Source organism: Ahaetulla prasina, chromosome 8 (assembly GCF_028640845.1).
Source record: "Ahaetulla prasina isolate Xishuangbanna chromosome 8, ASM2864084v1, whole genome shotgun sequence".
Taxonomy (NCBI): Eukaryota; Metazoa; Chordata; class Lepidosauria; order Squamata; family Colubridae; genus Ahaetulla; species Ahaetulla prasina.
The window spans coordinates 9,934,051-10,062,921 of record NC_080546.1 but is presented as its reverse complement, the minus strand read 5'-3'; the positions used below and the strand labels follow the sequence as shown (position 1 = coordinate 10,062,921).

General features: G+C 44.4%; 3 protein-coding genes across 4 annotated transcripts; 1 reads left to right on the top strand and 2 right to left on the bottom strand.

Annotated features, from left to right (window-relative positions):
• Positions 1-7,772: 7,772 nt before the first annotated feature.
• Positions 7,773-14,086, bottom strand: STBD1 (starch binding domain 1). Its single transcript, XM_058193470.1, has 2 exons — positions 13,514-14,086; positions 7,773-8,868 (listed from the first exon to the last, which is right to left on the bottom strand). Exons 1-2 carry the CDS (start codon positions 13,698-13,700, stop codon positions 8,132-8,134), a joined length of 924 nt encoding a protein of 307 aa, XP_058049453.1. The 5' UTR covers positions 13,701-14,086; the 3' UTR covers positions 7,773-8,131.
• Positions 14,087-19,728: 5,642 nt separating this feature from the next.
• FAM47E (family with sequence similarity 47 member E) lies at positions 19,729-52,316 on the bottom strand. Its single transcript, XM_058193468.1, has 8 exons — positions 52,300-52,316; positions 50,432-50,816; positions 48,629-48,783; positions 46,867-47,017; positions 38,913-39,086; positions 35,933-36,085; positions 34,555-34,632; positions 19,729-20,067 (listed from the first exon to the last, which is right to left on the bottom strand). The coding sequence occupies exons 1-8, from the start codon at positions 52,314-52,316 to the stop codon at positions 19,942-19,944; spliced, it is 1,239 nt and encodes a 412-aa protein (XP_058049451.1). The 3' UTR covers positions 19,729-19,941.
• A 32,843-nt stretch (positions 52,317-85,159) lies between these two features.
• On the top strand, positions 85,160-128,552 carry SCARB2 (scavenger receptor class B member 2). 2 transcript variants are annotated; one of them, XM_058193465.1, is made up of 12 exons: positions 85,161-85,494; positions 89,967-90,124; positions 98,809-98,956; positions 101,667-101,855; positions 104,167-104,258; positions 105,554-105,673; positions 107,969-108,147; positions 110,199-110,317; positions 113,979-114,052; positions 116,591-116,642; positions 117,705-117,863; positions 123,261-128,552. In XM_058193465.1, the coding sequence occupies exons 1-12, from the start codon at positions 85,378-85,380 to the stop codon at positions 123,297-123,299; spliced, it is 1,446 nt and encodes a 481-aa protein (XP_058049448.1). In that variant the 5' UTR covers positions 85,161-85,377; the 3' UTR covers positions 123,300-128,552. The 2 variants fall into 2 exon arrangements, with proteins under 2 accessions (XP_058049449.1, XP_058049448.1); XM_058193466.1 differs by lacking the exons at positions 113,979-114,052; positions 116,591-116,642; positions 117,705-117,863 and having other exon boundaries at positions 85,160-85,494.
• Positions 128,553-128,871: the final 319 nt, after the last annotated feature.

Below are 128,871 nucleotides of genomic sequence, written 5' to 3'. Positions count from 1 at the left end.
AAAAACCCTCTCATGATCGTGGGGCTGAGCAAAGATCATCAAAACCCTTTAAAAGTTTTTTTTAAAAAAAACCTCTTCAGCCGAAGGGGAAAAAAAACAAGAAATAAAAAAGAGGTTTTAAAAAATCCCAGAGGAGTTTCCTAATCCTCACAGGCTTTTAAACTCACTTTTTAACAGCCCCCGCTTACAAGAGCCCCCACCCATGCCCAGCCAATTCCCCTTCCTCACTTACCTATAATTACTGCTCTTTCGGGCTGGCAACGCCATGCTTTTCTTCAGCTACTGAAGAAAAAAAAAGCTTGCTTTGACTTCCTGCTTTGCTGGCTGAGGAACTCTGGGATTTGAAGTCCACAATAAAATAAAATAAAATAAAATAATAAAATAAAATATTTGTGCAGCTTTCTGAGATTTGGTGTGTTTCTGTAGTGTTTCACTCTAACTATACAAACACACAAAATCTCGAAAAGCTGTATGTGGCATTTTGTTTGTGTGTGTGTGTGTGTGTGTGAGGTGTGTGTGTGTAAAGTGTGAAAGTTGGTTTGAGCTTTTTGTGGCTGTGTGAAGTGTGAAGTGCAGCTGCTTTTACATTGTGTGTGAGTCAGTTGTGTTTATTTATTTATTTTTATTTATAATTTAATTTTTATACCACCCTTCTCCCGAAGGACTCAGGGCGGTTTACAGCCATATTAAAAACACAGAATATACAAAATATAAATAACAGATTAAAACGAATTTAAAATGAAATATTTAATGGGCCTAATTAGCTAAAACGGTCATAGACCGATATAAAACCCTTGTTTTGTGTTGTGTTGTGTTGTGTGGTGTGCGTGTAAAGTTTGAAAGTTGGTTTTTGGCACCTCTTACTGTTTTTTTATACTTTGTTTATTATTTTTATTATTTATTGTTATTGGCCACGCCCACCCAGTCATCTGACCACCAAGCCACACCCACCAACTAAGCCACGCCCACAGAACCAGTAGGGAAAATTTTTAAATTTCGCCCCTGGGCTGGGTCATCTGTCAGGCCTCAGATGGAGAGCCAACAGCCCTCAGATCTGGAGGTGGCTGATGAAGAAGAGGAGGAACAGCTGGGTCCAGTGGCTAACATACAGATGCGGAGAAGGCAGAGGAGAGGAGAGCAGTGGAAATCTATGGGCTGATCCTTGGGATGAAAGAGCCACCGCTGCTCGTGAAGCCCCAGCGTAGCTCTGGGGATAAAATGCAGGGGGGCGGAGATGAATAGGTGTGGCAGACAACTACTCATCTCCCTGACAGAGAGACTTACTAGCTTGCGGTGAAAGAGAAACTTTTTGCCGGCGCTCCTAATTAAAGGAATCATTGCTTCAACTACAGAGGGTTTGTCGTGTTTGGGGAACTGGGTCAGAATCAGAGGTGGGTTTCAGCAGGTTCTGACCAGTTCTGGAGAAACAGTAGCGAAAATTCTGAGTAGTTCGGAGAACCAGTAATAAAGATTCTGACAGGCCCCACCCCCATCTATTCTCTGCCTCCCAAGTCCGAGCTGATTGGGAGGAAATGGGGACTTTGCAGTAACCTTCCCCTGGATTGGGGAGGGAATCAAGATTTTACAGTATCCTTCCCCTGCCATGCCCACCAAGCCACACCCACCAAGCCATGCCACACCCATCAAGCCACACCCACAGAACCAGTAGTAAAAAAATTTGAAACCCACCACTGGTCAGAACACCTCACTGCTAAGATTTATCATCCCATCTAAAGAAAATATACATCCTATAATGTACTCTACCCCCAATGCACTCATACACACACACACGAGTCTGTTTGGTTTCCGACAGAGAAATCGTCTTGCTGAAAGAAGAGCAGGTACTCCTTCTGCTGCTTTCCTGTAATAAGGGAAGCCTCCTGGTTAAAAAATGACCCCGTGGCGCAGAGCAGATCTTGTTCAAACTAAACCAGGGATCCTTGACCTCACTGTTGACCAGGCTGGCTCTCTCTGCATTATATCGATCACTGGTTGAACAAGAATCCAGCAGCTGGAAATGGTAGTGCAGGCTAACAATGGTATTTGTGCTTTTTGAGCACTCTTATCCCAGTATAAAAAAAGATGTCGAGACTCTGGAAAAAGTGCAGAGAAGAGCAACCAGGATGATGAGGGGACTGGAGGCTAAAACATACGATGAGCAGTTGCAGGAACTGGGCACGGCTAGTCTAGTGAAGAGACACGATAGCAGTCTTCCAATATTTGAGGGGCTGCCACAGAGAGGAAGGGGGTCAAGCTATTTTCCATGAAGGCCAGACAAGGAATAATGGATGGAAACTGATCAAGGAGAGAGTCAACCTGGAAATAAGGAGGAATTTTCTGACCGTGAGAACAATCAATCAATGGAACAGAAATTGCCTTCAGAGGTTGTGGAGACTTCATCACTGCAGGCTTTTAAGAAGGGGTCTGTGTGGCTCAACAGGCTAATGCAGTCTGTTATTAACAGCAGCTGCTTGCAATTACTGCAGGTTCAAGTCCCACCAGGCCCAAGGTTGACTCAGCCTTTCATCCTTTATAAGGTAGGTAAAATGAGGACCCAGATTGTTGGGGGCAATAAGTTGACTTTGTATATAATATACAAATGGATGAGACTATTGCCTTACACAATGTAAGCCGCCCTGAGTCTTCGGAGAAGGGCGGGATATAAATGCAAATAAAAAAAAAGAGAGAGAGACTGGACTGCCATCTAAAAGGTGTAGAGTCTGCTTGGGGGAGAGGTTGGGACTAGATGACCTACGAGGTCCCTTCCAACTCTGAAAATCTGTATCTGTATCTTCGTTGGGAACGCAACTGCTAAGAAAATAATGCTTGGTTATCATTGGCACTTTATTAATAAGGAAAACACAAGAAACAGTTTGGCTTCCCTCTTGTAGATCAGCTCTGCTTCATAGAATCTCACGGCGCATTTCAGTCTGTTCAGATACAGATGTCCTTGACTTACGACCACAGTTGAGCTCAAAATTTCCATTGCTAAGCAAGGCAGTTGTTAAGTGAGCTTTGCTCCATTTAGGACCTTTTTCCCCCCCACGATTGTCAAGCAAATCACTGAAGTTGTTAAATGAATCGTGCGGTCATTAAGCGAATCTGGCTTCCCCCATTGACTTGGCTTGTAGGAAGCCACTTGGAAAGGTTATAAATGGTGATCACATGACTCCTAAAATGCTGCAATGGTAGTAAGTGTGAAAACCGATCTTGTCACTTTTTTCAGTGCTGTTGTAACTTCAAACGGTCACTAAAGACATGGTTGTAAATTGGGGACCATCTGTATCCACAGCACTGTTGTGAATTTCACTGAAATTCTGAGAAGCTGATCAGAAAGTTATTTAGTAATATCTGAATTTGCCTACAGGTTTTCCTTTTAAAGACATGTCCTTACTGGTTTTGTTGCAATACAAAATATATTAGAATGTATTTTGTATTGCAACAACTACAGAATCATTCAGCCAGTAGATGGCAGTGTTTAGTTTGTATCTATGGTTATAATTTATGGTTCTGTTTGTTCTGAGGAGAGTTTCCTGTTTCCTGTCACAGTAAAATAGCTGAGCGGTAAAGCACATGGTGATTTTACTCTTTGCTCTTTGGTGCTTTATATAAACAAAATTTCCAACAGGTTTAGACTTAAACACATAAAAATACACACACACACACACACACACAATCTTCCTCAAAATGGATAGATACTATTTAGAACTTTCATTCACCTGCCTCAATAAGTGTGCCCCTTTCTCTGCATCAATGCTAAATAAGTTTTATATGTAGCTAGAAGTGTTCCATGCACTTTATTCTTAGTTTAGGAAAGAGTATGTGATTAACTCAGGGAAATAGGAAAGCATTAGTCAACTATTAACATCAAAAGAAAGTGTGTGTGTGTGTGTGTGTATTTGCTATATTTTAGATATGCTTGCCTTATGTGACCCTTCACGACTGCAAAAGAAATCTGGCTCGTGTAACTCATTTCTTTCATTTTAGGATCAGATCATTACAAAGCTATGGGCTGTAAGGGAAGGGTTGTAAAACTTGTGTGCACACCATTCTGAGACAAAGGTGGAGCTTCTGTTCCGTTGGTACCTGCTAAATTCTGTATCATAAAAGTTGAGAATAAGTTCCCAGCCTGTCAATACAGTACAAGAATTAACTTCTTAGGAAGTCGAACAGCCTTGAGCAGTTCAAACGAAAGATACGCGGGTCTCCCTAAATCAGCTAAATAAGGCAGTTAATCCCTTCCAGAGGTGTCCCAAACCATTTGTTGACATTTTATTAACAAATAAACGTACAAACAGAATTCTTTTTCAATTCCGGTCGTTCTATTTTATATTTTAAGAGTGTGATAGGATTCAACCCCTCAGTTAACAAAGAGTGGTTAATATTTTAAAAAGTTACAAGTGACATTAGTTGCTATGGAGAAAGACTGCAAAGAAAAGAAATGAAGATGATTAGAGGATTGGAGGCTGAAATGTACAATGAGCGGTTGCGTAAACTGGGTATATCTAGTCTCTAGTCCAGGGGTCGGCAACCTTAAACACTCAAAGACCCATTTGGACCCGTTTTCCAAAGAAAAGAAAACACAGGGAGTCACAAAACCCTTCCCGTGCCTGACTTATTTCCTGAGCGGCCTCAAAACTAGCATATATAGTTGAATTAAACATTCTGTTTTCTTCTGAAACTTTTCTTTTCTTGAATTTATCCATGGTTGGCCTACTGGGAGATGAAAAGCTCAATAAATTGCGTGCCGACGGGTGTCACACATTGGCGGTTGTGACGCGTTTTTTTTTATTATTATTATTTGCATTTATATCCCGCCCTTCTCCGAAGACTCAGGGCGGCTTACACTATGTCAAGCAATAGTCTTCATCCATTTGTATACTTATATACAAAGTCAACTTATTGCCCCCAACAATCTGGGTCCTCATTTTACCTATGTTATAAAGCAGGAATGTCCAAACTTGGCCCCTTGAAGAGTGGTGGACTTCAACTCCCAGAATTCTCCAACTAGCAACTTGCTTAAATTTATAGCTCATGCTGGCTGGGGAATTCTGGGAGTTGAAGTCCACCACTCTCCAAAGGGCCAAGTTTGGACACCCCTGTTATAAAGGATGGAAGGCTGAGTCAACCTTGGGCCTGGTGGGACTAGAACAGGGATGTCCAAACTTGGCCCCTTGAAGAGTGGTGGACTTCAACTCCCAGAATTCCCCAGCCAGCAACTTGCTCATATTTATAGCTCATGCAGGCTGGGGAATTCTGGGAGTTGAAGTCCACCACTCTTCAAGGGGCCAAGTTTGGACACCCCTGGACTAGAACCTGCAGTAATTGCAAACAGCTGTGTTAATAACAGACTGTCTTAGCAGTCTGAGCCATAGAGTGACAGGGAGCCACAGCAGAGGGATGGAAGAGCCACATGTGGCTCTAGAGCAGCGGGTTGCTGACCCTTGCTCTAGTCTAACAAAAGGACTAGGGGTGACAGGACAGGAGTCTTCCAATAATTGAGGTGCTGTCACAGGGAAAAGGGGGTCTCCAAAGCACCTGAAGGACAAGAAGCAACAGATGGCAACTAAACAAGGAGAGAAGCAACCTAGAACAGGGGTCTCCAACCTTGGTCCCTTTAAGACTTGTGGACTTCAACTCCCAGAATCCCTCAGCCAGCTTTGCTGGCTGAGGGACTCTGAGAGTTGAAGTCCACAAGTCTTAAAGGGACCTAGGTTGGAGACCACTGACCTAGAACTAAGGAGAAATTTCCTGACAGTGAGAATAACCAGTGGAAGGCCTTGCCTCCAGAAGCTGTGGGTGCTCCATCATTGGAGTTTTTAGGGGCAGACACTTGTCTCAAATGGTACGAATCTCCTCCTTGAGCAAGGGTTGGACTTGAAGACTTCCAAGGTCCAAACTGTGTTATTCTGTAATTCTGACATAATCTTCGGTGGCTTTATGATTACTGGATATAAAATAGTAATATATTTCACGGAATGCAGCAAAGCAGTGGCAGGTTAAGAAAAGCTAAATCATAATTCAGAGAAAGAAGGAACTGTTTAGTGTTAATAACTGTCAAATTTGGCAGTTAAAACAACTAATCAGGAATTTCAAGTAAGGGTTAGGGCCTACTTTAGAGTTTGACAATTATATTTTTTAAAAAAAAAGCAATTTCAGGGAAGTGATTTCAATCATTCACATAGCTCCCATTTATGTCAATTCAAATAACAAGTATGAAGATCATAGTAAAGGTAAAGATTCCCCTCGCACGTATGTGCTAGTCGTTCCCGACTCTAGGGGGCGGTGCTCATCTCCGTTTTAAAGCCGAAGAGCCAGCGCTGTCCGAAGACGTCTCTGTGGTCATGTGGCCGGCATGACTCAACGCCAAAGACGCACGGAACGCTATTATCTTCCCACCAAAGGTGGTCCCTATTTTTCTACTTGTATTTTTTACGTGTTTTCGGACTGCTAGGTTGGCAGAAGCTGGGACAAGTAACGGGAGCTCACCCCGTTTCGCGGCAGTAGGGATTCGAACCGCTGAGCTGCCGATCTTTCGATCAACAAGCTGAGCGTCCTAGCCCCTGAGCCATCACGTCCCTCTATGAAGATCATATAATTACTAAATACATGTATAGAATCCAGGGGTGGGTTTCACTTACCTTTGCTACCGGTTTGCTTGTCCATGCGCCACTACTGCACATGTGCAGATCGTATTTGATGACATCTGGGTGGGTGGGTGGAGCCTCCTGCCGCCGCTGCTACCGGTTCGCTTGAACCGGGGCGAACCGGTAGGAACCCACCACTGATAAGAATCATAGTTTTCTTCCAAAGTGCAAGTCAATATATTTAGGATCAATTTAACTTTTTTTTACTTACGCTGAAGTGAAGGAAGCTTTTTTCCCTTTGTATTTTAGAGAGGGCATGGATTCATTACAATTATTAACCGTAAACTAACATACTTGTACAGATAACTGCATTAGCCAGGTTATTTTTTAGAAACTCGGTTATTTATTTTAAAAATACATCCAGGTTAACTGTGTTTAACTTTATTACATATATTTGTGTAATTGTACTAAAGTTGTTTAACTTTATTACAGTATTTTTGACTCATTATCATCCTAACCTTCTCAATAAGAAAATCAGGAACTGGCAACCCAGTTGTGAAAAAATAGTATTAAAACAGTGGGAGCTTAATTTTCTAACTCTTCTATAGATGTTCTATTTTAATGAATTAATACCGTGCCCAAGGCTGTGCTGGGCACAGGACAGACATGGTAAAGGGCAGCTTTTTCCAAAATCAAGCAAGTTGCAGATATTTGTGTCCTCTAACAATGCTTAGAGGGAGGGTCTCCCAGATAAAATGCAGCTAAATCAAGACCACCCCTTTTTTAGCATAAAAAAATACAAAGGCCAGCCATCTTCTTCTTGGAAACCACTACTGGACTTTGTGCTTGAGGTGGGGGTGGGGGGGGAAATGAAATGTTGATGTTGGGTTTTGCCAATTAGATAGGTTTGCTGTTATAGAAATGGCTACTATATTATCATCTAAGAATCAAAAGTTGAGGTTTTATGTTATTAAATTATTCTACTGTGCCAAAAAGAGTCTGAAGTCAATGCTCTTCCTTTCCTTTTCCTTTTTCCCTACACTTTCCTCTCTTCCCCTTTCCCTCCCTTACTTACCTATTATCTTCGTTCTGTTTGTATTTTTGCACTATATATTTTGACAAGCTAAAATATTTGAATCCCAAAAGAGGGTTTTACAGATAAAAATATACATAAAGGCCCAGCCATCATTGTAAAAAGTCCATCTTTATTGCTTTCGGATGCAGTCATCATAAACTAAGAATGTTTTAAAACAGTCCAACTTTTTCATATATCCAATGTCCCTGATTCACACACCTGTCTCTTCACACAATGCAATGTCAGCTTGAGAGCTGAAAATGTTTTATTTTGAAACATGGGCTACTACAGCACCTAACCTGTTTGCTATTAGGGAGTCCGTGGTTTGACTTCACTTGAAGAATGCGTTTCTATCTTGAAACCTTAGCCTAGCGGAAGAAAAACTGGCTATGAGGCAGTCCTAGTAAGACACGCAGCAAGGAGGAGCACTGGTAGGTAAGTAAAGACAGAGAAATATACTTCCTTGTGTTCAGTGATACCCCCAGGACTTGTGGGCCACCTGATCTTCGTGTTCAGTTACTAGCGTTCGGTTGGGGCACTCTTCCCATCGCACGACCTTGCCGCTCTCCACCAAGATGAACTTCCACTCAACACTGGTATCAAACGGCAGAACCACCGAGTCTGACCAGAAGCCATCTTTGTCACACCTGAGGGGAATATAATGGCGCCACTGGCCCAGACACTCGTGGTCGCCTGTGATGGCGATCAGCTGGGCTTCCAAATGAGTGATGTAGTGGACGCGGAAGACCACATGGACAGTCTGGGGCATGGGAGGCACGGCCGCAATTCTCTTCCCTTGTTCCAAGTCCGTGTTGCCAACGTCATCCGCGTGAGGTTTCCTGGTGGCCTCAACGTCTTCAGGATCCAGAGTTTCTGGACCCAGGTCTTGGTTGAGTTTCACCTCAGGCTTATCACCAGAGTTGTCGACTTCGGCTGACGTTCTCTCCTCACGGTCTTCCACTTCACGGCTTTGGGGCAGTTTGGAGGCTGTGTTAGGTGCTTCGCTCCTTAGATATTCTGAATAGTTCACGAACGGGATTGCAGGCTCTTTGACCACTGCTTCTATTTCAGGAGGCTGTATGAAGCCATCAGGGGTCTGATGATCACCTGAGGGTGTAACATGGTTCTCTAGTGGCTCCTGCAGGCTGGACATCCATGCTGGTTTTGTTTCCGAAACGACACCATCACCGGTTCTCTGAAATGGTTCTAAACAGAAAGGATATGGTTAGCCATGAAAATTCAGTCCTACGTTCCTCGGACATGTAATTTTGTGTACCGCCACACCGCAACTCTTTAAAACAGGGGTCTCCAACCTTGACAACTTTAAGCCTGGCGGACTTCAACTCCCAGAATCCCCCAGACAGCAAAGAATATTTGGGACAACTGTGACCTAGATCAGGGGTCTCCAACCTTGACAACTTTAAGCCTGGAGGACTTCAACTCCCAGAATTCCCCAGCCATCGAATTCTGGGAGTTGAAGTCCTCAGGTCTTAGTGGCCAAGCTTGGACAGCCCTGTTATAAAAGCTTTGCTGGCTGAGGAATTCTGGGAGTTGAAGTCCACCAGGCTTAAAGTTGCCAAGGTTGGAGACCCCTGCTTTAAAGCGAGGGAAATGTCCTGACTGATTATTTAATCCCCCACATTGTACTTGTTCTCCCGACATGGAATTCCTCAATAAAAAATTTGACTTTTGCGCTCAATCAGTGGCAATTAGGATTGACAAGCGTTTCACGTCTAGCAGCAAAATTTTCACCAGGTGTGTGTCCCTACCTTATTTTCAGCACCTTTTGATTGTTTTTTAAAAAAATCAGTGGAATATAAATGCGCCGTAACTGCTAGGGTTAATCCCAAAGATTCTTTTTCCAAAAGGCAACTGGTCTTCCTTGATTTTTCTTTTTGCCTTTGAAAATGTTTCGCTTCTCATCCAAGAAGCCTCTTCGCTTCATCGAAGAAGCTACTTGGATGAGAAGCGACACATTTTCAAAGGCAAAAAGAAAAATCAAGGAAGACCAGTTGCCTTTTTGGGAAAAGGCACCTTTGGGGCAACCATGATTTGGATCAGGGGTCTCCAACCTTGGCAACTTTAAGCCTGGAGGACTTCAGCTCCCAGAATTCCCCAGCCAGCAAAGCTTTCTGGGAGTTGAAGTCCTCCAGGCTTAAAGTTGCCAAGGTTGGAGACTCCTGATCTGGCTGATTGAGAATCTTCATAGACAGCTAGCATGAATAATAATAATAATAATAATACAAAAAATATTTATAATTATAAGCTTGAATTAAAGTGCTTGGGAGCTATTTCCAAGCGAGATACTTCTTCACTGAGCGTTAGTGAGCAAGCAATAGCAATTCACTGCTATTTACGGGGTCTGATTAAAACTTCAAAGATAAAAACTAGACCAGCATACAGCTGCAAAAATAGTCTAGCAAATGCCATCAGCCCTCACAAAGAGCTGTTACAGTTCCACACCTTCCTTTCGGGGCTGTTCTTGCTCGAGTCAAATGCCAAGCGGTATTCCAAGCCAGCTGGCAAAGGAGAACCTATTGTGAAGTTAAGGCTGAAATGCCAAGAAATTGTTGTTCATTGTTTAATTAGACCCCACCTTTTTTTTTTTCTCCTTTTCACCTGAGCTGGTCCAAATGATAAGATTCGCCAGGGCCCAAAAATAATAATATAAAAATGCAAGCAATTCAACCACAAGCAATTAACTATCTTTATTTGAAGAGTTATTTTCAGCAGTTATTTTCCAGTTCTGGACTCCCCCTCCCCTGGGCTCAATTTATTTTTAACTTTGCAAGAGCGTTTTTTCCCCCCGCTGTATTCCTGCAACTGATTGATTTGAGCTCTGTTAAATTTTAAGAGCAAAGGCTCTCGTTCGGCTGTGCCATGAATAAGCGTAACGGTTAGCAGGGCACTGGCACAAGGGAGCTAAAAATAGCCGGTTTTTTGCTTGGCCTGTCCATATATTAGACAAACACAAGCCCAGATGACAAGGATTCCTGTGGGGCCTGTAGAACTGATGGCAGGCCGTGCACCCCAATCCTTGCAAAGGTCGCACAATCTAAGATGATACTTTGCATAGTTGCCCTTCTATAGCTGTTAAGAACCCTGCCAAGGCGCCACTGAATTGGCTGGCCAAAGGCATTCTAGCTGCCCGATTCAGTGCCGGCCACTACCCAATCTTCTTGGATTACCAAGAGCAAGCAAATATCTCATGCTCTAAAACAAGGGTATCCAATCTTGGCAGCTTTTAAGACCTGAGGACTTCAACTCCCAGAATTCCCCAGCTGTCGAATTCTGGGAGTTGAAGTCCTCAGGTCTTAGTGGCCAAGCTTGGACAGCCCTGTTATAAAAGCTTTGCTGGCTGAGGAATTCTGAGAGTTGAAGTCCACAAGTCTTAAAGTTGCTAAGGTTGGAGACCCCTGCTCTAAAACAAGGGTGTCCAAACTTGGCAGCTTTTGAGACCCGTGGACTTCAACTCCCAGAATTCCCCAGCTGTGGACTTCTGGGAGTTGAAGTCCTCAAGTCTTAAAAGCTGCCAAGCTTGGAGGGCCCTGCTGTAAAAGCTAATGCACCAATATCTGCCTGCAACTTTTCTCATTCTTTCCCACGCCAATTTTCTTACGAATTGCCAGCCACAGCTTAACCCCCAGGCAATGTTGCGAATGTTCACAAGCACATCTCCAATATTATCCTCAGCAAAGAATTGATGGGTTTGGGTGTCCCCTCCCAAAAGAAGGCACTGGAGGAGGAAGAGGAGCAGTTGTGAAGGAATAGAAGAGGGTACAAGGAGAAATACAGTAGGAGCCTGCAAGCTTGCACAATAGTAGGTTGTGTAGTGCGCTCTCTCTCTCTCTCTCTCTCTCTCTCTCTCTCTCTCTCTCTCTCTCTCTCTCTCGATGGGACGTGCAGAAATGGAGCAATGCAAGGGCTCTATGAGCCAACATCTTTTTGGATAGAGTCCCACAGTGATTATTAAGGCCGGCCACCCACCCCCTTTCATATACTGCATCAGCTAACTATTATGAAATACGTGGAGGAACTAACTTTACAGAAGTTATTTTGCCCTCTGGGGGCTGCATTGATTTTATTACCAGCAGATATTTCGGCAATGCAGCCCCTTTTCCCCCATCCCACTCTCACCTCCCCGTTTAAAAAATGGATGTTTAAAAGGTTTAATAGCGATATTTAAAAAGCTTCAAACTTTTTTCAAAGCTTCAACCAAAAACTGTCTACTATTGACCTCACCCTATTTCGAAGAGGTCTTGTAAGGGGCGTGCATAAGAGCACCAACGTGCCTACCGTTCCTGTCCTATTGTTTCCTTTCATTATATCCAATTAATATAGTTATTACATACTTATACTTATATATATACTTATATATTGTATAGTTATTTCATGTTTATGTTTATATATCCTATGTGACAAATATAAATAAATAAATAAATAAATAAATAAATACATACATACATACATACATACATACATACATACATACATACATATATCACTTATATAGCACTTTAGTTCATTCTGGCTGCATTCACCCAAGGCTCTGGGAGCAGAATTCACCCCTTCCATTTTTAATTTTTTAATTTTTTGGCCTTCATCATTTTTGGCACCACATACTAAAGAGGCTGGGATTGCACCACACACTCACACCCCACCACATCTCCCCTGTGCCAAGGTTAGCACTAATATTTCTAGCAGGGTTTTTTCTCCTGACCCGGTTGGAAGTGGGGAGGGGTATCGTGTGAAAGAGGTCTCCGTGCCTCTCCAAAGCAAAAGAGAGGCGGACGATCCACACAACTGGGCTGGGGGATGGGAAGCGAGGGTTATGGTCCAATTATGGTCCAAGGCTGTTCAAAGCGAGAGGGCAGCAAGAACGGAGGCAGGGAGGTCGGGCGCGCGCCCCTCTCCAAAAAGCGCCCGAGGCGCGTAAAAACGCACCGGCGGCTCTGGCGAGCAGCCGCTTCTGGAGGCTCTGAGAAGAGTTGGCAGCCGCATCTCCCTCGACTGGAGACTTTTCAGAAATAGGCCGGCCCCCCGTTTGAACGGGATGCTGTATCTTAAGGTCTCCTGATTCGAGGACGGGGTTGGACTAGAAGACCTCCGAGGTCCCTTCCGGCTCCATGAGTCTGTGTTCTTCTACCCCAGAAGAAACGGGGCGGCACAAAGGGAAAGGGCTGACGCGGGAGAGAAGCGGGGAGGGAGGGAGGGAAGGAAGGAAGGAAGGAAGGAAGGAAGGGCAAAGAAAGGAAAGGAAGGGAGGAGAATGAGGGAGAGAGGGGGAGGGAAAAAAAGGAAGGAGTGAGGGGAAAAGGAAGGGAAAGAGGGAGGAAAGAAGGGGAAGGGGGAAGGAAGGAAGGAGAATGGGGGAGGGAGAGGGAGGGAGGGAGAAAAAAGGAAGGAGTGAAGGGGAAAGGAAGGAAAGAAAAAGGAAGGAAGAAAAAAGGAATGAGTGAGGGGAAGAGGAAGGGAGGGAGGAGAATGAGGAAGGGAGGAAAGAAGGGAAAAGGGGAAGGAAGGAGAAAGAGGGAAAGAAAGAGGGAGGGAGGGAGAAAAAAGTAAGGAAAGAAGGGGAAAAACAAGGAAGGAAGAAAAAAGTAAGGAAAGAAGGGGAAATAGAAGGAAGAAAAAAAGAAGGAGTGAGTGGGGAAGAAAGGAAGGAAAGAAGGAAGGAAAGAGAATGAGGGAGAGAGGGGGAGGGAGAAAAAAGGAAGGAAAGAAGGGAAAAAAGGAAAGAAGAAAAAAAGGGAAGAGTGAGGGGGAAAAGAAGAAAGGAGAAGGAGGGAGGGAGGGAGGGAGAAAAAAGGAAGGGAAAGGGAAAGAAAGAAGGCAGGCAGACGGGCGATACCTTTGGCTCCCCGCGTGTCCCGCTTGGGCTCCTCAGCCGTTTTCCGCTGCCCGTCCCCGTCTGCTCCTCCGCCGCCGCCTCCGAACCACAGCCAGGTCATGAAGGCGGCTGCCACGGCGGCCAGCAAGGCCTGCCACAGCCCGGCCATTAGCCCGCCGTCCTCGCCTTCCACCCCCAGCCACGCCATGGCCACGGAGGCCGGAGCAGCAGCGGCGGCAGCAGCAGCAGAGCAGCAACCGGCGCTCAGGGCGCAGCGCGGAGCCCGAGCGAAGCAGGGCCGCGCCTTCCCGCCCGGGAGCCTTATATGGGCACCGGGAGGGAGGCAGGCCACCTGCCCAGGCCGGGGCGGAGTCTCGCCGCCAGCTGGGCTCACTGGAGCCGCTTGACCCGAGGGGAGCGCCCAAAGGGGTTCCTCGCTCTCTTGCGCCCTCGGGATCGGAGCGCAAACTCTGGATGCCTCGCAGCCCCAAAGGGGAAGCAACCACCGTTTGGGCAGGGGGTGGGGTTGGACTAGAAGACCTCCAAGGTCCCTCCCAACGGTCTTCTCCTGTCCGTCCTCTCCTCGTGCTGGATTGAATTCTTAAAGGCAAGAGCATCTTTTGCACGATTGCGAGCGATAGGATGGGGCTGGCTCGCTTCCTGAGGGCGTAGCCGAGCGATCCCGCCCGTCGAAGGGGGGGACGGGACAAAAAGCCGCGCAGGGTAAAGGCCTCGCGCAAACCTGCCCACGTTTCGAAGTCCCCCATCGGGAGGAAAGGAGGAGGAGGAGGAGGAGAAGAGGAGGAGGAGGAGAGGAGTGGAAAGGAAAGGAAAGGAAAGGAAAGGAAAGGGAAAAAGAGGGAAGGGAAGGAAAGAAAGGACAGGAAAGAAAAGGGGAAAGAAAAGGAAAAGAAGAAAAGAGAAAAAGAGGGAAGGAAAGGGAAAGGAAAGGGAAAGGAAAGGAAGAAAAGAAAAGAGGAAGGGAAGGAAGAAAAGGAAGAAAAGGAAGAAAAGGAAAGAAGAAAAGAGAAAAGGGAAGGAAAGAAGGGAAAAAGGAAAGAAGGGAAAAAGGAAAGAAAAGGAAAGGAAAGGAAGAAAAGAAAAAGAGGGAAGGGAAGGGAAGGAAAGGTGAAAGGAAAAGAAGAAAAGAGAAAAAGAGGGAAGGAAAGGGAAAGGAAAGGGAAAGGAAAGGAAGAAAAGAAAAAGAGGGAAGGGAAGGGAAGGAAAGGTGAAAGGAAAGGAAGAAAAGAGAAAAAGGGAAGGGAAGGGAAAGAAAAAGTAAAGGAAAGAGGAAACAAAAATGGAAAGGAGAAAAAGAGGGAAGGAAAGGAAAGGGGAAAGGAAAGGAAGAATTGGTGCCATCAAGCAGAAGAGCGCAATTGGAAAGCCGCGAGAAGGAACTTTTGCGTGATCTGCGGACAAAATCGCTGGGCTCTTTAAAGGCGAGACGCGCTCCTTGGAGGTGGTTCCCGAAGGCGGAGGGGCTCTTAAGCCGCTTAAAGGGATTCGCGGAAGAGCGGGAAGCAGAGCGGCTTCCTGGTCCCAAGAAGAAGTTTTAGGGTAGTCTAAGACAGAGGTCTCCAAACTTGGCAGCTTTAAGACTTGTGGACCAAACTCCCAGAATTCTCCAGCATAGCTGGCTGGAGAATTCTGGGAACTGAAGTCCACAAGTCTTAAAGCTGCCAAGTTTGGAGACCTCTGGCCTCAGGATTGAAGAAGAATAGAAGAATAGAATAGAGCTGGAAGGGACCTTAGAGGTCTTCTAGTCCAACCCACTGCTCAAGCAGGAGAGCCTATACCATTTTAGATAAGGGATTGTCCAATCTCTTTTTAAACACCTCCAGTGATGAAGCACCCACCACTTCTGGTGGCAGACTGTTCCACTGGTTAATTGTCCTCACTGTTAGGAAGTTTCTTCTTCGTTCCAGGTTGCTTCTCTCCTTGACTAAGTTTTCAACCATTGTTTGTTGTCCTGCCTTCTGGTGCTTTGGGGAATAATTTGTGGCAGCCCCTCAAATACTGGAAGGCTGCTATCATGTCGCCCCTAATTCTTCTTTTCTCTAGACTAGCCAAACCCAAAACCCGCAGCCGTTCTTCATATGTTTTAGCCTCCAGGACTTTGATCATCTTACTTGCTCTTCTCTGAACTTTTTCCAAAGTCTCAACTGGTTGGGTTGCTTGCAAACCTTAAGCTGGGGGTCTCGCAGCTCTGGATCCCCAACGACTGGACTGTCAGTCAATGAGAGGACAGTTGTCCCAAAAGGGCATTTTTCAAGAGGCAACTGGACTTCCTTGTTTTACTATGAAGACGTTTCGCTTCTCATCCAAGAAGCTTCCTCAGCTCTGGCTGGATGGTGGGTAACGGAAGGATTTATACTCCTTGCAGACAGCTGGCCAGTTGCATTCATTGTATAAATCTAGTCTCCATCATCCAGTCAGAGTTGAGGAAGCTTCTTGGATGAGAAGTGAAACGTCTTCAAAGAAAAAAAAACAGAAAGTCCAGTTGCCTTTGTGGGGGGGGGGAAAGCACTTTTGGGACAACCATGACCTTGAATCTCCATAGACAGGACAATTGCAGCAGCCTGGAGGTCTTTGCTGTCCCCTTGTGGCCATCTGGAGCATTGCAGCAAGATCTGAGTGCTCTAAGCACCCAGAGTCCACTATCATGATGGAGCGTCCCTCAGGGGTGAAATCCGGCAGGTACTGACAGGCTTTGGAGAACTGGTAGCGGAAATTTTGAGCAATTTAGAGAACCGGTAGCGGAAATTTTGAGTAGTTCGGAGAATCGGCAAATACCACCTGTGTGGGACTGAAAGTCGGCAAACGGGCCATTTCCGGCCTCCGGAGGGCTTCCGGGGAGGTGGGGAAGGCCGTTTTCGCCCTCCCCAGACTCCTAGAAAGGTTCTGGAGCCTAGGGAGAGTTAAAATGGGCCTACCAGGCTGTTCTGTTTCCCTCCCCCAATACTCCCAACAAAGAGTCAGTGAAAGGCCTCCTCTTCTACTTTATTTACATAGATAAATGTCCTGGCCACGTCTACCCACGGGCCTGCCAAGTTTCTGGAGATAACGAGGAAATTATAGATAAGGCCAGAATTACTCACGAATATATTCTTCCCTCCATTGATACAGTTTGCCCGCGCAAATTCATTGCTTTGTCCAAGACAAAAAACCAGGAAGTCCCGCCTCCTATTTATAGTCTCTGCAGATGTCCATCATTCCTTGGCCTTATCCCAACGCTGTTTCTGCTGCGCGCGCCGGTCACGTCTGCGCAGTCTTCCATCACTCCAAAAACTGTTCTTGGGGCGTTGCCAAATCAGAAGAAGGCTCCAGAGAATCAGGCCTTGCCAGCCCCTCCTCCTCCCTTTGAGTGCGTGCCAGGGAGGGAGAGGGCTCAAGAGAAGCAGGGCTTGCCAGGTCTTCTCCCTCACTTTCTGAATCATCCGAGTCCAGGAGTCCGGGTCCAGGAACCTGGGTCACAACACTGGCCCACCATGCCATCACATACCAAAAGCGGGGGAGTGCAGGGGGGGCACATAGAATTATGGATGTGGGCATGCGCAACTCTTCCCCCCCCTCACGCTCCCCATGCTTTTGGCACACGATAGCAAAAAGTTAGCCATCAGTGCCCTATAAGTTGGCAATATTGTCAATACCCTGGCCAGTGTCTCTTTTCACTTTTACCATAGGGTAGAAGACACCAAAGTATAGCCAGCTGGACAAACAGGTTTAAAAACAGCTTCTACCCAGGGGCTGTCGAACTCCTAAACACAATATAGCACCACAAACAGATTAATACGATGAATTTCACTGGTGCCATTGTAGCGTGTGATATGTATGTACCATGTTATAAGATCATACACCACAGTAATGTACATGTTGCACAGAATATGACGTACATATGGAAACATATGACTAGTTTCCCCCCCCCCTAACTACTTGTATAAAGATTATTCTTTATATTATTCATGTTGTCTTGTATTCTTGTTATGGACTGCACCAGTAGAGGCTAAACCAATTTCGTTGAATACATGATGTACAATGACAATAAAGGCTTTGAACTTTGAATATTTAAGGAAAGGAACTGGGAGTGTGCCAACCCTATCTACCGTATTTTTAGGAGTATAAGACGTACCTTAGTTTTTGGGGAGGAAAATAACAAAAAAGCTGATTGGCAGGTGGATTGGCCTCCCAGAATACCCCCAACCAGCTGTTCTCAGAGGTGAATTTTAGCAACAGGTTCCTTGGTTGTGAGCTCTGTGCCTTGCTTTTTTTTTTTTTTTTGCTTTTTTTTCTGCCTCTGAAACTTCTGAAACTCCCATTTCAGAAAAAAACCCTCTTTTTTCTGCTTCTGAAAGCCTCCGAAACAGCTTCAGAAAAAAAAAAACCTCTGAAGCTCTGTTTGGAGGCTTTTTTTCTGAAGTTCTGTTTGGGGGCTTCTTTTCTGAAGCTTCGTTTTTGATGCTTTTTTTCAGCCTCTGAAACCTCCATTTGAGAAGCTGGGCGGGGCTACATTCGGAATATAAGCCGCACCCAGATTTTTATCCTCTCTTTTGGGGGAAAAAGGTGCATCTTATACTCCGAAAAATACAGTTAATTCGATTAACCAGGTAGATGTCCTTAGGGAAAGGCGGTCTCACATATTTCAGTTTTGCTCATTTAATTGTATTTGCTCTTTTGATGCTGCCTTTGAGTCAGCATCTTGCACAGGGTGAAACCAACATCCAGGGAAATTATGTTCAAGATTTGCAGCAGTTTAGACGTTAGCTAACACTGTGGCTTTTCAAGGCACTCGTTTACCTGTTGATTTAACACTGGGAAAGATGTTCCAGTCCATTCTGAACAAAGCTCTCTTTGGTTTAGTTTTAAAATGTTGATCTGTATCTTGTTTCTTAATTTGAAAGGCCAGGCTTTTGAGAATGGATTTCCAGCTCTCTTATTAAAAGTGGTAGTGGCTAATTAGAGGCTAATTGGCTGTATTTTTAAGAGTTTTTTTTCCATCTTGCCTCCTTATCCATTGCTGTATGTGTGATTTAAATTTATAGGCACACAAATGGTAGGTCTTCTCGAGGGCAGCCTAAGTTCAGAAATAAACCAATCATGTCTTTGTAGGAAGAGCAAGAGAGAAATATGGTCAACCTTACAGGAGAGTTGTGTTAGCAAAAACAAAATCAGGAGTCTGGCGTCCAGCAACTCAAAACCTACTTATTTCGTCTTGCTGGACTCGCTTAAATTTTATATTATTAAATTGATTTATGGGTTTTTAAATTTTTTAGTAAATTTTATTGGGTATATTTTTATCTATAGGTAGCCAAATTAAATAGGTTTTTTAAGGGTTGTTTTTAGTTTTGTACTGTTGTTTTCTTTCTGTATTTTACTTGTGGCTGTACACCGCCCTGAGTCCTTTGGGAGAAGGGTGGTCTATAAATAAAAATATTATTATTATTATTATTATTCCAACTAACAAATTGAATTAGGATTGGAAGGCAAAAGCTGCCACAAAAAACTTATGCTTTCAGGTAACTTTTGTCAGTCGAAAAAAGTGTTTGCTACATAGCCTTTTTTTTTATCCTGGATAGTGTCAGCCACACTTCTGCCAATAATTGCATCAATTTACAATTGCAATTGGGATTAGATTTGTGGTCACAAATTATTACAGTCATAAGTCGAGGCACCCATGTGATCAGGCCTGGTTTTATATCTTTTTTTTTTTGGTGGTGGTCACTAAGCAAATCATTGCCGCCGTTAAGTAGAGTGGTTACGGCACCAGGGGGAAAAGCAGGAGGCAGTGAGTTCTAGTCTTGCCTTAGGCATGAAAGTCAGCTGGGTGGCTTTGGGCCAATCATCAGTGGACAGTGAGTTCTAGTCCCGCCTTAGGCATGAAAGCCGGCTGGTAACTGGGCCAATCACTCTCTCTCAGCCCAACTCGCCTCACAGGGACGTTGTTGCGGGGAAAACAGAAGGAGGAAGGTGTGTTGGCTATGTTTGCCATCTTATTTGTAAAAAATAATAAAGGTGGGATACCAAAAAATGAGGACTAAATGCTCCTCTTTTCCCACAAACTATAAAAATATAACAACCCCCTTTAGGGAAAATGTGAGAATCAAGCACAGATAATAAAACAATAAAACTTTTTATTTAAACATCGCCAGTGTGAAAACAAGCTACACAGGTTTTCCCCATTGTGCTAACATTGTAAATGTTACTTTTATATTTAAAATTAACCTCCTCCTAAAACCTGCTTGTCTGAAAAAACTCTTTCCATCCCCGTTTAATGCATAAGGCCAATCATTTCATGGCTGAACGTTCCTTTTATTTTCTTGGCTTAATTTCTCTCTGCACTTCACTGTGACTGACTCAACAGCTGCCGAGGAAGACGAGTGGGAACATACAAGAGCTCTGTAGGTCGGGTGGCATTTTGACTCGGTTTTACAAAGGTTAAAACTTAACACTTAAATGGTTGCGGAAGACTGGGATCTAAATTCTTGCAGGACCTTCGTCGAAAGCTTCCTGGATAGGAGCTCGCTGTCTTCGGCTATCTTGTCAGAATGACCTGCAGCCAACATCTGCAGAAGAAACTGAAAACACAGAGAAGCATTAGAAGTGCTTAAAGTCACATAATTTCCTCAGTCAAACAGACACAGTGCTATATTTTATGAGCGCTACCATATTTTTCGGAGTATAACACACATTTCACCGCCCCCTAAAAGTGGATGAAAATTTTGGTGCGTCTTATAGACCGAATACAGGCCTGGTTTTGGCCACCCGAACAGTCCGTGCATCGTATTTTTGCCCTCCCCGGCCCCCAGAAGCACTCTGCAGTGCTCCGCACATCCCGTTTTCGCCAAAAATGGGCCCGTTTTCGCCAAAAATGGACCTGCTTTTGGCCTGCAAAGTGCTTCTGGGGATCAGGGAGGGCAAAAATGGGAAGTGCGGAGCAGTAGTGGGGTCCATTTACCTTCGCTACTGGTTTGGAATTGGGAGCGTGCGCATGCTTCTGCGCATGCGCAGAGCATCCATGATAACATCCGGGTGAATGGGCGGAACTCCCACCACCATCACTATTGGTTCGCCCGAACTGGGCGATCCGGTAGAAACCCACCACTGGCGCGGAGACCAAAAACAGTATATGTCACAGCTTATTATCTTATAAGAGATGTTCACAATTTCCACTTGTAGCCCAGTGTGACATCAAATATTAGATTGGTGTAAGAAAGGTTCGAGGGCGGAGAGCTAGGTTAGTAACTAGAAGATGAATGGGTCAACGTGAGCAAGTTTATGCCGAGGATGTGTTGAATTCACAGCCCTGAAAATATTATTATGAACTCCTTTGTCCCTAACCAGCTTGACAGTGATTGGGATAAGAAGAGTTGTGACCCAACAATGGGATTGCCACAAGTTCCTCACTGAATTTCACAGTTTTGGAAAAGCCCAGTCACTCTCCAAGAATGCAGCTGATAGAGGGAGCCACACGTAGCTCCCACGTAACACCGCTCCTGCGCAGACTGGACTGGCTACCTGTGGCCTTTCAAGTGCACTTTAAGGTTTTGGTTACGACCTTTAAAGCGCTCCATGGCTTAGGGCCTGGGTACTTACGGGACCGCCTGCTGTTACCACATGCCTCCCACCGACCCGTACGCTCACACAGAGAGGGACTTCTCAGGGTGCCGTCCACCAAGCAATGTTGGCTGGCGGCCCCCAGGGGAAGGTCCTTCTCTGTGGGGGCTCCCACACTCTGGAACGAGCTTCCCCCGGGTTTACGCCAAATATCTGACCTTCGGACCTTCCGTCGCGAACTGAAGACACATCTTTTCATTCGCGCGGGGCTGGCTTAAATTTTATTGATTTTAAATTTTCTATTAATAATTTTAAATGGGGTTTTAGTTTATTATATATTTTAAATTTTTAGGCTAATTATAAAATAAGTTTTTTAATTTGCATTTTAAATTGTATATTGTATTGCCTGTTTTTACTTTGCCTGTACACCGCCCTGAGTCCTTCGGGAGAAGGGCGGTATAAAAATCAAATAAATAATAATAATAATAATAAAAGGCAATTTTAAACAAATCGCTATTGGGACTCAATCCTGAACATTTCTGATACTTACCAATATCTGAAGAGAAATCCGCATTAGAAGAGAAGAATAATATAATAATAATTTGGCGGAATTGGTAGAGAGGATTTAACCCAAGCATAGAAGTTTCTCCCTTCAAATAACATTTGATGGTTAGTCTGTAATGTTCTACTCTGGACTCCAAAGAAAATTGAATGGGTCAGTCTCGCTAACTACTATTGTGTTAGTTGCTCCAAAGTTAAGAAGCAAGCTAATGGAAACCAGATTCCCCCAAAAGACCTAGCCAGATTGAGATCGTGTTTCAAGGTATGGCTTTTAACTAAAATACAAGTGGTCCTCGACCTATGACCACAATTGAGCCAAAAATTTCTGTTGCTAAGCAAAACAATTGTTAAGTGAGTTTTGCCCTGTTTTATGATCTTTCTTGCTACAGTTAATAAGTAGCATGGTTGTTAGGTGGATCTGGCTTCCCCACAGACTTTGCTTGTCAGAAGGTCACAAAAAAGTGATCACTTGATCCTGGAACACTACAACTTCCAAGTGTCTGAATTTTGATCACATGGCCATGGGGATGCTGCAATGGTCATAAGAGTGAAACATGTTCATACGTCACTTTTTTTCAGTGCCATTAAAACTTCAAATGGTCATTAAATGAGCCGCTGTAAGCTGAGGACTATTGTTGTGGCCTAGGCCCAAGTAGTTACTACCAGACGCAATCAGTCCTAAACAAACATATTTTATTAGAACAGCTGAGGATTACTTCATTCTCATCTTAGTCCAAATTAAGTCCAAAACAAATCCTTCAGAAAAAGTCCTTCGGCCTTATCACAAACCTTTGCCTTCTTTGGCACCCTGCCAAAAGCTTTTCTTGGCAAAGCCCCACGAAGTTTAGAAACAAGAGACACTGACTAGAAACCAATGTAGCAACATTGTTTTCCTACAAAGAGCCCAAGAGCCCTTGCTGCTCTTTTAAGCTTTATGGGAGGGGCCAATCATCTCCTGGCCTTACTCCTGAGTCGTTCTTTTTGCTTTAGCTGCTCTTGCCTTCTGGCAGCTCTTCGCATGCGTGCATTAGGAACAGGCTCCTCCTGTTCCTCTGCCTCTCTGCTGTCCACCTCCGGAGGCTCCAGAGTCCACGCATCACTCCCAGATGGTCTTGGTCCCATCTCTGCCTCCGATGCAGAGCCCTCATCTGGGCCTTCCCCTGACTCCAGGACTGGACCATTGTCCTCCCCAGCCTCCTCACTGTCCGACTCCATTGCCAGCTCCGCAGGCTGCTGGTGGACCACAACAACTACATGTAGATCGTGTCACCTAACATTTCTCTGGAAAATTCAGGTCTTGCATTAATATCATTGTATGCCACCCAAAGTCTCAATGGAACTGAGAGGCTACACAAAATAAATGAATAACCCAAATGAATAAGTAAAGCAATGTAGGCCAAAGACCTTTTGTCATCTCATAAGCAAAGTCAGATTCACTTAACAACCATGTTACTAACGTACCATGTTATAACTACTACTAATGATTGCTTATTTGTACCCTATGACTATCATTAACTGTTGTACCTTATGATTCTTGATGAAGGTATCTTTTCTTTTATGTACACTGAGAGCATATTCACCAAAGACAAATTCCTTGTGTGTCCAATCACACTTGGCCAATAAAAAAATCTATTCTATTCTATTCTATTCTATTCTATTTTATCCTATCCTATCCTATCCTATCCTATCCTATCCTATCCTATCCTATCCTATCCTATCCTATCCTATCCTATCCTACTCTACTCTACTCTACTCCTATTCTATTCTATTCTATTCTATTCTATTCTATTCTATTCTATTCTAACAACTGCAGTGATTCACTTAAGAAATGTGGCAAGTAAGGTCGCAAAATGGGGCAAAAAAAATCCCCTTAACAAATCTCTCACTTAGTCACTGAAATTTTGGGCTCAACCGTGGTCGTAAGTTGAGGACTACCTATACTGCAATTTTTGGCCTGTAGACTTACCTATTTGTCTACTACTTGCTTTAGATTTTAATCTACCCTGTTTCCCCGAAAATAGGACCCAGCTGGAAAATAGGTCCTAGCATGATTTTTCAGGATGCTCGTAATATAAGCCCTGCCCTCAAAATAAACCCCAGTTAAGATTGTCAGCCAGATGGATGCATTTAGTACCGTATTTCCCCCAAAATAAGACCTAACCAGAAAATAAGCCCTAATGCAGGGGTCTCCAACCTTGGCAACTTTAAGACTTGTGGACTTCAACTCCCAGAATTCCTCAGCCAGCTTTGGAGCAAAAATTAATATAAGACCCAGTCTTATTTTCGGGGAAACACGGTATGAATAACTGACAGTTAAAGAAATAAATAATTTCTGGGTTCTATCATATCGCAAGATCTCAAATGGACAGCTAACACCAAAAAAAACATTAAAAAAGGACAACAAAGAATGTTCTTTCTGCGCCAACTCAGTAAGCTCAAACTGCCCAAGGAGCTGCTGATCCAATTCTACAGAGGAATTATTGAGTCTGTCATTTGCACCTCTATAACTGTCTGGTTCGGTTCTGCAACCCAACAAGAAAAACACAGACTTCAGAGGATAATTAGAACTGCAGAAAAAATAATTGCTACCAACTTGCCTTCCATTGAGGACCTGTATACTGCACGAATCAAGAAGAGGGCCGTGAAAATATTTGCAGATCCCTCGCATCCTGGACATAAACTGTTTCAACTCCTACCCTCAAAACGACGCTATAGAGCACTGCACACCAGAACAACTAGACACAAGAACAGTTTTTTCCCGAAGGCCATCACTCTGCTAAACAAATAATTCCCTCAACACTGTCAGACTATTTACTGAATCTGCACTACTATTAATCGTTTCATAGTTCCCATCACCAATCTCTTTCCACTTATGACTGTATGACTATAACTTGTTGCTGGCAATCCTTATGATTTATATTGCTATATTGATCATCAATTGTGTTGTAAATGTTGTACCTTGATGAACGTATCTTTTCTTTTATGTACACTGAGAGCATATGCACCAAGACAAATTCCTTGTGTGTCCAATCACACTTGGCCAATAAAAATTCTATTCTATTCTAAAGGTTCTCCCTCAAGACCTATCCATGTGAAGAAGTAGTGTCCCATTTCTCTCTTCCACGATTTTTCCCCCCAAAAGCATCCAGTCTAATCAGATTTCCACATGGTTACTTATTTAAGTTCGAATAATGTTTTGCTCTTTGTTTTTGTTTTTTTCCCCTCCCCCAAGCATGATAAAAAGCTGGTTCAATGCTGCTCCCTGGTGGGACAGTTAGAGATTCCCCAATGTTGTTCTGAATAGTTTGGAAAGATTTTTTTTTTCCCCCAACCTTATTTATTTCTGCAACCTGAGTTTCTCTGCCTTAGCGACTTGATGATGGGTGGATTTTAGCTCACACAGTGAAGGTATGGAATTGAAAAGATGATGGAACTGGAATAAGACGGTAAAAGCGACTGCATTAATTGGGCACTCCATCATTGGAGGCTTTCCAGAAGAGATTGGACAACAAATGAAGAGATTCATTTGTCTGAAATGATATAGGGTTTCCTGCTTGAATACGGGGTTGGATTAGAAGACCTCCAAGGTCTCTTCCAACTCTGTTATTCTATTCTATTCTATTCTATTCTATTCTATTCTATTCTATTCTATTCTATTCTATTCTATTCTACTCTACTCTACTCTACTCTACTCTACTCTACTCTACTCTACTCTACTCTACTCTACTCTATGAAGATAACATGTGTAGCCATTTTTTCTTGTCTATTCTTTTCTTAGCTTTTAGGTTTGCTAGTAAAGGAATTTAGTATTACTTCAGGCTCACCACTCTCTAACTGTTGAGAGGGAGGGTTATAGAGATAACGGGAGAATGTTGTGTCTAGGTGGCATTCCTTCCCATGGGAACAGAGAAGATGCTTGCAGGAGGAGGAAGGTGGAGTTTGGAGTCACGGGACTGATGGCCTGACAATTGATTGGCGATTGTGATTCAAGGGGGATGTTTCTGCCTTTTGCTTTTTATTGGGTGTAATTCCAGAGCCGGTCCAAGTCCTTGCCAATTTGATATGTTCCTAATAAATAGATTCTAAAGAAAAATGGAAGCCTTGGATTTTATTTCATGAGACATGTTACTTGGAAGCTTGACACTCCTATTCTATTCTATTCTATTCTATTCTATTCTATTCTATTCTATTCTATTCTATTCTACTCTACTCTACTGTACTCTACTCTACTGTACTCTACTCTACTCTACTCTACTCTACTTTACTCTACTCTATTCTATTCTATTCTACTCTACTCTACTCCACTCTGTATTGTATTGTATTGTATTGTATTCTGTTCTGTTCCGTTCCGTTCCATTCTATTCCATTCCATTCCATTCCATTCCATTCCATTCCATTCCATTCCATTCCATATATTCTATTCTATTCTATTCTATTCTATTCTATTCTATTCTATTCTATTCTATTCTACTCTACTCTACTCTACTCTACTCTACTCTACTCTACTCTATTTCCTACTCTACTCTACTCTAATTAGGGACAAAAATGTAGTTTTGTCGTTATTTCGAAACAGCTTCTGGATTTTCTTCATGAAAGAGAGAAAAAAAATATGAAACCTTGACTTTGGGTTTTGACAAGTGGGTTATTATTATTTTAGAAATAGCTAGTAGTTATTATTTGCAATAGCTACAAAGTTGATATTGCAACTTTACTATATATCTTACTGCACTGAAAAAAGTCGGAAGTCACTGCTTGTTATTTTATTTATTTATTTATTTTCCCTCTTTCCTTTCCTTTATCCCCTCTATTCCCTTTCTTTTCCATTTTTCCATTGTTTTTTCCGGTATTATTTGTATTTTATATTAAGAAAAGAAACCTTTGATGAAAGAAAGAAAGAAAGAAAGAAAGAAAGAAAGAAAGAAAGAAAGAAAGAAAGGAAGGAAGGAAGGAAGGAAGGAAGGAAGGAAGGAAGGAAGGAAGGAAGGAAGGAAGGAAGGAAGGAAAGAAAGAAAGAAAGAAAGATAGATGACAGACAGATAGATGACAGAGAGAGAAGGGGGGAGGGAGGGAGAGAGAGAGAATAAATGGATGGACAGATGGGTGGGTGGGTGGGTGCGTGGTGGGTGGGTGGCTGGCTGGCTGGACGGATGGACTTCAAGTCCCAGAATTCTCAGCCAGCAATTTTATGCTGGCTGGGGAATTCTGGGATTTGACGTCCATACATCTTCAAGCTGCCAAGATTTGAGAAACACTTGTCTAGACTGTGATTTAATGTAATAGCTGAGATAGCACTATAGCCAGAAGGATATTATTTCCTAGGAGAGATAAGCATTATCCTTCCTTAATCTAATGGCAGGATCTGAAAATCTTAAAACGCTGCATTCCTATGGTCAGTTTGAGCAGCATTAAACTAAAACTAAATGCCCAGTATTCTACCTGAATAGCCCTACTCTAGCATCTGACCGTCTGCTTACCACCTACGCTTCAGGGCATAGCTAGAAGATCATAGAACATTTGTTATTATGAACTAATTTTATTACTTTATGTGTTAAGGAGGCAAGTATCAGCTCAATCTGTTTATCAGATGCTTCTGAAGGTAGATATGCGTGCATCAGTGATAGGTTTCAAAATTTTTTACTATCGGTTCTGTGGGGGTGGCTTGGTGGGCGTGGCATGGTTTGGTGGGCGTAGCAGGAGAAGGATACTGTAAAATCTCCATTCCCATCCCACTCCAAGGGAAGGTTACTGCAAAATCCCCATTTCCTCCCAATCATCTGGGACTCGGGAGGCAGAGAATAGATGGGGGGCGGGGCCAGTCAGAATTTTTACTACCAGTTCTTCGAACTACTCAAAATTTCCACTACTGGTTCTCCAGAACTGGTCAGAGCCTGTTGAAACCCACTTCTGGTGTGCATATATTTACATGAAATAGAACTACGGTATGAATATATCATACGAACGAATGTATTGCCCTACTACAGAATTACAATATTCCTGGTCTTCCAGATTGTGAGAAAATTCTGGACATTCAAAAGTGTGCTGAAAAGGCTGGAAACTGGGCGGGGGGGGGGAGTACTTTGTTGACCTAACCCAGCAGCAAAATTACACACCTCTAACAACATTGCTCAGGATTCAAAAGAGTTTCCGCGGCTGCGCAAGAACGGAATGAGAAACAGAAGCTGATTATAAATGTATAGTAGAAGCTTGTTTTAATCCACAGGTTGTATCTGGAGAGCCAAAGCAAATCTCAAAGTCTACAGATGCAACAAAATACTTGCCTTGATGTTCTTACTAAACCCCCATGTGGCTTTCACTACACATGGATAACGCCATAATACTCTCATTTTTGTCTCCCCGCCAATCTGACCATGCTAAACTCTAATCAGAACCTCAGCTCAGATACACCTAAATTGAACCCCAGATGAACACTGACATGATAGCAGCATTCCAATATCTAAGAGTCTGTTATGAATTGTAAATTTATAAAGCGTGTGATTCAGAGGTGGGTTTCAGCAGGTTCTGACCAGTTCTGGAGAACCGGTAGCAGAAATTTTGAGTAGTTCGGAGAAATTCTGACTGGCCCCGCCCCCATCTATTCTCTGCCTCCCAATTCCCAGCTGATCGGGAGGGAATGGGGATTTTGCAGTAACCTTCCCCTGGATTGGGGAGGGAATGGAGATTTTGCAATATCCTTCCCCTGGAGTGGGGTGGGAATGGAGATTTTACAGTATCCTTCCCCTGCCATGCCCACCAAGCCATGCCATGCCCACCAAGCCACACCCACAGAACCGGTAGTAAAAAAATTTTGAAACCAACCACTGGACTGTGATTGTTTCTTTATCGTTGCAAGACTGCAGATCCCCAGCGCCGGTTTTATTATTTTATTTGTGATCCTTTCAAACCACAGGGACAAAGAAATCTTTCTTAAGTGGGGCTTGATTTACACTTGTAACCATTGCTGTCTGCCTCTTCTGTGTTACATTTTTCGGGAATAGGTGATAAGAGGTGATCACGCTGGCCACGAAGGAGCAAGTAAACTAACCCTCTTTATAATTCCTCTTTTTGCAAAAATTGGTCTAATGACAACCGTGAAGGTGATGATGACTTAAATCCCTCCATTCTTTTAGGGCCATGGGGCAGTGTGCAAGTGCTTCTTCTCCCTTCTATTTCTGAAGCATACTCTTGTACAAAGAAGTATGTATGATATCTAATCTACAAAGTGACCTTTAAATTATCTGTGGGTGCAGTATATGTGGTCTGAATGCTTGTTTTCGAGGGAGGGAGTCGTGTGTTTGAGTGGGTATTTTCGTTCCCAGAAGACAGGAGCTGCTAGGTAAAAGGTTATTCCTCCTTATCATTCTACCCTTTCTTCTCTGTTTTTTGCTAAAAGAACTTTGCAAACATTTACTTAATGCTTCAGGGACCAGCCTCGTAACAATTCCTGCCAAAAGATTCCCTACTTAGTTCCATACATTTTCAGACTCTTAAAAGCCAATGCGCTTTATGACTAATAATAATAATTAATTATTATTATTAATAATAGTAATTAGAACAAAAATGAAATTATAAAAAAATCAAGAGGAACAAAAGATCATCTGCTCATTGACAAAATGGTACTAAAAATGCAAAATGGAGAAAAACAAATTTAAATTGGCATGGATTGATTACAAAAAGGCATTTATTATTATTATTATTATTTATTATATTTGTAAACCGCCCATCTCCCAAAGGACTCAGGGTGGTTCACAGCCAATAAAACAACAGAAAACATATAATACATATAAAACAGCAAAAAAGAATAGAAAATTAATTCAATTGATGGCCTAAAACTTTTAAATACAAATTTAAAACCCCGTTTAAAACCCCTGATTTAAAACCCCAATTTAAAACTACGTTCACGCTAGTCCTGCTCTTCGAAACAGCAACGTCTTCAGCTCGCGGCAGAAGGACCTGAGGTCGGGGAGTTGACGAAGCCCCAGAGGGAGCTCGTTCCAGAGGGTAGGAGCCCCCACAGAGAAGGCCCTCCCCCTGGAGGTCGCCAGCCGACATTGTTTAGCTGACGGTATCCGGAGGAGGCCCTCTCTGTGAGAGCACACTGGTCGATGAGAGGCTAATGGTGGCAGTAGACGGTCCCGTAAATATCCCGGCCCTAAGCCATGGAGCGCTTTAAAGGTGATAACAAGTACCTTGAAGTGAACCCAGAAGACCACCGGGAGCCAGTGCAGGTTACGCAGGAGGGGTGTTACACGGGAGCCACAAGGTGCTCCCTCTATCACCCGCGCAGCCGCATTCTGGACCAGTTGGAGTCTCCGGGTACCCTTCAAGGGGAGCCCCATGTAGAGAGCATTACAGTAGTCCAGGCGGGATGTAACAAGGGCATGAGCGACCATGCATAAGGAAGCCCGATCCAGAAAGAGGCGTAACTGGCGTATCAGGCGAACCTGATGAAAAGCTCCCCTGGCGACGGCCATCACATGATCTGACTCATTACCCCACAGCTGGATTAACACCTGTCTGGAAAACTTTGGAATCAGCAAAAATACTTGTACATTTTTTAAAGCAAATATGCAAAAATGGAAAATAGTTCTAACAGGAAATGGGGAGAACATTGGTGAAGTCAACATCAGACAAGGAATCGTCCAGGGGGACTCACTTTCACCACTACTGTTCAACATCGCATTAATTCCATTGACAATAATTCTATGAAACACAAACCTGGGATACCAAATCTCAAGCCAACATGGCAAGATAAACCATCTACTATACATGGATGACTTAAAAATGTATGCAAAAAGCCCCACTGAACTTAAATCAATACTCAACACAGTTCAACTGTTCATCAGCGACATCAAAATGAACTTTGGACTTGAAAAACGTGCTATATTATAGCAAGGAAAAATGGAAAAAATAGAACAGGGAAATGGAAACATAGTAGAAGCATTAGCAAAGGATGATGGTTACAAATACCCAGGCATATTGAAAATAGATAACATCCTGAATGGAAAAGTCAAAGAGTCAACGCAAAAGGAATACATCAGGAGGGTCCGCAAAATATTAAAATCAAAGCTGAATGCTGGAAACATAATTAAAGCCATTAATACATGGGCAGTTCTAGTAATATGCTACTCAGCTGGAATCATCAACTGGACTTTGGCTGAACTGGAAAACTTGGACCGGAAAATGTGCAAACTTTTGAATATGTACCACGCTTTACATCCAGGAAGTGACATCGACAGGTTGTACCTGCCAAGAAAAATAGGGGACAGAGGACTATTGCAAATCCATAAAACTGTAGAAGAAGAAAAATGAAGTTTGAATAATTATGTGAACCAAAGTACAGAAAAATTGCTGCAGGCTCTGAAAATGGAGAACATTATAAAAACAACAGAAACAAAGGCAGAATATAAGGAAAAAAACAGCTGAATGACAGATTAAATAGATGGAAAACCAAAGCTTTGCATGGACAGCTCTTGAAAAACATTGAAGGAAAATGTGATGACAACTTTACATGGGCATGGCTTAAGATGGGAACCATCAAGAAAGAAACGGAAGGTTTAATACTCGCTGCTCAAGAACAAGCACTACAAACTAATGCCATGAAAGCAAAGATACAAAAATCCACCTACAATCCAAACTGCTGACTTTGCAACAACAAAGCCGAAACTGTTTCGCATTTAATATGTGAATGCAGCAAAATTGCACAAACTGATTACAAAGCTAGATATGACCGAGTTGCTAAATAAATCCACTGGTCATTATGTAAAAAATATGACTTACCTGTAATCAAAAAGTCATGGAAACATAAAGTGGAAAAAGTTATAGAAAATGAGAAGGTGAAGATCTTGTGAGACTGTCGAATACCGACGGATCGTCATTTGGAACACAACATGCCAGATATCACAGTTGTGGAAAACCGAAACGTACAATTTATTGACATTGCGGTACCAGGAGATGCCAGAGTTGAAGAAAAAGAACTGGAAAAAATCATGAAATATCGCGACCTGGCCATCGAAGCTACACAGCTATGGATGAAACATGTTAACAGTGATATCCATTGTCATGGGGGCACTTGGTACCATGTCCAAGAATTTTACAAAACACATCAAGAAATGGCAGCTTCCTGCAATAACACCAGCGGAACTGCAAAAAATTGCGCTACTCAGAACATCATATATTTTAAGAAGATACTTGGTTGATACCTAGGACGCTGGCAGCAACCGGTATCAACCATCAGGGCCAGTCAATTGTATTTGTGACATTTTTAATGTTCAGTTGATGGAGTTTCATGTTTAATGAATAAAAGAGATAATAATATTACTATGGTTCATCATAGTCACCCAGATGATCAGACTGGATTTGTCATTTTTGTCTACCTAGCGAGTCCTTTCCAAGGACCTGGAATAGGCCAATGGGGATCCTTGATGGTGTTACAGGTATCCTCGCAGGATGTAAGCTGTTCCAAGAGAATCTGCCTTCTGCAATTGACTGATGGTGAATCTGTCAATGCCAATGGTGTTCAAGTGGTGCTCCAGCTGTTTGGGGATTGAACCCAAAGGAGCCTATGGCTATTGGGACTGTCTTTGCTTGCTTCTTCCACAGTCATTCTATTTCTATTTGCAGTTCTTTACATTTATGTGATCTTCCCCAGTTAAAGGTAAAGGTTCCCCTCGCACATACATGCTAGTCATTGCCGACTCTAGGGGATGGTGCTCATCTCCGTTTCAAAGCCGAAGAGCCAGCGCTGTCCGAAGACGTCTCCGTGGTCATGTGGCCGGCATGACTCAACACCAAAGGCGCACGGAACGCTGTTACCTTCCCACCAGAGGTGGTCCCTATTTTTTCTACTTGCATTTTTACTTGCTTTCGAAACTGCTAGGTTGGCAGAAGCTGGGACAAGTAACGGGAGCTCGCCCCGTTACACGGCAGCACTAGGGATTCGAACCGCTGAGCTGCCAACCTTTCGATCGACAAGCTCAACATCCTAGCCCCTGAGCCACCGTGTCCCCAGTTACTAAACTACAAAATACCCAATGTGTACTGCAACTTAAAATGAGGATTTTTAAATGGACGATTTGGACCTTGATTAATTTAATTTTTTTTTCACCAAAGCTGTGAAGCCTCTTCAGTCAAAGGCAGCAGGGACGCTAATTCATCTGAGGAGATCAAGGGGCCAAGAAGTGAATCAAAAGACTGGTTCAGTCTTCCTTCTACACATCAATCAGTTGAATAGGTAACTTGAGTAAGCCTGAAAGAAGAGAGTAATAAAAACTGACCTACGTTACAAGGTTCTCGAAAGGAACCGTGTGAATGTTCTAGGGCCCATGGAAGGGGACTTTTAAAGGGGAGAACGAAGAAATCTTTGGATTGAAAACTGCTAATGTCTGGTTGTCTTTTTGCTTTCTCTCACCACCCTCTTGTTTCTCTTAGAACAATCCACAATGTAAAGCTACCGATGCGGAAATGAACAAAGCGAGATTCAAAGCAGAAGTTGACTTTGATGAATGGCTGGTTAGTCGGTCTTACCTGGAAAAACAAGATTTTGAGCAGGTACTACAAGTACGTTACGTTTTATAAGGTCTCCTGCCTTGGGCAGGGGATTGGACTAGACCAGGGGTCTCCAACCTTGGCAACTTTAAGACTTGTAGACTTCAACTCCCAGTATTCTGGGAATTGAAGTCCACAAGTCTTAAAGTTGACAAGGTTGGAGACCTCTGGACCACGGGTGGGTTCCACTTATCTTCGCTACCGGTTCGCAACGGGAGTGTGCGGGCTTGCTTTGCTTGATCGCGGCATTTCTGTGCATGCGCAGAGCGTCCATGATGACATCCGGGCGGGTGGACAGAACCTCCCACAGCTGTTACTACCAGTTCGCAAGATCCGGACCATACCGATAGCAACCCACCAGTGCTCTGGCCTAGAAGACCTCCAAGGTTCCTTCAATCCTGATGAGTCTATCTCATCTACAGCAGGGGTGGGTTCTACTTACCCTTACTACTGGTTTGCAACGGGATCGTGCGCACGCGCTTGCTTCTGCACATGCGCAGATCGCCTATGATGACATCCGGGTCGGTGGGCGGAGCCTCCCGCTGGTTTTTCTACCAGTTCTATAGAACCGGTCCAAACCTGGGGCAACCCACCACTGATCTATAGGTAGCCTTTGATGTATGACCGCAATGGCACTTGCATTAAGTGAACCAATGATTTTCCAGGGCAGGGGTGTCGAACTCGATTTCATTGAGGGCCGCATCAGGGTTGTGTTTGACCTGGGGGGGAGGGGCATGGCCAGGGTGGGCGTGGCCAGCTCAACATCACTCGTATCGGGGGCGCCTGTGGCGGCCCGAGCGCTCTTCCAGCGAAAATGGGCTCCCGAGCTCCGTTTTCGGCTGCGATGGCCTCCCGCAACCCTCTGCCAGCAAAAACAGAGCTCCGGAGGCCCTTCCCAGCTCCTGTTTTGCTGGCAGAGGCACCGTGGGCCAGTTCTTCGCTGTTTCCAGGGCAGACCTGCGGGCCAGTTCTAAGCACCCCGCTGGCCGGATCCGGGTCCCCGGGCCTTGAGTTTGACACCCCTGCTCTAGGGGCATGGTTCTGCTGGTTTCCGGCAAAACCATTGCAAAATGGAATCGTGTGACCATGGAATGCTGCACACGGCCATAAACGCAGTTCTGTTGTCGAGTCACATGACTACAGAGGAGACCCGACTGTCAGAACTTCGAATCTGGGTCATAAATCCCCTTTTTTGAGTCGATCATAAGCCAAGGACTACCTGTATTTTTCAAATGGCAAGAGGCCACCCAACAGTGGGCAGACGAGCAGAAAAGGTCTCACTAGGTTTGGGGTCCTGGCAGTCACCAATTTAACCACTCTAAGGTAGACAGAATCCCTCTGCCTCCATTGGTCTGCGGGGAGCCCGGCTCCCATATGGGATCAAATCCCAGGAGTTCACTCACCTGAGGCTTCCTGTAGCCTTTGGTTTCCAGGAATTGTTCGAAGGCGTACGTTCCATGGAGTGACGATTCTAATTCTGCCTCAGCCTGCAAAGAGATTCTGGTTCATTTCTCATGTCAAGAGATGACTTAAATGCTGTTAGGTTCTCGACCTTTTCTTCACCTTGGTCCCCCTTTAAATACTTTTATGCCGTGGGTCATGACCATGGACCATCAAGACTTAACTGTCAGGGTTCTGATGGATGCCCTAATTCAATCATGAGCCCCGAGCCAAGCTTCAAAAGAAATCCAGTTGTTTATTAGGAGCTTCACATCGGCAGGTTCCAAGTGAAGCTCTGACCCCAAAGCTGGCCGAGGAATTTTGGGAGTTGAAGTCCACAAGTCTTCAGGTTACCACAGTTGGAGACCTCCTGGTCTATATAATACCCCAGAAGGTACTTTATAAAACTGGAGAACAGGAAAGAATATTACTACCCAAAGAAACCGCCTGTTCTCTCCTCAGATAGTCCTAAAGAATTTGAAGAGCAAATTCAAGACAGAACTGGGGGGGGGGGGGAAATTTAGGTAATAGGGATCCTTGATGCTCTCTGAGCTTGGTGGTTTACTTGAAGACGTTTCATTACCAAACTAGGTAACATCAGTCTAGAAGGGAGTGGGGTTTGCGAGGAGGAAGATGGTTATGCAGTATAGTTGGCACTATCTGAGCGTGGTGGTTTTCTTGAAGACATTTCATTACCAAACTAGGTAACATCATCAGTGCGCTATTAATAAAGAATTTAAATATTTACAGATATTTACAAAATATTTACAGATCCCACACATCCAGGACATAAACTGTTTCAACTCCTACCCTCAAAATGACGCTATAGAGCACTGCACACCAGAACAACTAGACACAAGAACAGTTTTTTCCCGAAGGCCATCACTCTACTAAACAAATAATTCCCTCAACACTGTCAAACTATTTACTAAATCTGCACTACTATTAACCTTCTTATCGTTCCCATCACCAATCTCTTTCCACTTATGACTGTATGACTGTCACTTTGTTGCTGGTAATCCTTATGATTTATATTGATATATTGACCATCAATTGTGTTGTAAATGTTGTACCTTGATGAAGGTATCTTTTCTTTTATGTACACTGAGAGCATATGCACCAAGACAAATTCGTTGTGTGTCCAATCACACTTGGCCAATAAAAAATTCTATTCTATTCTATTCTATTCTATTCTATTCTATTCTATTCTATTCTATTCTATTCTATTCTAAAAACAATAGATTTCAAACAAGGCCTAAAACACACACCAGAAGTAGTGAGGAGAACCAAACCCTGAGGGGAAACCAGCGAAGAATACAACGTGGAATGCTGTGAAGTTACCTTTTGGACAATCTTCTTCCTGGCGTTCAGGAAGGTTTGTAGACATTCAGGAATTCCTTCCTTCTCCGTTGCTGGTTTCTTTTTCCATGTCTTTGGAGGAAGGTACCAGGCTCCATATTTAATCTTTTCCCATTTGGGCTCAGAAGGGGTTAGCTAAAGACAAGAGAGGTCAGTTTTTCCAGTGTCCTTGTCATTGGTGCGTTTTCTGCACCCAGGCAATGATCGAGGACGTCACCAGACCGATAGTCCTTTTTTTTTAGTTCTTCCATTCTTTGGGTGGCACAGAATAACAGAGTTGGAAGGGAGCTTGGAGTCAACTTTGCAGTTAGTCGAAATAATAACCACTAGCTATTTCAGTAATAATAATAATAATAATAATAATAATAATAATAATAATAATAATAATAATAATAATAATCGTCGTCTCTGCAATTCGATTCTCAAATCTTGAAAAAGTCACCGGATATCAAGATCTGAGAATCGAATTGCAGAGACTCTGGCATAAACCAGTGCAGGTGGTTCCAGTGGTACTCGGCGCACTGGGCGCTGTGCCTAAAGACCTAAGCAAGCACTTAAAAGCAATTGGCGCTGACAAGATCACCATTGGTCAGTTGCAGAAGGCCACCTTACTGGGATCTGCTTGCATAATTCGCTGATACATCACGCAGTCCTAAACGCTTGGGAAGTGTTCGACTAGTGATCTGTGATACGAACTCCAGCACAGTTATCTCATTTGCTGTGTACACTGTCGTTTTGTGTAAACAATAATAATAAACTGCTTAATTGTCAAAGCCCAAAGTCAAGGTTTCATTTTTTTCTCTCTCTTTCATGCAGAAAGTCCAGAAGCTGTTTCCAAACAACCACAAAACTATTTGCATTTTTGTCGCTGAATAGAATAAAGAATACAGTAGAGTAGAGTAGAGTAGAATAGAATAGAATAGAATAGAATAGAATAGAATAGAATAGAATAGAATAGAATAGAATAGAATAAATTAGAATAGAATAGAATAGGACAGAACATAGAATAGAATAGAATAGAGAATAGAGAAGAGTACAGTACAGTATAATATAGTAGAGTAGAGTAGAATAGAATAGAACATAGAATAGAATAGAATAGAATAAAGAATAGAATAGAATAGAATAGAACAGAGAATAGAATAAAGTAAAGTAGAATAGAATAGAATAGAACATAGAATAGAATAGAATAAAGAATAGAATAGAATAGAATAGAATAGAATAGAATAGAATAGAATAGAATAGAATAGAATAGAGAAGAGAGAAGAGTACAGTACAGTATAATATAGTAGAGTAGAGTAGAATAGAATAGAATAGAATAGAACATAGAATAGAATAGAATAAAGAATAGAATAGAATAGAATAGAATAGAACAGAGAATAGAATAAAGTAAAATAGAATAGAATAGAATAGAACATAGAATAGAATAGAATAGAATAGAATAACAGAGAATAGAATAGAATAAAGAATAGAATAGAATAGAACAGAGAATAGAATAAAGTAAAATAGAATAGAATAGAATAGAACATAAAATAGAATAGAATAGAATAAAGAATAGAATAGAATAGAATAGAGAATAGAGAAGAGTAGAGTAGAGTACAATATAATATAGTAGAGTAGAATAGAATAGAATAAATAGAATAGAATAGAATAGAATAAACAGAGTTGGAAGAGACCTTGGACCCTCTACGCAAGCAGGAGACCTTACACCAGTAATGGCGAACCTTTTTTTCCTTGGGTGCTGAAAGCGCGGGCGTGACAGCATGCGCACGTGTACCAACACCCATAATGCAATGCCCCCCACGCAGGCCCTGCCCCCATGCATGCAGGTGTGAGCCCCCGTGCTCCCCCTGTCCCCCACCGCATGCTAGTAGGCCTCCTTGAAGCCTCCTGGGATCAAAAACAGGGTACGGGGGGTGCGCTGCACCCCACCCCCCTGTGCATGCGTACATGACACCCCTCTGGTACATGCACACACATCTTCCGGCAGAGATCTGAAAATCAGCTGGCCGGCAGGAGGCACGCAGGCATGCGCAGTGGAGCTGACCTGGGCATCGGCTCACATGCCCGCAGAGATGGCTCTGCGTGCTACCTATGGCACGCGTGCCGTAGGTTCGCCATCATGGCCTTACACCATTTCAGACAAATGCTTGTCCAATCTCTTCTTTAAAAACTCCAATGATGGAGCTCCCACAACTTATTTATTTATTTATTTATTTTGTCACAACTCTATATATAAGCATAAGCATGAAATAACTATACGACATATAAGCATATATATAATCATAATAATGTAATGATTATATAAAATTGGATACAATCAAAGGGAACATTAGGACAGGAACAGTCGGCAGGTTGGTGCTCTTATGCACGCCCCTTACAGACCTCTTAGGAATGGTGTGAGGTCAATAGTAGATAGTTTTTGGTTAAAGCTTTTGGGATTTTGGGAAGAGACCAGAGAGTCTGGTAGTGCATTCCAGGCATTAACAACTCTGTTACTGAAGTCATATTTTCTGCAAACAAGATTAGAGCGGTTCACATTAAGCTTAAATCTATTGTATGCTTGTGTATTGTTGTGATTGAAGCTGAAGTAGTCTTCAACAGGAAGGACATTGTAATAGATGATTCTATGAATTAAACTCAGGTCATGTTGAAGGCGGCGGAGTTCTGGACTTCTGGACTTCTGGACTTCTGGAGACAAGTCACTCCACTGATTTTGGGAGGCAGTTACTGGCCACATCTGGCCTTGCTGAAGTCTCACAAAGCTACCTGGGGAATTCTGGGAGTTGGAATCCCCACACATGCTGGCTAAGGAATTCTAGGAGTTGAAGTCCACCCCTCTTAAAACTTGCCAAGGCTGACAAACCTTGCCTGCTTATTTCTTTTTATGTGGCACGCATTTTATCGAATCCCTCAATAATTATCTCAGTATCTATTGCCATTCCGTTCATTTCGGCCTCCTTACCTTTGGGGTACTTCTCTTCCGGCTTGGGTGCCTTCCCAGGTATTGTCTCAGCTCTGCTGGTATTTGATAGAGCTCCACTATTTTAATGGGTGTGGCTGTCTTGATATCACTTTCATACCTCGTGTCAAAGAGTTTCATGATGGTGTCTTCGTCAATGTTGTACTTTTCTCCACCCTGGGATAATAAACCAAGGATACAAGTTCAGAAAACATTGCAAACACTCAGTCTAGAGCAGTGCTCTCAACCTTGGCAGCTTTAAGATTCTTGGGCTTCAGCTCCCAGAATTCCCCAGCTAGTGTCTATGAAAAACAGTAACTGTGAGAGGGATCTTGGAGTCTTAGGGGACAACCAATTCAATATGAGCCAATAGTGTGCAGCGGCAGCCAAAAAAGCCAATGCAATCCTAAATTGCATTAACAGAGAGATACAATCAAGATCAAGTGAGGTACTAATACTGCTTTATAATGCCTTGGTAAGGCCACACTTGGAATACTGCATTCAGTTTTGGTCGCCACGATATAAAAAAGATGTTGAGACTCTAGAAAGAATGCAGAGAAGAGCAACAAAGATGATTAGGGGACTGAAGGCTAAAACACGTAAAGAACAGTTGCAGGAACTCGGTATGTCTAGTCTAGTGAAACGAAGGACTAGGCGAGTCATGATAGCAGTCTTCCAATATCTCAGGGGCTGCCACAAAGAAGAAGGAGTCAAGTTATTCTCCAAAGCACCTGAGGGCAGGACAAGAAGCAACGGGTGGAGACTAATCAAGGAGAGGAGCAACCTAGAACTAAGAAGAAATTTCCTGACAGAACAATTAATCAGTGGAACAACTTGCCTCCAGAAGTTGTAAGTGCTCCAACCCTGGAGTTTTTTTAAGAAGAGATTGGATAACCATTTGTCTGAAGTGGTGTAGGGTTTCCTGCCTAAGCAGGGGGTTGGACTAGAAGACCTCCAAGGTCCCTTCCAAATCTGTTATTCTATCCTAGCGAAGAGAAGGACTGCGGAGACATGATAGCAGTCTTTCAATATTTGAGGGGCTGCCACAGAGAGGAGGGGGTCAAGCTATTTTCCAAAGCACCTGAAGGACAGACAAGGAATCATGGATGGAAACTGATCAAGAAGAGATTCAACCTAGAAATAAGGAGATATTTTCTGACAGTGAGAATAATCAAACAATGGAGCAGAAGTTGCCTTCAGGAGTTGTGGGAGCTTCATCACTGGAAGCTTTCAAGAAGAGACCGCACTGCCATCTTTCAGAAATGGCGTAGGGTCTCCTGCTTGGGCAGAGGGTTGTACTAGATGATCTTCAAGGTCCCTTCCAACTTTGTTAATCTGTATAAAAACAGCCATAAGACAGTTTTTTCAGTGTCACTGTAATTTCGAACGGTCACTAAATGAATGTCCTTGGAAGTCAAGGACTAAGGCTGATGAATTCCCAATATTTGCGTTCAGCGAGTGAGCAGAAATTTCTCTTTGTTACTGCATGCAGCTTTTATTGGATGTAAACACACTGAAGTGGTTTCGCTTGTGGCTGATCTGGGTTTAAAGCCTTCAAAGTGAGGGTTTGAAAATCACCAAAGAGCGCCATCTTTGATCCAATAGGTATTAGGCAGATCGTGAGGTACAATTAGAACCAGTCATGAGGTCAATTATTTTTAAAAATCTGGAGAGAAATGGTTAGTGCGTTGATGGCTGAAGGAAGGAATTCCGAGCGGTGAAATAAGCTAAGAGAGTCGACTTGCTGGTAAGTACTGTACAGGTAGTCCTTGGTTTACAACAGTTTGTTTAGTGACCGTTCAAAGTTATAACATCACTGAAAAATGTGTCCGTTTTCATGGCAGCTGGTTCATACTTATGACCTTCGCTGTGCCCCATGGTCATGTGATCCCCTTTAGTGACCTTCTCATAAGCAAAGTCAATGGGGAAGCCCAGATTTACTTAACAACTGGGTTACTAACTTATTAGCTGCACTGAGTCACTTAACAACTACGGCAAGAAACAGTGTAAAACAGGGGTCTCCAACCTTGGCAACTTTAAGACTTTAAGGCTTTGCTGGCTGAGGAATTCTGGGAGTTGAAGTCCACAAGTCTTAAAGTTGCCAAAGTTGGAGACCCCTGGTGTAAAATGAGGCAAAACTCACTTAAAAAATGTTTCACTTAACAACACAGAAATTTTGGGCTCAACTGCGGTCGGGAACTACCGGTATTGGAAAAAATTATGAAGGGCTGAAGGTTTTCAGCTGAAAACAACAAAATACCTTATACCACCAGACTTGAAATCCTGGGATTAGAAAACTTAGAACTCCGCCGACTCCGCCGACTGTGTTTAACACACAGAATCATCTATTGCAATGTCCTTCCTGTTAAAGACTACTTCAGCTTCAATCGCAATAATACAAGAGCAAACAATAGATTCAAACTTAATGTTAACCGCTTCAATCTTGATTGCAGAAAATATGACTTCTGTAACAGAGTTGTTAACGCTTGGAACACACTACCTGACTCTGTGGTCTCTTCTCAAACTCCCAAAAACTTCAACCAAAAACTGTCTACTATTGACCTCACCCCATTCCTAAGAGGACTATAAGGGGTGTGCATAAGAGCACAAAAGTGCCTACCGTTCCTGTCCTATTGTTCCCTTTCATTATATCAAATTAATATAGTTGTTACATACTTTTGCTTATATATATGTTTATATGATGTGTTGTTGTTTTATGTTGATGTTTGTGTATACTGTTGTGACAAAATAAAATAAAAAATAAAAAAAAAAGATTCCAGAAAGCCATTTTGCTGTGAGAATGCACACAAAGCTTAATGTAAGCAGCAGCAGAAGTGTTCAGACAGGAAGCTTGACTTAAAAGAAACCTTAACAACGTTTAAAATCTGAAACAAGAACTAAGAAGCAGAAACTGCTGGAGGCTGAGAGAAATTTGTTTTACAGCACCTGTTCCTTTTTTTCAATTGATCTAAGCTGAAGATTGAATTTATGAAAATTTGCTTGAGGGGAAAGCTGCTAGCAACCGTAGAAGATGTTTGTGGAATGATAGATCAGTCATATTTAGTCATATTTTACTGGGTGTGTCTAGTTTGATGAAAAGAAGGACTAGGGGAGACATGATAGCAGTCTTCCAATATCTCAGGAGCTGCCACAAAGAAGAGGGAGTCAAGCTATTCTCCAAAGCTCCTGAGGGTAGAACAAGAAGCAATGGGTGGAAAGTAATCAAGGAGAGAAGCAACTTAGAACTAAGGAGAAACTTCCTAACAGTTAGAACAATCAATAAGTGGAACAACATGCCTCCAGAACTTATGAATGCTCCAACACTGGAAGTTTTTAAGAAGATGTTGGATAACCATTTGTCTGAAGCGGTGTAGGGTTTCCTGCCTAAGCAGGGGGTTGGACTAGAAGACCTCCAAGATCCCTTCCAACTCTGTTATCCTATTCTATTTAGGTACATTTATGGCACCTTAAAGGGACGCGGTGGCTCAGGGGCTAGGACATTGAGCTTGTCGATCGAAAGGTTGGCAGCTCAGCGGTTCGAATCCCTAGTGCTGCCGTGTAACGGGGTGAGTTTCCGTTACTTGTCCCAGCTTCTGCCAACCTAGCAGTTTCGAAAGCAGGTAAAAAATGCAAGTAGAAAAAATAGGGACCACCTGTGGTGGGAAGGTAACAGCGTTCTGTGCGCCTTTGGCGTTGAGTCATGCCGGCCACATGACCACGGAGACGTCTTTGGACAGCGCTGGCTCTTCGGCTTTGAAACGGAGATGAGCACCGCCCCCTAGAGTTGGGAACGACTAGCATGTATGTGCGAGGGGAACCTTTACCTTTTATGGCACCTTAATATGGTACTATTATTTGAAAACTGTTTGAAACTGCAGGTAGCCCTCGACAATTGAGCCCCAAATTCCTGTTGCTAAGCGAGACACTTGTTAAGTGAATTTTGCTTTCATTTTACGACCTTCCTTGCCACTGTTGTTAAGCGAACCACTGCAGTTGTTAAACTAGTAACGAGTTTGTTAAGTGAATCTGACTTCCCCCTTGACTTTACTTGTCGGATGGTCATAAAAACATGATCACGTTACCCTGGGACATTGCAACCGTCATAAATGTGAACTGATTGACAATTGTCTGAATTTTGATCACGCGGCTATGGGGATGCTGCAATGGTCGTAAGTGTGAGAAACAGTCATAAGACTTTTTTTCCCCAGTGCTGTGGTAACTTCGAATGGTCACTAAGTGAACTGTCATAAGTCGAGGGCTACCAGTAGGATTATGATAATGCTCTATCACTATTGCTGTATGTACACTGAGAGCTTATGCACCAGAGACAAATTCCTTGTGTGTCTAATCACACTTTGGCCAATAAAGAATTCTATTTCTATTGTTCTTAACAAATAAAGGTAAAAGTAAAGGTTCCCCTCACACATATGTGCTAGTCGTGCTGACTCTAGGGGGCAGTGCTCATCTCCGTCTCAAAGCCGAAGAGCCAGCGTTGTCAGAAGACGTCTCTGTGGTCATGTGGCCGGCATGACTAAATGCCAAATGCGCACGGAACACTGTTACCTTCCATCAAAGGTGGTCCCTATTTTTTCTACTTGCATTTTTTTAATGTGCTTTCGAACTGCTAGGTTGGCAGAAGCTGGGACAAGTAACGGGAGCTCACCCCGTTACGCAGCACTAGGGATTCGAACCACTGAACTACCGACCTTTTGATTGATAAGCTCAGCGTCCTAGCCACTGAGCCAACGCTTCCCTTTCTTAACACATACTGTACTTCAATTTTCTTTCTCTTTTAACAGTGCATAATGGTAAAATTGCTTTCATTTATTTATTTATTTATTTATCATATTTGTATACCGCCCTATCTCCCTAGGGACTCAGGGCGGTTCACAGGCGAATAAAAAGGTACATATAAATACAGAGTAAAATAACAGTTAAAAAACTTATTCTACATGGCCCAATTTTTTAAAAACAATATAAATAATAAAACCCATTAAAACCAATATAAAATTTAAAATCTAATCCAGTCCTGCACAGATGAATAGATGTGTTTTAAGCTCGCGACGGAAGGTTCGGAGGTCCGGAAGTTGACGAAGTCCTGGGGGGAGTTCGTTCCAGAGGGTGGGAGCCCCCACAGAGAAGGCCCTTCCCCTGGGTGTCGCCAGATGGCACTGCCTAGCTGACAGCACCCTGAGGAGTCCCTCTCTGTGAGAGCGCACGGGTCGGTGAGAGGTATTCAGTCGCAGCAGGCAGTCCCGTAAGTAGCCCGGCCCTATGCCATGGAGCGCTTTAAAGGTGGTTACCAAGACCTTGAAGCGCACCCGGAAGGCCACAGGCAGCCAGTGCAGTCTGCACAGGAAAGGTGTCACATGGGAGCCACGAGGGGCTCCCTCTATCACCCGCGCAGCCGCATTCTGAACTAACTGAAGCCTCCGGATGCCCCTCAAGGGGAGCCCCATGTAGAGAGCATTGCAGTAATCCAGACGAGACGTCACGAGGGCGTGACTGACCGTGCATAGGGCATCCCGGTCTAGAAAGGGTCTTTCATACCTCTGTAACTGGAGGCATAGCCTAAAGCAACGTTATGTGTTCTTCTTTAAGCCTTCAAACAGTGTTCTCTACCATTAAAAAAAAAATAAGAAGGGAATTTGCTTTTTTATATGGGTCCGTAATTGCTCAGGGCACCCTTCTTTTTCCTTTCCAACCACTGTGACATTCACAAGAGTAAATCGTGATTCATGACCAGACTACCCTAATCAGACTTCCATCCATGCTGACTCACCAAGTTTCTTTAGAAAAATCCTTTCCTATTTCTCTTTTTTTTTTGTAACCCGATTGCAAACATTTCAAAACGAATGTCAACATTCTCGTTCGGTTTACATGTCTGCATTCTGATTTCCGAATTAGTCTCCCAGTCTACTTCTGCTTAATCATGCAGCGGGGTAACCAAAAGAGAACCAAGATAAAACGTGACGTTCCGCAGGAACGCCGCAACGATCCATGACCCTCTGACCTGGAGAAGTGGTTCAAATATTTTCTAATCTTTCATGGCAGTAAAACGTCAGATAGGAAGAAGAGCTACAGGTAGGTGTCTCGGCTTACAACAGTTCGTTTAATGACCGTTTGAAGGTGCAGTGCACTGAAAAAAAGTGAGCTATGATTGTTTTTCACACTTACGACCATTTCAGCATCCCCAGAGTCACGTGAACCAAATTCAGACGCTTGGCAACTGACTCGCACTTATGTCGGTTGTAATGTCCTGGGCTCATGTGATCAGCGTCTTACAACCTTCGCACAAGCAATGTCAGTGGGGAAGCTAGATTCACTTAACAACCGTGTTACTAATTTGACAACTGCAGGGATTCGCTGAACAAATGTGACTAGAAAAGTCGTAAAATGGGGCAGAACTCACTTAACAAATGACTCATTTAGCACAGAAATGTTGGGCTCAATTGTGGTCATAATTCAAGGACTACCTGCATTGGTAGAACATTCAGATGATTTATCCAGGTGCGCCTTCTGGTTGGCCTTTAGCAGAGACCTGCTGATATTTTGTGTTTTGATTCAATTATTTGATTGATTGATTGATTGAGTCAGGGTTGAAATCTAAATTTTTTTGCTACCAGTTCTGTGGGTGTGGTTGATGGGGTGTCATGTGACTGGGTGGGCATGGCTATGTGATGTGGGGGGGATCAAAAGACAGAAACTCACTAGCGATATCCTGCTGGAGCAGGATTGGACTAGATGACCTCCAGGTCCCTTCCAGCCCTGGATTATCCTCTGAAGGTGCGTCTAGTGCCAGGTTTGTACTCCTTCCTTCCTCTCCTCCTTCCTTCCTTCCTTCCTTCCTTCCTTCCTTCCTTCCTTCCTTCCTTCCTTCCTTCCTTCCTTCTTCCTTCCTTCCTTCCCTGCCTCATCTCTCTCTCTCTCTCTCTCTCTCTCTCTCTCTCTTTCAAAAATGAACACCCCCCCCACACATACCTTTTTTCCTCCCAGCAGGCTTTCCTGATAGCCAAACCAAAAAACTGGGGGTGGGGAGTCCGTTTTTCCTCCCAGCAGGCTTCAGGGAAGCTTCAGGGAAGCCTGCTGGGAGAAAAAACGGACTCCCCCCCCCACTGTTTTTTGGCTAGCATCCAGCTAAGCTGCGCGATCATTAGAGGCTTTTTTTTTTACTTTTAAAAGCATTTTTTCGGCCAAAGAAAAAATGCTTTTAAAAGAAAAAAAAACCCTCCGATGATTGCGCAGCTCAGCTGGGCATAGGGGCGGGCAGGGATTTTTGCTACAAATTCTCTGAACCACCCGCCACCATCGCTACAAACCGGGAGCATTTCACCCCTGGATTGAATCAAATATTCTTCTCATAGAAGAATTTATTCAATTCTTCTATTAGAAACATTTGCTTGTCATCAATCCGGATTGCTGTTGTTGTTCAGTCGCTAAGTCATGTCCAATTTTTCATTACCCTGTGAACTATAGCCAGGGGTGAGATTCTACCAGTTCGGACCGGTTCGGACAAAGCGGTAACTCCGAGGATCAGCCGGGAGCGAACCAGTTCGCTCTGACGATCAGGTCAGCCCGCCTGCCCGCCCCTGTGCTTTCCTTACCTTTATCTTCTCAGCTGATTGGGGCAGGAGAGTGGATGGCTGTGCCTCAGCTGTGTTACTCCCAAGTGGTAACACAGAAGGTTAGCATTTGTAAAAGTGCGAAGTGTGCGATCACCAAACTGGTTGCTAAACTGGCAGCATCCCACTACTGAACATAGCACACCAGCTCTTCTTCCCCCATCCTCCACTGTCCCCCAGAGTTTGCCCAAATCCATGTGATTAAATGAATGGTTATAAGTTGACGTATAATGGTATCAAACTAGGGATGTGGGTTTGCTTGCTGGATTTACATTGCCTGCTCAGTTGTGGTTGTGGTTCTCATTCAACTGGTTTTTACAGTTGTTTGTACTTACCATTGCATTAACCCATTCACAAAACTCCTTCGTTACCCGCTTAACGTTTTCATCCAAGGGTGGTACGTAATCTATTTTGGCTGCCTGATGTCTCTGGGCCACCTCTTTCTTACTAAACCATGTGTAAGGGTTCTTTTTTTTGTGCATCCAGCTGCAGATACAAAAAATGTAGAGTCTGTCATTCAATGAACGAGGCAAAAATAAAACAACAGCAACAGCAACAAATAATACTAGAGTACTGGTAGGGCAGTGCTGTATAGCGTCGCTTTGAAGATAGGAGTTGAAACAGTTTATGTCCAGGATGCGAGGAGTCTGTAGCAGTGGTGAAATGTAAAATTTGTTACTACCGGTTCTGTGGGCATGGATTGCGGGGGTTGGGGGTAAATGTGACTGGGTGGGTGTGGCCAACTTTTTTTTTTACTTTTAAAAGCATTTTTTCTACAACCTCTTCAGATGAAGTGGTTGTAAAAAAAATGCTTTTAAAAGGCTCCTCTGACGATCCCAGCTGAGTTGTCTGATCGTCAGAGGCTTTTGTTTTAAAAGCTTTTTTTTTTTTTTGCCTTTAAATGAAAAAAAAAAGCTTCTGACGATCAGGCAACTCAGCTGGGATCGTCAGAGGCTTTTAAAAGCATTTTTTACAACCTCTTCGGCCAAAGAGGTTGTAGAAAAAATGCTTTTAAAAGCCTCTGACGATCGCAGCTGAGCTGCACGATCATCAGAGGCCTTTTTTTTACTTTTAAAAGCATTTTTTGGCCGAAGAAAAAATGCTTTTAAAAGTAAAAAAAAACCAAAAACTAACTGATGATCACAGGGCTCACCTGGGCGGGGTGGGGTGGCAGGGATTTTTGCTACCAGTTCTCTGAACCACCTGCTGTCATCGCTACCGGATCAGGCGATCCGGTCCGAGACGGGAGCATTTCACCCCTGGTCTATAAATATTTTCACAGCCCTCTTTTTGATTCGTGCAGTATACAGGTCCTCAATGGAAGGCAGGTAGGTAGCCATTGTTTTTTCTGCAGTTCTAATTGCCCTCCGAACTCTGTTTCTTTCGTGATGGGTTGCATTTTATTTGTTTAATACTGCAGTAATTTAATCAAATATGAAGATCTGAGGCACACTTTGGAAGGGTCTAATCCAAATGGTTTGGGTGGGCCACAAGAACTCACCTCCACGTTCCTTCTCACTTCAGCCCATAGCAAGGGCCAAATGCTACCCATCAGTTGGTTACAGCATGGGAACTGGGTCACCTATTATCTTTATTTATTTATAATATAATATAACAACAGAGTTGGAAGGGACCTTGGAGGCCTTCTAGTCCAACCCCCTGCCCAGGCAGGAAACCCTACACCATCTCAGTCAGATGGTTATCCAACATTTTCTTAAAAATTTCCAGTGTTGGAGCATTCACAACTTCTGCAGGCAAATTGTTCCACTTATTAATTGTTCTAACTGTCAGGAAATTTCTCTTTAGTTCTAAGTTGCTTCTTTCCTTGATCAGTTTCCACCCATTGCTTCTTGTTCTACCCTCAGGTGCTTTGGAGAACAGCCCGACTCCCTCTTCTTTGTGGCAACCCCTGAGATATTGGAACACTGCTATCATGTCTTCCCTAGTCCTTTTTATTAAACTAGACATTCCCAGTTCCTGCAACCGTTCTTCGTATGTTTTAGCCTCCAGTCCCCTAATCATCTTTGTTGCTCTTCTCTGCTCTTCTATTTCACTTTTATTTGTTAAATTTGCATTTTTACTTGTTTCGCGACTCACGGAAGGGTGGAACTGTAGCTTCTGGTTGGGGGCGCCTCATACTTCATGTGATATTGAGCAGGCGAAGGGCTGGTCGCATCGTCTTTATTATAATCTGGCGACGTTCGAGTCAGTTGCATCTCTGGATCCAGGAGCTTCATCACATCATCAAAAAGCTGCCAGGGCACAGCAAGATAGAACACTGTTTCTCCTGTCTGAACCATCTCAAATTTCAGATAGGGGAAAAATAAAATAATAATAAAGCATGACAGGCTGTAAACAGCAAAATCAGGGGGGCTGACGTTTTTGCTGCAGATTCCATTGTGTGAGGAAGACATTGGATTATTAAAGCCATATGAAAATAAAGAGTTTAAGAGAATAACAGAATAGTATAGTTTGAAGGGACCTTTGAGGTCTTCTAGTCCAACCCCCTGCTCAAGTAAGAGACACTATGCCGTGCCAGACAAATGGCTGTCCAATTTCTTCCTAAAAGCCTCCAGTGATGAAGCACACCCGCAACCTCTGGAGGCAAGGAGTTCCACTGGTTCTCACTGTTGGGAAGTTTATCCTTAGTTCTAAGTTTCTTCTCTTTTCGATTAGGTTTCATTTATTGTTTCTAGTCTTGCCTTTTGGTGCTTTGGAAAATAGGTGGACCCTATTTAAGGCAGGTCATGTATTGCCTTATGACCAAAATTATGGGCTCAATTGTGGCCGTAAATCAAGGACTAACTGTATCATTGATTAATAATGAAAGAGAGATTTGTTTTATTACATTTTTAGACCATTTGGTCTAGTGATTAAGCAAGCAAGCAAGAAATCAGAAAATCGTGAGTTCTAATCCTGCCTTAGGCATAAAAGGCCGCTAGGTAACTTTGGGCCAATCACTAGGAGACTGTGAGTTCTAGTCCTACCTCAGGCATGAAAAATTCTCTGTGGTCATATAATATATATGAGTAAATGCATACTCTTGTATTTATTTATTTAAGATATTTATGTAGTGTATATTGGAGGTGATGATCCTTTGAGAGCTGTATGCAACGAAATTTCATTTTAATGTATGCCGATTAGTGTACTTTCAAAGTGACAATAAAGTTTATCTGTCTGTCTGTCTGTCTATCTATCTACCTATCTATCATCTATCTATCAATCTATCTATCCATCCATCCATCCATCCATCCATCTATTTATTTATTTATCTATCTATCATCTAATCTATCTAGTTTTTCCAGATATCCTCCTCCTCCATCTTCATCTTCGTTTTCTTCTTCTTCTTCTCCATCTGTCTAGTTTTTTCAAATATATTTCATATCTATCTATCTATCTATTATCTATCCATCCATCCATCTATCCATCCATCTATCCATCCATCCATCTATCCATCCATCCAACCATCCAACCAACAATCCATCCATCCATCCATCCATCCATCCATCCATCCATCCATCCATCCATCTGTTTATCTATTTATTTATCTATCTATCTATCATCTAATCTATCTAGTTTTTCCAGATATCCTCCTCCTCCATCTTCATCTTCTTCTCCTCCATCTGTCTAGTTTTTTCAAATATATTTCATATCTATCTATCTATCTATCTATCTATCTATCTATCTATCTATCTATCTATCTATCTATCTATCTATTTAAAACAGCTGAGTGAATTTGGGCAAGACACTCTCCGTCTCAGCCCATCCAACCTTACAGGGCTTTTGTTCTGAGGAAAATAGGAGAAAGAAGGTGTTGTTGGATATGTTCGCTGCCTTGAGCGATTTGTAAAAGTAATAAAGGCGGGATACCAAATAAATAAACAAATAAATCCATTTTACCTCTGGAGGCACACTCTCTTCCAGGTGTGGGAAAAGTGCCAGTGGGTGCTGCTCTTGGGTGATCTTGGTCTGACTCATAGAGTCCGTCTTGATTTTTTGAGGTGTGGGGAGTCTGGAGTGAACCGCTGAGGGTTTCCTTAGCAAGTCTCTGGATTTATAAGGGACAATCTGGGAAGAATCTCGTTTCTTATACTGTAGGATGATCGGAACGGGCCCTTTGGTGCCTTGAATTATTACGTTGTCTGAAGGTGGAGGATAGCCACTTCTGAAATCATCCAGGCCATTTTTCAGAAATCTCCATCGCTGGCCGTTGAGAGAATCCGAGAATCTCTCTTTGTTACTGGCCTGCTTTTGAAAGCACTTGGAAGGTAATTTTTCTTTGTACCTGGATGGAAAGAAGGTATGGCCAGCACAGGGGTGAATTGTAAAATTTGTTACTACCGGTTCTGTGGGCATGGCTTGGTGGTGAGGGGTAATGTAACTGGGTGGGCATGGCCAACTTTTTTTTTCTTTTTTTACTTTTAAAAGCATTTTCTACGGCCGAAGAGGTTGTAGAAAAAAATGCTTTTAAAAGGTTCTGATAATCCCAGCTGAGCCGTGCGATCATCCGAGGGTTTTTTGTTTTGTTTTTTTACTTTTAAAAGCATTTTTTCGACCAAAGAAACCAGCCAGCTCAGACAGCACCAACTCTCAAATAATATTCTCTGCTATCAGGGCTTACCATCTCTGGATTGCAAAGAGCACACAACCTCTAGATGTCAGCAAAGACTTCTTGAATTAAGTTTTCTTGAAACATGACAAGCTCGTTTAGGCTTTTCAATAACTTAGTGGAACGTCCTTGACTGAATTTGTTCTGACCTTGTGGGGAAGAAGACCTTGTCTTGCAGACATTTCATTACCCAACTAGGTAACATCATCAGTGCTAGAAATGAGTGGGTTTGCTCCAGGGGTGGGATTCAAAAATTTTAGCAAACGGTTCTCTGGCCAGTTGCTGGGTGGGCGTGCCCATGGCGGGCATAGCCTACTCAGCCTTCTACACCACAGTGGGTGGGGCCATGCGTTTTCACCCTCCTCAGGCTCTGGAGGCTTTCCTCGAGCCTCCGGGAGGGCAAAAATGGCCTCCCCCAGGCTCCGGAGGCCCTCTGGAAGCTGGAAATGGGCCCTTTTCAGGACCTCCAGAACTTCCGGAAGGCCCGTTTTTCACCCTCCCAGAACCTCCACATGGGCCCTATACTTACCTGGCATCCAAAACGGGCTGTGTGGAGACTCCTGGGAGGGGCGGGGTGGGTAGACGTGGCCAGCCAGTCTTTGCAACTACTGGTTCGGCGAACCAGATATAAAATTAGCATCTGGTTCGCCCGAACTGGTCCAAACCGGCTGAATCCCACCTCTGGTTTGCTCTCCACTCTCCACTAAAGCACAAGCAATGTAAAGAGACTGTGTAGGATAAAGAAATGTAATAATCCACCTATGAACAGCAATTAGCAGTCAAAAGACATCATGAAAATTCCTTAATTTCGCAACACATGGACAGACTTAACCATAACTTCAACCGGGAAACTGAGCTTTCTAGACCAAGCCCGATTGCTGATCTTGCCGTATGTCCAGATGTCAAAATAGGTTAGTTTGGTTACATCAGAGGCTTTAGTACCAGCCAATTATGGTTTATTCTAATAAACCATGTTTTAAGCCCTTTAATTTAGGTCATTGTTTTGAAGACAGCTTTAACTGGGATTGAGTCAGCTTTCAAGGTCCTACCGTTCCTAAAATAAAGTCCTAGACTGGCTGTCCACCTGCGATGCTTACTGCAAATGGACGTCTCTTCCTTCTCACCCACACACTTAATCGGCTTACTCTTATTTGCTCACCAAGGGGCAGGACACATGCTGACTGGCATTAGGGCAAGCTCTTGCAACAGCTGACCAAAGGGACCCAGCTGCCTCTATTAAAAAAGACAGGATAGAGCTAAAGATGCTTGTCGCCTAGCAACAGGATGCCTGAGTTAACCATTCGTTCCTGTTGCTAGGCAACAGCAAAGCCATGGCAACCATAGAGCTCAGCAACTGCCACCCTGGCTTGGGCCTACTTATTTTTGCTAGAGAAGCCTGCTCCACACTGATGTTTCCTAGATCTGTTGGAAGCAATGTTTCTTTGAACTAACCCACCTTGGCTGCTGTGCTGAGTGGGAATTTATTTTATTTATTTTTATTTATTTATTTTATTTGTCACAACATTATATATAAGCATAAGCATGAAATTATACGATATATAAGCATATAGTAGTATGTAAGCATATAGTATAATGCACATACTATATGTAAGCACATACTATATGTAAGCACATACTATATGTAAGCATATAGTATATAAGCATATAAGTATGTAATAACTATATGAAATTGGATACGATCAAAGGGAACATTAGGACAGGAATGGTAGGCACGTAGGTGCTCTTATGTACGCCCCTTACAGACCTCTTAGGAATGGGGTGAGGTCAACAGTAGACAGTCTTAGGTTGAAGTTTTGGGGATTTTGGGATGAGACCACGGAATCTGGTAGTGCATTCCAGGCGTTAACAACTCTGTTTCTGAAGTCAAATTTCCTGCAATCAAGATTGGAGCGGTTCACATTAAGCTTAAATCTATTGTGTGCTCGTGTATTGTTGCAATTGAAGCTGAAGTAGTCTTCAACAGGAAGGACATTGTAACAGATGATTCTATGAGTTAAGCTCAGGTCATGTTGAAGGCGGCGGAGTTCTAAATTTTCTAAACCCAGGATTTCAAGTCTGGTGGCATAAGGTATTTTGTTGTAATCAGAGGAGTGGCAAACTCTTCTTGTAAAATATTTCTGGACATGCTCAATTGTATGAATGTCCGAAATGAGGTATGGGTTCCAGACAGGCGAGCTGTATTCAAGAATTGGTCTAGCAAATGTTTTATATACTCTGGTTAGTAGTGTAGTGTTTCTGGAGAAGAAGCTATGCAAGATTAAGTTTACAACTCTTAAAGCCTTTTTTGCGATTCTGGGATATGTAGTTTCTGATCCTTCCAAAGGCCATGAGGCCACCTTGCCGTCAAAGCCAAGGCCTCCCCGCTTCAATCCTTTTGCAAGCATGGATGCATTACTTATTTGCTGGCCTCAGAGGCCGCTCCAGCTGAAGAAAATAGCAGCAGCCATATCCCGCCAAGCACTTGAATTAAAAATGATGCATAAGAATAAAATCCAGAAGGCCCCCCGCAAGGACCCTTAATAAGAATCCATATATAAACATGCTCCTTCACAGAAAAGCAAAATAAAAATAGTCCTCGACTTACGTCCGCAGTGGAACCCCAAACTTACATTGCTAAGGAGGCACTTGTTAAGTTAGTTTGGCCCCATTTTACGCACAGTTGCGTTGGAAGAAAAATCCAGGTCCAGTTCAAAGCCGGGAATAAAATGGAGGCTGATTGGAAAGAAAGGTTTATTGATGAACAGAACCACCAACAGCTTATTGGCAGCTGACGAAATGGAGAGTGGGTGGGTTTTTTATACCATCTTGATTCCTATTATTTATTTATTATTTATTTATTTTATTAGATTTATAAACCGCCCTTCTCCCGAAGGACTCAGGGCGGTGTACAGCCAAGGTAAAAAAGAAACAATGTACAGTTAAAAGTAAATTAAAAAACTTATTATACAGTGTGGCCGAAATTAAAATAGTTAAAAATCTAAAAGACCCCAAATTAAAACTAAAAGAAATTTAAAATTTAAAATCTAGACAATTTAAGAAAGCCCCGCACGAACAAACAGATATGTTTTCAGTTCGCGGCGAAAGGTCCGAAGGTCAGGTATTTGACGTAAACCAGGGGGAAGTTCATTCCAAAGAGTAGGGGCCCCCACAGAGAAAGATCTTCCCCTGGGGGCCACCAGCCGACATTGCCTGGCGGACGGCACCCTGAGAAGACCCTCTCTGTGCGAGCGTACGGGTCGGTGGGAGGCATGAGGTAACAGCAGGCGGTCCCGTAAGTACCCAGGTCCCAAGCCATGGAGCGCTTTAAAGGTGGTAACCAAAACCTTGAAATGCACCCGAAAGGCAACAGGAAGCCAGTGCAGTCTGCGCAGGAGAGGTGTCACATGGGAGCTACGTGAGACTCCCTCTATCACCCGCGCAGCTGCATTCTGGACCAACTGAAGCCTCCGAGTGCATCTCAAGGGGAGCCCCATGTAGAGAGCATTGCAATAATCCAGGCGGGACGTAACAAGAGCATGAGTGACTGTGCAGAGGGCATCCCGATCAAGGGAGGGGCGCAACTGGCGAACCAGGCGGACCTGGTGAAAGGCTCTCCTGGAGACGGCCGCCAAATGATCTTCAAACGACAGCCGTGCATCCAGGAGAACACCCGTTGCGTACTCCCTCCTTTGGGGCCAATGACTATGGGGTCATGTAGGGGTCATGGCTGGCTCTATAGGCAAAAGGGGACATGCAAATCCTAGGTGTTTGTCGGAGTTAATCTTGTCAACCTTTGGCTTGCCTGATTCTGTGGCTTATCTGGAGTTTCTGTCTGACCCAGTCTTTCTGAATGGATTACCAAATCTGCGTTTCTAAAAGTTGGCCTCCTCGGTTTCTGCCTGGGGCAGGAAGATAAGGGCTGGTTTCTGCCTCTCTTAAGATTTTTCCCCATTTCTCTTTTAGGGGAAATATTGTCTCCTGAATTTTTAATATTCCCCAAAATATTTCATTCTCTGGGTGCTGACTTTCTACAGTTGCTAAGCGAATCACTGCAGTAGTTCAGTCAGTAACACGGTTGTAAAGTGGCTTTGCTTGTCAGAAGGTCGCAAAAGGGGATCACATGACCCCGGAACACTGCAACCATCATAAATGTGACCATGGTGGTGCTACAACAGTCGTAAGTGTGAAAACGGGTCATAAGTGGCTTTTTTCATTGCTGTTGTAACTTCGAAAGGTCACTCTAACGAATGGTTATAACTCAAGGACTATGTGTATGCATTCATATGAAAATACAACCAATCAGCAATTAAATTCTTTGATGCAAGTCGGCCCCAGTTGTAGGGGTGAAATCCAGCAAGTTCTGACAGGTTCTGGAGAACCGGTAGCGGAAATTTTGAGCAGTTTGGAGAACCGGCAAATACCACCTCTGGCTGGCCCCAGAGTGGGGTGGGAATGGAGATTTTGCAATATCCTTCCCCTAAGAGTGGAGAGGGAATGGGGATTTTGCAGTATCCTTCCCTTGGAGTGGGGTGGGAATGGAGATTTTACAGTAGCCTTCCCCTGCCATGTCCACCAAGCCACACCCACCAAGCCACATCTCACCGACCAAGCCACACCCACCAAGCCACATCTCACCCATCAAGCCACGCCCACAGAACCAGTAGTAAAAAAAATGGATTTCAGGGCGTCCTTTCCTTCTTGATGGCTTAATTGGAGAAAATGAGTTTTGTTTTGCTGAAAGAAAGAAAAAATATCCAGACAATACTTGGGCTTTTTAGCTTTGTGGAGGCATTGTTTTATTGCAATCAAATGAAAGTGAAATGCTTATGAGCACTTTATGAATTATGGCGGGGAAACCCCGCCCTACTTCTCAGTCTTCCTACGCAGAGACAATATATTGCCACCTTCTCTTTTGCAACCACCGTGCATTTCCCACCAAGATTCAGTGAAAAATTTCAGAGACTCCTGATTATTAGAGACCTACTGCTTTTTCCATCTTTCATTCTTGCATCCAGGGTTGCTTATGCCCCTAGTCCCTGGGAATCTGAATCTCAGCTTGAATTCTACATACTTTTATGGTTTGCCATGGGAGAGAAAAGTGAATAGTAAAGGCAATATTAATGTTTGTGTCCCCACAGCCTCAGAATACAATGTTAAAGGGAATTAGGATATACAATAGTGTGTAATTTGTGCACTAACATGGTATCGGACTTAAATACGATATGAGTTTTCAAGAGGTGAGCAAATTCTTCATACTGCCGAAGAATTTGCTAACCTTATAGATAAGGTGACCAATCGTCCTCCTTTAGGGAGGACAGTCCTTTTTTTGTAAGTTCTGTCCTCTCTCAAAAAGTGTCCTCCTATATGTCCTCCTTTTTGATAGTTGAAGACTAATCTGTAAATCACCGTATTCAATTGATGCCGATCCGATCCGTTGCGTGTGATGTGACGTATTTGTATTTGACACGATGATTCGTCAAGGCTCAGTACAGTGTGGCGAGACACGATTATGAGACGCATGCGCTCCGCACAGGAGAATTGTTTTGAGAGAGTACGCCGTGCGCAAGAGTGCACCGCACACAAGTGGCTTTGTTTACTTCTTACCGAAACACGACACGACACACACGCACGCATTAGATTCACTTCTTTCTCAGTGAATATTCAATCATACACAGGTGAGCACAATAATTCACATTTTATTAATTCATTATCTATTTAATAATTTCCAAATATGCATAATTTTATTTACAAGTTTATTTATTCAATGGAAAAGTACTCATTTAAATAATAATTAATAGGCATGTAAGCATAATTACAATATAAAATGTTATTGTTACAAATGTTTTTTATTATGCATTTATCGTATTATAGTGTATTCTGTATTATTGTTGCAATGAATAAAATGTTACTTTTATTTACACTATCTTTTTTCTTCAATTTATTTGTGTTCTCCTTCCCATTGTAAAAAAGTTGGTCACCTTATTATAGAGAGAAGTGAGTTTGGTTATTTATTTTTTTAAAGTGAGAGTAGCTTCTTGGTTGACTGCCTGTCTCTTTTATTTATTTGTTTGTTTATATCCCTGCTTTATTGTTTCTATACATAACTTAAGGCAGTAAACTTTCATAATACTATGCCTTCCTCTTCCTAATTTTCCAGAACAATAACCTTGTGAGGTGGGTTAGGCTGAGAGAGAGAGTAACTGGCCAAAAGTCACCCAGCTGGCTTTCATGCCTAAGGTAAGACTAGAACCCGTTTCCTACTTTTTTAGCCTGGTGCCTTAACTTTTAGACTAAACCCCCTCCCACTCCACGCCTACCCCTCTCTCTTTCTCCTTCTTTCTCTCTCTCCTTGTTGCCGACAGGATATTTAAAAAAATGAAAAATGATTTGAATAGAATAGAATAGAATTTTTATTGACCAAGTGTGATTGGACACACAAGGAATTTGTCTTGGTGCATATGCTCTCAGTGTACATAAAAGAAAAGATACGTTCATCAAGGTACAACATTTACAACACAAATGATGGTCAATATATCAATATAAATCATAAGGATTGCCAGCAACAAAGTCATACAGTCGTAAGTGGAAAGAGATTGGTGATGGGAACTATGAGAAGATTAATAGCAGTGCAGATTTAGTAAATAGTTTGACAGTGTTGAGGGAATTATTTGTTTAGCAGAGTGATGGCCTTCGGGGAAAAACTGTTCTTGTGTCTAGTTGTTCTGTTGTGCAGTGCTCTATAGCATCATTTTGAGGGTAGGAGTTATCCTGGATATGAGGGATCTGTAAATATTTTCACGGCCCTCTTCTCGATTCGTGCAGTATACAGGTCCTCAATGGAAGGCAGGTTGGTAGCAATTATTTTTTCTGCAGTTCTAATTATCCTCTGAAGTCTGTGTCTTTCTTGTTGGGTTGCAGAACCGAACCAGACAGTTATAGAGATGCAAATGACAGACTCAATAACTCCTCTGTAATTCCTTTGTAATATCAATGGGTGAACTCTCCTTTTGGTAAGGTATGTGTATGAATAAACTTTTATCAAAAAAAATCTTTCAACTCCAATGTTTGGAATAAGAAAAGAGGGAGGACCTGCTGGAATGTTTTTCGTTTTTGAAATATTTGTTCTTTTAAAAAAACAAAATAAAAGTACTGTACTGTATTAAATCTCATTTTTGAATTTTCACATCATTCCTTACTTTAGCTTAAAGCTTATGCAACCACAATAATAAATAATAGTTAATAAATAGTGATAGTAATAATAAAGAAATGTAATTAATTACACAGATGAGTTACAGAATATACTGCTATATATATATAATTACATGTACTGGATGTATTCCTTTCCCTTTTTTCTTACTTTTTCTTTTCCTGTCACTTTTACTTATTAAAAATTAAAATTATATATAAAAATAAATTGAAATAAATACACTGGTACTTGGGGGGGGGATTAAAATATATATATATATTTATTTTTTATTTATTTATTTTGTCACAACATCATACAAAAAGATTATATAGTATATACACATATAAACATATATAGGAAGAAGAAAAGAAAAACAATAGGACAGGAACGGTAGGCACGTTTGTGCGCTTATGCACGCCCCTTATGGTCCTCTTAGGAATGGGGTGAGGTCAATAGTAGAAAGTTTTTGGTTAAAGCTGTTAGGATTATGGGAAGAGACCACAGAGTCAGGTAAAGTATTCCAAGCACTGATGATTCTGTTGCAGAAGTCGTATTTTCTGCAATCTAGATTAAAGCGGTTTACATTAAGTTTAAATCTATTGGTTGCCCTTGTATTATTGCAATTAAAGCTGAAGTAGTCTTTGACAGGAAGGACATTACAATAGATGATTCTGTGAGCTAAACTTAGGTCTTGTCGAAGGCGACGGAGTTCTAAGTTTTCTAAGCCTAGGATTTCAAGTCTGGTGGGATAAGGTATTTTGTTGTTTTCAGAGGAATGGAGAACTCTTCTTGTAAAATATTTCTGGACACGTTCAATTGTATTGATGTCAGAGATGTGGTGAGGGTTCCAAACAGGTGAGCTGTATTCTAGAATTGGTCTAGCAAATGTTTTATATGCTCTGGTTAGTAGTGTGGTGTTTTTGGAAAAGAAGCTACGCAAAATTAGGTTTACAACTCTTAGAGCTTTTTTTGCTCTATATAATATAATATAATATAAACATATAATATAATTATATTATATTATATAATATAATATAATATAAACAGGCTAATGTTGGAATTGTAACGACTGATCTTTCAAAGTAAGGTTAAGGTATTTGTATCCAACCAGGTGGTTTTATTTTGAAAATGTAATTATGGAATTAAATTCATAAAATTAACTTACTCATGAATTTGTAAGTTCTCCATCCTAAGCACATTTGAGAGAAGTGTAAATTATGCATACGCATAATTTAGTATGTAGATTTATATGCCTGCAGGTAGTCCTGATTTACAATCGTTTGCTTAGTCACCAAAGTTACAAGACCATTCAAAGTACTGAAAAGAGTGGTTATTTTTCACACTTACGACCATTGCAACAAGCCCACGGTCACGTGATCAAAATTCAGATGCTTGGCAACTGGTTCATATTTATGACGGTTCCAGTGACATGTGATCATCTTTTGTGACCTTCTGACAAGCAAAGTCAATGAGGAAGCCTGACTTAACAACTGCATTGATTCAATGGTGGGTTTCAAATTTTTTTTAGCACCGGTTCTGTGGGCGTGGCTTGGTGGGCGTGGCATTGCTTGGTGGGCGTGGCTTGGTGGGCGTGGCAGGGGAAGGACACTGTAAATTCTCCATTCCCACCCCACTTCTGGGAGAAGGATACTGCAAAATCCCCATTCCCTCCCGATCAGCTGGGACGTGGGAGGCAGAGAATAGATGGGGGTGGGGACAGTCAGAATTTTTATTACCGGTTCTCCGAACTACTCCAAATTTCCGATGCCAGTTCTCCAGAACTGGTCAGAACCTGCTGAAACTCACCTCTGCATTGATTCACTAAACGGTGCCAAGAAAGGTCACAAAAAGGAACAAAAATCACTGCACATTGTCTCATTAACGATGGAAATTTTGGCCTCAACTGTGGTCATAAGTCGAGACCTACCTGTACAGTAGTGGCCAAAATTGTGGAAACCTTTTGGGAAAAGTGTATTTTTGAGGTTTGATGGCGAATGACATCACTTTTTTTAGGGGAGTTTCAAGATAATCCTATTCCACTGCTGGAACGGCCTGGGAATAGCCCAGACCTTAACCCAATGGAAAATCTATGGAGCCGACTAAAGAAACTTGTTAGTCAGAAGCGACCCAGCAATAAAACTCAGCTAATCGAAGCAATCCTTCAATCTTGATTTCACATGATATCAGCTGCAGAACTTCCCTCCATGGGAAGATGTTGTAAGCCGTCATTCATGCCAAAGATTACCCAGCTAAATATTCACTGATTTTATTTTTTCTATGGTGATAATTTTTGTATATCTCGTTTTTTCTACATGTTTCACTTTTCTTCTTCATATCGTAACTACTATACTAATAGCAAATCCTTCATAAAAGTTATTGCATTACATTCTTGATTAAATTATCTTTCCGTTGATATATAATTTTATGGTACTACTCCAAAAAAAGGTGGTGTTATTAGCTAGTTTTAGAAAATACACTTTTCCCAAAAGGTTTCCACAATTTTGGCCATTACTGTACTTACAAACACATATACACAAATACTAATATGCATATATGGTGAAGAGAAGAAAATTGACATTTGGAGAGATAATGCTAATACTACTATCAAGATAATTTTTTTTTAAAAAAAAAAACCTTTTGCAAGGCTCAACTTGTGTGGTTCAGAAATACAGTTATGCTGCTGCTATTATAAATCCCAGAAGACTTTTTTTTAAATGGAAAACACAGTTCAGGTCACACTAAAATTTGAAATCTTCCTTTAGCTTGTAACATTTGGGGAAGAGACTAGATTGTCACAACGGTGTAGGGCCATGATGGTGAATCTATGGGACACGTGCCAGAAGTGGCACGCGGAAACCTCTTTGTGGACACATGTGTTTCTGGGGCTCTGACATGTGCAAAGACCAACTGGTCGGCGTGCATACGCGGTCCGGAAATCCAAACACCAGGTGGCTGGCATGTGAATGCTCACCAGCCAGCTGGTCTTTGAGTTTCCAGGCCTCCGCACTCACACGCATGTGTGTTCCGGTTTGGCCACTCCGGTTTGGATGCTGAAAAGATTCGCCATTACTGGTGTAGGATCTCCTGCTTGGGCAGGGGGTTTGGACTAGATGACCTACAAGATACATGACCTACAAGATAGAAGGTCATCTTCCAACTCTGTTAATCTGTTAAAATCTGTTTTCCTGATCTGTAAGAATCAACATCTACCAATCTGCTTCCTCATAACAAATGCGTGTGTCGAAAGGAACCTCATTAAGCATCGCATTATAACCTCCTTGCTTAATTTATTCTTTTTTCAATCATTAGGAAGGGCAAAGAGCTACGCAAAACGCTGAGGAACTGGAAACTCGATTCAACCACAGGTTTCTGAAATGCTAGCAGCATCGCCCCACACATTTTCTTACGTAATCTTGCAACACGTTTTAAAATGAGGGCAGAGATGCGCCAAGACCAGAGGTACCATTTCTGTGGCATTATAGCATACGAAGTTGGAGAATTCTCAGTTTTTATCAATGGTGAGATGATTTTTTAAAAAAAATCTACTAACAGGTTTTTCGAGCTGTCTATACTTTTATCCAGCTTGACTGGTTAGATAGACGGGAAGAGCCCATTTGGCGGAGGATGCCAACAATGAAATACAAGAAACTGGAAATGAACAAAAAGAAACTTTATTTTTTGGGGGAAAAAAAAAAGGGTGACGATCAAAAGAATTCTCCATTCAACAAAGTAGTGCCTGGAAGGATCAGGGAATCTCTTGCACAACTCCACTTTACCCCTGACCTCCCCAATTTATTTAAAATGAATACATTTTTAAAATATTTTTTTTAAAAACGTCTGAAAACTTCTCACTTGGCCCATACACAATACAGGTAGTCCTCAATTTATGACCCCCAAATTGAGCCCAAAATTTGTTACTAAGTGAGACATTTTTTTAAGTGAGCTTTGCCCCACTTTATGACCTTCCTTCCCACGGTTGTTAAGTGAATCACTGCCGTTGTTAAGTTAGCAACATGGTTCTTATGTACATTTGGTTTCCGCATTGACTTTCCTTCAGCCGGTTCGGACCAGTTCAGGCGAACCGGTAGTGGCGACCTGAGGGTGAACCTGCCCACCCGCCCTGGCGCTATGCCATCCGATTTAGCCACGTTTTCTAAGCTGTGCGCATGCATGCAAGGCCTTCACGAGAGCAAGGCACGTGTGCGGCAGGCCGCGCACGTGCGCAAGGCACACGCGCTCACATTTTTGGTGTGCGGTAAGCCGGTGGTAAAATTATGCGAAAGCCATCTCTGCTTTGCTTGTCAGAAAGTCACAAAAGATGATCACATGATCTAGGACATCGCAACCGTCATAAATACCTCCCTGCTGCCAAGCAACCAAATTCTGATCATGTGACCATGGGGATGCTGCAATGGTGGTTATGTGTAAAAGATGGCCATGAGTCACTTTTTTCAGCGCTGTTGTAACTTCAAACAGTCATTAAATGGAATGGTTGTACGTCGAGGGCTTCCTGTGTTGATTTAGGCCTGTGATGGCGAACCTATGGCACGCGTGCCACAGGTGGCACGTGGAGCTATATCGGTGGGGACGCGGGCATTGCCCTAGCTCAGCTCTGGTGCGCATATGCGCGCTGGCCAGTTGATTTTTGGGCCTTCTGGGCCCACCGGAAATCTGAAAACAGGCCGTTTCCAACTTCCGGGGAGGTGGAGAAGGCTTTTTTTGCCCTCCCCAGGCTCCTAGAAAGCCTCTGGAGCCTGGGGAGGGCGAAAAATGGGTCTACCGTGCCCACCATGCCATCGCGTGCCAAAAAGCTGGGGGATACGGGGGGGTGTCGCACACACAATGTGGGAGGGCAGGGCACATTGAATTATGGGTGTGAGCACGTGCGTACACAAACCCCCCACGCTCCCCCTATTTTTGGCACACGATGGCACACGATCACTGGTTTAGGCTCCATTAACAAAATTTTCAAAGTTTGATGGGAGTTACTTTTTTCCTCCCACTTATCCTCAAGGGAATCAAGTTGGAGCAATCTTGAGTTTCTTCCTAACCCTTTCCTGCGCTTCTCGGCCAGTCTTTTTATGACATTTTCTCCCTATCTTCTTCGGGGCTATCTCTGTATTCCTCCGTTCTGTCATGATATGACTAATGGATGTTCTCGCCCATTAGGGAAGAGGACGACCTACCCACTCGGTTTATCACATGCTTATCACACGCTTAATCAGATCAGCACAATTTGGCTGTCACTCAGAAAATATGCAGGAAAAGCAGGGCAGGGATCAGCCGTAGGGGAAGTGAATCTCACGCTGGCTCAGAGTTCTGCCAACTCAAATAGACTTGTCTGTCTTTGAGGAACTATTGAGTCTGTCATCTGCACCTCTACAACTGTCTGGTTTGGTTCTGCAACCCAGCAAGACAGACACGGACTTCAGAGGATAATTAGAACTGCGGAAAAAACAATGGCTACCAACCTGCCTTCCATTGAGGACCTGTATACTGCACAAATCAAGAAGAGGGCTGTGAAAATATTTACAGACCCCTCACATCCTGGATACAAACTGTTTCAACTCCTACCCTCAAAACGACGCTAAAGAGCACTGCACACCAGAACAACTAGACACAAGAACAGTTTTTCCCCGAATGCCATCTCTCTGCTAAACAACTAATTCCCTCAACACTGTCAAACTAGTTATTAAGTCTGCACTACTATTAATCTTCTCATCGTTTCTATCATCCATCTCCTCCCACTTATGACTGCATGACTGTAACTTCGTTGCTTGTATCTTTACGATTTATAATGATTGTTTCCTAGTAGGATTCGATTGCCTATTTGTACCCTATGCCTATAATTAAGTGTTGTACCTTATGATTCTTGACAAATGTATCTTGTATTTTTATGTACACTGAGAGCTTATGCACCGAAGGCAAATTCCTTGTGTGTCCAATCACACTTGCCCAATAAAGAATTCTATTCTATTCTATTCTATTCTATTCTATTCTATTCTATTCTATTCTACATCGTTAAGGAAAGTGTTAACAAATGTCTCCTTTGGCAACAGGAATTTTGGGCCCATTTATCATAATTTGAGGAGTACCAGTATTCTGTTTGGGTCAAATAAAGATGCAAGGGAATTGCTTGGATACCACTTTTTCTGTACTACAATGCAGGTAGTCCTCAATTTACGTCCAACAATGGAACCCAACATTTCTGTTGCTAAATGAAACATTTGTTAAGTGAATATCGCCCGATTTTACAACCTTCCTTGCCACGGTTGTTAAGTGAATCAATAGAGTGGTTAGGTCAGTAACGGGGTTGTTAAGTGAATCTGGTTTCCCGATTGACTTTGCATTTCGGAAAGTTGCAAAACGGGATCACATGATCCCGGGACATTGCAATCGTCATAAATACGAGTCAGATGCAAAGCATCTGAATTTTGATCCATGTGACCATGGGGATGCCGCAACGGTCGTTAAGTGTGAAAAATGGTTCCGAGTCACTTTTTTTCCAGTGCCGTTGTCACTAAATGAACTCTTGTAAGTCTGTAATAACTGCGCCCCCCCCCATTTTTTTGCTGGTAAGCGAGGCAGTTGTTAAGTGGCCTATTTTATCACCTCTTTTGTTGCCACGGTTGTTAAGGGCATCACCGCAGTTGTTGAGTGAACCGAGCGGTCGTTAAGTGTGAAAAATGGTTCCGAGTCACTTTTTTTCCAGTGCCGTTGTCACTAAATGAACTCTTGTAAGTCTGTAATAACTGCGGGCCCCCCCCCATTTTTTTGCTGGTAAGCGAGGCAGTTGTTAAGTGCCCTATTTTATCACCTCTTTCGTTGCCACGGTTGTTAAGGGCATCACCGCAGTTGTTGAGTGAACCGAGCGGTCCTTAAGCGAATCTGCCTTCCTCGTTGACTTGGCCTGGCGGAAGCCAACTGAGAAGGCTGCAAATGGTGACCACAGAACCCTGGGATACTGCAACTGTCATAAATACAGGCCAGTTGCCAAGGGCCCAAATTTCTGACCACGTGACCATGGGGCTACCGCAATGGTCTTAAATGTGAGAACCGGTCGTACGTCAGTTTCCTCTGTGCCGTTGTAACTTCGAACGGTCACTGACACAAGTGGTTGTAAGCCGTGGTGGGATTCAAATAATTTCACAACCGGTTCACTGCCTTAATGACCGGCTGGGTGGGCGCGGCCTTAGTGGACGCGGCCAGAAGATGCAACAGGTAGTACTTATTTATTTATTTATTTTATTTAATCATATTTATATACAGCCCTATCTCCCGAAGGACTCAGGGCAGTTCACAGGCGCTTAAAAACACATAAATACAGAATAAAAACAATTAAAAAACTTATTTTAAAGCCCGTTAATTAAAATATACAAATAAAACCCAATTAAAACCCATAAATTTAAAATCTAGCTCAGTCCTGTACTTGGCCTCTTGCACCCCTCTGGGAGCAAAAATGGGCCACGGGAGGGGGGAGATGTGCCACACGCAACCCTGTGCCCCATTTTGGGCCTCGTAGGCCTCCCTGCAGTTACCTGAGAGCCAAAATGGAGCACGTGAGGACTCCTGGAACAGGCGGGGCCAGCCAGCAATTTAGCTACCGGTTCGCCTGACTTGGCCCGAACCGGCTGAATCCCACCACTGGTTGTAAGGACTACCTATATCAGGGATCTGCAAACTTGGCTCTTTTAAAACTTGTGGACTTCAACTCCCAGAGTTCCTCAGTCAGCAAAGCTCTGGGAGTTGAAGTCCACAAGTCTTAAAAGAGCCAAGTTTGCAGACCCCTGACCTATATTGTCCTACCTTTCTTACTTCTGTTATGTCACAAGATGCTGCTCTATTTTGCTAGCATGCTGTTCATCGGAGGCAAGCGGCTGGGTTCCCAAGCCTTACGACTCTGACCAGGTATCTTTAAAGGTGGTTTGTCTGCCCTTCCTTCCTCGCCCCCCCACCGCTCCCGTAACAGGTAGGTCTCTCCCAAGACACCAGGGCACAAAAAGCCCCCGAGAAAAGGGAGGCGGCAGAGACCCACGAAAGGGAGGCTGTGGAGAAACTCTGCAGAGGTGTTTACAAAAGGACACGTACACAAAATATGCTTGAAGCCCAGGAAACTCAAAAAAAAAAAAAACATTTAGGAAGAAACTCAAGACCGGCTCTACCTTTATTTTCCGAATTATACGTGGGAGGGATGGGAGAACCAATTAGGCTTTCAAGAGTCCGTGGTTTTAGCCTATATCAATACAATACAGTTTCAGTGAAACTGCTGGAGTCAGCGTCCTGGTTTGGCCTACCTTGAAGGGCTGAGATATTTGTGCAACTAGCTAGGTACTTAGGGAATGTAGTGTGTAATGACCATTCAAAGTTACCACGGCAGTGTAGCAGGCTTCTCCATTGAGTTTGCTTGCCAGAAGGTCACAAAAGGGGATCACATGAACTTGGGAATACTGCAACCGTTATAAATACGAACCAGTTGCCAAGTTATAAATATGAACCAGTTGCCCCTTTCTAGACCGGGATGCCCTATGCACGGTCACTCACGCTCTCGTGACATCTCGTCTGGATTACTGCAATGCTCTCTACATGGGGCTCCCCTTGAAGGGCACCCGGAGGCTTCAGTTAGTTCAGAATGCGGCTGCGCGGGTGATAGAGGGAGCCCCTCGTGGCTCCCATGTGACACCTCTCCTGCGCAGACTGCACTGGCTGCCTGTGGCCTTCCGGGTGCGCTTCAAGGTTTTGGTAACGATCTTCAAAGCGCTCCATGGCATAGGGCCGGGCTATTTACGGGACCGTCTGCTGCTACCGAATACCTCTCACCGACCCGTGCGCTCTCACAGAGAGGGACTCCTCAGGGTGCCGTCGGCCAGGCAGTGCCGTCTGGCGACACCCAGGGGAAGGGCCTTCTCTGTGGGGGCTCCCACCCTCTGGAACGAGCTTCCCCCAGGACTTCGTCAACTTCCTGACCTCCGAACCTTTCGCCGCGAGCTTAAAACTCATCTATTCATCTGCGCAGGACTGGACTAGATTTTAAATTTAAATTGGTTTTAATGGGTTTTATTATGTATACTGTCATTTTTAATTATTTGGCCATTTGGAATAAGTTTTTTAATTGATGTTTTATTTTGTATTTATATGTACTTTTTTATCTGCCTGTGAACCGCCCTGAGTCCCTAGGGAGATAGGGCGGTATAAAAATACGAAAAATAAATAAATAAAATAAATAAAGTGTCTGAACAGTTGCCAAGTGTCTAATCCCATGACCATGGGAATGAAATGGACTTAACTTGCTTTTTTCAGTACCATTGTAATTTCGAAGTGTCTTCTTCTTGTGCCATATCCGTCATCGGATGTTGGCGATCTTATTTTTATCAGCAGCCGCACGAAAAAGTGCTGCTGAGTTTTGTCCAATCTGGTCCCTTAGATTTTAAAGCCAGGATCTTCTTCTTCTGCCTGGACCTCGTTTGCCTTCAATCTTTCCTTGGGAGGATTAAGTGAAGGATGCCGTATTTTTCCAGGTGTCGCATCACATATCCAGAATATTCTTTCGCTTTTTAATGGTTTTGATGATTTCCCTTGGCTTTCCCAGGCAGCTTATCACCTCATTTCTGATTTTGTCAACCCAGTTTATACGTAACAGCTGCCCGTAAATGCACATTTCAAACGCTTCTAGTCTCTTCAAGTGGTTTTCTGTCGGAGGCCAACTCTCCGCTCCGATTCTCCCCAATCTGGGAGCTCCGAGGGGGAAGAGGGAATGGAGTTGTCAGAGATAGAGTGTTGTGGCCTGTCGGCCACTGGCCCCTCCAGCAACCGAATTAGAGGAGAAGAAGGAGACGTGGAAGTCAGGGTAGCATCATGGCAACCTGGGAGCTCCAAGGGGGAAGAGGGAATGGAGCCGGCAGAGTGAGAGACAGAGGCAGAGCCTGGGCTGTCTGTCAACCCTCAGGTGGAGAGTCAAGACCCCCCAAGGTCCGGAAGTGGCTGATGAGGAAGAAGACGAACATGTTGTGGTCCATCAGCAGCCTTGCGGAGCTGGCAATGGAGTCGGACGGGGATGAGGCTGAGAAAGAACATGGGCCAGTCCTGGAGGCTGGGGAAGGCCTGGATAAGGGCTCTGTGTCAGAGGCAGAGGGGGGGTCCAGGGCCATCTGGGAGTGATGTGCGGACTCTGGAGCCTCCATAGGCTGACAGTAGTGAGGCAGAGGAACAAGAGGAGCCTTTTCCTAATGTAAGGATGAGAAGAGCTGCCAGAAGGCAAGAGCAGGTAAAGCAAAGAGGACGCCTCGGGAGTAGGGCCAAGAAATGATTGGCCCCTCCCATAAGGCTTAAAAGACCAGCAACAGTGTTTGGGCTCTTTGCCAGAAAACAACATTTGATAGAATTACTCCTTGTCTTGCTGCATTTATTTCTTGTCGGTGTCTTCTGCTTTTGAACTTTTGCCAAGAAAGCCTTTGGCAGCTTGCCTAATTAGACCAAGGTTCAGTGGTGGGATTCAGGTATTTTAACAACCGGTTCTCTGCCCTAATGATTTCTTCCAACAACCAGTTTGCCAAACTGCTCAGAAAGTCAACAACCGGTTCTCCCGAAGTGGTGCGAACTGGCTGAATCCCACCACTGCCAAGGTTGGTGATAAGACTGAAGAATTGTGTTATGAAGAATTTGCTTTGAGTTAGTTTGGACTATGTTATTTATTTATTTATTATTTATCGTATTTGTATACCGCCCTATCTCCCTAGGGACTCAGGGCGGTTCACAGGCAAATAAAAAGATACATATAAATACAAGATAAAATATCAATTAAAAAACTTATTCTACACAGCCAAATAATTAAAAAAGAACAATATAAATAATAAAACCCATTAAAACCAATATAAATTTAAAATCTAGTCCAGTCCTGTGCAGATGAATAAATATTTTAAGCTCGCGGCGGAAGGTTCGGAGGTCCGGAAGTTGACGAAGTCCTGGGGGGAGTTCGTTCCAGAGGGTGGGAGCCCCCACAGAGAAGGCCCTTCCCCTGGGTGTCGCCAAATGACACTGTCTAGCAGACGGCACCCTGAGGAGTCCCTCTCTGTGAGAGCGCACGGGTCGGTGAGAGGTATTCGGTAGCAGCAGGCGGTCCCGTAAGTAGCCCGGCCCTATGCCATGGAGCGCTTTAAAGATAGTTACCAAAACCTTGAAGCGCACCCGGAAGGCCACAGGTAGCCAGTGCAGTCTGCGCAGGAGAGGTGTCACACGGGAGCCATGAGGGGCTCCCTCTATCACCCGCACAGCCGCATTCTGAACTAACTGAAACCTCCGGGTGCCCTTCAAGGGGAGCCCCATGTAGAGAGCATTGTAGTAATCCAGACGAGATGTCACAAGGGCGTGAGTGACCATGCATAGGGCATCCCGGTCTAGAAAGGGGCGCAACTGGCGAACCAGGCGAACCTGGTAAAAAGCTCTCCTGGAGACGGCCGTCAAATGATCTTCAAAAGACAGCCGTTCATCCAGGAGGACGCCCAAGTTGCGCACCCTCTCCATCGGGGCCAATGACTCGCCCCCAACAGTCAGCCGCGGACTCAGCTGACTGTACCGGGATGCCGGCACCCACAGCCACTCTGTCTTGGAGAAATTGAGCTTGAGCCTGTTTCTCCCCATCCAGACCCGTACGGCCTCCAGACACCGGGACAGCACTTCGATAGCTTCGTTGGGGTGGCCCAGTGTGGAAAAGTACAGCTGAGTGTCATCAGCGTACAGCTGGTACCTCACACCGAAGCCACTGATGATCTCACCCAACGGCTTCATATAGATGTTGAACAGAAGGGGCGAGAGAATCGACCCCTGCGGCACCCCACAAGTGAGGTGCCTTGGGGTCGACCTCTGCCCCCCTGTCAACACCGTCTGCGACCGATCGGAGAGATAGGAGGAGAACCACCGATAAACGGTGCCTCCCACTCCCAATCCCTCCAACCGGCGCAGCAGGATACCATGGTCGATGGTATCAAAAGCCGCTGAGAGGTCTAATAGGACCAGGGCAGAGGAGCAACCCCTATCCCTGACCCTCCAGAGATCATCCACCAACGCGACCAAAGCCGTCTCCGTGCTGTATCCGGGCCGGAAACCGGACTGGAACGGGTCTAGATAGACAGTTTCCTCCAGGTGCCGGGGAAACTGACATGCCACCATACTCTCTACAACCTTCGCCGCGAAGCAAAGGTTGGAGACCGGACGATAATTACCTAAAACAGCCGGGTCCAGGGAAGGCTTCTTGAGGAGGGGCCTCACCACCGCCTCTTTCAAGGCGGTCGGAAAGACTCCCTCCAACAAAGAAGCATTCGTAATCGCCTGGAGCCAGCCTCGTGTCACCTCCTGAGTGGCCAGTACCAACCAGGAGGGGCACGGGTCCAGTAAACACGTGGTGGCATGTTGAGAATGAGTTAATTCTCAGCTGTTCTAATAAAGCCTGTTTGTTTTTGAACTGAGTACGTCTACTACGACTTACTTGGGCCTGGATCACAACAGAACAGCTGGATCTTGTGCCTGACGCGTTGATGTGCAGATGGCAGAGGAGAGGAGAGCAGCAAGATGCTATGGGGTGGTCATTGGGATGGAAGAGCCACTGCTGCTAGCTAAGCCCCACCTTAGCTCTGGGGATAAAAGGCAGGGGGCGGAGGCAAATAGGTGTGGCAGAATTCATCTCCCTGTCGGTCAGCCACTGATGGTCCAAAATTCTGAATCCTGCCTGGAACTTTTATCAGAATTCTTTCGTGGCGTTGAGAGTCGGCACGCCTTCTGAGCATGTGTGTGGGTGTCTGATGCTGGAAAAGAGCGAGTGCATCTTGCAGGACTTCTTTTACGAGTGTGGGGAGAGAGAGAGAGAGACTGCTGGTGTGTTGGGGCCATTCAGGGGAAAAGGAAGCGTGCTTAGCTTCCCACAGGCACTTAGGGACTTCATTAGCCTGCTGTGTGTGTGTGAGAGAGAGAGACAGAGAGAGAGAGACAGAGAGAGAGAGACAGAGAGAGAGACAGAGAGAGAGACAGAGAGAGAGAGAGAGACAGACAGACAGACAGACAGACTCTGGGCCAGGGCTGCTGACGCTCCTAATAAAGGAAAAATTTAGTTACAAACAGTGTGTTTGTCCTGTTTGGGAGCCAGGTCAGAATAACATGACTGGACATGGATACTTCTTAAATTTATGAATGGAAGTGACTCTTCTGATAAGTTTGGGCTTTGAGAAAGTTTTATCCATCTGCTCTCAAGCTTAGCATAGAATAACAGAGTTGGAAGGGACCTTGGAGGCCTTCTAGTCCAGGGGTTGGCAACCTTAAACACTCAGAGCCATTTGGACCCGTTTCCCACAGAAAACTAGGGACACGGTGGCTCAGGGGATTAGACGCTGAGCTGGTCGATCGAAAGGTCGGCAGTTCAGCGGTTCGAATCCCTAGTGCTGCCGTGTAATGGGGTGAGCTCCCGTGACTTGTCCCAGCTTCTGCCAACCTAGCAGTTTGAAAGCACGTAAAAAATGCAAGTAGAAAAATGGCGACCACCTTTGGTGGGAAGGTAACGGCGTTCCAGGCGCCTTTGGCGTTGAGTCATGCCGGCCACATGACCACGGAGACATCTTCGGACAGCGCTGGCTCTTCAGCTTTGAAACGGAGATGAGCGCCGCCCCCTAGAATTGGGAATGACTAGCATGTATGTGCGAGGGGAACCTTTACCTTTACCTTTTACCCACAGAAAAGAAAACACCGGGAGCCACAAAACTCTTCCTGTGCCTGACTACTTCCTGAGCGGCCACAGAACTAGCATATGTAGTTAGTTCTGTTTTCTTCTGAAACTTTTCTTTTCTTAGATATAGCCATGGTTGGCCTACCGGGGGCCAAAAAGCTCAATAAATCATGTGCCAGTGTATTGGTGGTTGTAATATTTTGAGTGACAGGGAGCCGTAGCAGAGGCTGAAAGAGATGAAAGAGCCACATGCGGCTCCAGAGCCGCAGGTTGCTGACCTCTGTTCTAGTCCAACCCCCTGCCGAGGCAGGAAACCCTCCACCACTTCAGACAAATGGTCATCCAACATTTTCTTAAAAAATTGCAGTGTTGGAGCATTCACAGCTTCTGGAGGCAAGTCATTCCACTGATTAATTGTTCTCACTGTCAGGAAATCCCTCCTTAGTTCTAAGTTGCAAGATTCTCTTGCCTTTTCTCTGGTGCCCAGAAAAATCCATTTCGGGAGTATGTGACAAGGGAATCCATTTTTGCACATCTGTTTCTGTGAGGAGGTGGCCGAAAGAATTTCTGCTGTGCACGAAACTTTTGCTCGGCATTCCCAGATGGGTTCCTGCGGTGTATGAAGGACGCCTGCAGATAATAACACCATTCCAGCATATTACAGGTTTACTCTTAAGTCTTGCAGAATGAACCAAAGACATCATATCTTCATTAAACGTAGCAAAGCTTTCTGTGGGGGATGATTGGCAGAACCTGAATTGCCAGAATGAGCAAGGAGAGTGAGGTGCCGAAAATAGCACTTGGCAGTCCTCAATTTATACAGGTAATCCTCGATTTACAACAGTCCATTTAGTGACCGTTGAAAGTTAAAACGGCACTGAAAAAAGTGGCATATGATGTTTTTCACACCTATGACCGCTGCAGCATCCCCACGGTCACGTGATCAAAATTCAACTGACTCATATTTATGACGGTTGCAGTGTCCCGGGGTCATGTGATCCTCTTTTGCGACCTTCTGATGAGCAAAGTCAATGGGGAAGCCAGATTCCCTTAACAACCGTGTAATTAACTTAACAACTGTGGCAAGAAAGGTCAAAAAAATGGGGCAAAACTCACTTAACAACTATCTCACTTAGCAATGGGAATTTTTGGCTCCATTGTGGTCATAAGTTGAGGACTACCTGCTTTGCAGACTTAGCTATGGAGATTATGAACATTAATTGAATTCTCATTAGCATCAACAATTCACTTTCATCGCGGGTTTCTGATCTGTGATCTCCAAGTCTGGATTCATTCCTATGGAAATAAATAAAATTATAATACATGAGCCGCATATGTATTTTAAATGATGACACAATCAAAACAAATATGCAAGAAAATAATAAGTTACAAATAAGGCCCTTAATATATTTCAAATAAATTACTTTAGTTCAGCTCCTTTAGTTCAGCTGCAAGGAGTAAAAAGATTGTGCTCAGCATTACCGCAACCTTCCTGTACACTAAATTCTAAAGCAACCTCGTTCCCTCTTAAATGTTTTACAAATGTGGTAAGAAATTGGATTAAAAATCATGTAGAAGCCCAGAAGAATGCAAAAACTCACCAACAAACTCTAAACCAAAATTTTCAAAGATTCTAATAAATTAACAAACAAAACTGAAAAAGTTGCTATTTGATTGTTATCGGTCACCCGGTTTCAATTCGGGAATAAGCAGCTACGTAAATTAAATAAATGAAAGAATAAATAAAAATATAAATATTGCAAACGTATCACTTATAGAATAGAATAGAACAGAACAGAACAGAACAGAACAGAACAGAACAGAATAGAATAGAATAGAATAGAATAGAATAGAATTTTATTGGCCAAGTGTGATTGGACACCCAAGGAATTTGTCTTGGAGCATATGCTCTCAGTGTACATAAAAGAAAAGATATCTTCATCAAGGTACAACACTTACAACACTTAATGATAGTCATAGGGTACAAATTTAACACTTAATGATACAACACTTAATGATAGTCATAGGCTACAAATAATACATCAAATACTAAGAAATAAAGATTCCAGATTCAATATAGGTTTCCCATGTTGTAAAATAGTAGTTTTCAAACCTGACAATTTTAGGATGGGTAATTTCAACTCCCAGAATTCCCTAGTCAGTCTACTGCACGGGTATCAAACACAAGCCCCAGGGGCCGGATCCAGCCCGCGGGTTGCTTAGATTTGGCCTGTGAGGCTGCCCTGGAAACAGCGAAGGACCGGTCCACAGTGCCTCTGCCAGCAAAAACAGAGGTTGGGGGAGCTGCGCGGGCCCCGCCCCCCCAGCTTTGTTTTTGCTGGCAAAGGGTGGCAGGAGGCCGTTGCGGTCAAAAATGGAGCCGGGGCGTGTACATGGCTCCCCAAGCTCCATTTTCACTGACAGAGGGTTGCAAGAGGTCGTTGCAGCTGAAAACGGAGCTTGTGAGCCCGTTTTTGCTGACAGAGTGCTCGGGCCACCAACCCAGGGGTGAGGTCCACTTATCTTCCCTACCAGTTCGCAAATGTGCGTGTGCCGTCGTCTGCACATACACAAAGCCTTCTGCTCATGCACAGAGGCTTAAAATGTCGCAAAAAAAGCGACGTCCTGACATCCGTGTGGGTGGGCAGAGCTTCCCGCAGCCGCTGCTACTGGTTCGCCCGAGCTGGATAGAACTTGCTGAATTTCACCTCTGCACCAACCTCTGACATGAGTGGCATCCGGCTGGCCAAACCCACCCTGGCCACACATCCCCAGCCCCTCGAAGTCAAACACAATCCTGATGCGGCCCTAAATGAAATCGAGTTTTATACCCCTGGTCTACTGGCTGAGGAATTCTGGGAGTTGAAATCCACCCATCTTAAAGTTACCAAGTTTGAAAAACTATTGTAAGGAATCATGAAGTCTGTGCCAAAGGAAAACATATTGCATCATTTTTTTATTATTAGTATATTGACTTGTCAGAAATATGCAAACTACTCATGTCTTACAAATCCACTCCTTGATCTCTGGTGCAATATTATCTTTTCAATTTCTCACAATAAATCTCTAGCCGGTTCCCACACCCCAGCCAACATTCGAAAGCCATGCCACTTCTAGATTTGTTCTGTCTACTTCAAAGGAGCAATGGATTCCAATAAAGAATTCTTTCTGGCTTTATTTTGCGAATGTTCTATACAAGAGAACTATATTCTCAGAGAACGGAGATGTTTAATTCTAAACTCTTCTTCTTTTCCTGTTTCTCTGTTTTAAATTCCTAAACTGGGAATGGTTTTATCCACCTGTGCATAACATTAGTCTCGCCGATGGAAGCACCTGTGGAGGTAGGTCAAAAAACTCAAAATGGCAGCTATGATAGTAATCCAGCCAGTGGTGGGATTCAGCTGGTTCGGGCGAATCAGTAGTTAAATTGCTGGCTGGCCTCGCCCCTCCCAGGAGTCCCCACACACCCCATTTTGGCTCCTGAGGCCTCCTAGGCCCAAAATGGGGTACAGGGGGGCGGAACGGCCCCCCTGTAGCCCAGTTTTGCTCACAGGAGGCTTCAGGGAGGCTTCCTAGGCCCAAAAGAGGGCATGTGAGGGGGCAGCGCGTCACCCCCACAGCCCGTTTTTGTTCCCAGAGGGGTGCAGGAGACTGAGTGCTGCCTGTCACACCCCCTGGCCACGCCCACCATGGCCACGCCCGCCCACCTAGTCATTAGGGCAGAGAACCGGTTATTAAATTATTTGAATCCCACCACTGAATCCAGCCCCTTAACTATGTGGACATTTTTTAAAAAAAACAACCAACAGCCATTATAAATTAGAAACGGAGACAGAGGCGTACAAGGATTCAAATTCCTTTACAATGAACTTGCAATCCGCATCAGGGAATGATTTTGAATCAAATCAGAATCAGGCTAAAATATAGTGACCAGATGTCCCGCTTTTGGCCGGACAGTCCCGCTTTTTAATAATTTGTCCCGCGTCCCGCGGCAATTCCAAAAAGTCCCTATTTTTTTTTGTTTCACTCCCATTCTGAAAATGGGAGGTGGCAACGCAAGAGGAGGAGGTGGAGAAGGGGGAGTGGTGGAGAAGGGGGCGCGAGAGGGAGGAGAGATGCCGCTTGACTTCACTTGAGAGGAGGAGAAGAGCGGAGAGGAGAGCCGAGGAGAGCCGAGCCTGCCTGGAAGAGCCGAGAGGAGAGCGGAGAAGCAGCAGCCGCTCCTCCTCCTTCAGGCAGGTGGCAAGACTCAGCGCGCATGCGCAGGCCCCCCACCCCACCCCCCCGTCAATGGTGTCCCGCTTTGCCATCACTGAAAGCTGGTCACTTTAGGCTAAAACAGATGAAGAACGATTGCAGGAACTGGGTATGTCTAGTTTAATAAAAAGAAGGACTAGGGGAGACATGATAGCAGTGTTCCAATATCTCAAGGGTTGCCACAAAGAAGAGGGAGTCGGGCTGTTCTCCAAAGCACCTGAGGGTAGAACAAGAAGCAATGGGTGGAAACTGATCAAGGAGAGAAGCAACTTAGAACTAAGGAGAAATTTCCTGACAGTTAGAACAATTAATCAGTGGAACGACTTGCCTGCAGAAGTTGTAAATGCCCCAACACTGGAAATTTTTAAGAAAATGTTGGATAACCATCTGTCTGAGATGGTGTAGGGTTTCCTGCCTGGGCAGGGGGTTGGACTGGAAGGCCTCTAAGGTCCCTTCCAACTCTGTTGTTATTATTATTATTATTATTATTATTATTAAAAAGTGGCAAGCACAATGTATGGAAAAGTTTCTCCGTATTTTCAAGAGAAGAAGAAGTCCTATTTCACCTTTGCAGTGAAGGCCAATGTATGTTCTGTGTGCGCAAATAAAAACAGGAAGCAACTATGCCAGGCAAATTTTTTTTTTTTTAAAAAAAGACCCATTTCCAGAACGCTTCGCTACAAAACTTTATACTCTAGTCTATTCTGTTCTTTTTCCCCTTTTCTTAGAGGTACAGGAGAAAACAGCTGGGAGAGTGAAAAGATGAGGAAATAAATATTATTAAGCAATCTCACACCCTCGCCTGTTCTCCAGAGCCAATTTCAGCCTCCCGCACAGCTGGGTTTTGGTAGATTTTTAAAACCAGAGATAACTCTGTAATTCGGCCTGTTTTGCGTACTTAGGTCAGTGATGGCTAGCCTTTTTGCTGTCGTGTGCCAAAAGCGCAGGGAACTGCCGGGGGGGAGCACGTGTGGTGTCCACACCCATAATTCAATGCACCCCACCCCCTGGGCATGTGCGCGTGACACCACCCCCCCGTGCTCCTCCCACTTTTGGCACCTGATGGCATGGTGGGCCAGGTAGGCCCGTTTTTCACCCTCCCGAGGCTCCAGAGTTTTTCTCGGACTCTCCCGGAGGCTCTCCGGGGGCAGGAAATAGCCTGTTTCCCGACTTCCAGTAGGCCTGAAAATCAGCTGGCGGAGCTGAGCTAGGGCAATGCTCGCCTGCCACCTGTTCGCCATCACGGACTTAGGTTATTCCCGCATCAACCGGGAGGTTTGTTTGAGCCGTGGTGGCACAGTGGTTAAAATGCAGTATTATAGGAGGATTCTGCCCAGTAGCCAAGAGTTCGATTCTGACTGGCTCAAAGCTGACTCAGCCTTCCATCCTTCCGAGGGCAGTAAAGTGAGGATCCAGATAGTTGAGGGCAAGATGGTGACTCTGTAAACCGCTCAGAGAGGGCTGGAAAGCATTTTGGAGGGGTATATAAATCTAACTGCTGCTGCTATTTTTTAGATTTATATACTGCCTTTTCTCTAACTCAAGAGAGCTTATATGGGGATTGCTGTTCATTTTATCTATAGAGATACTCAGTCATCCAGGTCATGGTTGTCCCAAAGGTGCTTTTAAAAAAAATCTTTTTGTGTATCTTTTTAAATGCACATCTGTACCTCTATAACTGTATAGTTTGGTTCTGCAACCCAACAAGACAGAGACAGACTTCAGAGGATAATTAGAACTGCAGAAAAAACAGTGGCTACCAACCTGCCTCCCATTGAGGACCTGTATACTGCATGAGTCAAAAAGAGGGCTGTGAAAATATTTACTGACCCTTCACATCCTGGACATAAACTGTTTCAACTCCTACCCTCAAAACTACGCTACGGAGCACTGCACACCAGAATAACTAGACACAAGAAGAGTTTCTTCCCAAATGCCATCACTCTGCTAAACAAATAATTTCCTCAACACTGTCAAACTATTTACTAAATCTGCACCACTATTAATCTTCTCATCGTTCCCATCACCCATCTGCTTCCACTTATGACTGTAATTTTGTTGCTTGTATTCTTACGATTTATACTGATATTGTTTCCTGGTTGCTTATTTGTACCCTATGACTATCATTAAGTGTTGTAAGTGTTGTACCTTGATGAAGATATCTTTTTTTTATGTATTTTTTTATTTTTATTTTATTTGAATTTATATCCCGCCCTTCTCTGAAGACTCAGGGCAGCTTACACTGTGTCAAGCAATAGTCTTCATCCATTTGTATATTATATACAAAGTCAACTTTATTGTCCCCAACAATCTGGGTCCTCATTTTACCTACCTTATAAAGGATGGAAGGCTGAGTCAACCTTGGGCCTGGTGGGACTTGAACTTGCAGTAATTGCAAGCAGCTGTGTTAATAACAGACAGACTTAGTCTGCTGAGCCACCAGAGGCCCTTGTACACTGAAAGCTTATGCACCAAGACAAATTCCTTGTGTGCCAATCACACTTGGCCAATAAAAATTCTATGCGATACGATACGATGCGATGCGATGCTATGCTATTCTTCAGTTCTAAACTGAAGGAGTTTCTTGGATGAGAAGCAAAACGTCTTCAAGGAAAAACAAAGGAAGTCTAGTTGTCTCTTGGAAAAAAAGCACCTTTGGGATATTTATTTTATCCTCACAAGAACTGGATTAGGAGGAATTAAAAGTCATCCAGTGGGCTTTGAGTTCTTAAAACTGAGATTTTCCCATGCCTATTTCAACATCATAATCTTTACATCACACTGTTTGACATACGGATTTCTAAAGCATGTGCTATTCCATTCACTCCAGTGTTATTTAGTTTGTTAGTTGATTAGTTAGTTATTTAATACAGGTAAGGCAAAGGTTGCCCTTGCATATATGTGCTAGTCGTTCTCAACTCTAGGGGGTGGTGCTCATCCCCGTTTCAAAGCCGAAGAGCCAGAGCTGTCCGAAGACGTTTTCCATGGTCACGTGGCCGGCATGACTCAACACCAAAGGCACACGGAACGCTGTTCCCTTCCCACCAAAGGTGGCCCCTATTTTTCTACTTGCATTTTTTATGTGCTTTCGAACTGCTAGATTGGCAGAAGCTGGGACAAGGAACAAGAGCTCACCCCATTACGCGGCACCAGAGATTCGAACCTCTGACCTGCTGACCTTTCGATCGACAGGCTCAGCATCTTAGCCACTGAGCCACCGTGTCCCTTAATACAGGTGGTCCTCAACCTACAACCATTCAAAGTTACAACCGGAAAAAGCGACAGCTGGCTGTTTTTCATACAACCATTGCCCCATTCCTCTGGGTCACGCGATCAAAATTCGGACAATTGGCAACTGGCATGTACTTATGACGGTTGCAGTGTCCCGGGGTCATGTGACCCCCCTTTTGCAACCTGACAAGCAACGTCAATGGAGAAGCCCGTCTCGATGAACAACCGTGTTACTAAGCTAACAACGGCAGTGATTCACTTAACAGCGGTGGCAAGAAAGATGGTCGTAAGATGGGGCAAAACTCACTCTGCCACTATCTTGCTTAGCAGTGGAAATTCTGGGTTCAGTTGTGGTCGTAAGTCAAGGACTGCCGATTTCCTAATGCAATCAGGAAAAACTCTTGGTGATTCATAAACTGGCTGTAATTATATGTGGAAATGGGGCGAGATAAAGGGTAGAGGTATTGCCTAGGGAATGATCAGATAAGAGTCTAGGGAGGCGCAAAGCTGCATAACGGGCAGAGAAAAAGACTCACAAAAGGAACCTCCCTACACTCCCAGATTGTAAAAGAGATGGTGGGAGATTTGTACTTTCAAACTTGCACGATTTTGTTAATGTAGCCTCACCACAAAGTAGAGTTAGCTCTGTTAAGGGTAATCTGGGTTCACAACCAAGGTTGTGGACTGTTGAGCAGAGTACCCTATGCATGAAAACGACTGAGACTGGTTGTATACAATAACAGTCACTTGCAGACAAACTGGGGTTTGATATTCATTTACTTTTAGGGAAAAGGCAAAGACATAGTCCAAAAACAATTCCAGTTCACACACATATAAAGCCAGCCAGTCAGGGATGTTACAAAGTCTTCTTACCAACGTAGACTTGCACAACAAACAAGGTCTCTTTTCAGTTCGGCAAAACACAGTTCAATTCACAACAGTCAGTATCTTGAGGAATCAGTAACTAGCCATGATCAAGCAACGATCATAAAGCTCAAATACAGTTGCAGCATGTCATCAGGTTACAATGCTGTAACATCCCTGTAGATTCCCCACAAGCCATAATTTAGTAGTCCTTTTATACATTGGCTACAGAGCTCAACCAATCAGGATGCTTTCATGATGCAGCAAAGCCTTAAAGCAATATCATGCCTTTCTATAAACATACATAGTTTATATATTGCCTGGCCAACTAGTTAGGCAAATAACAATTTCCTGACAAGCTCATCTAGTGATGTTTCCTGTTTGATCTATTTAACAAGACTGGCAGTGGCTACCCTTAAAAAGATTATCTGGTGGCATTCAACCAGTTCAGAACGGTTTGGGAGAACCAGTTGTTCTGTCCGGGAGGACAAAGGGAGTGTATAGACTGAGACACAGACGGCTGACAAGCAAACATCTGATCGGAACTGGCAACAGGCTACAAACAAGCAGGGTGCTATTTAGATAGCAGCTGTCAAACAGGCTGACCAATAGCACGCGCCTAATTTTCCCTCCAGCTGAGCTGTCATGCCTCAGCCAATGGGAGGCGTTTCTGAGTTGCTATGTCCTGGCGCGGCAGAATACACAATACCGGTAGTAGTGACCTGCGTGGAGACCCGCTCCCCCCCCCGCCCTGGCACTATGGCGTCCCATTTAGCCATGTTTTCAAGTGGTGCGCATGCGTGGAAGCTGTGCGTGTGAGAAAAGAACATGCATGGAAGGCCATGTGCATGCACAAAGGGCCGCGCCCTCTCACATTTTTGATGCTGGGCGAACCGGTAGGTAAATCACGTGAATCCCACCCCGATCTGGATGTTTCAACTGTCCCAAACTGCAGCTCCCTGGGCAGTTATGTGTGGCCCTACTAGAACAGGGGTAGGGAACTACGGCCCTTTTATGAGTTGTGGACTTCAACTTCCAGATTTCCTGAGCCAGCGTGGAAGTTGAAGTCCACAACTCATAAAGGGCTGTAGTTCCCCATCTCTGCCCTATTTATTTATTTATTTATTTATAATTTAATTTCTATACCGTCCTTCTCCCGAAGGACTCAGGGCGGTTTACAGCCATCTTAAAAACACAGAATATACATAATATAAATAACAAATTTAAAAACAAATTTAAAAACAAATGTTTAATAGGCCTAATTAACTAAAACGGTCGTAGACCGACATAAAACCCTTTAAAATTTAAAATTATAATTAAAATGCACTTAGGCCAGTCCCGCACGATTAAATAGCAAAGTCTTCAATTGCCGCTTGAAGGTTCGGCGGTCAGGGAGTTGGCGTATAAGCAGTGGTGGGATTTTGCCGGTTCTAGGCGGTTCGGCCGAACCGTTTGTTAAATTTCTGGCTCGCCCTGCCCCTTGCCCCGCCCCTCCCCACCACTACTAACTGGCCTCAGAGTCGGAGCACACCAAACCGAACCGCGAGAAAATTTTGGTGGTCCGTGGCTGGGTCAGGCTCCTCGAGAGACGAGAGCTTGCAGGGAGGCGATCTGGCTCCGCCTCCCTGCAAGCCCTCCTCTCAAGGAGCCCAACCCAAGCTTCCCGCACCGCTTCAGGGAGAACTCAAGAGGTGAGAGCTTGCAGGGAGGTGGACGTCAGATCGCCTCCCTGCAAGCTCTCGTCTCTCGAGTTCTCCCTGAAGCGGCACGGCATGTCTGCAGGTGACAACTATAATGAATATGTCCACCTGCCCTCCTGAAGCACCACTGCAGCGAACAAAACAACCCCATTGCTCTGCGCCTCGTCCTGCAGCCAAACGCGCCCAGCCATGCGTGCCCTTTCCTCAAATGGGCTGTGCACGGGGTGCTTGGAGAGCGAGCGAGCAAGAGAGCTCTCCAAGTTAGAAGAACATACATTATAAATCGGTGAGCTGGTTTGGTTGCCAGTTGGTTTCTGGATTCAGTTCAAGCCGCTGGTTTTGACCCTACAAAGTTCTACATCGGGATGTCAAACTCAAGGCCCGCAGGCAGCATACGGCCTACTGGGGTACTTAAATCTGGCCTGCGGGGCCGGCCTAGAAATAGCAAAGGACCAGCCTGCAGTGCCTCTGGCAGCCACAACAGGGTGCGGGGGGGGGCACAAGCAGCTGCGCCATGCCCCGTTTTTGGCCGGAACGACCTACTGCAGCACTTTGCTGGCCAAAACAGGGTGCGGAGCAGTGGTGGGTTTCAAATTTTTTTACTACCGGTTCTGTGGGTGTGGCTTGGTTATAGTGACCAGACGTCCCGCTTTTGGCGGGACAGTCCTGCTTTTTAATAATTTGTCCCGCGGCAATTCCAAAAAGTCCCGGCAACGCAAGAGGAGGAGGCGGAGAAGGGGGAGTGGCGGAGAAGGGGGTGCGAAAGGGAGGAGAGACGCCACTTGACTTCACCGGAGAGGAAGAGAAGAGCGGAGAGGAGAGCCAAGGAGAGCCAAGCCTGCCTGGAAAAGCAGCAGCTGCTCTTCCTCCTTCAGGCAGGTTGCAAGACTCAGCGTGCATGCGCAGTGCCCCCCCCCGGTCAATGGCGTCCCGCTTTGCCATCGCTGAAATCTGGTCACTTTAGGCTTGGTGGGCATGGCTTGGTGGGCGTGGCAGGGGAAGGATACTGCAAAATCTCCATTTCCTCCTGATCAGCTGGGACTTTTATTTTATTTATTTATTTATTTGTCACAACAGTAAACATATATAAGCATAATTTAGCTGGTTGGTTTTTTTCAATGGGAGATTAAGTATTGTTTAATCATTTTCTCCACTTCAAAAAGAGTTCAGATACCACTGCAGCATCTCTTGAGGTTCGCCCAGCACCCACATACATCTGAAAGCAAAGGTTTTCAATCAGGCCCTCAATCGGTGGTGAAATCCAATTTTTTTTACTACCGGTTCTGTGGGCGTGGCTTGGTGGGCATGGTGTGGCTTGATAGGCATGGCAGGGGAAGGATACTGCAAAATCCCCATTCCCTCCCCACTCCAGGGGAAGGATACTGCAAAATTCCCATTCCCTCCCCATTCCTGGGGGAAGGATATTGCAAAATCTCCATTCCCACCCCACTCTGAGGCCAGCCAGAGGTGGTATTTGCAGGTTCTCTGAACTACTCAAAATTTCGGCTACCGGTTCTCCAGAACCTGTCAGAACCTGCTGGATATCACCCCTGCCCTCAATGTCTTTACTATTTTATCATTTTGCCAAATTCTTGAAAATTCAGAAGTTTGGGTCCTGCTCTGCAGCCTGAGATTGTTCTAGAGGAGGCGTGGCTTTAATAGCATTAGGTCACATTTCAATGTTTTCAGTAAACTTCTCCTTTCTCTCCTATTATCTTATCTTTTCTCTTTCAAAATTTTGAAACCAGCTGATTTTTTAAAGACAGTGTCTCTGCCCTCCAGCTTCAAGGACTGTGCTACTCCGATCAAAAAAACAACCGAATTGTCCTGCAAAAATCCTAGCTTTTCACCCCATGCACTGAGATAAGATTGGAGAACTGCACATTAGACGCTTGTCATGGTGCTAGGCCTTTGTTGTTTTTAATGTTTTAATGTGTTTAGTTTTATGGCTTTAATTGGTATGTTCTTATAACTTTTGATTGGGAGCGGCCCAGAGTTGGTGGCATAAATGAGAAAGAAAGAAAGAAAGAAAGAAAGAAAGAAAGAAAGAAAGAAAGAAAGAAAGAAAGAAAGAAAGAAAGAAAGAAAGAAAGAAAAAAAAAAAAACAGGTAGGAAGGAGAAAGGAAGGAGAAAGGCAAGAAGAATATGGAAAGGAAGGGAGGGAGGAAGAGAAGGAAGGAAGGAAGGAAGGAAGGAAGGAAGGAAGGAAGGAAGGAAGGAAAGAAAGAAAGAAAGAAAGAAAGAAAAAGAAAGAAAGAAAGAAAGAAAACAGGTAGGAAGGAGATAGGAAGGAGAAAGGCAGGAAGAATATGGAATATCTCTCTCTCACTTTCTCTGTCTCTCTCTCTCTCCTTCCTTCCCTCCTTCCTTCCTTCCTTGGAAATCTGCAACTATGGAAAGCGGGGGAATGAAGCAGCAAACTGGGCGTGGGGTCGGGGAGAGAGGGAGAGAGAGAGAAAGCGGAGAAAATGAGAAAGGGAGAGAGAATGAGAAAAAGGGCGAGAGGGGAAAGAAAGAGAGAAAGAGGGAGAAAGAGGGAGAGGGAGAGAAAGAGAAAGAGAGAGAGAGAAAGGGAGAGAGAAAGGGGGGAGTGAGAGAAAGAGGGAGAAAGAGAAGGAGAAAAAGGGAGAGAGAAAGGGAGGGAGGGAGAGAAAGAGAAGGAGAAAAAGGGAGAGGGGGAAGAGAGAGAGAAAGAAGGAGAAAGAGAAGGAGAATGAGAAAGAGGGAGAGGGAGAGAAAGCTAGAGAGAGAAAGGGGGGAGAGAGAAAGGGGAGAGAGAGAGAAAGAGGGAGAGAGAAAAAGAGGGAAAGACAGGGAGAGAGAAAGAAAGAGAGAGAAAGAAAGAGAAGAAGAAAAAGGGGGAGAAACAGAGAGAGAGAAAGGAAGAGAGAAAAAGAAAAGACGGAAAGAGAGAGAGAGAGAAAGAGAAAGAAAGGGAGAGAGAAAGAGGGGAAGAAAGAGAGAAAGAGAGGGTAAGAGAGAGAGAGAGAGAAAGAGGGCGAGAGGTCAGGAGGACACGGGACCTCCCCCCACCAGCTGATCCAGGCTGAGCTCATCCCGAGGCGGCGCCAAGGCCGCTTCGGAAAGCGAAAGTAAGCATCGGGGGTGGAAAGCGCCGCTCCGTTTCCCGGCTTCCCTCCGCCCCTGGGAACCGGGAGGTGCCCGTTTGGAAGGAGGAGGAGGAAGAGGAGGCGGCTCCACTGTCGCCACCCCCGGCACTCTCTCGGGCTGGGTATCTTTGCGCTCTTTTCTCCCCCCGGCCTAGTGGCGACTCGCGGGCTCTCTCGGCAGCGATGAAGCGCTTCTGCCTTGTCACGCTGGGCTTGCTGGCGCCGGCCTTCCTGATCGCCGGCATCGCCCTCCTGGCGGCCCACATCATGGAGAACCTGGTGGACGGTCAGATCAAGGAGGTAAGGAGCGGCGAGAGGCGCGCATCTGCCCGGGCTGCCATCCCCGGCCGGGAGGGCGGATCGCCTTAAGGAAAGGTTGCATCGTCTCCTTTGGGTGGGGAGGCCCCCTGGCACCCATCCTGTGCCTCCCCCCCTCCCCCCGTGCCACACACAGATCCTGGGGCTTAAGGAACGGTTGCACCGTCTCCTTTGGTGCCAGGGGGCTGGAGGCTTCCTTCCCAACCCCTTGGTACCCATCCTGTGCCTGCCCGTGCCAAAGATCGTGGCTCTTAAGGAACAGTTGAATTGTTTTCTTTGGTGCCAGGGGGCTAGAAGCCTCCTTTCCCGCCCCCTGGCACCCATCCTGTGCCCGTCCTTGCCAAAGATCGTGGCTCTTAAGGAACAGTTGAATTGTTTTCTTTGGTGCCAGGGGGCTAGAAGCCTCCTTTCCCGCCCCCTGGCACCCATCCTGTGCCCGTCCGTGCCAAAGATCGTGGCTCTTAAGGAACAGTTGCATTGTCTCCTTTGGTGCCAGGGGGCTGGACTCTGGAGGCTTCCTTCCTAACCCTCTGGTACCCATCCTGTGTCTGCCCGTGCCAAAGATCGTGGCTCTTAAGGACTGGTTGCATTGTCTCCTTTGGTGCCAGGGGGCTGGAAGCCTCCTTTCCAGCCCCCTGGCACCCATCCTGTGCCCGCCCGTGCCAAAGATCGTGGTGCTTAAGGAACGGTTGCATCGACTCTTTTAGGTGCAGAGGCTTCCTTCCCAGCCTCCTGGCACCCATCCTGTGCCCGTCCCCCTGTGCCACACACAGATCATGGGGCTTAAGGAACAGTTGCATAGTCTCCTTTAGGTGCAGAGGCTTCCTTCCCAGCCCCCTGGCACCCATCCTGTGCCCGTCCCCCTGTGCCACACACAGATCATGGGGCTTAAGGAACAGTTGCATAGTCTCCTTTAGGTGCAGAGGCTTCCTTCCCAGCCCCCTGGCACCCATCCTGTGCCTGCCCGTGGGGCTTAAGGAACGGTTGCATTTATCTCCTTTGGTGTCAGGGAGCTGGAGGCCTCCTTTCCAGTCCCCTGGCTCCCAAACTGTGCCCGCCCACTGGGGTACTGAGCTCCACGCCCTGTCCTGCACGATCCCGACAGATGTGTATCCAGCGCCTGTGTGGGAAGCCACCACCCCTGCGGGGGGGGGGGGGAGGAGCCCTTCGTAACCCTTTGCCCCCTGCATTTCTCGATCAGCCGATCTCCCCTTAAGGGTTGCAGGCTTGCAAGGACTGAAAAGGCAGCCGAACTTCTGAATGCGGGGCTGTTGTTGTTTTTTTTAAAATTGATACGTTTCTCCAGAAGTGAGAAAGCCCAGGCGAGACATTTTCACATCAAAGAGAAGGGCAGCTGTTTGGGAGGGGAGCACATGCCATCGGGAATGAACTGTTAGGGCAAGAGTGAGAAAAGATCTGGGTTTGGCTTCGGCCCAAGCAAAGTGCTCAAACAAAGTCCCGTATAATTAGCAGCTGTAGTAAGTAGCCAGGCCTTGAGATTGTGAAACGGGCTCCGAAGATTTAATGGTTTAAACGAAGAGATGGGAAATCCAGGTAGGCAGTCAAGGATGTCCTGGAGTTGGATTTTGCTTTATACAAAACGAGTCTAGAATTTGTAGTTTCAGGGGTGAACGTGCCTGACTTGCCCACACAGATCTTAACAACTTGTGGTGAGGAATAAACAACAACAACAACAATTTGGGTGCAGTTCTGGAGTTAATCGTCTGCCTCATCCATGATAGAATAGAATAGAACAGGGGTAGACTTTTTATACCTACCGCCCACTTTTGTATCTCTGTTAGTAGTAAAATTTTCTAACTGCCCACCGGTTCCACAGTAATGAGCCATGTATCGTCGCCTGTGCATGCCTCTCACGCATCGTGGATTGGGTTTGGGTGGGGGGGGCTACCAGCTCTGATTGTCAGTTACAGCTGGGTTGTGTGTGTGGGGGGGAGATGCGCAAGCTATTCTGGGACAAGACTCTTGTTTGCGGTCACACTATACTGCCATTTAGTTTCCCTTATGTAACATGAACTAAATTTATGCACGGGCAGTACAAATAGTATATTTTCAGAAATTTAAATTGTCAGGGGGAATTTTATGAAAACCTAATGAAAATGTTTTTAAAAAATGCTATGAAATTTTTTTTTTAAGTCAATTAAATTAAAAAAAAGAAAAGTGCTTCAGTATCGGACAAAACCCCTACCGCCCACCATGAAAACTGGAACGCCCACTAGTGGGCGGTACAGACCAGGTTGACTACCACTGGAATAGAATAACAAGAGTTGGAAGGGACCTTGGAGGTCTTCTAGTCCAACCCCCTGCCCAGGCAGGAAACCCTACACCACTTCAGACAAATGGTTATCCAACATCTTCTTAAAAACTTTCAGTGTTGGAGCATTCACAACTTCTGCAGGCAAGTTTTTCCACTGATTAATTGTTCGAACTGTCAGGAAATTTCTCCTTAGTTCTAAGTTGCTTCTCTCCTTGATTAGTTTCCACCCATTGCTTCTTGCCCTGCCCTCAGATGCTTTGGAGAATAGCTTGACTCCCTCTTCTTTGTGGCAGCCCCTCAGATATTGGAACATTGCTATCCTGTCTCCCCTAGTCCTTCTTTGCACTCATGATATTACTTCATTTATTAAATCAGATCATAATTATGTTTACCTTTAAGCCAAGAGTGGCAGAGAGCTTCCCAGATATTTAACCTTGTACAATAAGTTCACAAAACTAGAAACATGGTTTTCTCCGGAGATTTTAAACTACAAGTTGTGTTTGCGTTGGTGTGGCTGAACCGACACAAGATTGGGAAGGGCTGTGTTATGTTCCTTCTGCCCCCTGCCAGCAAAGTCTGTTTTAGTTGACATCTCGGCCTACAGTGAAAGCCACCAATAGTCGTTTGGCTGAGTTCCCAGTTCCAATCGGATGTCATAATTAGTTTCTGAATGCTCCGTTGTAGGGAGCACATGCAGAAAATTAAAGTATCTTAGAAGAAAAAGAAAAACTTATTTCCGATAGAAGAGGGTTGAATTGCGGGGGCCTTGATGCTCGCTGAGCTTGGCTGTTTTCTTGAAGACGTTTCATGACTCAACTGGGTTACATCATCAGCGTTAATAGGCGGTGTGGTTTGCTCTCATTTTATACACAAGCGGCTTGGGCTGTTAATGTTGGTGGGAGTGAATTTGGTAAGTTCCTTGATTGGGCTGTTATAGTTTTCTGACAAATAAGCTAACAGTAATTAACAGCCCGGTCAAGGAATCACCAAGTCCATTCCTACCAACACTGGCAGGGGAAAACAATTACTATATAAAGTGATCAGATGATCTAGCCCTACTCCCTTACTGGCACTGATGATGTTATCTAGTTTGGTAATGAAACGTCTGCAAAAAAAAATCAACCGACCTCAGAGAGCGCCAAGGACCCCACGAAAGCTTATTCCCTAGTGAGGTTTGTAGGTAGAGTCACAATTTGTAGTTTTCATAGATCTCTTTTCTAACTGCTGCATTGAGTGTGTAAGTTTTAGAAATATGGATATTATCAAAGTGATAGCAGTGTTCCAACATCTGAGGTGCTTTGAAGAATAAGTTGACACTCCCCCCCTCTTCTTTGTGACACAAAGAAGAGGGGGTCAACCTATTCCTCAAAGCACCAGAAGGAAGAACAAGAAGCAACGGATGGAAACTAATCAAGGAAAGAAACAACCTTGATTAGGGCCGGGTTACTTACGGGACCGTCTGCTGCCACCGATTGCCTCTCACAGACCCGTGCGCCTCTCACAGGGAAGGACTTCTCAGGGTGCCGTCGGCCAAGCAGTGCCGACTGGCGACACCCAGGGGAAGGGCCTTTTCTGTGGGGGCTCCCACCCTCTGGAACGAACTTCCCCCAGGACTTCGCCAACTTCCTGACCTTCGAACCTTTCGCCGCGAGCTTAAGACACATCTGTTTATTTGCGCAGGACTGGACTAGAATTTTAAATTTTGAATTTGGTTTTAATTGGGGTTTTTATTACTTTTATTGCTATTTTAAATATTCGGCCTTACTTAATAAGTTTTTTAATTCATGTTTTATTCTGTATTTATATGTATGTTTTTATCAGGCTGTAAACCGCCCTGAGTCCCTTGGGAGATAGGGCGGTATAAAAATGTGAATAAATAAATAAATAAATAATAGAACTAAGGAGAAATTTCCTGACATGGAGAACAATTAACCAGTGGAACAACTTGCCTCCAGAAGTTGTGAGTGCTCCATCACCGGAGAGTTTTTTTAAAGAAGAGATTGCGTAACTATTTTTCTGAACCGGTATAGGGATTCCTGCTTGAGCAGAGGGTTGGACTAGAAGACCTCCAAGGTCCCTTCCAACTCTGTTATTCTTGCCTCCATGTACAATGGTATGCTCTGCTTTTGCTAGAAGTTCATTGCTTTTTTAATTTTTCTTTTTGCCTTTTCTTCTTTAGAGTGTGATGTTAAGAAACAATTCAGAAACTTTTAAATTCTGGGCGAACCCTCCGACACCCCTTCTCCTCCAGGTCTATTTTTTTAACTTGACCAATCCTTTAGAAGTGCTTCAAGGGGAAAAACCAATTGTCAAGGAAGTTGGCCCCTACACCTACAGGTAAGGTGACTTGTTTCATTTTCAATCTTTCCCCCCCCCCCATGTTTTATTTATTTTATTTATACATCATTCAGTTTTCACCAAACAGTGTGCGGTCTGGGTACAGTTATGTTTAAGTAGTCATAATACAAAGCTTCATTGTAATAGTCATCACCATAATATTGATAATGTAATAACAGAATAATATAATAACAATAATACTTAACACCATCTTCTTTAACAACTCTCCACTTTTAACATTTCCTCTTTTTATTTCTCTTCCTTTCTAACTTCTGTTTCTGTTGTCTAACCATTGATAGAATATACTATTCAGTTTCTTTATAGAATAGAATAGAATAGAATAGAATAGAATAGAATAGAATAGAATAGAATAGAATAGAATAGAATAGAATTTATTGGCCAAGTGTGATTGGATACACAAGGAATTTGTTTTGGTGCATATGCTCTCAGTGTACATAAAAGTAAAAGAAAAAAAATATCTTCATCAAGGTACAACATTTACAACACAAATGATAGTAATAGTAATAATGATAATCCTTAATAGTAATGATAATGATAAACCTTACTAGTAAGCGTTCATCTATCCATTTCTGCACATTCTAATATTTTCTTAATTACATTCCCCTCAGATGGGATCTCATCATTTTCCCATTGTTGCGCAAATACAATTCTAGTTAAGGTTAATATATGCAAGATCAAATATGTAGTCTTTTTTATCATTTTCACTTCATTTACAACCTTATACCGGGGGTTTAGTAGAGAAGGTTTCCAACGGAAAGTTGCCAGGAAGGAATGGAAAATTTGGAGGTAGTTGTGAGCTTCTGTTTCTCGAAGAAAAGAGCTTGCTATTTGCAGTAGACGGTAGAGGTGGGATTTGTAAAAGGCATGTTTCTAGCCCTCATGAATGTATGTGGTGAAGTTGCAGGGAATAGATTGTGAGGGAGAGCATCAAGATCATGAGAAGTGATAGCTCCACTTTAATACCACACTGGTGAGACCACACTTGAAATACTGCGTCCACTTCCGATCACCACAATACGAAATAGATCCTGAAACGCCTAGAAAGTGTACAGAGAAAAGCAATAAAGAAGATCAGGGGACTGGAAGCTAAACTGTATCATGAATGGTTGAAGGAGCTAGGTATCTATTGAAGAGAAGGATTAAGGGAGGATAGGATAGGATAGGATAGGGTAGGATAGGGTAGAATAGGATAGGATTTTGTCACTTTAAATCAAAGATCTCCAAACTTGGCAACTTCAGCTCCCAGAATTCCTTCGCCAGCAAAGCTGGCTGTGGAATTCTGGGAGTTGAAATCCACAAGTCTTAAAATTGCCAAGTTTGGAGAGCCCTGCTTTAAATGAACACTAAGCAGCATACATTAAAATGAAATTTCATTTGCATTCAGCTCTCAAAAGATAACATTTATGCATACACCCACATAACAGACACATATCCAACGGAGAGGGTGCGCAACTTGGGTGTCCTCTTGGATGGGCGACTATCGTTTGACGATCATTTGGCGGCCGTCTCCAAGAGGGCCTTCCACCAAGTACGCTTGGTGCGCCAGTTGTGCCCCTTTCTTGACCGGGATGCCTTATGCACGGTCACTCATGCCCTTGTCACTTCCCGCTTGGACTATTGCAATGCTCTCTACATGGGGCTGCCCTTGAAGTGCACCCGGAGGCTGCAGTTAGTCCAGAATGCAGCTGCGCGGGTAATAGTGGGAGCAACTCGTTGCTCCCATCTAACACCAATCCTGCGCAGTTTGCACTGGCTTCCTGTGGTCTTTCGGGTGCGCTTCAAGATTCTGGTTACCACCTTTAAAGCGCTCCATGGCTTAGGACCCGGGTACTTACGGGACCGCCTGCTGTTACCTTTTGCCTCCCACCGACCCGTACGCTCACACAGAGAGGGCCTTCTCAGGGTGCCGTCCGCCAAGCAATGTCGGCTGGCGGCCCCCAGGGGAAGGGCCTTCTCTGTTGGAGCTCCTACGCTTTGGAATGAACTTCCCCCTGGTTTATGTCAAGTGCCTGATCTTCGGACTTTTCGCCGTGAGCTGAAAACGCACCTATTTATTCAAGCGGGACTGGATTGAAATTTTATTGGGGTTAGTTATATTTTAAGATTTTAAATTGTTTTAATATTTCGGCCACATTATAATATGTTTTTTAATTTCTTTTAATGTTTATATAGTATTTTTACTTGGCTGTACACCGCCCTGAGTCCTTCGGGAGAAGGGCGGTATAAACATCGAAATAAATAAATAAATAAATAAATAAATATATGACACAGAGAAACATCACAGTCTAGTTCGAATGTATACATATACATGATGAAAAAAAAGGAATCCAGCAAGTTTGCCAGATGGATGGCATAAGGAACAAAGCTGCTACAGAATCTAGCAAAGCTGCTAGAAATACTTTGAAACCTCCTCCCAGAGGGGAGCAACAGAAACAGGCCCTGAAATGGATGTGTGGGGTCTCTAACGATGCTTATAGCGCATAGCGCTTATAAGCAATATCCTGAATAACAGGAAGTGAGCTTCCTATAATCTTCTCCGCTGTCCTCACCACTCTCTGTGTGGACTTTCTATCTGAGGCACTGCTGCCACCAAACCAAACTGGGATGCAGTTTATTAAAATGCTCTCAGTCGTGCCTTTGTAAAAAGTGGTCAGGACAGAAGGAGAAAGATATGCTTTCCTCATCTGACACAGGAAATGCAGATGCTGGTTTGCGCACTACGTATGAAGAGACCAAGTCAGATTGTTAGATGCCCTCTTCTTTGTGGCAGCCCCTGAGATATTGGAACACTGCTATCATGTCTCCCCTAGGCCTTCTTTTCATTCAACTAGACATACCGAGTTCCTGCAACTGTTCTTCCTATGTTTTAGTCTCCAGTCCCCTAATCATCTTTCTTGCTCTTCCCTGCACTCTTTCTAAGTCTCAATATCTTTTTTACATCATGGTGACCAAAGCTGGATGCAGGATTCCAAGTGTGGCCTTACCAAGGCCTTATAAAGTGGTATTAACACTTAACGTGATCTTGATTCTATCCCTCTGTTTATACAGCCTAGAACTGTGTTGGCTTTTTTGGCAGCTGCTGCACACGGCTGGCTCATATCTAAATGGTTGTCTACTAGGACTCCAAGATCCCTCCCACAATTACTACTATTGAGCAAGGTACCACATATATGGTACCTGTGCATTTTGTTTTTCTTGCCTAAATGTGGAACCTTACTTTTTTTCACCATTGAAGCCTCCAAGTCTCCTGCCCGCCCACCGATTCAACCCTCTTTCCATTCTGCATTGCCAAGCAGACATTCCCAAGCTCGATTGCTTAGAATATTCCAACCACGAATATTTTTTTGCAATCTCTCCTGTGCTTAGATAGCAGTTTCCTCAGCCTGGGAATCAGGGATCCTTGCCTCTTCGTTGGTTTCAGTCTGCGTGCTTGGCAATATGTCGCAATATGCATTGTGAATTAACGTGGCCGTTCCTTAACAAATAACAGTCGTAATTTCCAGATGCAAATCAAGGGTGTGCGTTATATGTGTGTAACGTGTTGGCTGCGCTCAGGTTGAGTTCACGGATTGTGTGGCTGGTTTGTTTGTAGCTCAGTTTGCTTCGCAGAGCTGGTCATCTAGGTCCGTAAACCATGGTTTATAGCAGGGGTAGTCAATCTTCTTATACCTACCGCCCACTTTTGTATCTCTGTTAGTAGTAAAATTTTCTAACTGCCCACCGGTTCCACAGTAATGCGCTGTGTATCATTGTCTGTGCATACCTCTCGTGGATTGGGGTTGGGCGGGTGTGTGTGTGTGCAAGCTACCAGCTCTGCTTGTCTGTTACAGCTGGGTGGTGTGGGGGGAGATGCGCGAGCTATTCTGGGACGAGGCTTTTTTGTTTGCGGTCGCACTATAGCGCCATTTAGTTTCACTTACGTAACATGAACTAAACCTATGCGCGGGCGATACAAATAGTATATTTTCAAAAATTTAAATTGTCACGGGGAATTTTATGAAAACCTAATGAAAGTGTTTTTAAATAATGCTATGAATTTTTTTTTAAAAGTCAATTAAATTAAAAAAAAGGAAAGTGCTTCGGTATCAGACAAAACCCCTACCGCCCACCATGAAAGCTGTAACACCCACTAGTGGGCGGTAGGGACCAGATTGACTACCACTGGTTTATAGCTTAGCACAGGAGAATATGCTCCATCCTATAATTGAGTCAACCAGGTTGCCCTGGTCTCACTGGAAAAAAACACACAGGTGAGGATCAGTGGTGGGATTAAAAACTTTTTACTATCTGTTCGGTGAGCGTGGCTTGGTGGGCGTGGCATGGCATGGCATGGTGGGCGTGACAGGAAAAGGATATTGTAAAATCTCCATTCTGTCCCCACTCCAGGGGAAGGTTACTGCAAAATCCCCATTTCCTCCCGATCAGCTGGGACTTGGGAGGCAGAGAATAGATGGGGGCAGGGCCAGTCAGAATTTTTACTACCGGTTCTCCAAATTACTCAAAATTTCTGCTACCGGTTCTCCAGAACTGGTCAGAACCTGCTGAAACCCACCTCTGGTGAGGATGTGTTTTCAGCACTCTTCTGCCCCTGTCATACCGGTAGTCCTCAACTTAGAACAGTTCATTTAGTGGCTGTTCAAAATTACAACTGGAAAAAAGCGACCGTTGCAACATCCCCCATGGTCACATGATCAAAATTCAGACACTTGGGAGGTGACACATATTTATGCCGTTGCAATGTCCCGGGGGTGTGTGTGTGTCACGTGATCCCCCTTTTGCAGCCTTCTGACAAGCAAAGTCAATGGGGAATCCAGATTCACTTAACAACCATGTTACATGGGCCGCGGTGTGGCTCAGGCTGTAAGAAGCCTGTTATTAAAAAACACAGCTGCCTGCAATTACTGCAGGTTCTAGTCCCACCAGGCCCAAGGTTGACTCAGCCTTCCATCCTTTATAAGGTAGGTAAAATGAGGACCCAGATTGTTGGGGGGGGCAATAAATTGACTTTGTAAAAATATACAAATAGAATGAGACTATTGCCTTACACACTGTAAGCCGCCCTGAGTCTTTGGAGAAGGGCGGGATATAAATGTAAATAAATAATAAAAAAAAAAAACTCCCTTAACAAATGCAATGACTCTCTTAACCACTCTGGCAAGGAAGGTCGTAAAATGGGGCAAACTCACTTAACAAATGTTTCCCTCAGCAACATAAATGTGGGGCTCGTTTGCGGTCGCAGCTCGCGGGCTACCTGGACACAACAGACCGAACTTCCTGAGATCACGCTGCCGAAATTTAGCAACAAAATGATGGAATACAGGTAGACCTCAACTTACAACCATACATTTTCTGTTCCTAAGCGAGACGCTGGTTAAGTGAGTTTCATCCTGTTTTAGGACCTTTCTTCCCACCATTGTTAAGCGAATCCCTGCAGTTGTTAAGAGAGTAACATAGTTGTTAAACGAATGCAGCTGCGCGGGTGATAGAGGGAGCTACGCGTAGCTCCCACGTAACACCGCTCCTGCGCAGACTGCACTGGCTACCTGTGGCCTTTCGAGTGCACTTTAAGGTGTTGGTTACGACCTTTAAAGCGCTCCATGGCTTAGGGCCTGGGTACTTACGGGACCGCCTGCTGTTACCTCATGCCTCCCACCGACCCGTACGCTCTCACAGAGAGGGACTTCTCAGGGTGCCGTCCGCCAAACAATGTCGGCTGGCGGCCCCCAGGGGAAGGTCCTTCTCTGTGGGGGCTCCCACACTCTGGAACGAGCTTCCCCCGGGTTTACGCCAAATACCAGACCTTCGGACCTTTCGCCGCGAACTGAAGACACATCTTTTTATTCGCGCAGGGCTGGCTTAAGTTTTATCGATTTTAAATTTCTTATTATTAATTTTAAATTGGGGTTTTAGTTTTTTATATATTTTAAAGTCTTAGGCTGATTATAATAAGTTTTTTACTTGCATTTTAAATTGTATATTGTATCGTTCTTTTTTACTTTTGCCTGTACACCGCCCTGAGTCCTTTGGGAGAAAGGCGGTATAAAAATCAAATCAAATAAATAAATAAAATAAAATAAATAAATAAAATCTGGCTTCCCCATTGACTTTGCTTGTCAGAAGGTCGCCAAAGGGGATAGCATGACCCTGGGACACAGCAACCGTCGTAAGTACGAGTCAGTTGCCAAGCATCTAAATTTTGATCCCATGAGCACAGGGATGCTGTAATAGTCGTGTGTGAAAAACAGTCATAAAATGCCTTTTTTCAGTGCCATTGTAACTTCGAATGGTCACTAACCGAACCGTTGTAAGTGGAGAACTGCCTGTAGAATGTTTTTGTTCATAGTAGGGAAGGGGTGTAAAATTCAAAGCCCGGGGGGCTGGATCTGACCCATGGTGATGGGGTGCTTAGAACTAGCTCGCAGGGCCGCCCTGGAAACAGCGAAGGACCAGCCAGCGGTGCCTCTGCCTTTGAAAACGGGGGCCCCGAGCTCCGTTTTCGGCTGGGACGGCCTCCTGCAACCCTCTGCCAACAAAAACAGAGCTCGGGAGGCAATGGGGAAATCTTCCATGGGTTGCTACCAGTTCGCTGCCTGTACATGCGCAGTGTATGCCAAATGCGTGCTGCGCACATGCTGTGCACGTGTACAGTGCGCATCAAACGCGCGCTTCGCGTGGAAAAAGGAGCCGTTTGAAGATAAGTAGAACAGCAAGGGGAGGGGGAACAGCTGTGCCGTGCAATTTAGATTTGCTAGAAAACAGGATTTCCTCTTTCTAGCGAATACAAATCGCGCGACATAGCTGATCGTCGGAAATACTGGTTCAGACGAACTGGTAGCTTTTTTTTAAACTACCGGTTCGCCCGAACCAGTAGCTTTTGTTACTACCGGTTTGCTGAACCAGTAGCTTTTATTACTACAAAAGCTACTTGTTACTATCGGTTCACTCGAACCGGTGCGAACCGGTAGCATTTCACCCCTGTCAGGAGGGCCTGTGGCAGAGGGTTGCAGGAGGCCGTTGCAACCAAAAACGGAGCTCTGGAGCCTTTTTTCAATGCCAGAGTGCTCGGGCCCCCACAGGCACCCCCGACATGAGTGATGTCGAGCTGGCCACGCCCCACCCAGGTCAAACACAACCCTGATCTGGCCCTCAATGAAATCGAGCTTAGGGCATTGCTTTTTAGTATCGCTTCAGCTCCTGCTCATCTTGGGTTACCTCCCGGAGGGAAAGAGCAAATAATTCTATTAGAGACTTGACTAAATCCTAATGGTTCATCAGATCAGTGGTCTAATTTAAGGCAGCTTTATCTGCTGGACATCTGTGCAAATTTTCTTCAGGTACAAGGACACCATGCCAGCTAAAAGATGACCAGTTGGAATTGCGAAAGCAGTGGCAAAAAAATCTTCTTTTCTGGACTTTTCCGTACCTTGTTCAGTTATCCTGGTTTGCTCTGACTTGCCAAGTCAGAATGACCCTGAATTTCAATAGGAAATGCAGGGGACTGAAGTCTTCTTTGTATTTGCAAGCTGAAATAGTTCTTTATGTAGCTTTTTTTATTTTTTTTATTTTTTTATTTTTGCTTGGGCTGCTTTTGCTGGGCTGAAAGCTGAGATGCCTGCCCTCTTTGTCAAGTAAAATTGCCTTTGTTAGCTATGCAAAATAGATAAACAAGAACATTTTTGCTGTATTTGCTGGATCTTTTTTTTTCTTTTAATCTTTTTTTTTTTTTTTGCCTCTAGCAAAAGTTTTGGAGGGGGAGGATAAATCCCATCCAAAATCTCACTAACGGTGATAATTTCCTCCGCAAATTTCCAAATTTGAACCCAGCATTGTTTTTCCTCCTTTTGCAAAATTTCTTGGCTGGGAAGCTACATTTTTTTACAACGACGTCATGTTTAGAGGAAGCGCCTGGGCTTGTTAACAGTTTAATGTTATTTGCAAAGTTGAGCAGATTTTTTTTTTTTTAATGCAGGTGACCTTCGTTGAAAAACAGCAACTTCAAGACTCCCCTTTTATTCTTCTGGTTTTATTAGATTTTTTTATGCAGCCTTTATTACTAAGGCAGCACTCATACATAATACTCCTCCCTCCTATTTTCCCCACAACAATAATCCTGTGAGGCAGGTTGGGCTGAGAGAGAGGGGTACTGATCCAAAGTCACCCATCCAGCTTCCATGCTTAAGGTGGGACTAGAACTCACAGTCTTCTGGTGATTGGCCTAAAGTCACCATCTGCCTTTCATGCCTAAGGCGGGACTAGAACTCACAGACTCCTGATGATTGGCCCAAAGTCACCATCTGCCTTTCATTCTTAAGGCAGGACTAGAATTTACTGCCTCCTAGTAATTGGCCCAAAGTCACCATCTGCCTTTTGTACCTAAGGCGGACCAGAACTCACAGTCTCCTGGTGATTGGCCCAAAGTCACCATCTGCCTTTCATGCCTAAGGTGGGACTAGAACTCACAGTCTCCTGGTGATTGACCGAAATCAAGTAGCCAAGTTTGAGATATGCTAATTTAAAGCAAAGTATAGAGATAGAATTTGCAGAGAAAACCTTAACCTCGACTTTCTTTACAAGTTGGATTTTATATGATTTTAATTTGAAAAACGTTGGCGGTAGAAAACGGCATTTCTCTCTCTCTCTCTCTCTCTCTCTCTTTTTGTCAGGGAGTGGAAATCTCGACGGGACATACACATCCTGGAGAACGGCTCAAAAGTGTCTTCATTTCATCCAACCACTTACTATTTTCTGCGAGAGCTGTCCGTGGGTGACCCAGAAGTGGACCGGATCCGGACAGTCAACTTGCCCGCAATGGTAAGTCTTTGAGATTTACTGGTTAGCAAAATGTGACCCACTCATCCATCCCCCCAAAAAAGACTTCGTGTGATCTATTTATTGGGTTGACTTCGATTCTGGGCTAAATGAGGACCCTTGTTCTGTAGGATTCTGCAGCGGTTCATAAACATCTGGACCAGTGGTGGGATTTAGCCAGTTCGCACCTATTCAGGAGAACCGTCTGTTAACTTTCTAAGCAGCTCCGAGAACCGGTTGTTGGAAGAAATCTTATTTTGTTTTTCCCCACTTTACAAGGCTAATCCTGTAAGGAAGGCAGGAAGGAAACATTCTGGTGGTGTTTCTAGCCTTATCTTTATTGCCCTGCTTACAGAAACTGCCTCTCTGGTTAACCCTTATTACATTGTAACAGCTAAGGCGAAGCGCCCGTTGACGTGAGTGACAATGAGTTGGCCACGCCCACAAGGTCACACGGCCACCGAGCCACCCCTACCCAACTGGTCATTAGGGCAGAAAACTGGTTGTTTAATTATTTGAATCCCGCCACTGATCTGGACCGGTCTGAAAAGCTGAGCTTATCGATTCAAAACTCTGCTCCGGTGTGTTTGAAATCAGAATAAAACTAATTTGTAATTTGGGTTCTGCAGAGCTGTAGAAGGGCCTTTTTCTAAGTGGAAAAAGAGAGAAAGAGGGGTGGACTTATTCTTCAAAGCACCGGAGGGCAGGACAAGAAGTCGCGTGTGGAAGCTGATTAAAGAGTAAAATCCTACCTGGAGTTAAGGAGAAATTTTCTTATGGAGAAAACAGTTAATCAGTGGAACTGTTGTGCCTCGTCCGCTTTCCCCGCAGCCAGGCCCATCTTATCTGCTTCCGAACGCTGAGGAATGTCCTAGCATGCCTCCCGGCCCCAGCCCTGGCTCCATGCCCAGACAGGCCGAGGAGGAAGAAGTGCCTCCAGCCCCCAGCTCTGGCTCCATGCCCAGGCAAACGGAGCAACTAGACCCCTCCCCCTCCCCCACAGCATGTGAGCCTGAGGAAGGTCAATTACCAACAGCTGCAGACTGGAGTGACCCTCGCTTCAGGAGAATTGATAGGCGGCGTCAACAGAAGGAAGGGAGGGGCAGGCCTGGATAAGTGCTGAGTCATGGAGCCACACCCCATGGCCTATATAAAGGATCTGCTTTCTGGCATTCTCTGAGTCAGGCCAAGTCTACCTTATCTTGCTGAAGTCACTTTCTGGTCTCCTGCCTGCCTTGAGAACTTTGCTAGGACTTTGGCAGAGCTGCAGAGGCACGCCTGATTCGGATTTCCCTGACCCGGCCGTCAGCGGAGGAGTGGGACACGACAGGAACAGCTTGCCACCAGAAATTGTCAGTGCTCAATCACTGGAGGTTTTTAAGTTGTGGGTGCTCCATCACTGGAGGCTTTTGAGAAGAAATTGGACAGCCATTTTTCTGAAATGGGATAGGGCCGTGATGGCGAACCTGTGGGCGCGCACGTAGTCGCCAGCTGCTTTTCTTGTTTCCAGCATGCACACGGACGCCTGCCAGCTGGCCTTCACAGGCGCCGGGAAAACAGCCTGAAGAATGGCTAAAAAACAGACCATTTGGGGGGCTGTTTTCGGGTTTTTCTGAGACTGTTTTCCGGGCTATTTTTTGGACTGTTTTCAAGGCCGTTTTTGGGCTGTTTTCCAGGCTGTTTCCCCTCAGCGATAACAGTAACAGGAAGAAAAATACAGGAAGGCCTCGACTTACGACCACAATTGAGCCCAACATTTCCGTTTGCTAAGTGAGAGTGGTTGAGTTTTGCCCCGTTTGATGTTCTTGCCGCAGTTGTTAAGTAAGCACTGCGGTCGTTAAGTTAGTAACCCGGTTGTTAAGTGAATCTGGCTTCCCCGTTGACTCTGCTTGGCAGAAGGTCACAAAAGGGTATCAAATGATCCCAGGGCGCTGCAACTGTCATAAGTACGAGCCAGTTGCCAAATGCCTGAAACTTTGATCATGTGACCGTGAGGACGTTGCAACGGTTGTTAAGTGTGAAAAACGGTCATATGTCACTTTTTTTCAGTGCCGTTGCAACTTTAAACGGTCCCTAAACGAACGATTGTAAGTTGGGGACTACCAGTAATGTCGTGTCCCACTCCTCCGCTGACGGCCGGGTCAGGGAAATCCGAATCAGGCGTGCCTCTGCAGCTCTGCCAAAGTCCTAGCAAAGTCCTCAGGGCAGGCAGGAGACCAGAAAGTGACTTCAGCAAGATAAGGTAGACTTTGCCTGACTCAGAGAATGCCAGAAAGCAGGTCCTTTATATAGGCCATGTGGTGTGGCTCCATGACTCAGCACTCATTAAGGCCTGCCCCTCCCTTCCTTCTGTTGCCTCCGCCTATCAAGTCTTCTGACGCGAGGGTCACTCCAGTCGGCAGCTGTTGGTAATACACCTTCCTCAGGCTCACATACTGTGGAGGAGGGGGAGGGGTCTAGTTTGCCTGGGCATGGAGCCAGAGCTGGGGGCTGGAGGTATTTCTTCTTCTTCAGCCTGTCTGGGCATGGAGCCAGGGCTGGGGGCTGGAGGTATTTCTTCTTCCGTGTTCGGAAGCAGATAAGAAGACCCCGGCTGAGGTGAGATTGGACGAGACACAACAAGTAACCAATAAAAGCCTCTTGTTACAGATAACAATTTCATAATAATAAAAAGGTCTTAATGTGCCTTAACTTTTTGCTTCCTTCATATCAGACGGCCATGAATATGGCTCGGAGAACGTCTTTCAGTTTTCCTGCGGAACTGTTGCTTTTGGCCTACCAAGAAGACTTGTTCACCATCCATACGGTTGAAGAGATTTTATGGGGATATACGGATAAGTTTCTGAAGGCGGTACACAAGTTTTTCCCCAGCGTCGATCCGGTTTTCGGCTATTTTAAACAGGTAAAACGTTTTGTCGCCAAGGGGTAAATTGGCTACCCTTCTCGTGTCTTTAACAGGGACGCGGCGACTCAGTGGCTAAGACGCTGAGCTGGTCGATCGAACGGTCGGCAGTTCGGCGGTTCGAATCCCTAGCGCCGTGTCACGGGGTGAGCTCCCGTGACTTATCCCAGCTTCTGCCAACCTAGCAGTTCGAAAACACATAAAAAATTGCAGGTAGAAAAATAGGGACCGCCTTTGGTGGGAAAGGAACAGTGTTCCGTGCGCCTTTGATATTGAATCATGCCAGCCACATGACCACGGAGACGTCTTCAGACAGCGCTGGCTCTTCGGCTTTGAAACGGAGGTGAGCACCGCCCCCTAGAGTCGGGAACAACTAGCACATATGTGCGAGGGAAACCTTTACCTTTACCTCATGTCTTTGCATTTAGTTGGTGCATGTTTTCTTTCACCAGCGGCCTGCTTGCCCGCTGCTTGTGGCCCGGTTTTGAACAGGCTGCAGCCCGCTAGTGGTCCGGGGATTGGGGGCCCTGCAATAGAGCTTAACGTTCTTTTTTCCTTCCTCAGCTTTCTATCAAAGTCCTGTGCTACCTTACAAGTATGAAAATACTTATCTAGGCAGTCTTGGGTGCTCCTGATGAATATTGTTTGAGGATTGTTACCCCTGCTGTTTTTTTAAACAGGGCAGCGATTAAAACATGCTGTGCTTGTCCAATATCCTATAGACTCGGATGTCTCCTAGATATTCTGCTTATTAGCATCTCATTATGGCTCCCCGTCTCTTTTAAATGAGAATAATGGTGGCCTTTCGAAATAGCTGATTGCCACTGTCTTTTTTTTCCTCAGGGTTGGGGTTTTTGTTTTCGGTTTTTTTTGCCCTTAAGCGGAGCAGTTGCCTAAGGGAAACTGCAGTTGTGCTGATAAATGTACCTCAGCTTTCCTTTGCATGATAAGAGAATAATAACAGAATTGGAAGAGGTCTTGTGGTTCCAACCTCCTTCCAACCTCCTTCTATACCCACAGGTGGCATGCAGAGGGTGTCAAACTCTATTTCATTGAGGGCTGCAGGGTTCTGTTTGACCTCAGGGGGATGGGGTGGGAGTGGGCAGCTTAACATTACTCGTGTTGGGGGTGCCTGTGGCAGCCTGAGCACTCTGCCCACGAAAATGGGCTCCCGGGCTCCGTTTTTTGTTGCGACGGCCTCCTGCAACCCTCTGCCAGCGAAAACAAAGGAATGCCCATGGCCTTTCCGAGCTCTGTTTTCGCTGGCAAGGCCGGTCCTTCGCTGTTTCCAGGTCAGGCCCGTGGGCCAGATCTAAGCACCTCGCGGGCAGGAGTTTGACACCCCTGCTCTGGAGTCTCCAGACTCATTGGCAGAACCATGACCTCAGGACCTTGTGAAAGAATGTCAGAAGTGAGGACCAATCTTATCTCCTCAGGGATGTGGTTTCAAAGGGAGGGAGCCACCACAGAAAAGGCCCTTCTTCCTGCTCCTACTAGATGGGCTTCCTTAAGAGATGGGATTCGTAACATTCCTTGCCTCCTCAATCTGGTGGGTCAGGTAGATAAAACCGAGAAAAGAAGTCCTTCAGATAACTTGGTTCCAAGCCATGTAGAGCTTTGAAGGTGACAGCCAGCAGTCTGAATTGGTCCCGGAAGCAAAATATATGAGGGAGGGGGTCCCTGCCACCTCTTCCAAGCATCACATAGTGGTATTAGTTTCTTCCTTCACCTGGGCAAAGGGGCTTACCAATAAACCATTTGCTTGGACTTCCCCAATTGCTTGGAATTGTCTGGGACCACTGTGTGAGAATACAGATTGTGCTTCAGGTGGATTGTTTATTTGACAGGCTGCAAATTTCCCCTTTATTTAAAACAAAGTTAATAATTAAAAAAAAAATCAGTAACAGCGCAAGAAGAATGGTTCTACATTGGCACCCGTCTGTGGAGGACTCTGAATGTTAATATTTGCTCCTCCTTGTAATAGGAAGAGTCAGCAACTTAGGATGTAGAAGAAGAGCCGGCAGAGCTAGAGGGCGGAGTAAAACATGTCATCAGTTTAGAGTTCTTGAGTTACCACAAGAGACCCCAGACTAGCCCTCCTTGAATTCCATTGATCCCTTATCCGACGCCAATTTAGTGCTGACCATTTAGTTGGCCAGATTCTTGTATATAGGCTTCAATAAATCATTAATGCTGCTACCTATACGAATCATCCTGATTCTTTGCACCTAATAAGTATACAGTTTGTTCCCATTGCTGCCTGAAAGTAAAAATCCTTTCTTGCTGGGTTTTTGTTTTTTTTTCTATATAGATGAACGCGACAGATGATGGCGAATATGTCATGTTAACTGGAGAAAATAACTACCTGGACTACACAAGAGTAATTGAATGGAATGGCAAAGAGTAATGTTTGTTCCTTCTTTTTTTCTTCTTCTTCACTGGTGTCCTTTTATCTCTGTGGCAGTACGACATTGTAATTCTCGCCTTACATTTTAATTCATTCATTTGATTTTTTTTATCCCACCTTCATTATTCTTTCTAAATAACTCAAGGGAGAGAACATCTCTGATACTCCTTTCCTCCTCCTGTTTTCTCCATGACAACAGTCTTATGAGGTAAATTGGGCTGAGGAGAGTGACTGGCCCAAAGTTACCTAGCTATTTTTCATGCCTAAGGCAGGACTAGAACTCACTGCCTCCTAGTGATTGGCTCAAAGTCACCTATCCAGCTTTCTTGCTTGAGGCAAAACTGGAACTCACCATCTCCTGGTGATTGGCCCAAAGTCACCTATCCAGCTTTCTTGCTTGTGGGAAAACTAGAGCTCACCATCTCCTGATGACTGGCCCAAAGTCATCCAGCTAGCTTTCATGCCTGAGGTGGAACTAGAATGCACCGTCCCCTGGTGACTGGTCCAAAGTCACCCAGCTGGTGTTCATGCCTAAGGCAGAACTAGAACTCACTGTCTCTTGGTGACTGGCCGAAAGTCACCCAGTTGGTTTTCATGCCTAAGGCAGGAATAGAACTTGCCATCTCCCGGTGATCGGGCCAAAGCCACCCAGCTGGCATTCATGCCTAAAGTGGAACTAGAACTCACAGTCTCCTGGTTTATAGGCCCAGCCCTATAACCCATTGATCAAACCCCCTATTCTAAAAACGATTCATTAGATTCAGTGGATTTCCCAAACATTCTTAATAGTTTAGGTTTTTTTAAAAAAAAGTTTTCGATACTGCTCTTTTGGTTCCATGGGCTAAAGCTCCCTACTTCAGACTCAAATCTCGATAAGAATGTAAGAATTCTTTCGTCCTCGTTGCCTCTGATTAAGTACAGAAAAAGTAGGGAGGTGCTTCAAGGAACAAGGCCTCTTATCTTTTGGCAAGTTGGGGATTGGGAAAACCCCATTATCACAATTAAGAAAGAAGGTGGCTTGGGAAAGAATTTATTCTGTGAGTGGGTTTGTATTAGGGATTGCCGGTCGTTTTATTTTCCCTGTCTTGGAAAACCTCAAGTTTGTAATTAGATCACAAACTTTGCTTTCACAAGACTTTGCCTGGTCTGGGGTTGTTTGGATCAGACCGCTCTGTGGAGAAGTATCAGATCTTGGATAAAAGAGGCCTTTTGATCTTTGGCCCAGCAAAGGAAAATCTCTTTATGTCATAAAACCTAATCCTTGATTCCATCTGATCTCTTCTCATGATAGCAAGCTAGACTGGTGGACAACACCCAGCTGTAACATGATCAACGGAACAGATGGAGAGACATTCCACCCACTGCTCTCCAAAGATGAAACACTCTATATCTTCTCCACAGATTTCTGCAGGTAAGAACAGCAACACACAATTTCGTTTCAGAAACAGTCTTGGCACGCGAGATGCCCTGTTTAGCATTCAGGTTCTTGCACAGCGGTTGTCGTGTCCCACTCCTCCTCTGACGACCGGGTCGGGGAAGTCCGTATCAAGCGTGCCTCTGCAGCTCTGCCAAAGTTCTGTCAAGAGTTCTCAAGGCAGGCAGGAGACCAGGATGTGACTTCAGCAATCCAATTTAGAATTTGCCTGACTCAAAGAATGTCAGAAAGCAGATCCTTTGTATAGGCCATGGGGTGTGGCTCCTTGACTCAGTACTTATCCAGGCCTGCCCCTCCCTTCCTTTTGCTGACGTCGCCTCTCCACTCTCCGGAAGCGTGGGTCCCTCCAGCCTCCAGCTGCTGGTAATTCCAGCTTGTGACTGGCTTCACACTCCCCAGACTCACATGCTGTGGGGGAGGGGCCCAGCTGCTCCGTTTGTCCGGGCATGGTGCCAGGACTGGGGGCTGGAGGCATGTCAGGCCATTCGTCTTGCTCGGTCTGTCTGGGCATGGTGCCAGGACTGGGGACTGGAGGCATGCCAGGACATTCTTCGGCACTATCAGCGTCCGGCAGGAGACGAGAGGGGCCCGGCTGTGGAGAGGGGGGCGAGCGAGGCACAACAGCATTATAGGGATGTCAGTCGCAGTGTTTACATGGGCTTCGTTGATTTTGAAAAAGCATTCGATAAATAAGATAAACGAACTATTACAAATCCTGAAGCAAGAGGGACTAGATGACAAAGACATCTGAATGATAAAGAATCTATATTGGCATCAGGTAGCAAATGTGAGATTAGGCCAAAAATACTCAGATGCAGGGGTGGAATTTTTTTTTTACTACCAATTCTGTGGCTGTGGCTTCATGGGCATGGCTTGGTGGCAGGAGAAGGAAATCTCCATTCCCACCCCACTCCAGGGGAAGGATACTGCAAAATCTCCATTTTTTGCAGACAAATTGGCCATCGACAGGCACACACGGATAAACAATATTTACATATCATTCAAAAGAGACAATAAAAAACCCAAAACGCAACAAAAAGACCAAAATCCCCCTTCGTCAGCAACCAACATCCATATGAGCAGAGATTAAAACCAAGATTAATACTAGACCAACAATCAAAAAATACCCCAGTGAAGAAACTACCAACGCAGACAAACAAGCTAACAGCAAATCATCAAGAACATTCCCAACAGTGACAGGGCAGGCCACTAGCGCCATGATGGCGAACCTATGGCACATGTGCCACAGGTGGCCCGCAGCGCCATCTCTCTGGGCACGCAAGCCGTCGCCGCAGTTCAGTTCCGCCACGCATCCGCGCATGCCTCCCGCTGGCCAACTGGTCATCAGGTCTCTGCCGGCATGTGGGGAGGCGGGGTGTGTGCAGGGGGTGTGGCGCGCATTGCATTTTGGGGGTTTGGGCGCACGTGCTTTGGGCACTCAGTTTGCACTCAGTCCACTGCACCAGCATATAAAAATAAAAGCAAACCCTTTTAGCAATGATGATGATACCTAGTTTGGTAACGCAACGCCTGCAAGGAAACTTACCAAGCTTTGAAAGCACCAAGGACCCCTGAAGCCATTGTGGCTTGTAAAACATGATATAAACACTGAGGGCAGTGACCTTTTTGCCATTGTATGCCAAAAGTGGGGGGAGCATGGGGTGGGGTCGCGTATGTGCGTGCCCACACCCATAAGTGTATGTGCCCCACGCCCATGCGCATGTGTGCGCCAACCCCTGCGCATGCGCACGCCACTCCCTTGCACTCCTCCCGCTTTTGGCACACTATGGCCCGGTAGGCCCGTTTTTCCCTTTCTCCAGGCTCCAGAGCCTTTCTTGGAGCCTGGGGAGAGCGAAAACAGCCTTCCCCACCCCCATGGAGCCCCTCCGGAGGCCGGAAAGTGCGTGTTTGCCGACTTCCAGTGGGATCAGAAGGCCCGTTTTTTGCTCTCCCCAGGCTCCAGAATCTTTCTAGGAGCCTGGAGGGCGAAAACAGCCTTCCCCACTCCTCCGGACCACTCCGGAGTCCTCTGGAGCCCGGAAATGGCCCATTTGCTAACTTCCAGTGGGCCTAGAAGGCTCAAAAATTAGCTGACCGGTGCATGCTGGAGCTGAGCTTGCGTACCCACCATATGTTCGCCAGCACAGACTTGGGGCTTTGCATGCATTCAAGCGAAAGCAAACTTCATAGGATGTGCCAACCTGGGTTATCTCTGCAAATTTACATGCCTTAACCAAAACTGACTTTTTATATTATCTTGTTCTTTTCCAGATCCATATATATTAACTTTGAGGAAGAGTTAACGGTTTTGGGAATTCCAACTTACCGGTTTACATCTCCCTTGAAATTCTTTGCCAATGTCTCGGTTAATCCAGATAACGCTGGCTTTTGCGTCCCCGCCGGACACTGTACGGGAGCTGGAATCCTCAACATCACAGGTTGCAAACAAGGTAAGTGAGTCACAAACTAGAGGGAGTGTAAGTTCTTTTTAACGGGTAGTCCTCCATTTACGACTGTAATGGAGCCCAGAAGTTCCGTCGTATGTCATGTTGTATAAACCGCAGTGGCGCGGTGGTTAGAATGCAGTACTGCAGGCTACTTCTGCTGATCGCCGGCTGCCAGCAGTTTGGCAGATCGAATCTCACCAGGCTCAAGGTTTGACTCAGCCTTCCATCCTTCCGAGGTGGGTAAAATGAGGACCCAGATTGTTGGGGGCAGTAGGCTGACTCTGTAAACCGCTTAGAGAGGGCTGTAAAAGCACTGTAAAGCGGTGTATAAGTCTACTTGCTATTGCTATGAGGGTTGTAAGTCGAGGCACCCACATGACCGACCCAATGTTGTCATAATTTTTGCAGCTCTCACTCAATAGACACTGTGGTCATGAAATGGACACATGGACATTAAGCAAACACATGGTCTGCAATGGACTTTTTTTGGGGGGGCTGGAAATCACAAGCAAATGGTAGTTTCTGACAAAGCACCTCCCCCCCCACACCTCCCCCCCCAGAAAATATAGCCACATGACTGTGGGATGCTGTAAATTGCCGTAAATGCAGACTGGCTGCCAAGCACCCAAAATGCAATCATGTGACCACAGCTGGGGGAGGGCATCAGAATTTTGAAACCAGGTCATAAATATATATTGTTATATATATACTTATAACAATATTGTTTTATTATAGTTATATTCTTTTATCTAGTTTCCTAGTATGATCTATGTTGTTTGCTTATTTAGTATCCTATGACTAACCGCCAAGTGTTGTATCTTATGATTTATGATGAATGTATTTTTATGACTATGATCGTGATTGATCGCTTATAGCTTCTATGTACAATGAGAGCTTATGCACCAAAGACAAATTCCTTCTGCTTCCAATCACATTTGGCCAATAAAGAATTCTCTTCTCTTCTCTTCTCTTCTCTTCTCTTCTCTTCTCTTCTCTTCTCTTCTCTTCTCTTCTCTTTCCCTCTCCTCTCCTCTCCTCTCCTCTCCTCCCTTCCCTTCCTTTCCCTTCCCTTCCCTTCCCCTGTCCTGTCCTGTCCTGTCCTGTCCTATCCTATCCTGTCCTATCCTATCCTGTCCTGTCCTGTCCTGTCCTATCCTATCCTATCCTATCCCATTCATATCATATTTTCTATTGTATTCTATTCTATTCCTTTCCATTCCATTCCATTCCATTTCTATTATTCCTATTCCACTCCACTCCACTCCAAATATTCTATTCTATTCTATTCTATTCTATTCTATTCTATTCTATTCTATTCTATTCCATTCTATTCCATTCCATTCCATTCCATTCCATTCGATTCTTACCTTTCTGGAAGTCTGCCGTATTTCAAAAAGTTGCTAAGCAATCGGTCGTAAGTCAAGGACTACCTTTGCTTCTAGCCAGGATGGCTGAAAAAAATGCTTGTCATGGATTCACCCCTCTGGACCCCTCTTCAGATGCAACTTCAGAGGGGGGGGGTGGAGTTTGAGTCTTTGCTGTGTGTGGTGTGTGTGTTGTGTGTGTATGTGTGTAGCTTGACCCCTGATGACACAGATAAATCTCTAGGTGACCTTAACCACCCTCTAAAAGGATGCAAATGACCAGCTGTCTTGCAAGGAGTATGAATCCTTCCATTCCACACCATCCAGTCAGAGCTGAAGAAGCTTCTTGGATGAGAAGCGAAACGTCTTCAAAAGAAAAAACCCAGAAAGTCCAGTTGCCTCTTGAAAAAAAAAAAAAAAGCACCTTTGGGACAACCATGACCTGGATGACTGGGAAGCTCCGTAGACGGTGCTTTATAATTGCCAGGATTACAGGATTTTGGATAGTAAACAGGTGGTCTGATTTTTAACAGATGGATGAATGAGCACGATAGCATGAATGGACAGCATGCTGCATTTGAAAAACGATTCTGAAATCCGGTCGGGTGCACGGGAGGTATTGTAAAAACATGTGGGTGCCTCCTTGTTTGTTCATCTTTAACCGTGTTGTTGTTGTTGTTGTTGTTACAGGGGCCCCGATATTCTTATCGCTCCCACATTTCTTCCATGCTGACGAGAAGTACATCAAGTCGATAGAAGGCATGCACCCAAATAAACAGAATGATGACACTTTTCTTGATATTAACCCAGTAAGTCTCTTGTTTCTGTGGACCTCAAAATCTTCTACAGGTAGTCCTCTACCTACGACTGCCATCGAGCCCAACATCTCGGTTGCTAAGCAAGATGGTCATTAAGTGAGTTTTGCCCCGTTTTATGACCTTTCTTGCTGCTTGCCATCAGTTCTCGATGAGAATCTGGCTTTCTCATTGATTTTGCTCGTCCGAAGGTCGCAAAAGGGGATCGCATGACCCCGGGACACCACAAACGTCATAAATATGAGTCAGTTGCCAAGGGTCTGAATTTTGATCACGTGACCATGGGGATACTGCAATGGTCGTAAAGTGTGAAAACTGGGCATTGGTCAATTTTTTTTAACGGCTTTGTAACTTTGAACAGTCCCTAAGCGAACTTCTGTAAGTCGAGGACTACTTGTGTTTCATTAGCTGCATGCTCATAGAGTACAAAGTCAAGCTTTTTTTAAAAAAAAAGTATGAGCAAATAGTACATCCTGGTTTATATGTCATGCAAACCTCTGCTTTTAGGAGTTTTATTTTGGGATGGTTCTTTTGTGAGTTCATAGCTTTGATGGTCCTTCCCAGCCCTGTTCATTCTCTCCTCTGCATTTGGTCATGGTAGCTTTGTAAATGACTGACTCATCTGATAAAGTATATGATTGTTAATGGAATCCTAAATTTGGGAAAGGACTAATGAGGTTTGAAAGTCAGGCCAGCCTCCGGATTAGGAATTCAGATTCAAATTAAAATCTCCCAGGCACATGAATAAACACATGAAGGAGAATCCAGCGTTTCTCCTGAGTCATTCGCTCCACTCTTAAACTATATTTACTGCTAGGAAGTTGTTCCAAACCTCAATTGGAATTTGACTGCCTGTAACTTAAATCCATAATTCTGTGTCTTGTACTCGGGACCGAGAAGAGAACATATCCTGGCTGCCTTCTCTGTGATATCCTTTTTGGTATTTAAAGAATGCAGTCATTCCTTCTCAGTTGTCTTTTTTTCACAGCTAAGCACGTTCATCTTCTGACACATTCCGCTACCTACTTTTTATTTTTCTGATCCCCCCCCCCACTTAAAGGGTGGCGCTCATAAGTCGATAAAATATGAAGGTGGGATCTGTACAATAACAAAATCCTGGAAGCTGAATCAGCCATCAACAGGCACATGGAGATAAACAATGTCTGCATACCATTCAAAAGAGACCATCAAAAAGCTAAAAAGGAAACCCAAAACACCTCCTCACTAGCAATTAATGCCCAGATAAGCAAAGATTAACTCAAAGGTTAACACTAGACCAACAACCCAGTGATAAACAATACCTTAATCAAGAAACTACCAACCCAAACCAACAATCAGGCAGTAAACAACAACAAAATCAAGGAACCACCAAAGACTGAACACTGGTAGGACACTGGTAGGACAAGCTATTAGGGGTCAGCAACCTGCGGCTCCAGAGCTGCATGCGGCTCTTTGGGCTCTGCTGTGGCTCCCTGTCAGGTGATCCCACCACCGGCTGGCCCCGCCCCTCGCCCTCCCCTCCCAGTCACTCCTTGCCTGGCCTGAGAAGGTAAGGGTGACGGCGGGAGATGGAGAAGCGGCCAGGGCAGAGACAGAGATACAGAGAGTGGGGGAGGGGAGAGAGAGAAAGACATAGATCGATATAGAGAGGGAAGGAGGGAGGGGGGAGAGAGAGATACGTCAAAAAGATTTTGTGGTTCCCAGTGTTTTTTAACAACCGGTTCTCTGCCCTAATGACTGGCTGGGTAGGCGTGGCTAGGGGGGGTCATGTGACTGGTGGAAGTGAATGGCATCGAGTTGGCCACACCCACCCAAGTTTTGTGGCTCCCGGTGTTTTCTTTTCTGTGGGAAACACGTCCAAATGGCTCTTTGCGTATTTAAGGTTGCAGACCCCTGGAACACATAGTTCAGACCCCACTCCCTTCTAGCACTGATAATGTTACCTAGTTAGGTGATGAAATGTCTCCAAGAAAACAACCGCCAAGGACCCTACAGAGTAACAAAATATTTCCTGTGATTTGGAAATTATGCTTCTGAAATTATATTTGCCATTTTTTTTGCAGCCGGGCTGAGGGAATTCTGAGAGTTTATTTATTATTTATTTATTTTATTTATTTATTTATTTTTCAAATTTATATACCGCCCTATCTCCCTAAGGACTCAGGGCGGTTCACAGGCAGTTAAAATACATATAAATACAGATTAAAAAACAATTAAAAAACTTATTCTATTGCCCGAAATTTAAAATAGTATAAATAAAAAACCCTTAAAACCCATAACTTTAAAATCTAATCCAGTCCCGCGCAGATAAATAAGTGTGTTTTAAGCTCGCGACGAAAGGTTCGGAGGTCCGGAAGTTGGCGAAGTCCTGGAGGGAGTTCGTTCCAGAGGGTGGGAGCCCTCACAGAGAAGGCCCTTCCCCTGGGCGTCGCCAGACGGCACTGCCTAGTGCAGGGGTGGGCAACTGTGGCCCTTTCGCAACCTGTGGACTTCAACTCCCAGAATTCCTGAGGCAGCCAAGCTGGCTCAGGAATTCTGGGAGTTGAAGTCCACAGGTCATACAGGGGCCATATTTGCCCACCCCTGGCCTAGTGTGTTGAAGTCCACACATCTTAAATTTGCCCCAGGTTGAGAAACGCACCTCTAGGTTATTCTCACAACTCATTACGTTGTCATGGTTTCTTAGCTTGGTCTGCCTTGCTGGGCTGACGCTTATCTCCAGGTTGTAATATCTGGGAGTGAACTACAAGTTGCGGTTTGACTTCCCCCAAGGAGGTGGCGGAGGTAGTTTCCTGTAACCCATACAGGTAATCTTCGATTTACGACCACAATTGAGCCCCAAATTTCTGTTGGCTAAGCGAAATACTCGTTCAGTCAGTTTTTTGCCTCATTTTGCGACCTTTCTTGCCGTAGTTGTTAAGTGAATCACTGCGGTTGATAAAGTTAGTAACCTGGTTGTAAAGCGAATCTGGTTTCCCCGTTGACATCGCTTGCAAAATCATGTGGATCGCATGGCCTTGGGACCCGGCAACGGTCGTAAGTATGAACCGGTTGCCAAGCAGCTGGATGTTGATCACGTGATCGTGGGGATGCTGCCGAGGCCGTAACTTTGAAAAACGGACATACCGTATATACTCGAGTATAAGCCGAGTTTTTCAGCACGTTTTTTGTGCTGAAAAACGTCCCCTCGGCTTATACTCGAGTATATACGGCTTATACTCGAGTTTTTTTTTTTTTTCTTCTTTTTTTCACATTATACCGGATGGCGCAAACTTGGCGGGCTTTTGCATTAGCGCGGGGAAGCCCTGGCGGTGCAGTGAGAGGGCGGGGCGGGGGAGCCGCCAGCCTTCTCGGCTGAGGGAGGGAAGGTTTCCCCGACCGGTAGCTGCCTCATTTCCCACCCTCGGCTTATACTCGAGTCCCCAGTTTACCCCAGTTTTTTGGGGTAAAATTGGGGACCTCGGCTTATACTCGGATCGGCTTATATTCGAGTATATACGGTAAGTCTTCATTGTTCGGTGCTGTTGTAACTTTGAACGGTTGTAAGTCGAGGACGACCTGTACTAGGTTTGGACTGGATTGGTAAAGTGATGGTAATGGCTGAAACGATACGGTTTGATTTTTAAGTGAAAGCACACTTGCTTTTCCCTTTCAGCTGACAGGAGTTGTGGTGCGAGCAAACAAGCGAATGCAAATCAACGTTTTTGTTGAAACGATACCTGAATTTATGTAAGTATTGGATGGAGAACCCGGCTGTGTGTTTTAGCTGTGTGAATTATATACTGCTCAAAAAAATAAAGGGAAAACCTACCCAACACAATGTGCTGTATTTAATAAGAATATTTCATTCCTTCAGATCTAGGATGTCTTACAGTATTTTTGTGTTCCCTTTATTGTTTATTTTATTTATTTTTTATACTGTAAGACATCCTAGATCTGAAGGAATGAAATACTCTTATTAAATACAGTACATTGTGTTGGGTAGGTGTTCCCTTTATTTTTTTGAGTAATATACACACACACATACACACACACACATATATATATTTGTTTTCTGAGGCTTTCACGGGTGTTTGTATGTAGGTCTTTGGTTGTTCGGGTTTTCTCCCGTGTAAAATTGGAAGTGTCTTGGCGACGTTTCGACGAAGTCTCATTCGTCATTTTCAGGCTTCAGCTTCGTGCTTCTGGGAGCAATGTGTGATCGCAACTGTTTCTTCTTTTTAACTGCTAGTGTTAAACTAATGTTTAACTGCTAGTGTTAACTAGCAGTTAAAAGGAAGAAACAGCTGCGATCACACATTGCTCCCAGAAGCACGAAGCTGAAGCCTGAAGATGACGAATGAGACTTCGTTGAAATGTCGCCAAGACACTTCCAATTTTACACGGGAGAAAACCTGAACAACCAAAGACCTACATATATATATATTTGTTTTCTGAGGTTTTCGCAGGTGTTTGTATGTAGGTCTTTGGTTATTTGGGTTTTTTCCCGAGTAAAATTGGAAGTGTCTTGGAAATGCCTACCAGCCATTTGGAAACCTGCCCTTATTGACAAACGAGTCCCTAACACGAGGAATGACACCAGACCCACACTCACGAGGTCCACACAGGATGTCACCACCGCACATCCACCCAGAAAGCAGACCCAAACCCACACTGATCATGAAGCACGACCAAGGACCAGAAGCCAGACCGCAGCTGCAACATTAGCCATTTCAAACCCCTCCAATCCATACATGCAGCAGACTGACATCCACTATGAAGATGTAGCACGATCACAAAGCCAAACAACAGCTATGCAGCTCACCAGCTCAAATCCCTCTGCAACACAGACTAAACTGAGCACAACCAAGCCCCCACCCAAACAGGACACACCCCCAGCCAATCAGAGCACAAAAAAACCTCCATCCAATCAGACCACAGCCAAGCTCCCACCCAATCAGTTCAAACCCCCACTAGCAGTTAAAAGGAAGAAACAGCTGCGATTATACATTGCTCCCAGAAGCACGAAGCTGAAGCCTGAAGATGACGAATGAGACTTCGTCGAAACGTCGCCAAGACACTTCCAATTTTACGCGGGAGAAAACCCGAATAACCAAAGACCTACCTACATATATATATATATTCATTATATATATATATATATATATATATATATATATATATATATATACACACATATACATATATATATATTCATTCCATTAAGTGGGAGAATAATGCATGTACAAATGGAACAATAATATATGTTATTACATTAGTATGTAATACTTATTAGTATGTTAAACGGCGAGAAAGATATTCAGAAGAAAAACCAGCTTATGAAATCGTCACGTGGTTTGGTTTCTCTCTTTACGGTCTGAGCTCAGCAAAATGGGCAGCCAAAATCCAAATCAGTTAGTATGAAAAAAAATAATTTCGGTAAATAAATACGACGGTCAAATTGGGTTTGATGCTGCCACGGTGAATTTGGCCACAGGGTAGGTCGAGGCAGAGACCCCGAAGTCCAAATGGCCGGCGGGAGGTGCGCGCGCATGTGCGGTGAGGCTGGGCTGGGGCGACGGCTGGTGTGCCCGCAGAGCGGGTTCTGCATGCCACCTGTGGGTATAGAATCTCCTGTTTGAGCAGGAGGTTGGAACGACAAGACCTCTTCCAATTCTGTTATTATTCTCTTATAATGCAAAGGAAAGCTGAGGTAAATTTATCAGCACAACTGCAGTTTCCCTTAAGCAACTGCTCCTCTTAGCAACTGGGTTGCCTATCTCAATTGTGGTTGCTTAATGAGGACAGGGGCTAGGACGTTGAGCTTGTCGATCGAAAGGTCGCCAGCTCAGCGGTTCGAATCCCTAGTGCTGCCGTGTAACGGGGTGAGCTCCCGTTACTTGTTCCAGCTTCTGCCAACCTAGCAGTTTCGAAAGCACGTAAAAATGCAAGTAGAAAAAATAGGGACCACCTGTGGTGGGAAGGTAACAGCGTTCTGTGCGCCTTTGGCGTTGAGTCATGCTGGCCACATGACCACGGAGACGTCTTCGGACAGCGCTGGCTCTTCGGCTTTGAAACGGAGATGAGCACCGCCTCCTAGAGTCGGCAACGACTAGCACGTATGTGCGAGGGGAACCTTTACCTTTAATGAGGACAACCTATATCCCGTTTTCCTGAGCTCTGAAGGCTAATGAGATGCTTTCCCGTCATGTAACCCTTGAAGCAGGATCGTTCTCTTGAGAATCACTAGAAAACACTCTGGTTTTATCTGTTTTTGTCTTATTTCAGCCAAACGGGGAGTATCAAATCAATGCCCTATCCAGTGTTTTTTGTAAATGAGGTAGGCACTGATCAAACAACCCCACCTTCACCCCTCCTGGTACCATAAGGAAGTTCTCTGAATCTGGGAAGGGAAGTGGAAATTTGATGCATGGCGGATGAGAACAAATTGGACATTTCTGTCAGCTGCCACCTTAACCCCTGCTTGTGTTCTTCATTATCATGCAGTGACAGTGACAGTCTGCCATGAACTCTGGGGAGGGTGGATGAGAGGAGGAATACTTGGGGGAAAGCGAAAGTAACGGCTGTATCTCCCGGAGATGCTGCCTCAAGGTCAGCCAACTGGGAGAAGGCGGCAGCTGCAGATCAACTCTTCTGAAAACATCTTTCTTGAACCTGATTGGTCACGGGGGTGCGGGGGATCAGCGATGGGAAGCAGTCAGGGGAGGGAAAAGTTGAACTTAGGGATTTGGGCACGCAATTGTCAGTTCTGGCTAGGCATTGCCGCAATACACTTCTTAAGAGCCACGGTGGCGCAGTGGTTAGAACGCAGTATCGCAGGCTACTTCTGCTGACTGCCGGCTGCCTGCAATTTGGCAGATCGAATCTCAGCAAGCTCAAGGTTGACTCAGCCTTCTGTCCTTCCAGGGTGGGTAAAATGAGGACCCAGATTGTTGGGGGCAATAGGCTGACTCTGCAAACCTCATAGGGCTGGAAAGAGCTGTGAAGCAGTATATAAGTCTTAAGTGCTTCTGCTAATAAAACTATACCTTTCTCAACAAACGGAACCAAGGTTGGAGACCCCTGATTTAGAGGGTTAAGTGCTGGCAGGTCTGACAATTTCAGCCTTACCTTTAAGAAATCTATCAGTCTATGGATCAGAAAGTCCATGAGAAGGAGGAACCAATAACTCATCGAGTTCACTCCCTCCCTCATTCTCAGAAATAAATAAAGGTTAAGAGTATGTTTACTTAGTTTTTCCCAAACCCTCCTGACCTTAAATGCCATTTTGGGGGCTCAGCCTTCTCCCTCTAAAACCATACATGGCCCCAGGTGGGATGGGCAGGTCAACCCAAGTTGCCTCCTCCTTCTCCACTTCCTTGTTCGTTCTTTCCCTTCTCAGAGTTTTTTGCTTGACGATGTAAATGCGGAAAAACTCCGGGCGGCTGTGCTGGAATCCAATCTGGTCCAAGCTGTCCCGTTCATCATGCTGGCTGTGGGAATTATTTGTGGATCAGTGTTTCTGGCGGTCACCTATTGGCCCAGAGGGAAAAAAGAGGAGGTAAGGTTGCTTGTAGATCTGTTCATTTCCCTAGTTATTTTAGTTTAAAAGCTCCTTCCTTCCTTCCTTCCTTCCTTCCCCTCCCTTCCTTCCTTCCTTCCTTCCTTCTCATTTACATTCTTTCTTTCTTATTTTCCTTCCTTCCTTCCTTCCTTTCATCCAGTCCCTCCTTCCCCTCCTTTTTCTCCCTCCTCCTCTCCCTCCCTTCCTTCTATCCAGTCCCTTCCTCCCTCCCTTTTCTTTTCCTTCCTTCCTTCCTCCCTTCCTCACCTACCTACTTGTTCATTCTAGGGGAAAGGTTTAATAGACCCACAATAAAATGCAATCTCAGCCGCATTCTGATGCTGATTTGTATCACATGGTAAGACACGCAAAATTTGTCTCTTCCTGGTGTCCCCAAACTTAAGTGCCAACAAGGCGCCTCTCCTTTAAGAATTCTGAAATCTTAAAGCCTGATTTTGCACATGTACCAGTCACTTCTTGGCATTATAACTTCTACGGGTGCAGAAATTCCTATTGGTTAATTAAAAATTGTATCGCATAAATGAATATTAGTCCCTTAACGACAGGCTCAAGCAGCAACTAATCGGAACTTTGAGCTTCACGAAGTATAAATATACATGTGCGAACCAGTTTTGAGATTAAATTGTTCTGCTTTAATAACCTTGGCCTTGGGTTACACATTCTCAACTCCTGGTAGATTGCAACAGCCTTGGGACGGCTTAGCTGGAGCCATTTAAAAACAAAACAAGAGACACTAAGATGATAAGTCAGATAAGTCAGTTTATTATATCAGTGCCTCTGTGGCTCAGGCTGCTAATGCAGTCTGTTATTAACAGCAGCAGCCTGCAATTACTGCAGGTTCTAGTGCTACCAGGCCCAAGGTTGACTCAGCCTTCCATCCTTTATAAGGTAGGTAAAATGAGGACCCAGATTGTTGGGGGCAATAAGTTGACTTTGTATATAAATATACAAATAGAATGAAGACTATTGCTAACATAGTGTAAGCCGCCCTGAGTCTTCAGAGAAGGGTGGGATATAAATGTAAATAAAATAAATAAATAAATAAATAAATAAATTACTTTTTAACGCTGGTGCTTGCATAAAAATTGTATTTCCCATGTGGTTTGCCACGAAAGCCATTCTGTGTACCATAAAGAAATAACGCCACCTAGATCAGTTTTCCCAATCTCAGCCAAGTTGAAGTTGCGTGGACCTCAACTCGGGGTGAAATGCTCCCGGTTCGGACCGGATCATGCGATCCGGTAGCGATGGGAGCAGGTAGTTTGAAAAACCGGTAGCAAAAATCCCTGCCCCCCCACCCCCCTGCTCACGCCTCGCTGTTCCTCATCTCTGTCCCTGAAGCTCTCGGTGGTGATATAGCTGCAAACAGCCTTAAATGACTGCCGTGGCGCTTCAAAGGGCCGCACTATAGCTGATCCGCGCTGTAGGCGGCTAGTAGATCGGTGTCTCTATTTTTAAAGAAGGTAGATCGGTGCGCTCTCAAAAAAAGGCAATTAGTAGACCGGTGCCTCTATTTTTAAAGAAAGTAAACCGGTGCGCTCCCAAGTTTTGTATACTTTATTGTTTTTATTATTTATTATTATTGGCCATGCCCATTCAGTCACCTGACCATCAAGCCACGCCCACCAATTAAGCCATGCCCAGAGAACCGGTAGGGAAAGTTGAAGCCGGGAATCACCCCGGCTTCAACTCCCAGAATTCCCCAGCCAGCAAGCTTCCCCAGTGGGGCCTATGGCAGCCACCCTCCCCAAGGGCCGAACACCAGGAAGCCTTTGTAATTTCAAGTGGCTGCTGAACGAATGGTCGTAATGCAAGGACTGCTTGTCATGGAGAATAGGAGTTTTTCACCTTAACAACCGTTGCAGCATCCCCAGGGTTCAAGTGATCAAAATTCAGATGCTTGGCAAACTGGCTCGTACTTATGATGGTGTGCATCGTCCTGGGGTCACCTGACCCCCCCCCATCCTTTTGCGACCTTCTGGCAAGCCTAGTCAACGCGGATACCAGGCTCGCTTAAACCCACCGTGTTGCTAATTTTAATAACTGCGGTGAAATCACTCAACAACGGGGGTCAAGAAAGATCGTAAAACGGGCAAAGCTCACTTAACAAGCATCTCGCTTAGCAATGGAAATTTTTCACGCAAGGGTGGGTCGTACGGCCAGATGCTACCTAGTGACTCAGTATAGGCGAGGAGAAACATTTGAGGAAAGGACTTCCTGCTTTGGCTTCTGGGTGCTTCATATTTGAAACAGGGACCTTAAACGGTGAGAATAACCCCACATTTCGGTGTGGGGATGGATACCTCTTGGGTTCTGGTCTATGAGTCTGTAGGGCTTTAACTGGTCTTCCAGAGTGGAGAAAAGCTAGTAGGGTTGTAATGAAGTTGCAATTGCTCAGCTCCCTTTTCTATATATAAATATAAATACTGCTCTTCGGGGATGGTATGGATTTGGTGAGTTTTGTTCAAGTAGTAGTCCTGGTGAAGGTGCTTTATTGGCTGGATTTAATTATTTTAAGGTTGTTGGTTGTTTTGACATAATCTTGTGACACAAACAAGGTAGGTTTTTAAAGAGATGATCTCCTCAGCAGTGGAACCCAAAGGTAGGTTGCGCTCATTCCCCTTCCAATGTTTTTAGACCTTAAAGACTAAAAGGCTCACAGATATTTTAACCTACCGTATTTTTTTTGGAGTATAATCTCCCCCCCCCCAAAAAAAAGAGGGTAAAAATCTGGGTGCATCTTATACTCTGAATGTAGTCCTGCCCAGCTTCTCAAGCGGAGGTTTTCAGAGGCTGAAAAAAGCATCAGAAGCGAAGCTTCAGAAAAGAAGCTTCCAAACAAAGCTTCAGAAAAAAAGCCTCCAAACAGAGCTTCAGAAAAGAAGCCTCCAAACAGAGCTTCAGAAAAGAAGCCTCCAAACAGAGCTTCAGAGGCTTTTTTTCTGAAGTTGTTTTGGAGGCTTTCAGAGGCAGAAAAAAGTTTTTTCTGAAACAGAGTTTCAGAGGCAGGAAAAAAAAAGCAAAAAAAAAAAAAAAGCAAGGCACAGAGCTCACAACCAAGGAACCTGTTGCTAAAATTCACCTCTGGGAACAACTGATTGGGGGTATTCCGGGAGGCTGATCCACGTGCCAATCAGCTCTTTTCTTATTTTCCTCCCCAAAAACTAAGGTGCGTCTTATACTCCAGTGCGTCTTATATTCTAAAAAATATGGTACTCTTTGCAGATAGTAACTCTGCAGGTAACTCTTAGGTTAATTCAGCTGTTTAACATTGCTGCTTCTTCTTGCAAATGTGGTCTTCTCCTATTCGGATCCATTGCTTGAGTAGAAACCATGGAAATTGGGTGGGGGGGAACAACCCAACACATTTCTCGGGCCTTAAGGAATGAAACAGCTTTAGGGAAATACAGTTTGGCTAAAAAACACCTCCCTGCTGGACCAATTTCTCACCAGCAAGGAGAAATTGAATGAAAAACACATTTGAACATACGATCCTTCCCATGCATTCTGAAATAGCACTGTCTTAGGAACTCAATGCCACTAGATTGATCTGCTCAGATAGTTTAGAGCAGAGGTCTCCAACCTTGGTTCCTTTAAGACTTGTGGACTTCAACTCCCAGAGTTCCTCAGCCAGCTTTGCTAGCTGAGGGACTCTGGGAGTTGAAGTCCACAAGTCTTAAAGGGACCAAGGTTGGAGACCCCTGGTTTAGAGGGTCCTTGTGGGGTATTTGGTGCTCTCTGAGCTCAGTTGTTTCCTTGAAGATGTCTCATTACCCAACTAGGTAACACCATCAGTGCTAGAAAGGAGTGGGGTCGCTCTCTTGTTTATATACAAGTGGCTTCCCCTATCGATATTGATGGATGGTTCCTCGATTAGATTATTGTTTATGGTTGGATTGTTTGTCAAGAGTTTAATAGTTCCTTGACAGGGAATTGTTTATTGCTAGATGATCGAATATTAATATTGGCGTTAATCTCCGATTATCTGGATGTTGATTGCTCTGGAGGAGGTATGGTGGCCTTTTAGCTTTTTGATTGTCTCTTTTGAATGATATGTAGACGTTGTTTACTTCTGTGTGCCTGTTGATGACTGATTTGTCTTGAGTGTCAGGCTTCCAGGAATTCTCTAGCGGTTTTGGATTTAGCTTGGTTTCTCAGTTGAAATTATGGTAAAATCAGTCTGTGTTTTTTGCCCTGTCAGTCTTAGTGAGACATTTAAGTGTTGGTGGGACACTCCCTTCTAACATCGATACATAGTCGGGTAATGAAGCATCTGCAAGAAAACAACTGAGCTCAGAGAAGCATCAATGACCCCGCCTTTCAACCCTGAGCTGCAAATATTCTCTTCTATCAGGGGTGAAATGCTCCCGATTTGGACTGGATCGCCCGATCCGGTAGCGATGACGGCGGATGGTTCGGAGAACAGGTACCATAAGTCCCTGCCCGCCCCAACCATGCCCAGCTGAGCTGCGTGATCATCAAAACCTTTTTTTTTTTTTACTTTTAAAAGCTTTTTTTCTTCAGCCGAAAAAATGCTTTTAAATGTAAAAAAAAAAAGCCTCTGATGATCGCGCGGCTTAGCTGGGATCATCAGAACCCTTTAAAAGCATTTTTTCTACAACCTCTTCGGCCAAAGAGGTTGTAAAAAATGCTTTTAAAAGGCTCTGACAATCCCAGCTGAGTTGCCTGATCTTTTTTTTTCCTTTTAAAGGCAAAAAATAATGCTTTTAAAAGAAAAGAAAAGCCTCTGATGATCAGGCAACCCAGCTGGGATCGTCCGAATCTTTTAAAAGCATTTTTTTACAACCTCTTCACCTGAAGAGGTTGTAGAAAAAATGCTTTTAAAAGTTAAAAAAAAAAAAAAGGTTAGCCACACTCACCCAGTTACATTACCCCTCCCCACCAAGCCATGCCCACAGAACCGGTAGTAACAAATTTTACATTTTACCACTGTCTTCTACCCTGTTTCCTCGAAAATAAGACCCAGCCGGAAAATAAACCCTAGTGTGATTTTTCGGGATGCTTGTAATATAAGTCCTACCCCCAAAATAAGCCCCAGTTAAAACCGTCAGCCAGGCGGACACATTTAGTACCGTATTTCCCTGAAAATAAGACCTAACTGGAAAATAAGCCCTGATGCGTCTTTTGGAGTAAAAATTAATATAAGACCCCCGTCTTATTTTCAGGGAAACACGGTATCAGATCAGCTCTTAGTTAGAGTCCACTTATCAACAATTTATCTGTCAACAGGACTTGCTTGGATTCTTTTGCCATCTCCAGCAAAGTTGCCGGAGTCGATAGATGAAATGGGTTACATAAACACAATCTGTAAATTAACTCTTTTTTTTTTTTTTTGCCTCCCACTAACAACAGGGTACCGTTGACGAACGAGCTCCACTTATCCGGACTTAACTCGATCTCCCCGACCATGCCAGGTTTACAACAACAACAACAACAACAAGAGCTTCACCATGATGACTGAACAGGGCAAACGTTTTTAACTGCCGCCACAACCTACCACTTCAACGGCACCCTTGAAGTAGTCCTCTTTTTAGCATTTAGTAACCATCTGCTTCTGAGGAAGGTGGACCATTGCAAACCGAACTTGAACAAAGGGCAGAATTACATGCTTTTTAAAAAGGGTCGGTCAGATGTCATTTGCCACTGCTTTCCCAGTGTGTGAAAATAGCGGTAGTATTTCACTGCACTTCCACCGTTCGTTGGACTTGTGGAGTTACACCTGCACCTGCAGTTCCCTGCTGGCTTATTGGAAGTGCCATAAAAGGTGACGTCGGCCTTGGTGACATCCTTATTAATTTAGGACAGGGGTCGGCAACCTTAAACAGTCAAAGAGCCACAAAGGTCCTAACCGGAAGCCCCCCCCCCATTCAATTCTGGAGCTGACCGGAAGTCCAGTTACCCCACCATAGAATTTCTTCCTAGCGCCGTGTCCTTTTTCCTCTGCTGTCCGGAAGTCCGGTTCCCGCACCATTGAGTCTCCTCCTAGCATTGCATCTGTTTTCCCCTGCCAACCGGAAGTCCGGTTCCTCCACCATAGAATCTCCTAGCACGGCGTCCTTTTTCCTCTACCTGTTCTAACTGAAAGCCCTATCAATTGTGGAGCCGACCGGCGACAGGGAGCTGCAGCAGAGGGATGAAAGAGCCACATGCGGCTCCAGAGCCGCAGGTTGCTGACCCCTGATTTAGGAGATTTGCTAGCACAGCCCTTGTCCTGCCATCATTTGATTTCTTGGTGAATCCTATGGCTCGGATCTACCTTGGACTTTTACTTTTCCCATAGTGTAAAGCTTTGCACCAGAAAGGGACACACAAACACACACACACACATACACACACAGAAGAATTTTACATACATCCAGGAAATTTCTCATTTTTGGTTCAGGCCATCAGATGCTCCATTCAGTGTTTGTTTTTTTTAAATTTCCTTTTGAAGTAAAAGGCTCAGATAAGCTTTTATTAACCTGGCACCAGTGGTGGGATTCAGCCAGTTCGTACCACTTCGGGAAAACCGGTTGTTAACTTTCTGAGCAGTTTGGTGAACTAGTTGTTGGAAGGCAGAGAACCGGTTGTTAAAATTATTTGAATCCCACCACTGCCTGGCACCCTTGTAGCAGTGCCAACCCTTTGAGAGAAAACACCAGATTGAAGGCTGCCTCAAGTAGTCGCTAGTAAATTCTCTCCCGGTTTTTTTTTTAATCTATGGAATTAAGAGTTAAAAAGATGCAGCCCCTGGACCAAAAGATTTACTGGGTTTCTAATTATTATTATTTTTTAAAGTACACGTACAAATGTACAAAGTATGTTTGAAGGCACTAACTCTACAAACTGGACGCATCACACGTATTTTCCAAGATTACACAACTTTATTTGTGAAGGTTGTTTTCCCTGGCTCTTTCTCTCGTATCTCCTTTAAAAGTGATTTTGGGAATAGCAGATTTCTTCTGTAAATCCAAAACACAGGTTTTTTTTCAAGATCTAAAGGCCTCTCTTCCCTCAGAGGCATCCAGATGTGCCGTGATTTCCCCTTTCAACTTGGGGGGAGAAAAAAATAAAGAAGGTTTCAGAGTCTTCACAATGAACAGCCAAAATGGAATTTCAACCCTGCAGGCCGAAGCCTACGATTTGTGAAGATAACGTGACCCGTTTTGAGGAGTAGCGAAAAAAAGGGAAGTTTTACAGGATCATTCAACTTGCACTGGAGGGACTAAGAAGGGATCCGTCGTCTTTTTGTCGAGCGAACTGCACTGATTTGATGAAGGGAAGCTGGGATCCTTTCTGAGATGGTCCTGAAAGTGAGGTAGTAGCCAGTAATCTTGGTGTGGTAACATCTGGTTAACCCTGCTTGCGGGAGTCATATGTTCTGCTTTGATATTTCGGATAGGAGACGAGAAGGAAAAACCCAAGACATTTCATATCATGGAAGTTAAAAAAAAAATTCTGGAAGAAAGCAGTGGCAAACTATATTTTTGCCAAGAAAACAACTGTTGTGACCTAGGCCCAAGTAGTTATTACTAGACACTATCAGTCCTAAACAAACATATTTTATTAGAACAGCTGAGAATTACTTCATTCTCATCTTAGTCCAAATTGTCCAAAACGAAGTCCTTCAGAAAAAGTCCTTCGGCCTTTTTCTTCTTTGGCACCCTGCCAAAGGCTTTTCTTGGCAAGAACCCCACAAAGTTCAGAAACAGGAGAAAAGAAACAATTGTAGCAACGTTGCTTTCCTACAAAGAGCCCAAGAGCCTTTGCTGCTCTTTTAAGCCTTATGGGAGGGGCCAATCATCTCCTGGCCTTACTCCCAAGTCGTCCTTTTTGCTTTAGCTACTCTTGCCTTCTGGCAGCTCTTCGCATGTGTGCACTAGGAACAGGCTCCTCCTGTTTCTCTGCTGTCCGCCTCTGGAGGCTCTGGAGTCCGCGCATCGCACCATCTCTGCCTCCGACGCAGAGCCCTCGTCTGGGCCTTCCCCAGACTCCAGGACTGGCCCATTGTCCTCCCCAGCCTCCTCACTGTCCGCTGCCAGCTCCTCAGACTGCTGGCGGACCACAACAACAACATGGATGTCCATGAAGACACCAGGAGTCAAGCTCAACGTGAACACCAATTTTTCCTACTAAGCAGTGAAAAGAGATGCTGTGTCCCTAATACTTTCCTCTCCTTTTCTGTAGTGTATTTTATCACTTGAGTATTACCTGAAGACTCACTACAAAACTCATAGTTCCCAAATCCCCTATTGTTAGAATCGTATTGTTAGAAACGAAGTGGTTCCTTCAGTTTGCCATCTTAAATTTTCCTCTTGGATTAGGAAGGATTCCCTGGGTTTTGCTGTGTGTCCGTTGTATTCCTTTAACTTCATCGTAAAAATGGCTTTGCTGGATCCCACCAGTGTCCCTTAGCCTGGGCACTTCATCACCCGTTATGCCAGGCAGAGTTCTGGGAAGTTAGCTAAGCTTGAAGGTGACCCTCTGTTGTAGAATTAAGCCAAGAGATTAAAGCAGGGGTGAAATGCTACCGGTTCGCTCCTGTTCGGGCGATAAGTAGTGATAAGAATTACCGGTTCAGGGGAACCGGTAGAAAAAAAATGCTTTAAAATTTTTTTTTTAAAAAAAGGTTCTCTTGATCACAGCTGTGCCACACGATCATTGGAACCTTTTTTACTTTTTTAAAGCATTTTTTTTTACTACCTATTCACCCGAACCAGTAGTAAAAAAAATGCTTTAAAAAAGTAAAAAAAAAAAAGTTTCCGACGATCGTGCGGCACAGTTGTGATCATTGGAACTTTTTTTAAAAAAACTTTCTTTAAAGCATTTTTTTTTACTACCAGTTCAGGCGAATAGGTAGCAAAAAAAAATGCTTTCAAAAGAAAAAAAAGTTGGCCACGCCCACCCAATCACATGACCCACCACCACCAAGCCACGCCCACAGAACTGGTAGCAAAAAAAAAAGTGCGTTTCACCGCTGGATTAGAGGCACATCCTTTGCAAACCTGTGATAGGCCATGACAGGGGCTTCCTCGGAGGTTGGACGAATGATGCGACCCAAATCTTGAGACATTAAAATCTGAACCTTTTTCAGCACGGAAATGAAAATGTCATGTTACGGTGCATAAAGTTCTTGCAGGAAGAAGGATGGTTTTGAATATTTGCAGGGGCAAAGAAGTAAAAAGAAAAGAATCGGATAATATATTGCAGTCTCAGAGGAGTCCAGGTTATGTACTGTACAGTACGGTACTGTACCGTAGGTCAAGACTGTGAACTTCTGGCTTATTTTGCATGGATAGCTTTTAGCCTAGGATTGATATAATTTGCAGATTATAGGCAGGGTGAAATCACTCTTGCTTTCAAAGGAGAATCTTCTGTCACAATTGCCAAAAAAAAAAAATGGCCTTCTGAAAAATTGGCCTAGGTTAGTCTCTTTGGAGTCCTTGGTGCTCCCTGAGCTTGGCTGTTTCCTTGCAGATATTTCGTTGCCCAACCTCATCAGTGCTAAAGGGTTTACTCTCTGTTTATATACAGCTGGCTTGTTGGGTAGTGCAAGAAAACCTCCAAGCTCAGAGAACGCTAAAGACCCCACAGTTCAACCTTGAGTTACAAATATTCTTTTCTATTGCTGGTCTCTTGGTTTTGACATGTTGAAATCTAGATGTGACCTGATGTTGGGATTAGCAGTTGACTCTGGGTAGCAGCTTTAAACACGCAAAGGTTTGCAATAGCTGTTAATAAATCAGAGGGCTAATTTTTCCTCTTCTCAAAAAGATTAGACAATTTAAGATAAATTTGGAAGGGAGAACCACACCTGGATTTTGGTACGGGACTATGAGCTGCTTGTGAAGTCAGCAATGAAATCTAATCTCAAGGCCCTAAACATGCTTGGAATGTTGCTTGTTTAATTTTAAGCATCTTTTATAGCTGGCTATAATTGATGGATGATTTGATAAGGGGGGAAAAATGGAGGATAAAGGCTCCCTCCTCTTGAAACCGATATTACTGGCAAACTTGTCTGCCGCTGAAGACGATGGATAAATTTTAAAAAGTCTAAACTTCAGGATCCAGTCCTCAAACAGCCTTTTCCCGACCTATTTTTGTAATTTGACTGGACAAGGCCAATTGCTGCTGGTACTTGAGGCCTAGTTGCTTCTCTTGCACAAATTTAGAAAACGATGGGCACACTTTGCAAGTTGCTCGCCATCGTTTCTGCTCTTGACGTTGAGGCTCGCATCAAGACCCCTGCAGGAATTTGCAGGTTCCTTGCAGTCCAATATTTATCCTGCAGCTGCGCAAATGGTGATGTGCGCATTGACCTGCTAATCTTGGGCTGAAACCATAGACTGCTCTCTTTAGAAAGACGCGAGCCCTCCTTCAGCTGTAAGGGACAGGAGTGGGTTTTAATCATGTTTATCTAATGCTTCTGTTAACTCAAAAAGAGCTGCTGATCTCTCTCTACAAGTTGCACAAGGTACACTAATATTAACCTTTTTAGAAGATGGGAGGCTAAGACTGTGCCATAGCTGCTTTTCCAAGGTTGTGTTTCTGAGTTAATGACAAGTGCTGGCCTTAAAAACAGTCTTGTGGCTCCCTGAAGTCTAACCCTTTTATGGCATGATGGAACTATACCAAGCAGTGAGTAAAATATGTTTTTGTTCTTTCGTTTCTTTGTGTTCTTGCGTCTTAAAAGGGAAGACCAAAACAAACAAGGAAATTGTATTTCATGCTCAGCTGGAGCGGGTGGAAGGAAGGAGGGAGAAGAAAGGAGAGAGGAAGGAAGAAACATGAAGGAGTGAGGAAGGAAGGAAATGAAGGAAGAAGAGGGTGGCAGGAATGAAATAATGGAAGGAAGAAGAGGGAGGGAGGGAGGGAGGAAATAATGAAAGGAAGAAGAGGGAGAAAGGGAAATAATGGAGGAAGGAAAATAACGGCCTCTGGTGGCTCATCAGGGCCTCTGGTGGCTCAACAGACTAATGCAGTC

Coding starts and splice junctions, on each gene's coding strand:
- FAM47E (XM_058193468.1), bottom strand. Junction 48,784..50,431: donor AAGAGAGTGTGCCTCCAGAG/GTAAAATGGATT, acceptor GTGCCCTGGCAG/CTTTTTGATGATGTGATGAA. Junction 36,086..38,912: donor GGAAGAGAAGTACCCCAAAG/GTAAGGAGGCCG, acceptor TCTTGTCTTTAG/CTAACCCCTTCTGAGCCCAA.
- STBD1 (XM_058193470.1), bottom strand. CDS start 13,700: ATGGCGTGGCTGGGGGTGGAAGGCGAGGACGGCGGGCTAATGGCCGGG. Junction 8,869..13,513: donor GGACACGCGGGGAGCCAAAG/GTATCGCCCGTC, acceptor CTTTCTGTTTAG/AACCATTTCAGAGAACCGGT.
- SCARB2 (XM_058193465.1), top strand. CDS start 85,378: ATGAAGCGCTTCTGCCTTGTCACGCTGGGCTTGCTGGCGCCGGCCTTC. Junction 105,674..107,968: donor TTCTCCACAGATTTCTGCAG/GTAAGAACAGCA, acceptor GTTCTTTTCCAG/ATCCATATATATTAACTTTG. Junction 117,864..123,260: donor CCAGAGGGAAAAAAGAGGAG/GTAAGGTTGCTT, acceptor CACTAACAACAG/GGTACCGTTGACGAACGAGC.